Source organism: Pogona vitticeps, chromosome 2 (assembly GCF_051106095.1).
Source record: "Pogona vitticeps strain Pit_001003342236 chromosome 2, PviZW2.1, whole genome shotgun sequence".
NCBI lineage: Eukaryota > Metazoa > Chordata > Lepidosauria > Squamata > Agamidae > Pogona > Pogona vitticeps.
Genome location: NC_135784.1, coordinates 296,432,473 through 296,576,651, shown reverse-complemented (window position 1 = coordinate 296,576,651; position 144,179 = coordinate 296,432,473). Strand labels below are relative to the sequence as shown.

The 144,179-nt window shown below is 41.1% G+C and overlaps 2 protein-coding genes and 4 long non-coding RNA genes across 21 annotated transcripts in view; 3 read left to right on the top strand and 3 right to left on the bottom strand.

The window, feature by feature from the left end:
- The window catches only part of NEDD4L (NEDD4 like E3 ubiquitin protein ligase), a 322,144-nt gene extending 316,540 nt beyond the window's left edge, over positions 1-5,604 (top strand). For all 16 annotated transcript variants that reach the window (XM_078385189.1, XM_072992884.2, XM_072992886.2 and 13 more), the window contains 4 exons: positions 751-858; positions 1,993-2,089; positions 2,540-2,612; positions 5,132-5,604. In XM_078385189.1, coding sequence (XP_078241315.1) covers positions 751-858; positions 1,993-2,089; positions 2,540-2,612; positions 5,132-5,234 — 381 coding nt within the window. In that variant the 3' untranslated portion in view covers positions 5,235-5,604. The remainder of the gene's footprint in view (positions 1-750; positions 859-1,992; positions 2,090-2,539; positions 2,613-5,131) is intronic.
- On the bottom strand, positions 4,550-10,594 carry LOC140705004 (uncharacterized). The gene is made up of 3 exons (XR_013541579.1): positions 10,551-10,594; positions 5,152-8,256; positions 4,550-4,775 (listed from the first exon to the last, which is right to left on the bottom strand). It is a non-coding gene; the product is annotated as an uncharacterized LOC140705004 (long non-coding RNA).
- A 22,048-nt stretch (positions 10,595-32,642) lies between these two features.
- On the top strand, positions 32,643-70,636 carry LOC110085074 (uncharacterized). Its single transcript, XR_013541582.1, has 3 exons — positions 32,643-32,756; positions 39,617-39,725; positions 70,497-70,636. It is a non-coding gene; the product is annotated as an uncharacterized LOC110085074 (long non-coding RNA).
- On the bottom strand, positions 40,306-43,017 carry LOC140705002 (uncharacterized). Its single transcript, XR_013541580.1, has 2 exons — positions 42,906-43,017; positions 40,306-41,572 (listed from the first exon to the last, which is right to left on the bottom strand). It is a non-coding gene; the product is annotated as an uncharacterized LOC140705002 (long non-coding RNA).
- Positions 44,723-55,628, top strand: LOC144586654 (uncharacterized). The gene is made up of 2 exons (XR_013541585.1): positions 44,723-45,626; positions 53,345-55,628. It is a non-coding gene; the product is annotated as an uncharacterized LOC144586654 (long non-coding RNA).
- ALPK2 (alpha kinase 2) lies at positions 69,598-141,277 on the bottom strand. The gene is made up of 10 exons (XM_078385185.1): positions 130,487-141,277; positions 99,032-102,032; positions 98,436-98,583; positions 95,785-95,912; positions 95,655-95,690; positions 90,890-91,164; positions 90,693-90,781; positions 86,571-86,788; positions 84,561-84,609; positions 69,598-74,186 (listed from the first exon to the last, which is right to left on the bottom strand). The coding sequence occupies exons 1-10, from the start codon at positions 131,891-131,893 to the stop codon at positions 73,970-73,972; spliced, it is 5,568 nt and encodes a 1,855-aa protein (XP_078241311.1). The 5' UTR covers positions 131,894-141,277; the 3' UTR covers positions 69,598-73,969.
- Between the last annotated feature and the right edge of the window lie 2,902 nt (positions 141,278-144,179).

Here is a 144,179-nt window from a genome sequence, read left to right as displayed (position 1 = left end):
AAGTGGTATATGTATATAGTAAACAATGATAGTAAATAATGTATACTCGGTGTCCCTTGCCCTGAAAAGTTGATAGAAAGTGTGTCTGTGGTGTAGAGTGATACAGACTACAACATTAAGCACCATTTGTCATTATTATTTGTTACAATAAGATCCCACTTTTCTTCTCATGAGCAAAAAATGGCATATGCTGTTCTTCAGATCCCTTTTTCATCTGCTGAATAACCCTGTGAAGTAGTTCAGGTTAAGAGACTGTGAAATGGCCAACCAGAATTTGAACCCAGATCTCCCCACGTTCTAGCACAGTCCTCTAACCATTATACCACACTGGCTTTCTAGCAGGGAGAAAGTCTGTTGAATACAATGAGACTTAACTTTTGAGTTGCCGTGCATAGAAACTTGTTAGTGACATTTTGTATACCATTATTAATTGGTTCCTTCATGTCATCAAATTGGCTAAAGAAGTATATATGAAATCGTGGTTTTGATGTGTCACATTTTCTAGATCTAAAGCTGCTGTTGTAAGATATAGTGTTGTACGTTTGATGTTTTGCAATAGCCTAAGCAATACGTTATTAAGTTAATAAGCAGTCGTGAAAGAAATACTTCAGGTATATTTTTTTAATTGCCTTAATAAGATTCCTTAACATAACAAGCAGGGTTCTTGGGGTGCTGGAATTTATGAAAACACCACATAGTTGCCAGTACAACAGTTGGTTTTCATGCTTCAAAAATCTCATTCATTCACAGTTGCTAATGTGTGGTCTTGGTGATGTTGACGTCAATGACTGGAGACAGCATACGATCTACAAGAATGGGTATTGCCCAAACCATCCTGTCATTCAGTGGTTCTGGAAGGTAACATTTGTCATTCTTGATGATATAACCACTAGGCTTTTTCCCTCATAGGCTTCCTTCTGATTTTGTTCTCTAAAGCAAACACTAACCACTTAGACCACTTCAACAACTCCTGGATGTCTCAAATCATCCCCTCAGTTACAAGTGTGATGTTTCTATGCAAAATCCCAACATTTTTCACATACCGGTTGCACAAAAATGAAATATCTTCTCCTTATGTTTGGGGAAATGCAACAATTTAAAGGCTTGCTTTGGGTTGTTTGCACCTTTCTTATAGTCGGCAACTCCTGTTGCGCTTGCTTTGTGCCCAGGTTTTACTTTTCAAGGGGAAAACTAAAGACCTTGAAAGAAGGGGGGTCCATCTCTCACTCTCAAGAGGAGACCAAAAAAAAATGTAATTCCCCATTAAAGCATCCCGTTGGATCCAGTCAGACAAAACGTAGAAGGAATGTTGTGGACATTCCTCACATCCCTAGGGTAAATTCACAGAGGAATTCATTGAAATGGGAGTTTTCATTGCAATTTTATACACATGTCTGCTACATTAACAGGGTTGGACTGAGATACCCTTAGGGTCCTTGCAGTTCATTGTTGAAAATCAAGTTGCTTAGTGTCAGAAATCTTGTCACTTTCAATCCGTTCCTACCTACGTGCATGCTGGCTTGGTGAGTGTGCTTGACCCCCACTATCACCCCAAGAATTGTGCCTAGAAGCTCATTATCTGGAATGGACTGAAAGTTACAAATTTTTTAATACTAAGCAACAGGATTTCAGCTTACAATTCAGTGCAGTACCAGAGGCGATTATGCTTCTGCCTATCCTGTAACATAAATTAGACAAGGTCTGTTGCCATTATGTCCTGCTGATGGGCTTACTGAAGTCACTTGGTTAACAACTGGAAGAACCTAATATTAAACTAGATAGACCTTTGGGACTGAGTTGCAGGGCATTTCTAATCTGCTTACATGAGAAGATCTTTATGTAGGTTAAAAGGTCTTGCCTGTTTCTCAGATTGCAGTTTCAGTTGTAAAATCCTATTATACGATCAGGTGCTTTGCTTTGCCTGTGGGTGTGAGAGACATATCTATCTATCAAAGCATCTATGAGCTTCTGTAACCCTTTTTTTAAAAACAGGCTGTTCTATTGATGGATGCTGAGAAACGTATCCGACTACTGCAGTTTGTAACTGGGACATCACGAGTGCCTATGAATGGATTTGCTGAACTTTATGGTGAGTTTATCTTGACAGGTCATCTCACTGGGTCGTAATGTTTTTGATTCTTTTTGATCAGGTAATTTGCAGTGTGCATTCTTTTAAAAAAATGAAAAGGTGTATCTCCTTAATATACCCTCCTCCTATCTCATGGCGCTCAACAGCTTCCTCATGACAAAGACGATGCCATGGGAGCCTCTAGACCAGAAAACTCCCAGAAGCCTTCACTACTCACTGTGTTGGCCAAGATTTCTGGTAGTTGTAGTCCATACACATATAGAGACTCAAGATTGGGAACCACTTGCTTTAGACCTTCAGGAGGTGGGGCGGAAGAAAAGGAACTTTTTTTCTTTCCAAAAAATCACTGCAGATGTGTGATATAACTTACAGAATGAAACTTCAGTCATTGTTTATAAGGAGTATATTAAAAGGAGTTTTTCCATTCATGAGTTTTTATTGTTGATCCAGGTTCAAATGGTCCTCAGCTGTTTACAATAGAGCAATGGGGAAGCCCTGAAAAACTACCCAGAGCTCACACATGGTAAGTAACAGACACTAAATGTAATTTTATTTACACTAACTTTACAGTGGTGCCCCGCATAGCGAGGTTAATCCGTTCCGGATTAACCTTCGCTATGGGAAAACATCGTAAAACGGATCCAAAAAACCCATTGGAACTCATTAAACAAAGTTTAATGCGTTCCAAATGGGCCCAAAACTCACTGTTCTCCGATGTTTTCCCTTGTTCCGGCAGCCATCTTGGGTGTACCGGCGGCCATTTTGAGCGTCCCGGCGGCCATCTTGGGTGTACCGGCGCCCATTTTTTGTGTTCCGGCGGCCATTTTGGAACCTCTGAACAGCTGTTCCCCCATCGTAATGCGAGCATGCCCTTGCATTAGCGATGGGGAAATCCGCATCGCAATGCGGATTCATCGTTCAACGGTGCACTCGTTATACGAGGCACCACTGTACTTACTGTGATTAAATTGGACATTAACTCAATAAGAAGCTTCTTTCATCTGCTGCTGTTTTCTTTAAAGTTAACATATACAAGGCCAGTAGTAGACTTCTGACCAATTCCAGTCTTATTCTTCAGGGGTGCGGGGGCTTCTGATGAGCCCACAGCCTCTGAATTCGCCGACTTTGCCCACTCGGCTTTAGGCCCTGGGACATTCTGAAAGAGTTTAAAATATGAAGTTGTGTGGTGGCTTCGTGTGAGCAACAAACAATTCAATTTACGCAAAGCAGGGTACAACCAGTTGCCTTTACCCAGGTTCACATCCTCTGAAAGGGAACTTCTGAGCCTTAGGAGATCCTAGGATATAACACAGAGAGCTGTTGTTGAACATGTTGGTGAAAAATCTGTGCTCCGCTTCGAAGAGCCACAAATGTTTTCTGCAGGTGGAAGGGCCACCTTTGGAAACACTGCTATTGAGTGTTCAGAAGTCTACAGAAATAATCTGTCTGATCCTAACACCTTGCAAGCGAGGGAGAAGGCATTCAGTGTTGTGGCATGCTTTGCTCCTCTTCTTTTCCCTTCTTCAGTTCACAGTCCACCCCATGAGTTGAAGTACAGTCTGAATGGACATATTGAAACCTTAGGCATTTTTAATTTACATAGTTTCTTCAGCTTCTGGACTTGTGTGCTGCATACACAACATGCTTCACTTTGCAATACAAAAAAAGAAATGTGTTCCGTTCTTCCTGACAGCATCAGGATGTACCCAAGTCCAGTCCTTGATTTGCACCTGCATAAGGGAAGTTGCATAAGTTTTGGAAGCTAATTGCTGTATATTAATAAGATGCTGGTTTCATTCCTGGATCTGCTCTGAATCACACATCAGATGTATTTCTAGGAACCCATCAGGTACCTTATTAATGAGTGGCAATTTGCTTCCAAGACATAATGCAGCCTCCCTTATGCAGGCATAAATCAGCTGTAGGATTCTGGCTATTTAGTTATGGTGCATACCCCATAATAACTTCTAGCTATCGTTATATTCCTTTCGATTTACATTTTAATTACTTCTTTAAAAAATCTGTATAATGCAAGGCACTGGCCTCTCGCCATTTTTCTGCCCCACCTCATCACAGGCAGTGCCCACAACAGAGCACCAGAACAGTATGATATTCCTTCTCTACATCATCTTTGTAACTATAAAAATAATTATAAAGTACAGTTACCATGCAAAAGGAATTACAATATTTCTCATCAGGTTACATAAGTAATATAATTACTAGTAATTGGGTACAGGTATTAATTACAAACAGCAAGTTATTTGTAATTATGTATTCGCGAAGGCTTTCACGGCCGGGATCTAATGGTTGTTGTGGGTTTTTCGGGCTCTTTGGCCATGTTCTGAAGGTTGTTCTTCCCAATGTTTCGCCAGTTTCTGTGGCTGGCATCTTCAGAGGACAGCACTCTGTGCTCTGGTGTAGTTGGATTGGGAATGCAGTATTCATGGCTGTGAGATAGGCTTTTGTCTTTTTCTGTGGATGGGTAATTAGTGTGTCTTGTTGTGGGTGTATTGTTGTGCTAAGGAGAAGAGATTATCTGTCACTGTGGTTGATGGGTGTCATTAGCTGGTCTTTTGTGTGTAGTGATCCCCTGTCCTTGTGGCTGGGTAGAGTTCGTTGATTTTTTGCACGCTGTATTTTTGAGAGCTGGGAGCCAAGTTTTGTTGAGCTTTACCTTTGGCAGGAGCTGGGACAAAGAGGAAAGTGTGAAGTGTGAAAACCCACAACAACTATTTGTAATTAGTTACTCCCAAGTTCTCAGACTTTTCAAAGGTACCTTTAAAATGAGTGTGGGCAAAATTTGGCTCCCAGACATGGTTGGACCTCAGCACCTAAGGACCTCAGCATTACCCGCAATTGCCACAGTGAGGAACATGAGACGGTGCAGTCTAAGAGCATTGAGAGGACTAGGTGTTGTATTCCTCTTCTTCTGTGCTCCACAATGATAGATCCCAAGTGACTTTACAGTGCAAAGAATGTGAACAGATTTGCAATTAACCCTGTTCTGTGGTCATTTACCCATTCTCCCTCCTTCTGTTTCAGCTTTAATCGCCTTGACTTACCTCCATATGAATCTTTTGAAGAACTGCGAGAGAAGCTCCTTATGGCTGTTGAAAACGCTCAAGGGTTCGAAGGAGTGGATTAAGGAGGCCCCTGTTCCAGATCATCACTATTCTTATCAATACTCTGAAAACAAAGATTCTGTTCACGGAGCAAGTTCTGTGTGCACTTTTCAGTTTGCCTAATAGACATTTACAAGAGGCAGTGGCAGAATACGATTGCACATGTGGTTGGTTCATGGAGCAAACTCTTATACAGTGCAGATATCTAAATCCAGTGGCTGGAAGTAACTTTTTTCTCTCACCTGTGGATAGTATTTCTGAAATTTCCACGGCTAATTACCAACTGGTTGATGTGTACTCTTGACTACATTTCAGCAGGACTTAATTCTATTTATGTTGTGCCTCTGAAGGCAAAAGCCCTTAATAAATGTTTTACACACTTTCTAATGACAATGAATGGAACTAATCATTTTACAGGTATAGTATTACAGCTCAATGTTTACTTTTTAAAAATGATTCAGATATTTTCAAATTTTATTTCATTACAATTAAACATGAAAAAAATCATCTACTGGAAAAAATCAATTATTTCCTTTCCCTATTATTTTTGCCTTGATTTGATGCTGGTGGCATTCTATTATTAAAAGTCCCTGTTGTTTTTTTAATTGATTTCAGCCTTATGCTCTTGATTTTTTACAATCCTAGGAGCACCCTTTTGTAAGAAATTTTCTGCAGATTGGAAGTATTATCAGAAAATACCTAATGCCTTTTAATCATCTGTATTGAGCTTTCACGGACAACAAAGAAAAAAAACAATTAGTGATTTGGGATGTACAGTATTTTATACAAATCCACAGAGTATTTACAAAAGGATCATAATACAGCATGCCCGATTTCTCATTCAATAAAGAAATTGCCTCACTATTCCTTAATAATATTTATATATGTATTATAGCTCTCTTGGTGATGGGATTGGCATTATTGTCCTGGGGGGTGGAATGCTTAATCCTTTTGCTTACCTTTGTATTGTGACCATTCTACTAATTCTCTCCTTGCGACAGAGGTATTTTGAAGGACCCTTGACACTGCTCGGTTTGGCCGTTGTACAGACCAGATCCATTTTATCTCCTGTCTGTATTCATTTGCTAATCATATCTAAATGATTGGGACAACTCCCCTCCCCCCATTTTAACTGCACCGATTCTAGAAGCACTTTATGTACCACACGAAGCTTGTGCGCTTTAGAAAACATACAAACATGAACATTAATGTGGAGAGATGCCTTTCTTTTTACCCATGTCTTTTTGGTGCGATACCTGTCTGTTGTGAATTTGGCAGTGGCTGACAAAGTAAAGCAAGCATACCTAATTGAGTTGAACCTGCAACTTGTATTTTGTGGGTTTGGTGGGTTCCTTCCCCAGGCCAAGATTTATTGAATATATGCAGTTCTAGCCACATTTGTAACATATGACATGTTGCATGACCAGACAGTAACGCGCGACTTGTAACTGTTACGTAATAGATTAAAAAGGAAATTGCAGATGAGATCCAGGTGAATAGGAATTGTGGAGAACTGGTTTGGCAACTCTGAAAGCTGATTTAATTCAGTTGACCGTGACTTGGGCTGTTTAAGGTAAATTCAGCAAATGAGTCACGATCCAAGTAAGGCTGCCGTCTTAAACATGCCTGCTAGGGAATAAGATCTATTCAATATAGTGGGCTTACACTCTGCATAAACATAAACCTAAATACAGTGGTGCCTCGCTTAACGGGTGCCCCGTTTAACGACGAATCCGCATAGCGAAGAATTTTTTTGCAATTGTTTTGCGATCGCATTGCGATGTTTTTAGAACAGCTGATCGGCGGTTCCAAAATGGCTGCCGGGTTAAAAAATGGCCGCCCGCTGTGTTTTCGCGCCCATTCCTCGCTTACCAGGCAGCAAAAATGGTGGCCATATGGAGGATTTTCGCATAACGGTGAGTTTTTTGCCCATAGGAACACATTAATTGTGTTTTAATGCATTCCTATGGGCTTTTTTGTTTCGTATTGCGACGATTCCACATAGCAACTATTTTTCTGGAACAGATTGTCGCTATGCGGGGCACCACTGTATTTTCTCAGGCAAAGTTCACCCCAGTAATTTTCTGATGGGTAGACCTGTTGGTTTACTGGCTGTTGCAGCAAAACCCAATAAAATGTCTTGTGAAGCCTTAAAGACTAACAAGGTGCATATGAAGAAGGGGGCTACAAAAGCTTGTACCTTATAAAATTTGTCAGCCTTAAGGGGCTACAGGATTCTTTGTTATGTACATTTGATTTCTCATAAGTATTTTGTTTCATTTACAGCTCCCACTTTCCACGCTAAAAGCATGATAAACAAAATGTTTTTAGGGGCTTTATTTTTAAGTTTTATTGTTTTTGGTCTGTTCCTCTCATGGTTATGAAATGTAGGTACCATCACTATTAGGGACCAGGAAGTTTTAAATCTGAGCTCTTTTTCTTAATGATTCTACGCAACAAATTGATGAAAAGATAAATGAAATTATTTCTAACTCCATTTGAGGATTCAAACCTAATAAGGCCAAACTGGAAATAAAACCAAGAATCAGTAATTGGCACCACAATTACCATGTTACTGCTGATTAAAGACTTGCATTTACTGATACTTTGGGAGCAGGTTGTCAGTATAGAGGGAAGTCTCTCTGTTCTGTAGTGAGTGTTCATGGCAGATTACTCCTTGGGCAGTATCATTCCTCTGTCCTCCTTATAATTTAAATTGCTCTCATCTTGGATCCTATTTTATAGAGATTTGAGGACAGTGTGACCTTGAGCCATGAGTTCCAGTTTTGTCACCTTAATATTTTATCAGTTCAGAGTGCCTTCCTTCTGTGATTCCTCCCAGTCTCTGTATGAACCACGCATGTGGTAGAGATGCTGCTGGGACAGACAACAACAAACCTCTTAAGATAAAACAGATTGTGAGACTAAAAGATGGTGTCATGAAATCAAAGTAGCTGTAGCATATCTTCTTCTTCGTGGCCTCTGTGAATCACACCCTGGGTGATTCGCGCCTGCACGGAGCCTCATTGGAAGATTATAGAGCTTCTGCGGTAGGAATGAACACATTAGAATAGGCCCCTCCCCACACGGTAAAGTACCTTGGTGCCAAGCGTCCCCTTTCAGTTTCTTTCAACTGCCTCATTGAGAGCCTCATAATTTTGCTCACCTTTATTGAATCCCTGCCAGAGGATAAAAAGATACTAGCTCAAACCTTCCAACAAGAAGGTCTCTCCGTTGCTAAACAACAGATGCTTTCCACCCACCACACTGTAGACGCTACAGCCAAGTCCATGGCCACTTCAGTAGCCCTATGCCGTTTTTCCAAGCTCAGAACGGTCGGCTTAGCCAAAGATGCTCGGGCACGTATTGAAGACCTCCCCGTCGATGGAGCAGGTCTTTTTCATGCTGAAACTGACCATATACTGTACTAGAGAACATACAAAAGAAACGTTCAGCAGCCAGGCATTGGGGAGTTTACCCTTCCTACCAGCAATGTCTTCAGCAAAATCAATAGAAACACCCCAGAGGTTGTTGGTACCAGAGGTTCCAATGAGACCCTCCACGACAAAGCTCTTACAATCCATACTTCAAAAACCAAAGAGCCAAACCCCGGCAACAGCTTGCCACTAGGCGGAATGACCGGAAACCCAAACACCATGTTTGACGTTCCTCTGACCAAGATTGCCACCTACCCCACCAACCCTGCCCTCTGGAAACACCTGCATAGGGATCCACCACCACAGATTCCTGGGTACTCTCCATCATCAAAAACGGCTACCACATCCACTTCTTCAAACTTCTTCCGACAACACACGTCATTACTCCTCCGTCAGAACCCCTACAAGAAGAAATAATGAATTCACCTCTGAAAGATGCCGTACAACCCATCTATCAAAACAACACCGAGCTTTTCTCTTGCTATTTCACCATCCCCAAGAAAGACAGGGGTCTTTGCCCTATTCTAGATTTAAGATTATTAAACAACTACATCGTCACCACAAAATTCCTCATGGTTACTCTAGAATCGGTTCTTCCCTTACTTCGAAAAAATGACTGGCTCACCGTCATAGACCTAAGAGATGCTTACTTTCATATTGCAATACATCCCACACACAGAAAATTCCTTCATTTCTAACTTGGATCACAAGCATAAAAATTCAAAAGACTCCCATTCAGCCTTGCAACAGCTCTGCGAGTGTTCACCAAGCCGCCTACCTCAGACTTCTAAAACATTCTAATCTTTCCATATATCGATTACTTGCTCCTTGTAGCACACTCCTGTCACAAAGCTTGACAAGACACCCATTTCACCCTCACCCTTCGCGATCTTGGTCTAACTATCAACGAACAAAAATCAACATTAAAACCTACAAGGACTATACTGTACTACATTACATAAGCACACTCGTAGACTCCACATGAGCTTGTGCATTCCTCCCTGCAGAAAAGAGTGGTATAAATATACCAGATGGGCGGGATATAAATCAAATAAATAAATAAATAAATATAAATAGATAAAATCTCTTCACCTTACTTCGCGGCTTCACTCCACATGCCTTGATACCTGACTTAACGGTGCAACGAGTTCTAGGCACCATGGCCTCTATGACATCAGTTGTACAACATGTGCGTCTCAAAATGAGATCTCCCCAATCCTCGTTTCTGGACCTATTTGATCCACTATCAGATTCTCCCCACACTCTCCTAAGAGTCACTCCAGAATCAGCCTCTCAACTTCAATGGTTACATTCCCATATCAACCTTTCTATTGGGCGACTGTTCCAACAACCTCGCCCGCGAATACAAGTTATTACCGACGCCAGTCGCACTGGCTGGGGGGCTCATTGCAAATCCCTCACAGATCACACCAAATGGTCTCACAGAGAAAATTGCTTCACATGAATGTGTTGGAGTTACTAGCCATCATAAAGGCCTGCAAGGCTTTCAGAAACCTTTTTGTAGGAAAAATGGTACAGATCGCCACTGACAACACCACGGCAATGTACTGCATCCTAAAACAAGGTGTCACCCACTCCCCAGGTCTCCTCTACCTAGCGGTCGACCACTGGGAGTGGTGTCTGCAACATCACATCTGTCTCAGCCTTACATATCGCTGGTCAAGACAACGACCTAGCAGACTCACTCTGCCGTACAGATGCCCAAGCTCATGAGTGGGAACTAAATCAGTATTCCACCAACTATGCCGGAAATGGGGCACACCAACTTTTGATCTCTTTGCCTTCCGAGCGAATCAGAAATGTCAACTGTATTGCTCCCGAACAGGAATAGGAAAACATTCCCAGGGAGACACATTTGTTGGCCATTAGCCCAAGACCTACCTTTTTCCACCATTCCCTCTCCTCCACAAAGTTGTCATCCGTCTATAACAAGACAAAACCAATGCCATCATTATAACCCCTTGGTAGCCAAGACAGACTTGGTTCCCAGTTCTCTGCAGTCTCTCATCAGACATCCACCATCTCCCCTGCCTGCCACACCTTCTCACACAGAACAACTCCCAAGTCCTACACCTGGACTTACCTGTTCTGCACCTGGCAACGTGGAGGATTCTCCCTCGTTAAGGAATGTTCTTCATCATGCCAAAAAACCATCCTCAAGGAAAGCCTACCTGTACAAATGGAAGAAACTTCAATCCTTTACCAAATCTTCCTCATCATCCTCCATCAATCCATCACTTTCCACTGTTCTCCGCTTCCTCCTCCATCTCAAATCCAAGGGCCTCTCCATCTCATCCTTGAGAGTCTACCATTTGGAAACAATATCATACCAACCTCCTAATTCTCCAGCAGCAAACTTCTTCAAATATCCAACAATGAAACGTTTTCAGAAAGGTCTCTCTCATATCTTCCCCAATACCCAACCTCCCTCTCCACAATGGTCACTAACTCTTGCTTTGAAACAGCTTACCAAAGCTCCTTTTGAGCCATTAGCTACTTAAGACGCCTCACTTTTAAAACAGCCATCACCTCAGCTCGACAAGCTAGTGAATTGGCAGCTTTACGCTATGACTACCCTTATCTGCAATTTTTTCCTGATAAGGTGAAGTTATTCATGGACATTTCCTTCCTCCCCAAAATTGTCTCTCAATTTCATCTTTCCCAGCCAATTGTCCTTCCTTCATTTTTTCTGTCACCTTCTTCAAACCAAGAAAAAATACTCCATACATTGGATGTCAGAAGAGCTCTTGCTTTTTATCTCCAACATACCCAACCATAGACGGTCATCTCGTCTCTTCATAAGCCATCAGGTGGCTACAAAAGGCTGTCAGGTGACTTCGCAATTTATCTCCAGATGGGTCGCCTCTACCATCCATTTGGCTTATCAACTTGCTCGACAACCAGCCCCTAGAGTGGTTTGCCCTCACTCCATCAGGACAGTGGCAGCCTCTACAACCTTTCTCAGTTGGTGTACCTCTTCCAGACGTCTGTGCCTCTGCCACTTGGGGATAGCTGTCCACGTTTATCTGTCATTATAAACTCAACCTCTGGCAGAAGTCTGATGTGGCATTTGGACGTGCTGTTCTAGCCTCTACCTTGGCGTGACACCCTGCCTCCAGGTAAGACAGCTTATTAGTCACCCAGGGTGTGATTCACAGAGGCCACGAAGAAGAAGAACAGGTTAACCACCTGTAATTGTAGTTCTTCAAGTGGACCTCTGTAATTCACACATCCCGCCCAACCTCCCCTCTGACACACCATTGTTTGCTTACTATTAAGCGGCGGTTGACACAGCTGAAAGGGGACACTTGGCGCCAAGGTACTTATACGGGTGGGGAGGGGCATATTCTAATGTGTTCATTGCTACGGCAGAAGCTCTAGAATCTTCCGATGAGGCTCCGCGCAGGAGCAAATCACCCAGGGTGTGAATCACAGAGGTCCACTCGAAGAACTACAGTTATAGGTGGGTAAACTGTCGATTTCAAATCAGATGCTGTTTAATTTTTAAAATATCAATTTTGTGACCTAGGAAATGAAATCATAAATATGTGGCACAGTAATGGTAGGGATCAAGAGATAAGTTGATTTCATTCTAAAAAATAGAAACGTATCCACATTTGTGGTGAAATTGTCAAGTTGGTCAATTCATGCCTGCTCATGCCTCCCTCAAATATCAGCACGGCACCTTCATTAGTTTCTGAAGGCCATGTTTCTTTGGCTTGTAGTACCTCTGGAACTGCAAGCACCATCTTTAAGAAACATGAGATTACATTGAATGCATAATGAAAGAAGCCAAAGACCCCTTTCCCTACCATCATTGCTGTCTTCGCATAGAGAGCAATAGTCTGAAAAGGTGAGCCGTCACTAGACATAGAGGCCCTCAAGTCCCTATGGAATCCTGAAGAATCAGAGAAGTTGGGCATGTAGTTGACACTTCCTCTTCGGAGACAATGGGTGACAGAGCTATCCTGCTTCCCTTCTGCGTATGATCAAGTTAACTGTATTCTGAATATCTGATAGAGCTGTGGCTAATGTGGACTGAGACCCTTGCCACCCCTCGATACATTTGATGGCAAAAAGAATCGGGAAAGCAAGCCGGTGAAGTGCTAGCGGGGGAAAAAAACATAAGTCAACTTTTTAGAAATAAGGCTTTAAGCTATAAATGCATTTGTCTTCGGAATAAAGATAGGGAAGAGAGAGCCACACTGAAAGTAATTTTTCCCCTCTCTCCTGTTTTGTCCAACTGAGTTAACCCTATCCTGAGAAACAGAACAGTAATATGCCAGCTTGCAACTTTGCCTTAAAAATTTCCTGATAGTTTGGGTGTTTCATACGAAGCAGAACTGAGCAAATCACCAGTTCAGCTCTCAGAGAACATCCAAATAGGTTTCCAAATAGCTTCATGTGATGATGAACACGGCTGTGGTGGTTTTAATGTGAGGATGATGAATTGTTATAATGAACTAGCTTTTTTGCTGATCACCTGTGTCACAAAACGCAGTTTGAGAGGCGCCAGGTTGGGCCAAACAGCAAATTTCTGCAATCTTTTTTATAGTGTGATGTTTGGAGAACATACAAGCAGCAGGACCTCTATGTGCACAGTTGTAAAGACAGTGATGCTATTCTTATTGAGTAAGCAGAGAGTAGACTGGGATCTAGTGAGAGATCACTCCGTGATCCGCAATACATCTGTGAGTGTTTTTGATGACCTGTTGTCACTGCAGCAACAACAAAGGGGATCCTTTCCCCCTCTAAGTTCTGAAATGAAGGATGCTTGTGGGTGCGTGGAATGACAAATGGATGTTCATGTAAATGAAATGCAAGCTGGTACTGGAAGACTGAAGTACTCTGTGCTTTAACTTCACTCAGTGTACCAGGTGTATATATGGTGAATTTTGTTCATTTTGTCATTTGCTCACTTAACCGAATCAGAACAGCAATGGAGTTCTGCGTCTTGAACTCTTGTGCTGCAGTTCTCCATTTTTTAAGAAATGCATGGAAAAATATATGCGTTAGGAGAAATTGCTGTACAAAAATACAGATGTTAAGGACAGCAGCATTTCCAAATGGATATATTATGGGAAACTGCTTGCTTAACTGTCATGCATTGAACACAGAAATCTGTAAATTTGTAGAAATGCGTAACAAAAAAGTGTATTTTCATCCAATCTTTTTTTAAAAAAAAGTTTATCTGTGGATGTATAGATGGAAAGAAATGAAGGTGTGAGTAAATAAAACATTGAAAGTGGCATTAACTGCAATTGAAATTTATCCTAGGTTTTGCATCTCATTCCGTTTGAAGAACTTTTCATGTTTCAGTGAAAAACATGCCATTTTTTTACTTGCCCCAAAGCCTGGATTCTGTCTCCCCTTCTTCTAGATCGTAAGAGATAGAGATGCCTTCTCTGTCACCTTTCCTTTGCTCACCCTTTTGTGCCTTTCTTATTGTGCCTTTAGTAGTCTCTTGTCTTACAACAATTTCCATGATTTTTCATTTTTATTTTCATTTTCCATTATTTTGCTGTTTACCAATCTCATAGTAGGGCAAGAAAATTTAGATACCATTATTCTAAATTTTATTGTTATTCTAAAGTTCTGAAACATGGGCACATCTACATACAGAAAATAATGTAGCATTTGGAGGAGACTACAAAAATCATCCAAATGATTTGGAAAGGTTATCTTTAAGACTAAGCAAATGGGTTTATTGTGACTTTTTTTCCTAAGCCAGTCCAGAACATTTATTCTTCCACCTCTTTGTGTGTTGAATCAATGCCTCTTAAAGCCTAGAACTGACTAGTCACAAATAACTAGTTCTCATTATTTCCAATTTTGAAGTAAAGACAACTTAACCAATTATACTATGATCATAACTTAACAGGATAATTTCTCTCACTTTGTGATGTTAACTAGGTTTTTGATCACAGACAAGGATCACACTAAATGATGGCTTGTGGACTGTTGTAGGTGGCAAAGCAATGAGGGCTGGACAGGATGAGAGGGTATTTAGTACTATAAGCAACAAGCTTAGGGCATTCAGCTTAGGGCATTTCATTCAACAGTAAATATTTCAGTGACTTACCAAAACTGAAAAGTTATTTTTAAATTGGGTCTGGAGATGTAACTAAGTGCTATTTTGAGACTATAGGTGTAACTAAGTACTATTTGAAGTATCTCCCCAGGCTCTAGTGTTTCAGAGATTGGAGCTTCTAGGTTTTTTTGCATCCATGTCTGTGCTGGAAGGATAATCTCATATGGAACCTCGCTCAAAGGACTAGAATATATGGGGCACAGCTGGATCTAGTTTTGAAGGGGCCCTAGGCTAACCATTCTTTAGTGGCTTTCCTCTGTCATTAGAGCCTTCTGGGCTCACTGTGCAGCATAGGCTGCACTAAGAAAAACACTACAGCAGATGCAATGTGGGGAATGAAAAAACCTGATGCAATCTAGGTGCTTTGCCCCATAAAGCAGCAGGACAACCAATGGGTGCTGGTGGCCACCTAAAGATATGAATCGATCTTCCCTTCTCAGTTACTTCCCTTTCTGGCAGTTGTTTCCAATAGCATTTTTATTTTGTATATTAGAGCAAAACAATACATTCTAGAGAATGCATTATTACAAGAGGGAATTCCATAGATGCTGGAAATATCTAATCGCCTGGGCAAGAGCTTTTGACTTCTGTACTTTGCAAATTAAATTAGTTGTTTAGTGATTGGTCACCAGGAGGTAAGCACGGGCTTATTTCAGAAATATGACTGCCAGTCATAAATGTCTCTAGGATACCCCACAGTTCAGATTCTAATACAAGGCAACCAGTAATGTACTCTTTGGCCCCTAACTTCTTAGCTAAACTCTTTTAAGATGCTGCTGTGCAGATTTATCCTATGACACCAGCAGAGGGTGCTGCTGTGAAGGCTTACCCTACGACTCTTCTCCCCACAGCCCCTCACCTGTGCAGCAAACCAACTGAACTGACCTACACTTGGTTCTGTGTCTTTGACCGTTTGTCTTTGGGCAACTGCAGACCTTTCCATCTCCGATGTTGCCCTTGGTTTGGCATTCCACCTGCAGAGACAAGCCAGCATGCTGGAAATTAACCTGTGAAAGTACAGGCTATATGTCTTAATGGGTACACTTACACATAGAGTCCCTGAGAACATCTTCAGAGGGAACCTGGGAGGCTCTTCACCCTTAGATAAATATAGATGTAGGTTGCTATTGTCTTTGTCCTTGCAAAGAAGTGGCTCTCCATTTTTCCTTCCCAATGGGATTTTGCCAGAGATCAAGTAATACCTAGAACAGGATCCTTGGGCAACCTCCACTTGCAACCTGGAGCGAAGTTGGGCTGCAGCTCTTCCTGCACCCAGCCCGCTATTTACACCTCTATGCCTGCCCTCCCCTCCCTCCCCAGCTTTTTGCACATCCTAATGAAAACTTCCATAGAGCTTGAAAAGATGCATCCTTTTGTGCATTTACAGCTGAGATATATTGATTATCCATAAAGATAATGCCCGTATGTGAGCTCCAGGAGAGCTGAGTGAGTAGTACAATTTACATCTCCCTGCTACCATTTTTAATTTGCTTTAAGCAAAACAAAAGCAAGCTTAAGGCAGGACGTGATGTAACACATAACATTATTCAGATAGAATATATTTACTGGTCAGATATTTGCTGGTCAGAGGTTCTACACCTAAAAAACATTGCAGTAGAAAGATGTGCACAGTGAGAGGAAGGGGCAGGTTTGTTTTCCATGGCTCCAGACACTAGGACATGGAGCAGTGGTTTCAAACTACAGGAAAAGAGATTCCACCTGAATCTCAGGAAGAACTTCCTGACCGTCAGAGCTGGTCGGCAGTGGAAGAGGCTGCCTCGGAGTGTGGTGGAATCTCCTTCTTTAGAGGTTTTTAAGCAGAGGCTGGATGGCCATCTGTTAGGAATGCTTTGATGGAGTTCCTGCATGGCAGGGGGTTGGACTCGATGGCCCCCCCCCGTGGTCTCTTCCAACTCTGTGATTCTATGAACAAACGTGTTTGTGCTTAAAAAGGTGGATTCCAATCTTTTGTGTGTGTTGACTCTCTAAGACTAGAAAGTAACAAAAGAGACCTTTAGAATAAGGAGAATGTGGGTGCGGCTCCTCCAGTTATTGCAAGTTGTATCAAGAATACATCTACAGTGGTGCCTCGCATAGCGAGGTTAATCCATTCCGGATTAACCTTCGCTATAGCGAAACATCGCTGAACGGGACAGGGAAAGCCATTGGAACGCATTAAACATCGTTTAATGCGTTCCAAAAGGCTCCTTTACTCACCGTTCAGCGAAGTTTCCTATGGCCGGCAGCCATTTTTGCGCCCTTGGTAAGCGAGGGGAGGGCGCGAAAATGCTGCGCGAGGCCATTTTGGGGCTTCTGGCGGCCATTTTGTCTGCCGAACAGCTAATCGTCGGGGCTTCGTTTTGCGAAGATCGGTAAGCGAAACGCTTACCGATCTTCGCAAAGCGAGTTTCGCCCTATCTAAGCGTCGTTGAGCGATCGCATTAGCGATCCCAAAAAAGGGATCGCTATGCGATTTCGTCGTACGGTGCGCTCGTTAAGCGAGGCACCACTGTACTTTGGAGGGGGTGGGGTGGCTATGTGAGTCTGTCATAGAAAACCACAACAGAACATCTTATTTGGCATAAGCTTTCACTGACTGCAGCCCACTTTATCATTTGCCTGTGAAGTGATTTATAGTAGACAAAACCTTTGAGGACCCTAAACTTTTGGTTCTTCCCCTTCTGGAAATGCTCTTGTCCTTAAAATAATAGGAGTTCCTTTCTCCATTTCATCTGGAAACATTCCAAACCATCCTGTGCAGCATATGATACTAACAACAAACAAGAGATTGACAGAATTAAAGAGTTGAAGGGGCTCTTCCAAACCAGTGGGTCCCAACCTCGGGTAACCCAGGTGTTCTTGAACTAAAACTCCCAGAAGCCTTCACCGCTAGCTGTGCTAACGGGATTCTGGGAGTTGCAGTCCAAGAACAAGTGGATTACTTAAGGTTGGGGACCACTCTTCTGGACTACCTAGCCTCACTTTTGCAAATCAGGAATTCCAAATTTAGAGTTATCCGAAGGCCCAAACTGAAAAACAAAACAAAATTAAAAGCGGGCCACAGGGATGGAATTGGAAGTGGTGGAGGAAGGGGGAATACCGTACACGAAGGTGCCTTGACCACACTCCAGATCTGCCGCCAGCACCAGCTGGTCCAGATCCTGGCCCATGCCAGGTTTGGCAGTGGTGGTGGGGAGCAGCGATCCGGCGACTTATGGCTCGCATACCTGCAGAGAGGGCTCTGTGTGCCAGCTGTGGCACGCATGCCATAGGTTCATCTTCATTTTGCTAGAGACTCCAGGTTTTGACCTCCATTTAATAGCAGGATAGACAGGAGATGAAGTATATACATAGAAATATATAATGTTTGCATGTTCACTCAGACATGAGTCCTGTTGTATTCAGTAGCTTCAACTCTCAGGACTTCTTAAAAAATGGTTCCTTTCATTTCACGGAATTTAAAATATATTTCAACAATAACAATAAATAGACTTTAAAAAGAAATCCTGAGTTCAATATGAAGGCAACACTTGTAATCACTTTCAGCTTTAAAATGATTGCATTTTTAAGGCTACTTTATTAAAGGCTCCTCTTCTACATAACAGAGAATCATTTGGGAAAATATCATGCTTAGACTCAGAGGTTGGGTGATGCAATGTTCTGCTTTTCATTTACTGTTATGAGCTTCCTGCTAGACCAGGTTGAGCTCCAGAACGATGATTGTATATTTGAGGCCCTTCAATTACCTGAATGGGTTCTTAAAATATGAAGCTTTACTAGTATTCCATAAGTCAGCCTGTATGAAACTGTGCTTTCTGTCCCATAGGGAAATACATCTTGGCTCAGCACTTGATAATAACCAGGGTCCTTCGACAAAGGCCTCAACATTTCCAGGCAGATCGTGTGCATTTTTAAAATCAGAAATGTCTCCGTCATCCTCAATAAATAGGCATAAGTTCGCAGCCTTATCCCAACATGTCTTTTAGCATCTTTGTGCATCTCCAGGCAGCCAAGGAGACAGGTATCTCTTCTGTCTAAGCAACCGTGTTGAGAAGCACACAAAGCCTGTTGGCATCAGAACTGAAGGCTGCCGTTCATGCTCCTCAGTTGTGTATAGATTCTACTTAGGCAGATCGGATATTTAGTATGCATGGTTATGACATAGGTTAGTGACTTTAATCATGGATCTCAAATGAATACGATGCTGGAGTGTAGGCCTCTGAAATCCACCATCAAGTCAGGTGGGAGCATTGAGTCGTATCCTGACTGCAGCCCAAGGGTCTCCCATATTTCATCTCAGAGACTTAAGGACATTGGCCATATTACTGGCCTACTTGTTATCATCTACATCAGTGGTCCCCAACCTTGGGACTCCAGAGGTTCTTGGACTACAACTCTCAGAAGCCTTCACCATCACCTCTACTGGCCAGTATTTCTGGGAGTTGAAGTCCGAGAATCTCTGGAGGCCCAAGGTCGAGGACCACCGATCTACATCATGGAGCTTGAATATCCTCCCATAGATATTTGAACCAGAGAATATTTGAACTTCTCAAAAAGCTTAGTGCGAGCTCCCTTCTTAGACTCAATATTTTTCTGTTGGCTGTAGCTTCAGCTTGGGGGAAGCACAACTAGCAGAACCAGGTTGCGCCATGCATCGTCAGCTTCAATAAAGTTGTGTTGCATCTACTCGCAGAATCAATACATGACTTGGGAACAGGAGCTAACAGAGTGAACAACCAGTCCTAAGTATAAGAGTCCCAGGGAGGGAGCATTGCTGGGCTTCCATAGTAGGAAAGACCCTCAGGGATTCAACTTTTCCTGCAGACTTCTTCAGAACTTGGAAGGTGACCTTTTTAAAAGTAATCCACTCCCATTACTTGTTTGAAAGTAGTCCATTGATGTTACTGGAAAGTAATTGATCCTGTTCCTTATTGCACTGCTCATTGCTTTTTAGTTATCTTCTGTTACTTGGGTGGGAGAGCATAGGATTGGTGAGTAAATGCAATAAAACTTAGAAATTTCCTGTCCAAATGCCTCTAAAATGCCTTAAGCACCCTTTTCAAATGAATGTTTAAAGGACCAAGAAAACATTCCTCATTAGACCAGTAAACCAATGTTCCTCTTTGTGTTTCCTTTGCACTGTAACTTTGCTACATCCTTGTAAACAAACAAGTTACAGGTAACTACTTCACTCATGATCTCTTACTTCCAAGCACTTACTGGTTTTTTTCCTCATTCTGGGTTATGGGATTAAGCATGAAGGCACTCCAAACTTCATGAATCTCATGTTGTTCTAGAGAACCTCTAGTCTTTTTAGGTGGTGAGACAGTAAATGGTTCCTTCATCAAAACAGGAAAGAACCCGACAAACATAATCTAATGCAAAGTTCACATTCTTAAATTCCCATTTCAATTCAGTAAATCTTGAAAATGGTAGGTATGGTAAATTCATTAGTTCTAATCTGACCTGATTTTTAAAGAGCTCATTATTGGGGGGCGGGGGAGGGGTCAAAATAGGGTGTAGAAGAGACTAGCTAAGGTTGACCGTTTTAACGAGTAACATCTATACACTTCAAAGTCAGATTTTTAAAGATTCATACAGTAGCCATGCATCTCCGATGAAAGACATCTATCTTTTATTTTTTTTAACTAGTTATACTCTTGCTTTCAAAGTACTTTGAAAAGAAATGTGAGCAATATCTGTCTTCATTGAAGAGAGTGAATTTACCTAGTAGAGTACGGACTCTCAGAAGTATCCTGCAACCTTTCGGAAAATGGTGGCGATGTTGTGTGTTCTGAGTTTTGAAACAATCTGTCGTTGAATGAGGATGGCCTTCTGAATGATGAAAGATTCCATACATTCCAAATGAAATCTGCCATGTTTCATAGCTTGGGTGGGTTATGAAACTGCTTATGGAAGGGGATAGCATCTGAAATAATGCCCTGGCAACTATGGTTTTGTAAACCTAGTGCACAGAAAGCTACAGAGGAGCTACCCTGAGTTGCCTATAAGTACTGTTAGGTAAATAAGTAAAATATATATATATATGCTGGCCAAAATCCTCTTGCACTTAGCATAATGTAAAGTTATACTTTGGACAACTGCAGGGAGTTATGCCCAGGCAGTCTGCATTGTGTGCCTATTTCTGCACTTCAATGTGCAACTAGTTGCACAAGGCAGCTGCAGAAATGCTTGAGGATATTACTTCTGCCTTGACATGAATTTTGCTACTGCTCATGCAACTTCAGATTTTACAGGCAGAGCTACTCAACAGGATCTCAGCTGTTGAGTTATACCTTTGTTGGGCCACAAAAATATGGTGTCATACATACCACAGTTCTGCAGCTTGTGACTCGGGCAAAAGGTGCCCTCCCCCAACATCTAGGGAGTGAGGCACTCTTATCCAGTGCATGATCCATCCAAGTTCACTTGAAACTGATTCAAGATGACAATTTTCCCAGGAACTTTCTTTTTGTTATGGATGATACAGCTTCAGCATCTAACAAAGATGATTTTTCTCAGAGCGTTTTTGTTTTGTTTTATCACACACCCCCTCTACATTTTGCAATGCCCAGGCAGATGACAGGTCCTGAAAGTCTCAGAAGCTCATATTTTGGTGGTATTTTTGTGGTCCAATTCATGTATTACTCAATTCATATTTTATATTGAGGCTCATATTCAGCTGTGCCCATCTACTGGTGGAACAAAGTCCCCTCCCTTCTAATAAAACCTGTACTGCATTCGATAATCTAATTTCGGAGGGTTTGAGCAATGGAGGTTGGTAGGTTCAATGTACAGGGGAGGGGAATAGTCAATCCACTCCAAAACTTAATCCAAACTTTAAGGCAACTATCCAAGGTGCTGAACCACAGCGGCTCCAAGCAGGAGGGAAGCAAGAGCCTTTCATGTCAGTGAAAGTCTGCTCACATGATGGTGGATGTAGCCAGAACTTGGAAAATTAACCTTTCCTTTGGAACTTAAAAAGTCCAAAATCCTTCAGCCAGCTTGATTTTAGCTATGCTGTCTGGAGGATTCTGAGAGCTGTCACCCCCAAAAAGTGAATTTTCCATGTTCTGGCCATTAGAACCTCTATGTTCATTTTAGTAACTGTAATAGCTTTAGACGTATGGTTGTGTTTGATAGAAAGATAATCGTCTTTTTGATTCTTTTCAAAGAAGTCATCATCCTTTTCCATTTTATTTTCTCAAAAGACATGCAAGGAAATGTTGCCTTTCACTTTCCTAATGGCAAAAGATCTATGTGACAAAATGAAGTACTGTAATGAAGCAATGCAACTTGTTAAACCAGAATAAAACGTTATGGCAGTTGACATATCTTCTACTTGTGTGGTTTCTTTGAAAAATTGTCTTTGAACTTCTGTTTTAAACATATATTACTCATGCTGTTGGATGCAGCTGGCACAGAGGCTGGGAATAAAGGAGAGAAGCAAAGAAGGAAGGCAGACTAGGATTGCACCTTAAATGTACAGCAATCAGCCGATACAGTCCTGGCGCTGGAGCTGAAAGAACCCCAAACGTTATTTCCCAGAGGCTACCATGGCTTACGAAATAGGTTGCCCTATATTAAAATTCAGACGGATTTTGTGTGGATGTGACAGAAAATCTTGAAATATCTTTCTTTCTCTGAGATAAAAGAAACAACCACGTCCAGAGCAATTTGACTGGTAAGAAGAAGTGGCTTTAAAAGATTGTAATAGAAAACTCCTGTATTTTTTTTATGAGTAGAAAACCTACCTCAACCCTCACAATGCACGCTTTCATTTTTTTTTTAAAGTAAAGTAAAGGTGCAATCCTATAAATGTCTACTTTGAAGAAACGCCCACACCACTGAATTAAATTAAACCTATTACCAGACCACTGTGTCCCTCGTGAAGGGCAATTAATCCCTAGTGGCTCAGGTGTCTATGAATGCAAGCCTTGATTTCTCTCAGTTTGAGAGAGAGACATAGTTGTGTTCTTTCGTTTCCATTGGGGCTTAAGGCACTCAGTTTGCTGCCGACTTATTAGACATGCAGAAGCTTCCTGTATTCTGGCTTTGATGGGCAAAAGCCTGACCTCTGCTAAGATTTGCATGTGGTGTTATCATTCACAATAACTTATTTTGTGGATGAATGACATGATCAGAGGGACTGTTGACATCATCTTCAGGACTCAGCCAATCCCGGGGCTGCTGCTGCTGCTGCCTTGGGAGCCCAACCGAAATCACCTGGGTCTTTGTGACCTCACAGGACCCCACCTCTCTGCTGGCAGATAAAAGGGGCTTGCTGGGCAGGGCAGGAGACCAGAAGGGAGGCCAGTGGCTAGAGGGCAGTCCGGCAGAGACAGTGGCTGCAGGGGACCCAGCCCTTCTGCCCAAGGCAAGTTCTCTCCCAAAAGCAGCTGAACTTGCTAAGTGGGCTTGTGAGTTATCAGCTCAAGGCCAGCAGAGATGTGTGGCTTGAAGCTGGCTGATGTTGGCGATGGACCGGGAGGAAGCCGGTGGACGTTGGCAGACAGAAGCTGGTGGAATCTTCCTGCGGAAGCTGGCAGAGGCCGGCAGAAGTTGGCGGATGAAGCCAGGGGACGTTGGCCTCCTGAAACCAGCTGGCGGAACCTTGGTGGATATCAGTGGATGGAAGCCCTGGGGTGTGTGTGAATGGCTGGTGCAGTCAAGGTGTGTGTGTGTCGGGGGACGGCTGTTGCGTGTGTGAATGTGTGTGTGAATGGGCTGGCCGGCATTCCGTGGGGATGTTGCCAGGGCGTGAGTGTGACTCAAGCATTTGTGACCTGGCGGAGGCTGGCTTCAGAAGTGGAGTGGAAGAGACAAACGGGTGGATATTCCTGGTGGAAGCCAGTGGATGTTGGCAGGCCGAACTTTGGGATGAAGTTGCCAGAACATTGGCCGGTGGATACGCCTGGGTCGAAGCCGGTTGAGGGCAGTGGACAAGCTGGCCCCTTAGTTTTTTTTTCTCTCTCTCTCTCTTGCAGGGCCCGAAGCTTCCTCTTCCCCAGGGGGATGCGAGGGACCAGAAGGCAGGCGTCCTGCTGGAGCTGAACCAGGCCCTTGTCTCCCCTGAGGATACCCATTTAGCCTCTTTTCCAAAACCAATAAAAGAATTTTTCCGTAATGGTTTTGAAGTGTTGTCTTGTTTGTCAGATGCTGTCACGGGATTCTCTTCCCCGTCCCCTCATTATATCTGGGGCCCAATGCCTGGGGTGGGACTTTGTGAAGACATGGTGTGGGGCCTTGTGATGTCACAGGAATTGGGAACATAATATTTCTCCATGCATGTGTGAGGGACTGAGCTAGGCATTGTAGGTTCCCTGTCTGAGCTCCCAAGCAAGTATATTATGTGTCGTGTTGGACAAACACAGGAAACCAATGAGCCCTGGTGCCATTCTGACAGCGGAGTTGTGTACCCAAACACTATGACCACCCCGTAACAATAAACAAAACTCGCTCCTTCCCTTCCACCACCGCTCCTCACATTTGTTTGCCTGGCCTGGAGATTCAGGGGAGCCCTGCCATTTCCTGGCACAGCAGCTCATTCTCTGAGACCTGACAAGCCTCATCTTCATCATCAATACCATGAGCAGTCCATGGACAGCTGCTTGCAGAGTGCAAGTGGGGAGAAAATATATGCCACTTCAAAGAAGCTTCCAGTCCAACGTCTCATGCCAGTGCCACAACCGAGGAAATGGAGATGGGCAATGATTTGGAGATGAGCGTACATTAAAATTAATGTGGATCCATGCCATGGAGAGATGGCAAAAATACACGGGTACTGCAAAATCTGCTGCCTGAGGGCAGTGGCTGCCTCTGAGCGCCTAGAACAATCTATGGGTGGATGGAAAATGTGTCAGTGATGTGCACGACAAATGCTATTATGGGACAGCACAAAAACTCAGGGTCCCTTGCTCAATTCTCTTCTCTTTCTCTCTCTCCCCCTTACTTCCTATCTCTGTCACCTGTTTCTCCCTTGGCCTTATTTTTCTTGTCAAGTGTACTGCTCAAAAACCACAGTGGTCTGAATTAATCATGTACCAGAGGACTTTTGGATTACTCCAAGAGCTGCACATGGCCTCAGGGTGAGAGGCTTCCTAGCCCTGCTATATAGAACTAATGCTTTAAACTTGTGGTAACGTCTGACTTACAAACCTAACCAGCCAGCTGTAAACTCTGATGCAGATTTTTTTTTAAATTGTCCTCTTATCTTTGTCTCCACCTCCAGGAGCTTCACAAAGGCAATTTAATTGAGGGGTTGCAGTGTTTAATCAACTAATTGCAAGCACTTGATATAATTTCATTGTTTAACTGAAAAGTCTTAACAAAAGCAATCAAATAATATGATAAGAAAAGCCATTTCGAAGTGGCTTGCTTCATTCCGTAAGGATTTACGCTACTAATACAAAGGACTTAATTAAAATTATTCATACTTAATATTTGTAGAAGAACCTAAGATGCAGTTAACCCCTTTACAGCAATACAGGAAGTATCATTTTACTTTGGAAAACAAATACAGAAATAAAAAGGACAAATAGAACATATATCTAAATAGACACATATATATGAGGAAAGGCAGAAAAGAGTAATAGGGTTTTGGGAGGCAAAGATTAGTATAAAAACATATCAAAACTGTGGCAATAATAATTATGTGCCATCAAGCCAATTCTAACTCATGGTGATCTCTTTTTTCAGGGTTTCCCAGGTAGAGAAATGGTTTTCCCTTCCCTTCCCTTCTGGGAGCATCCCGGTGCTCTGCAGCTTACCCAAGGCCACACAGACTGGCTGTACTCGTAGGAGGCACCGTGGGAGATTGATTTCCTACCTCTGGCTTGGCAGCCAGATACCTAAACCCTTGGGAAATGGTCTTTTCGGACTCCTAATGCCCTCATCCACTATGGAAGTTCTAGCCTGAAAATTACAGGTACCAGTCTTTGCACACAAAACATATTGGTGTGAGGGAGGCCTTGATGGTTAACCCAGCCCCCCAACAGCCACTGTGCCAGTATGACTGCCAAATTAGTGTGCATGTTCACGATGTGTCAGAAGGGGCTACGTTTGTCATGGGCATTTTCTGTGTAGCATGACATGGCTTTGCCTTTTTCTGTTTTCTTTTAATTTCGTCAGACACAGCGTGGGGGTTCTGAGGAAGCTTTCACACCACACTGGCAGGGGAGATTATGCCTTCTCTCGTCAGTCATCCCCTCCCTCCCTGCCTGTCCACAGCTATGAGCGACAGAAAATAAGTTCCCCTGGGTGCCAAGTCATGGGGGCCGGGGGAGCTTTGTGCCTGGTGCACAGGCAGTTTGTATTCTTTTATACTGTAACAGTCTAAGGGAAAGGGAAAGGTTCCCCTTGACATTTAGTCCAGTTGTGTCCAACTCTAGGGGGTGGTGCTCATCTGGATTTCCAAGCCATAGAGCCAGCGTTTGTCCTAAGACAGTTTCCGTAGTCACGTGGCCAGCTTCATTACCTTCCCACCGTTACCTTCCCACTGAGGTGGTACCTATTTATCTACTCACATTTATATGCTTTTGAACTGGTAGGTTGGCAGGAGCTGGGACAAGCGATGGGAGCTCACTCCATTGCGTGGATTCGATCTTACGACAGCTGGTCTTCCGACCTTGCAGCACAAAAATTTAAATTTTTTTTTAAATTATAAACTGCTGTTCTTACCACGTTCTGAGGGCTTCCAGCTGTCCTTTAACCACACACTACCCCTCCACCTGGCACTTGTTTAGCTTCAGAAGGACTTATTTACAAATCAGTAGTGACTATTGCTTGTGTGGCCTTCCAAGATTGAGGGAGGGAGGAAATGGTCCTGGGCTCCTTTGGGTTAGGCAGTATAGGGGGCATGTTTTCTGACATATCCAATGGAGTACACTCAGGGGTCATGGAAGAACTGTGTAGGGGACAACCGCCAACCTCAGCATCTACTGCCTTTTTTATCAGAATTACCTCCGTCTATTAAACAACAGGGCCAGCCCTGAAATTGATCCTTACATGACATGCCTATGTCTTTAATTGTGCTATCCTGTTTTGTACATGTCATATCCATGCACCAAAATGTTCAGTGTGTCTTTTCATGTCACAGAGCAACAAAAAGCCCCCCTTAGCCAGTTCTTTCCTCCTCTTTTCCCCTCTATCATAAGTTAGATTAGATGGAGGACATGCCCTAGCAATGAAATCAGTTTTTAAACAAAAGAGCAGAACTTTGAACCTCAGGCTGAAGTTAAAGTGTAACACCAAAGGAAGCCCGATCAATAGCTGGTAAACATCAGTTGTGTAGGAGCCACCAATGTCCGATTTTGAGAAATGTCACTCCTTCTACCGGCACCCCATTGCCCTCTCAGCCTGCACACCACGACCACCAAGCAAAAACATGTCTTTGGACCTGTGCAATCCCTTTGAAAATTAAAAGGCACCATGAAAAGCCTATTATAGAGCATCAAACATGTTTCAAAAGAAATGCAAGCATGTAGAAGGTGCTAGAGATTCACTGGGTTGAATGAAGGACAGACGAGTTTTGCTTTCTCTCTTTTACTTGAGACAGCTCAAGGTCTTCTTATTCCACCTTATAAACAAAAGCTGGTACAGCTTTACCAGAACCAAAAATAAACCAACCAACCAACCAACCAACCAACCAACCAACCAACCAACCAACCAACCAACCAACGCACCCACCCAATCTCTCTGTGCCTGAAATAATGCAAACATCCGGGGGGGGGGGGAGGTCCATTGAGAATTGTTGATCTGACTGAAGTCTTTATCTGTGTATATTTAATATAGGGTTAGAATTCTGGAGGAGGGGCAAGTGTCCCCTCCCACAGACACCAATTCCAGCTTCCTGTGCAACTGTTATAAATGAGCAATCTGTGGTAAATTCAGCATAAGTGTTACATATGTGGGTCACTGCAATCAATGGGACTTAATAAAGCAAATATTTCACCATATTCAGTTTTCACTGTAGGGCACATTAGAAATTCAGCATGCAGTAATGCAGATCGGTAGGACCACCAAATCTCTAAAATGTTGAAAGGAAAAAACTGGGCTTTGAAACTTTCTTAATTAGAGTGATATGTTTTGCAATTGCTAAGGCATCAGCACCCCATTCCCAGTGGCCAATATTTGAGAGCAAAGAGTGAACCAGTGTGCTACGGGGGTGGGGGTGGGGGTGGGAAGGCTGGGTGTGGACTTTTCTGAGGTATTGTGCTGGTATTGAGAGGGCAACAAGAAGACTTAGGAGTCACAATGCTAGTGCTACACTTTTTGCTTTGTTCCAAAGGACACAGGGCACACAATGTCTGTGCACAACAACCCCTAAAAGTAGGGAACTGGAGAGGGGACACCCTTGGTTTGCAGGCCTTAGGCCTCTTGTATCATTTGGATCAAAGTCAATGTCAGGCTGAACCAGTGAGCAATGGCACCAGCTGCAAATGGGGGAGATAGGTGCCCAGCTTTTAAAACCACCTCCTGCACACACACACAAAAAAAATAAGGTTATCTCCACGGCTCCTGTTGCATGAGATTTGTGTCCCTCCTGGAGACTCAAAAAAGCATGGCAACTGCCTGACATTTAGTTGGTGCCCAGAGATTTGGGAACCTTAAATTTTGTATCCACGGTTTCTGTAAAACTTCCAAGACAGCTTTGCTGAAACAAACACTTGAGGGAGAGAAAGTGTGTGTGCTTGATAGCCCTCATTGCAGAGTGCACATGAGGGAATACTTTTATTGGAATCCTCACAGAAATGTGCCTTCAGATAGTGAGCTATCAAGTCTGGAACACTTTTTTCCGATCATATATTTAGTGATCTTTCTGAGAAACTACCTTGTGAAAGATTTAATTTTTTTTAAAAAAATGTCAAGTCTGCTTTTAGGAAAGTATGAGAACTACCCATTTTACTCATCTTTGAGTTGAGCGAATGGATAAGATTTTGCAACAGGAAAGATTTCAGGGCATATCAACACCAGAGAGACTTTGCAGGGCAGCCAAAGTGGAAGACTTTGCCCGCTATCTACTGAATGGCCAGCTATATTCTGGTTTCAAAGGATATTATATTTATCCTCATTTATCCTCATTTCTTGACTGCATGAAAGAATGGAAGACTGAGAACACACTGTGTTTTTTCATATGAGTTTCTAATCAGTTTGTGATGCGGTGAGTTGCCCCCTCTGCAGTTGAAGCAGTTAGTCTTAGGGGGGGAAAAAAAGAAAATAGAAAATGATCTGACTCAATGAACTGTGTGATACTTCCTATACCTTGTGGAGCTTTATTGGAGTCACAGAAATGTATTGTATTAAAATCAATCAATTAATTACTTAATTCATATCGGTTATATGGTACACATACACACACACAGAGAGAGAGAGATTACATTTAATTGTTAATATTCTACTAGTTTCATTTGTGTATTAAACAACAATGGCAAGTTTTACGTATTTACTGCAGTGTTTTTGTCAATAGCTGTTTATCGTATACAGTATGAAATGGTCTGATGTTACCTCTATAAAATAAAGTATGTAAGCTTATTAAATTAGATTTGACCAAACAGTGGGGGAAAAACTGCAAAGAAATTTCAGTAAAATATGTAGCACCCTACAGGAAGGTAGGTAGACAGGCAGGTAAGCAGTCTGTCTGTCTGTCTGTCTGCCTGTCTGTCTGTCTGCTTGCTTGCTTGCTTGGTTTGCATGCTGTAAGTGACTTTGATCATATCTATTATATATTAATAATGATGAAACTGAAAGTGTCTTCATGTTTGGCTTTAACTGCTTCCAACAGACAGTGTCAAAGACTCAACTAAGGGCTCTTCTGAACAGAGCATTGGGGCCATTCTCTTGCTTGGTTCTGAAAGAATGTGGAGTTTATAGGGTTTCAAGTCCAAACTATTGCTTACTTAACTAGAGGGGATGTAGCACAAATCTGCAAGCCAGTTAGCTTTCCTCGTCGATGGTGGCGGCGGTTTCCACCTGCCTGGATCACTGCCCTCCTTCCATCACTCCTGTGGCAATATACATATATGTGAGAATTGAAAGTTTCTGAATAGGGGGCTAAAGGCTTCAAAGTGGGAGGCTCTCACCACGGATATCCCCTGCAACCGGGAAGTGGCCTAGTGTTTAACTCAGACCCCAGAACAAAGTGATACAAAGAAGAAGGAAGGAAGGAAGGAAGGAAGGAAGGAAGGAAGGAAGGAAGGAAGGAAGGAAGGAAGGAAGGAAGGAAGGAAGGAAGGAAGGAAGGAAGAAAGAAAGAAAGAAAGAAAGAAAGAAAGAAAGAAAGAAAGAAAGAAAGAAAGAAAGAAAGAAAGAAAGAAAGAAAGAAAGAAAGAAAGAAAGAAAGAAAGAAAGAAAGAAACTGAGTGGTTTGGAGATGAATGATCCAGAAATCCCTTGTTTTGTTTTTAAATGAGATAACAGGGATATCATCTGGACATTGAGGGAATTATCATTACAATTAGTGCTCAATCAAACATTTTAAGGATACAAACACTTCATCTGGAACTAGCCACAAGCCAGCCAGCCTTTATTTTCCCCAGTGTTAACATCCATGAATTTGAGTGCAAAGCAGACCAATGAATTTTACATCTGAGCTATTTATCTTCATGCAGAAGCAACCAGAACAGTCTTATCTGCTCACACTGAGCCAGAACATGAGTGCACAGGTTCCCCGTAGGGAATTAACAGCAAGTACAGCTGGGAGAAATGAAAGGAAGCATCCCCATCTCCAGCAAACCAGCTCCTTGCAAGCAATTTGCCAACACAGGAGGCCAGAAAGTGGAAGCCAAGCTGTCACTGGGTTTGCAAAGTAACTGAGCAACGTTGACAGCAGTTATTTTCGTAGCTTGCTGTGGAGATTGATTCTGAATCCTCTTTATAGGATTTAAGAAGACTTTATGCATTGATCAGCTTCACAGAAAGCAAAGGCCCTTAACGAACTTCGTTCATAATTTTAGAAAGGCAGGCTGTGTCTGTCTGTCTGTGTCCGTGTATCTGTGTGCCTGTATAAAAACAGAGAGCTGAAGCAAATATGACAACTGGAAAATAGATGACCGAACTGCTTGCACACTTATTAGCTCCCCTCCCCCCCCCCAAACAGGTCTGCAGGCATTTGCACTGTTTCAGAAATCTGAAAGACCTGTTTGACTGACGAGTACAGAAGAAATGTTCTTGTAGAAACCACAGGAGGTGTAACCTCTCTATCATTCCATTTCTTAGAACCATTTTAAGCCCTCAAGGCAAGGGTGGGCAAAGGGTAGCCTTCCGCATTTTGCTGGACTGCATCTCCCAACTTTCCTCACAATTGCCGCGATGCTGGGACTTGTAATCTAACAACATAGTCTAACAACATCTGGAAGATCACACTGTACCTGTTCCTGCTGTAATGACACCATCTAGCTAGGGCTAATGGGCAGAAAAGTAGACTCCAGCACATGCATCTGTCACTGGATGAGGAGTCTCACAATTTTGAATAGTGCGAGCCAGAGGTCCTTATGCATTTTGTGCCCATCCCAAACTACTGACCACAAACCACTGTGCTCTGGTCAACCATAATGCCCACAATAATCCTTTAATGTCTGAGGAATAGAGGCCTCAAGGCAAGTCTTCTTCATGTACTGTTAGATTAGGCCGGCCCTATCATTAGGCAGTGTCTGAGTTCAGAAATTTACATTCCAAATGGTTTGTAAAAAGAAAGCCAGATTGTTGTTATCATTATTGTTGTTCTGGTCACTCAGTGATGTATTGTGTTGTGCATTTTGAGTCTGTTGCCTTGTTGTTACCAGAAGGCCAGGAAAAATTTGGGATTTCTCTGGTATTGCACCTTAGAAATATTTATAAAAATACGAAATAGAAAACAGAAGGATACTTGCCTTTTCACTTTGAATTCATAACAGAATGGCAAAACATCAAACATTTCTGTCAAAAGGCTCCTTAAAAATGTAAATGCCCTTAAAAAAACAAAGTGTTATTTGTTGCACTTTAGCAACGTGTTTATTCATTGCATCTACAAGTAACTATAACTACAAACTGTATTACTGGTTACTTGAATATACTGTAGTTTGTTACATGTGTTATAGCTAACTACTTCCAAGGTCTGGGCAAGGTGAAGTAGCCACAGCACAGATTAGTATGCCATGCAATCTACCCTCTACCCCCGTCTGGCCAAAATCAAACTAGCATGCAGCTCTGAAGTAAGATTGCACTGGCAGGCTGGCAGGCTTTCATACACAAATGAGAGAGAGAGAGAGAGAGAGAGAGAGAGGGAACTGGCCTTGCCCTTTGCCTCTAGCCGCCTAAAGTCCTGTGTCTGCATCCTTGACAGAGGGTGGACTTGATGATCGATAGGGTCCCTTCCAGCTCTGCCATTCGAAGATGATAATGATGACAACTAGAAGAGAACATAGAAGGGCTACATCCCTCAATATCTGACAGCTGTCTGTTGGGAAGCAAAATAATGATTTACATGCCTGGAGGGTGGATGACACCATGATCAAAATCCCTACAAGCTATATAATTTGAAACATTCCTCTCCTACCGCCCAACGTCCCCCTTGTATTAGTTATTGTCAGAATATTAGTTATTTGCAGTTATTACTGCAAATGTCTTTGGGAAAGCTTAGAGCCATTTAAAGGGGAATGGAAAAGCCTAAGGGATATATGGAATGTTACATAAATTAGTTTATCAGCCCTTGATAAATAAAAGCTTTTATATAAAACTGTTTGCTACAGACAGGCTCTATTTGCAGGTCAGGCCAGGACTAGCTTGTTTATTTTGTTGGTTTCCCGCCCCCACATTTTGAAACTTCAGTTTCCAGGAGTCCAGTCTTACCCACTTTTCTCTATGGCCTACTTACAGCCTGCTGAGACCTCATGCTTATGTAACAGCTTCAGGCTAGCCTCAGATATATAACCCATTGTGGAGGTAAGAGTCACAGAACATGAAGAACTATAACCAATTATAAGGAAGTGTCATCCCTCTGAGCCACTTGGATGCTTCTGGTAAGGAGATGAATCTGGGCTAAATCGTGTATCCAGCCAGCAGTCATTTGTGTATGTGTGTATCAATATTTGTTTGTGTTACAGTCCACCTGCATCACCTCAGTATCTGTTGCAATCATGTTGTTTAACCGCGCCGTCACGCAGGTCTGGAGTCTGATGACCGAATGGTCAAAACCTTTGGTCAATGCTTTATTTAGGAGCCCCAGTATTTGCTCCCTTTGCTATCAGTCTCTAGCAAATAAAACGGCTTTCTTCATCTCTTTCAACATAGGTCATCAGCAACGTTTCAGAAAAGTTGTGCAATGGATATGCTCCAGGAATGTAATAGGGAGAGGAAGGAACATTGAACCTTTTTTAAAAAAAAAACCTATCTTCTTCATGGAAAATTTCACTCAGGTTGTGTGGGGCCATCAGCAGATGGGAGGGATAGCAAGTGGCTTGTATGATGAAATAGTTGCCAATATCTGCAATCCTAACCATGGAGGTCAACCATTCTCTGAAGCCTGGTCTTGTGTCACCGTGCATCTAACGTGTGGCTAGAAGCTACATAAGACAAGGGCTTCTTCATAGTGGCATCTTATCAGATTCCGCTAACAAATTGTGGAATCTCTTTCCTAAAAAGATCTTCCTAGCTTCCTACATACTGTTTTTAGATAGCACTTTAAGACTTTGGCTGGCATCTTTGTTACTTTGTTATGCATGTTGAAGGCAAACAGCGTTAACATTCAGTTGCTTCTAACTGGCAATTATTAAGTCGCTGCTGGGATTTTCAGGGATTGGTTTGGTATGTGTAATCTTGCGAAGCCCAACAACAATTTGTTAATTGCCAGATAGTAGTGACAGAATGTTATGATATCTGCCTTCTGCATGTGTAAGAAGCAACAGGATTTCAGCCTTTGTTATAGAGGACGTTGGGATTATAATTGAAGAACTGTATTTGTATGCCCTGTTTATTCTGTTTTCTTATGGTGACATTGTGCTGTCATTGTTCATGTTTTTTTCTGTTTTACACTGATATTAACTTGATTTGTGGATCTTTAATACGTTGTACCATGAATTTCCAGATGGGTATCTCAGTTAGTCTATAGTTCATTCAACGTATAACAAGAGTCTTGTGGCACTTTATAGTCTAATAAGATTTATTTGGCTCAATAATTTGTGAACAATAGCCCACCTCTGTCTCTGAATATGTGAGCTACAGACCATGAATGCTCATACTAAATAAAGTGCATTAGTCCTCAATTTGTCACAAAACTCTCTGCTGTTTTTGCTGGAGAAAACAAACAAACAAACCAGAAAAGCCAATGCCTGTGTGTGTTAATTCCCACCAGTCAAAAAGCTTGCCCTTACGTTATCCCTGAAGAATTGAAACAAAATCTTAGGTATGAAATTTACTGCTGCTTTATATTGAAATTAAGACGACTTGGAAACTTTTCTGGTCACATCATTCTCACCCAGTCAACTCTCAGCTGGGCAAAGAAGTGGTGAACAGGAGACAAAGTCTATCTTTGCAAATAAAGCCACAAAGGCAACTATCTTGCATTTTTTAAAAATATATATTTTTGCTTTCCTTTGCTGGCTTGGGTTCCTTAATTGGGAGAAAGGTGACATACAAATGAAAATAGAAAGATAAATACTCCCCCCCATTGGCCTATGAGAAAAGGAAGCCTCCATCTCTACAGCCAGCTTTGAAGTCAAGATCTGTAACCTCTGTTAAACAAGTAAAATAAAATAACTTTTGTTTATTTATTATTTATTCATTTAAAATATTTTTAACCCCACCTTCTGCCAACTGGTCTTGCAGCAGAATAATGGAATGGTTTCTGTCCCTATGTTTCTGAGCTGAGGGTTGGAGGGGGAACCTGTTTCGCTATGAGCGTGTGTGTGTTTAGTCGTTTAGTCGTGTCCGACTCTTCGTGACCCCATGGACCAGAGCACGCCAGGCCCTCCTGTCTTCTACTGCCTCCCGGAGTTGTGTCAGGTTCATGTTGGTTGCTTCGCAGACACTGTCCAGCCATCTCATCCTCGGTCGTCCCCTTCTCCTCTTGCCATCACACCTTCCTAACATCAAGGTTTTTTCCAAGGACTCTTTTCTTCTCATGAGATGGCCAAAGTACTGGAGCCTCAGCTTCAGGATCTGTCCTTCCAGTGAGCACTCAGGGTTGATTTCCTTTAGAATTGATAGGTTTGTTCTCTTTGCAGTCCAGGGGATTCTCAAGAGCCTCCTCCAGCACCACAATTCAAAGGCATCAATTCTTCGGCGGTCTGCTTTCTTTATGGTCCAGCTCTCACTTCCATACATCACGACAGGAAAAACCATAGCTTTGACTATTCGGACTTTTGTTGGCAAGGTGATGTCTCTGCTTTTCAAGATGCTGTCAAGATTTGTCATCGCTTTCCTCCCAAGAAGAAGGCGTCTTTTAATTTCAGGGCTGCTGTCTCCATCTGCAGTGATCATGGAGCCCAGGAAGATAAAATTTGACACTGCCTCCATATCTTCCCCTTCTATTTCCCAGGAGGTGAGGGGACCAGTGGCCATGATCTTAGTTTTTTTGATGTTGAGTTTCAGACCATTTTTTGCACTCTCCTCTTTCACCCTCATTACGAGGTTATTTAATTCCTCCTCACTTTCTGCCATCAGAGTGGTATCATCTGCATATCGGAGGTTGTTGATATTTCTTCCGGCAATCTTAATTCCGGCTTGGGTTTCTTCCAGTCCAGCCTTCCGCATGATGTATTCTGCATATAAGTTAAATAAGCTGGGGGACAATATACAGCCTTGCCGTACTCCTTTCCCAATTTTGAACCACTCAGTTGTTCCATGACCAGTTCTAACTGTTGCTTCCTGTCCCACATATAGGTTTCTCAGGAGACAGATAAAGTGGTCAGGCACTGCAATTTCTTTAAGAACTTGCCATAGTTTCTTGTGGTCCACACAGTCAAAGGCTTTCGCATAGTCAATGAAGCAGAAGTAGATATTTTTCTGGAACTCTCTGGCTTTCTCCATAATCCAGCGCAAGTTAGCAATTTGGTCTCGAGTTCCTCTGCCTCTTCGGAATCCAGCTTGTACTTCTGGGAGTTCTCGGTCCACATACTGCTGAAGCCTACCTTGGAGGATTTTGAGCATAACCTTGCTAGCGTGCGAAATGAGTGCAATTGTACGGTAGTTGGAGCATTCTTTGGCACTGCCTTTCTTTGGGATTGGGATGTAGACTGATCTTTTCCAATCCTCTGGCCACTGTTGAGTTTTCCAAACTTGCTGGCATATTGAATGTAGCACCTTAACAGCATCATCTTTCAAGATTTTAAATAGTTCAACTGGAATGCCATCACCTCCACTGGCCTTGTTGTTAGCCAGGCTTTCTAAGGCCCACTTGACTTCGCTCTCCAGGATGTCTGGCTCAAGGTCAGCAACTACATTGTCTGGGTTGTCCGGGATATCCACATCTTTCTGATATAATTCCTCTGTGTATTCTTGCCACCTCTTCTTGACGTCTTCTGCTTCTGTTAGGTCCCTCCCATTTTTGTCTTTTATCATGTTCATCTTTGCGCAAAATGTTCCTCTAATATCTCCAATTTTCCTGAACAGCTCTCTGGTCTTTCCTTTTCTGTTATCTTCCTCTATTTCTTTGCATTGTTCATTTAAGAAGGCCCTCTTGTCTCTCCTTGCTATTCTTTGGAAGTCTGCATTCAAGTTTCTGTAACTTTCCCTATCTCCCTTGCATTTTGCTTCCCTTCTCCTCTCTGCTATTTCTAAGGCCTCGTTGGACAGCCACTTTGCTTTCTTGCATTTCCTTTTCTTTGGGATGGTTTTCGTTGCTGCCTCCTGGACAATGTTACGAGCCTCTATCCAAAGTTCTTCAGGCACTCTGTCCACCAAATCTAGTTCCTTAAATCTGTTCTTTACTTCCACTGTGTATTCATAAGGGATTTGGTTTAGATTATACCTGAGTGGCCCAGTGGTTTTTCCTACTCTCTTCAGTCTAAGCTTGAATTTTGCTATGAGAAGCTGATGATCAGAACCGCAGTCAGCTCCAGGTCTTGTTTTTGCTGACTGTATAGAGCTATGAGCGTGACCGGCCTAGAATTCAAGTGGGGTGGGCAGAACGGGGGATCGGATGATCTGTCCTTATGTCATTCCCCTGGAAGAAATTCCATGCACTTGCTTCCAGTGGTTTCCTTGGCACACATGGCAACCAGGCAAAAAGATGGCTGAAAAAGACCCAAAAATCCCCCCCCATACCCTCTGGATTAATTGCAATGGGTTGCATCAAGTGTATGCTGGACTGAATACGATGGGATGTACTTGCAAGGAATAAACACAGGAATGCATCGTTAATTTCCATGTTAAGACTGTTGCCCTTAATTCAAGCCCCAGCAGGTAGCATGTAGAGACCAGTCATTGTCTTTCTGTTACAGAATAAAAACAAATCCTCTAATGCAACTGAGGTTTCAAGTAAGCCTTCTTGTCAATTGGTTTCCAGCTGGATAATTAGCAAAGTTACATATGAAGCCTGAGAAAAGTTGTTCTGAATTCCCCCTCACACCATTTTTTTTCCTTAAAAGGAAAATGGGGTGGTGATGGTTAGATGGGAAACTAAATTACTCCTGCCAGTCTATCAGGTCTTTCTGATGAGAAATTATCTACATAATAATGAAAGCTTAACTGAGAAATGATGGATATTTCCATCAGGGAGAGAAAGAGAGAGAGAGAGAAGCATTGTTAAAGCAACACTCTTCCCTGACACTAAAGTGATCATTTTAGTGAGTCACCAGGGTGGCAGAAAAATCTTTGCAAGAGGCAGCATCCTCTGTCCAAGGCCTTTCATTAGTCACACGGCCTAGTTCCTATTGCTACACAGATTAAGCAGTTGAAAGGGCTGTTTGCTCACAAAGTGCCCAAGAGAGGAGATGCTGAAAAGAGGGGAAATGAACATCAGATTGTCCACATTGGAAGGAAAAAAAATGATGGTTATAGCTGAACACCAAAGACATGAGGTTACTATATACCACACTTTGTGTGGCACTGTTCCTGAAGACAGTCCAGGAATAGGGTGTAAAGTAAACCATTTATTTTTTTATTGGATTTCTATCCCGCCCATCTAGACCAAAGGTTTACATAAATAATTACAAATATCTTTGTTCTGGTTGATATATAAGCTGTCTTAACTTAATAAGACACCTCAACAAGGATTTTATTTTTTCGTTCGTTCGTTTAGTCGTTTAGTCATGTCCGACTCTTCGTGACCCCATGGACCAGAGCACACCAGGCCCTCCTGTCTTCCACTGCCTCCTGGAGTTGGGTTAAATTCATGTTGGTTGCTTCGGTGACACTGTCCAACCATCTCGTCCTCTGTCGTCCCCTTCTCCTCTTGCCTTCCCACTTTCCCAACATCACGGTCTTTTCCAGGGAGTCCTCTCTTCTCATGAGATGGCCAAAGTATTGGAGCCTCAGCTTCAGGATCTGTCCTTCCAGTGAGCACTCAGGGTTGATTTCCTTTAGAACTGATAGGTTTGTTCTATTTATTTTATTTATTTATTTATTTTATTTTTACCCCGCCCCTCTAGACCATGTTCTCCTTTTATTTTTTAAAAACTGCCAAATTCTTCACCTATAGCTCAGTGGCTTAGGTTTCTGGCTGTGGAGTCAGAGGCTGTGAGTTCAATTCCCCCACAGTGCCTCCTTGAGAGGGGCTGGACTTGATGATCCATCGGGCCCCTTCCGCCTCTGCAGTTCGAAGGTTATTATTATTATAAATGCTTGGGCTAAATAGAATAATAGAAACAATACTCACTCTAAGGAAGTTTAATCAAATATCAGCTCTGCTCCTGTCCAATGGGCTATTGTAGTTCTGAGTTACTATAAATGTTTTATTTTATTTTAAAATCATTCTACCTCTTTCATCCTAACAGGATCCCCCAAATTGGTTAGCAATCAAAAATATCTTAAAATGTCCAAAATGCTTTCACATAATTTAAGATGGAAACCACATAATCCATTACCACTGTGCTTTCTTTTGTCCTGAGATTTTTAGGAAACAAGAAGCAGAATCTAAAAAGAGGATTCATTTTCTCGTAACAAAAAAATGGGGGGCCTAAAGACATACTGAGGGTCACACAAAGACCCTATTGTATTCTAAAAAATATTGTCCACACCTCTTACTTGCAACACGTGTGTCTAAATACAAATTAAAGGAGCATCACATGCTTGAAAAGCCATTATTTCTTACAATTTAGACAGGGCGCCAATAATTTTGGCCAGTGCATTTTTAGGTTTCAGTGCGGGATTGTATCAGATTTGACTTTTCTTCTCTGTTTTTTTGTGTTGTTCCAACGCGAACCAAAGAAATGAACATGTGAGTACCAACACATTTGCAACTGCAACAATTTTCTGAGAGAAGGGTTGCATTTTCTGACAGAATTGCAAGGGTGCCAATATTTTTGGCCATGTCTGTATAAATACAATCATTAATTCTTCTAGGATCCGGAGTAGATTCGTTTGAAGTGCTGCTTGACACTTTAAAAATCAGCCCCCTCTCTTTCTTTCTCTGTTTACATGAACTTGTAGGAGATGGAGGGGGTGCTTACTCACATACAGGGTTTTTCTACAAAATGCTTGGTTGCTGCCCATGCTAACCCATCCTCAGTAAGGAAAGAGGACTCCAAACTATCATCTCCACTTCAAACCAGAACTTTCCCAAAGCACTTACTTAATGCTGCTGCTACCTCTCCTTGTAGAAGCTAAGCAGACAAAAAGATAGTTTTTTTCCCCCTCCACAAAGAACTCTCAAGAGAAAAGTAGGGTGATTTGCCTCCTTGCTATCATTAGGCAGACCAATGAAATATGTCTATGCTCACAGGCAAGGCTGCTGAGGATTTGAGAATGGACAGCTGTGGAACTCCCTTCCACAGGAGGATAGACTGGTCCTCACCGTTGACCTTCAGCCTGCAGTTTTGGCTATTGATCAGGTAATAGAAGAAGGTGCTTTTAACAGGAGTTTCTTTGCCGTCCTTCTTTAAAACTCTTATATGAAAATGTGTAGGTATCTTTTTTGTTGCTTAATGTTATTTTTACATTATTGTATGTTTAACGGCATTTAGAATATTCTAATTTATCTGCCATTCTGAAAACCACCTTGGGAGAAAGGCTTGATATGAGTGAAAAACCTACACAACACACACACACACACACACACACACACACACACACACCACACACCACACACACACACAAAAGGCTGGCAGTGGCATTTTTGTTATGTCCCTCTGTTGGAGGATACCACTATATGTTCAATATGTCTTGTCCTGCATCCCTTAAGCTTGCCAGCTCTCCTCACTCCTGTTGTCGATGCTGAAATAAGATGCAAGCACTGCCAGGGCAGTTGGTTTCGTTCAATGTCATCCAGGTGATAGCGAGTGGTGTCTTTTCTCTCTTCAGGCAGAAAAACGTGGCAGACCAGTGTGGCCTTTGTGGCAACCCAGTGAGGGTTGGTCAATTGTCCAGTTAGAAGTCAGCAGACCTTCTTTATTAGGAGGCTTTTAAACAGAGATGGGGGGGTCTGGATTGCTTTAGCTGTGGGATTTTCTGTGCTGGCATTGATAAGCCTTCCAATTCTAAAAATTCTGTGACTCTAATTCTATGAAATAGAAATGGGAGATTAAAGGTGGGCTGGGAAAAGCTACTGTTTTGTACTACCATATTTGCCCAGCCAGTATGGCTGCTGGAGTCAGGAAAAAAAAACAACTTTTCTATGCCTCTATAGAGGCAACCACCACAGAGAACAGAAGCCCTGGCTGTCGGCCAGTGGAAAAGTGACTTGCTGACAGATTGTTTCAAAACTATTCAGAATGACCTTCCAAAGAAATGGGTCATGGTAACACACACGGCTGTTGCAATTCTAAGTTTCTGGTCACTGGCTGTATGAGACCGAGCAAGTAACTTCAAAAAGAAGAAGAAAAAGTTCAGTTGCACAACAGACTTTTATGTGGCAACTATGTAGGCCAGTAACCAAATGCACAATGCCACATCACAGTAAAGGGATGAGAAATGATTAACAGAGGAAATGAGCAGGGGAGGGGGTAGTTCTGAACAAAAATCTCACCAGTAACAAAGAAACCCCCCCCCCCCAAAAAAAAACCTGGAATAACAGATGAATCAAATATCTCCTGGTTTAAATTTTGCCTCTAAAAGAAGCCATTCCAATATGGGAGAACAATATCAGCAAACACTCCCGTTGTTTCTATAAGATATTACTTTGGGTTGTTCATTAAAGACAACTGAGTATTTGGATCTTTGAGAATTCAGGTGCAACAATGACAGGATCTGGACCTTTTGGAATTATATCCAGATAGCTATCCTCTAGACTTGTCATTATTCTGAATTTTAAAGTTTATGTTAGCACCTCTTAAATGTTCCTAGGTCTATGTAAAAATCCTTATTTTAGGATAATCTACACTCTACAATATGTACCTTTAGATAAAACATGTCTAGAAATGCATATTATGTGACAAAATGGATGTAAAAGCACATATTTACACAAAATATCTTTGTGGTTTTTTTTAATAACCTTAATGCAGAAAGAGGATAGAATTACAAATTAACACATGTCATGCTGCAATGAACCAGAAATAGTCTGATCTGTACTCAGACTGATGAGTCTCAGCATCATGCTTTTCCTCCTGCTTCTCAGCTGTGTTTTTCTTCTCTCTTGGGCTCAGATCCTCACCTGATGGTGGAAGCCCCTGTGGTTTTTGTTTGTGCCTGATATCATCATGTCAGATGTAACAGTGTGTGGTTAGGGACAAATATCACATTGCTAAAAGGAGGGCAAGGGAGAAGAGGAGAAAGAATAGTCAAACGATGTGGCCATACTCAGTGGTTCACATGGTATTTAAAGGAGTCACAAACAGTTTACGGAGGATGGACGATCAATAACAGAGTTTAGGAAGGGTAGTTCTTGATCAGCTGCCAAAATCCCCCAGTTGGCATATATGCCCAGTAAGTGTCCATACTGGTTGCAGAGAAGAGGTATTAATTTTAAGAACTATCTATTCAACACTATGAGAAATTGACCAGGGCTGTTTGGGTTGAACTAATAAACTATCTTACAGTCTCTTCCGTGTTCTAATGCAGTATGTAGCTAGTTGGGTATTTGTAGCTGTGGGATCAGCTTTTGTCCTTTTCAGGAGATTGGCTGATTATGCTGATCATGGTGTTTTTTTGTTATGGGTCTATTGTCGTGATAAGGGGGGAAGAGGATCTGTCATAGTGGCAGATCATATCACCCCCTTATCTCCCCCATAGTAGTCCAATAGACCAATAACAAAAAACACCCTGATCACCATAATCACTCAATCTCCTGAAAAGGACAAAAAGCTGATTCCACAGATACAAATGCTCAACTATCCCACACACTACACCAGAACACAGACAGAGTTCTAACTCCTGTCCTCTGAAGATACCAGCCACAGAGATTGGTGAAATGTTAGGAAGAAAAACCTTTGGAACATGGCCTAACAGCCTGAAAAACCTACAACAGCCATTGGATCCCAGCTGTGAAAGCCTTCAAAAATACATTAAAAACCTGATTGGTTTGAAATGTGGTGCTGGAAGGCATCATTGAAGATACCCTAGACTGCCAGAAAGATGTACAAGTGGGTCCTGAATCAAATCAAGCCTGAAATATCTCTGGAGACAAAAAATGATGAAACAGAGTCTGTTCTACTCTGGACAGATCATGAGAAGACAGAATTATCAGAAAAAATATGACAGTCTTTAAGGAGCCATAAAGTTTTCATCTTTTTTTATTTTTATTTTGTTGCCACCCACTATAGTTCAGCAAGTGTTATTATTCATACCTATATCAGCAACCCTGTGCACACATTTTCGAGAGCAAATCCCAGTAAACTCAGTGGAATATTCTGTGTTGTCATGTTAACATGCCTGGGATGGGGTTGCACATCCCATTTTAACAAGGATATGGGATGGCGGGTCAAGCTACATTGTACAGGCAAGCTGTCGCTAGAGGTGAAATCAGGTTAGCATTCAGGACGCCGTCCCCAGATTGAGGGCTTGATCCTACTGACAACAAAATGGTTTCTCCTTAAAAAAAAAAGATTTAAATTTTAGTGTACAGACAAGGTACATACACATGCAGAGCACTGTGCCAGGGAAGTGGATTTTTCTGCTCCCTTGCCAGAGGTCTGTTTATTTTCAGGTGGATGTGCAGGAATTTCTAAAAATAAAATAAAAGCAACACGGCTGGTGCCCACCCATTTGCCCATCCAGTCACCCCTCACTTGTTTGCCATCCCCACACACCCTGGCTCACCCACCTGCCCCCCCAGCACCTGTCCAGGTGCCCTCCCACCCTCACCCCTTGCCCGTTTCCTTCTCATCCTCATCCTCCTTTTCCATTCTCCCCGCCTCCCCCTGCCCCCTCATCAGACAGTGGTGGCAGTAGCAATGGCAGCTGGGAATCCGAGGCGGAAGTGGCGGCAGCACGGTGAGGCACAAAAGTTATGGATTCAGGCTAAAACTCACATGATTTTAGTCCCAATTTTTTAAAAAATGGATCCCTCTCCCAGTTTGTTCCCCCTCAGTGATGAACAGACCTTGACGCAGTCCTGTGTGTCTAAGAAATCAGGCTCGCAACGGTAGAACATGTTAATGGCCTGGAGACCAATCACAAGACAAAGCAAACTAATTTGCAGTTTATGGGATGTAAGAAAAATTATCTGCTATGAAAAATCCCATATAGGTAGCACTTTAAGAGTTCTCTCTTCTACGTGTAGCGTATACTTGGGGCCTTAATCATCCTAACCCATTTACATGGATTTCATTGGAGCAGAAGGAAATGGACACATCAGATTACTAATGGAAACTTTCATCCAGAAGGATGTTCCATCTATACCTAGCAAAGGGTGCATCTCATGCATGTCAGCTTGGAATAGAGAATCTCTACAATTTTCAAGTTTTTTTTAAGGAAGTTGATTGCCTGGAACAGAACTCTGTGAAACACCTTCTTGCTGGTTGAATTCATACAAAATGCTGCAGCTGTTACAGCAGCTCCACTGGCTGAAAGTCCTTTTCCAAGCCCAATTCAAAGTACTGTACTGTACCTGCTGTCAATCTGTCCAGCCTCATATTGCTCAGGTCCAGGGTATCCAATGGACCATATCTGTAGTAATGTCTTTAGCTGATGTGATCTGTTCTCTGTTTTAGGATTCCCATTGTTTAATTTACTGCTATTTCTGTTTGATTTTATCTTTCGCTAACTGCCCAGAATAGTGCTTTGCACTGATGGAAAATAAAATAAAAATGTAAAAATCCTCATAAAATTCCACTCAGGTTTTAGGATCTTCTGTGGAGGCTTTCTTCTCAGTCCTATTACTTTTACAAGTACGTACTTTTTGAAGCGGACTCAAGAGAAGCCCTTCTCACTGTTTGTCCCCTAGATTACGGAAGGCCTTCCCTTGGAAGGCTAGGCTGTCCCCCCCTCCCCTTCCTGTCTTTTTGGCAACAAGAGAAAGCCTTTCTATCCAGAAAGGCTTTTAATGGCTAACACAATTATATGCCCTGCAGCATATGATGTCTTTTTTATGTTTTTAAATTTTTTTATCTCTCTGCTTTAATAGGCTTGTAATGGTTTGTGTGTTCTGTTTTAATTGTGTTTGTTTTAATGATGTGCGCGCTGCCTTGAATCCTTTCACTGAGAGAAAGGTGGCATAAACATGGAATCTATTAATCAATCAAATGCACCTCAGATATTATAGGCACAGACTGCCATCTCATCCAGTTTATTGAAGAACGAGGCTTTCGTCATTACTCTCGTGCCTTTGATGTTTGCGTATTTTTCCACCTCTTTATTCTGGTTTGGGAAATCTCCTTCTGCTAACTCCTTTATTCTCATGTCCTCGCCATTCTAACACTGACCCAAGTAAAGAAGGAAAATACTGTGCCTTTATTGCAAGAGTAGACACACTGCCATGCAGTCCTCTCCATCTGCTTTCGCAATGCCTGGCCCGCCCACAGACCCCCATTTCCTGTAAAACACATGCACATCCACACACATTTGGAAGGTTTCTCAGGAGCCTCACAACAACATCAATTCACCTTTTAAATGAGCCACTGCCCCTCTCCTGCCCTCAACATTTAGCACCCCAAAAATGCCCATTTATCAAAATAGGAACAGGATTTCTAGCCATTTTTGGATTTGGGTGGGTGGTGGATGGTCCATGAAGATCCTAGAGATTCCTAGGACAGACGATTAGCCCCTAGATCGAACAGGGTGGGCCACATGTACATTATTAATGGTGCGGGTTCCCCCCCCCTTCTGGCCTTACAAAAGCACCTTTAGAAGGCCTCGTACTAGCAATCAGAGAGAACGTATTCAGTCCTTCTTGCCATGACAGATTTGCTGCAGTAAGAAGGGTGGACTAAGAACGGAACGTTTCTGTTCGAAGTTGAGGAGGAAGAGGCTGACAAAAGCCACTATAAAATTCAGCGAACGAGGCAGACATGACATGGTACAGCTCTTCTCGGAAGCTACTGCATAGCTAGCTAGCAGCCACCTGTCTTGTAAAGGGACCAACAGCCATCCCCGCACGGATCAATATTTTAATGTGACTTATCAGGCTGGCTTGTTTACTTAAAAACTCCGGATCCCATAAAGGCCAAGAGGGAGTCAGTTTTGGAAACAGACGCTCTGAACACACACCCTAGCGTTGTAAATAGATAGGGCCTAAAACATAAAACTGAGCATTGTTAGAGACAGAATGAAGTGATCCGCTCTCAAGAGGAAAAGTTTAAGGCAACCAAAGAACAAATAAGAACAAAGGAAAAAAGAGGACCAATGAGCCGTATGCAATGGTAAGTGCTTCTAATGGATACGTTTCACGAAAGAGAAGGGATTCAAATTTACCAAGAGATAACGTATTGAAATATAAGTGTTCTTAATAACAATTCTAATCACATCCTAAAGTAATCTTTTAAAAGGTTCTCTGTAGGCCTTGTGTAAGGTAGGCTGATTTGAGGATAGTTCACGCCAGAAGTCTGCGTGCGTGAACACCCTAACATGAGATCCGTGAACTAAAATTTGTTAACTAAAAAAAAAATGTCAAGTTGCAATTGTCCAATTCCTAGAAAAAGAGGGCAGTGTGTTGTGTGAATTCACACCAGCTTTTTCCCAATTCTAGCTGGCTGGAAGCAACACTAAACATTTAATTTTTCAAAACAAAAAAGGAAACATGACTAATATTAACCCCATGGCTTTGGAAGGGAGGAAATGCATTGGTATTAAAAATAATTAGGATAATAAATAAGCATGATTAGATGTTTATTATTATTATTATCATAATTATTATCAAGAGGTGTATTAAAATTGTGTAAATGATACCAGCTTTTTAAGAAGTGTTTCCTCTGGGTGAAACACAGCTATACGGACATTTCTCTGGCTGATTTCAGTAATTACGTTCCTGTTGCGTCCATGCCATTATATCCACTAAAACCCCACTGGTGAGGAAGGCAGGAACATGGAGGAGGACGGTGGGGGCTGTTATGGCAGCTCTCATTGCTATGGGGGTAGCAGTAGTAATTTGCAATCTTGAATGTCTTTATGCTTCCATTAACCCCTTAGTCACCCCACCTAATAACTGTGCAGTTCTGAAAGAACGTTTTACCATAGGAACCAACTGCCTTTCATTGTTTTTTTCTCTCTCGCTGGCTTCTCTCAAGATAAAAATGCAAGGCTCCTGATAAAAATGCAAGGCGGTTGAGACCTCTTGCCTAAGATTCTTCTAAGCTGCTGATCTATTTCTCCCTGCTCTCTCCTTAGAGAACTGGCTGCAATTGTATAAACTGGTCTCAGTTGTATACCCCCAAGTTTTACCTCTTTAAAAAGGACAGTATATTTATTCTCTCATGTGTCTGCCATTTACTACTTCATTCTAATCTTGTTTGGAGAATGTATTTATCCATTCTACAAAGGTACACAGTTCACTATTACTTCAACTACAATTCAGTTTATTTATTTATTTAAAATATTTTTACTTTGCCTTTCTCCTTATGTGGATTCGTCACTATACGGGGCAAAAAAGCCCATAGGAACACATTAAAACACATTTAATGCGTTCCTGTGGGCAAAAAACTCACAAGTATGCAGAAATCCTCCATGCGGCCACCATTTTCACTGCCTGGTATGCGAGAAAAGGGCGCGAAAACACTGCAGACAGCCATTTTTTCCGACAGCCATTTTGGAACCGCCAATCAGCTATTTTTTAAAACATTGCAAAGTGATTTTTGCCACTAAAAAGATCGCAATGTGATGGCTTTTGCGATCACAAAAAACAAATTGCTATGCGGATTCTTCATTAAATGGGGCGCTCGTTAAGTAAAGCACCACTGTACTTGAACACCACAACGGGTGAATCCACCAGCTAAAATTTAGGCATATCTTTATCACCATTACATTGCAGGCAATATCTGCTGTTGGGTCATGTGTAATTTTTTTGCCCTAATATTTCCAGGGTAGGAGAGTTCAAATTCAGTTTTCAGTATAGATAACCATCAGACGTTTGGGGCCAGGAGACCAAATGTTTGTTCCTTAATCTTTAGCTTTTGGAAGTGGATTTTTACAGATAGAATAAGGAAAGCTGTGACGCTCCATCCCCAGTTTTTAACTAATGCCGGCACCACTTCTATTTGGACTTCTTATGCTGATCCCTTTCCATCATCCATGGCATGATGGACGCACACCATACGAGCACAGGAATGTAGGTTTTCTAGACCGCAATTCTCATAGTCCCCATGCTGCTTGGGGATTATGCGAGCTGTAGTCCAGAAAACTAGCTTTACTGCACTGTGGTCTAGATCCACACTCTATGTTTCATGTCCTGCACACTCATTGACAAGTGCCTTCATAAATGTATTTTCATTTGGCGCTCCATTTGAATGGCCTCTCCAAATGGCTTTGTCTTCAAAGCCAAATGAACAGTAAGATCCAGACGAAGCCGTATATCCTGGACACCTCTAAGGCAAAGTTTTCCTTGGCTTTCACCCGGCATGTACCGGCCATGCACTAGTAGGGATGCCAGAAGCCTCCTCAGCATCCACCTTTGGCAGGAGTCCATGGCTATCACAAGCTGAGCTACACCTTCTGTCATCTTACTTCAGTCTTTGTTTCTTCCTCTGGCCAACCAGATTTGTCTTCCTTTTCAGGGCCAAGTATCCCATGTGAAGAAACAAGGCTAGTTTTTATGCTCCTGACAAATGGTGTCTGTCTTTGTCTATTTATTACAGCTATTTCTCATTTTCACCATCTAAGTTCCAAAATATGGGCATTGTGAAGAGGGGGCACAGTTCATCTCACCTGCATGTTTGGATGTTAAAACTTCCCTTTATATAAGAAAAGGGTGTGTGTGTGTTTAGTCGTTTAGTCGTGTCCGACTCTTCGTGACCCCATGGACCAGAGCACGCCAGGCCCTCCTGTCTTCTACTGCCTCCCGGAGTTGTGTCAGGTTCATGTTGGTTGCTTCGCAGACACTGTCCAGCCATCTCATCCTCGGTCGTCCCCTTCTCCTCTTGCCATCACACTTTCCCAACATCAGGGTCTTTTCCAGGGAGTCTTTTCTTCTCATTAGATGGCCAAAGTACTGGAGCCTCAGCTTCAGGATCTGTCCTTCCAGTGAGCACTCAGGGTTGATTTCCTTTAGAACTGATAGGTTTGTTCTCCTTGCAGTCCAGGGGATTCTCAAGAGCCTCCTCCAGCACCACAATTCAAAGGCATCAATTCTTTGGCGGTCTGCTTTCTTTATGGTCCAGCTCTCGCTTCCATACATCGCGACAGGATGTCGTACATCACGCTTCCATACATCACGACAGCCTCAGAAACAAAAGGCTAAAAGAAAAGGGTAGATCTATGAATAAATCAATGTGGCTTGTTTAGTGCCCTATGTACTAATCTAGCCCAACCCTACCATTAGGTAGAGTGAGGAAGCCACCTTAGGCAGCAGCTTCTGTAGAGCAAGAGAGGTGGAAGAGCTGAGAAAAATTCAATTGCCAAATAAATATTAAAAATTACGTAAACATGATGCATAATAAATATCATGCAACAGAGCAGAATCACACAACAGAATTAAAAGCCATCATAGCTGCCTAGAGTGGTCCTCACCGACCAGATAGGCGGGGTATAAATCAAATAAATAAATAAATAAATAAATAAATAAATAAATAAATAAATAAATAAATAAATAAATAAATACATACATACATACATACATACATACATACATACATACATACATACATACATACATACATACATACATACATACATACATACATACCACAGAACAGAATTGAGAAAAAAGCACTGTGATGGAGGCATCCTTGTACATGGGGAAAAGGGAGTAAATTCTAATGTCTTGTGAAATGTTACTTGCTTGGATTTACAACTCCCAGAATCCTCAAAAATGGCAGGTCAGAGGATTCCGGGAGTTGTCGTTTAAAAAACAGTAACACTTCCAAGTTCCAGGACAATCACCAGGAGAAAGCATTCGACAGTTCTCATTTTTGGTAGCATTGAAGCTTTTATTTTCTGCAACCATTTCCAAGACAAGCAACATTCTACTGTATTCTCTTTGTTTCAGAGGCTTTAGACTGAAAGCTAGACAACCCCCACCGTTCCCTTCTCCTACTGCAATCCACATGCCAAACACAAGAGAATTGTACCTTTCCCTGTTCTGACAAGTTTCTCTATTTCAGTTCTCAAAGGTTGACAAAACATCTCTTTTTATAGCTTTTCTTCGTTAAAGAAGCAGGGGAGCGAGGAGCGAGCACTTAGTAAAATGGAATGCCACTTCTGAGAGAGAAAACTAATCATTTTGCAAATGGCCCACAACACACCATGCCATCTTAATCAGGATGTTATTGCTGTCTCTTTCAACAGAGCTTTTGCAATTAAAATGAAAAGTAAAGAAGATGGGGGTGGGTGGGAGAAATGTTCACATCTCCATCCTTTTGGATTCCTTTCCTTTATGTACATGTTTGCAAATCAAGAACCAAGACTATTTTTTTTTGTTTTTGTGATATCTACTCAACCCTCACCAGGCAGTCCGGACGAATTCTGCAGTACATCTGCAGATTCATGGATCAGACACATGAGTGCAATCAAAAAGCAATCAAAGTTCATGCTCTGTTATCCTCCACACAAAAGGCATGCGCACATGCCCAGAGCTAGATCTACTGAAAGGTGGCATAATGATAATGATAATTTAATGAACCACGCCACTTGGTAATAGACAAGTTCAAAAGTCAGACTGTAACTCCCAGAATCCCCAAAGCAATATGTTCTACATTTTTGTCGACAAACAACAGCAAAACAATTATAACCCATCACGAAAACAACATTCTACATACATTAGTTATACCAGTGTAACCCAAGGAGTTTGCCACATCAGTTAAGTGTCTTGGGTATGCTGTAAGAAACCAACAGTACTTGCCAATCCATTGTCACGGTCTTGTGCAGCTCTCGGGTAAAGCAATCCATGGCTAACTGTCCAGCTCTGCCATATTATGCTGAACAAAGGGAGGCTTTGATCTGTGCTGGCAGCTAGTAGTGGTTTTAATCAGCCAGTGATATTTTGCTCTGATTAACAAAGCCTAAGAGGCAAATGATGTATTATAGATAGTTCATCATTAAATGAGAGAATTCTTTAAATGTTCAAAACATCTGATTGCCGTAGCAGGAGTTTTTCAGGTGTCCTTCAGTTTGCAAACTATCTTGCTTTATTTCATAACAGATCATTGAGAGACAAGTACAGACTTTGTTTCCACGTACAATTGCTCAGTCACAAAGGTTTGCCCGAATCACAACTCTGGAACATGAATGGGTTTCAGCTTCTAACTACGGGTTAGTAGTTTTTCCCTTATTAGGTCCAGTGACAATCTGTGACCAGAACAGGCCTCAGACCCCCCCCCCACTGCCCCCTACCATCCCAGACCACAAGCTACCAACAGTAAGGTCACTGAAACCAGTGTTGGAAAGGCTAATACCATGCTTCCCTGAAAATAAGACAGGGTCTTATATTAATTTTTGCTCCAAAAATTAGGGCTTATTTTCAGGGGATGTTATATTTTTATTTATTTATTTATTTTATTTATATGCCGCCCACTCTACCCAGAGGTCTCTGGGCGGCTTACAATAATTAAAATTCAATACAATAAGATGATTAAAATACAATTATAATACAATTAAAATACAATTAAAATTGCCATCATCAGGACCCACAGTCCTTGTTCATATACAACAATCTACATTTATACAAATACAGTCATCTCATCTTCTAGTTGCTGCACAATGGTGGAAGGCGGGGTTTCACCTAAGTGGGGCTTATTTTGAGGGTAGGGCTTATGTTACGAACACCCTGAAAAATCATACTAGGGCTTATTTTCAGGTTAGGCCTTATTTTCGGAGAAACAGGGTAGGTTCCAACAACTGATTCATGAGCCTCCAATCAACCTCAAATCAGCTGATCTGTTTCCAGGTCCTACCTATATGGGACACTTTTTTTCTTTTAAGTCAATGGTTGGCAATCCATGTGAAATTCCCCATAAGCTGTTGTCTTTCCAGACCTTTTGCTCTATACAGCAGCTTACAGTATTTTGGGTACCAGGATTCTCAAGAAATTTTGGCTCAGAGTGCTCCCATGTGTCTCTGGATGAAAGTACTGTGCACATCAGGAGGCAGGGGACTTATGTAGGCTATATACAACTGTGAAATCAATTTTTCTGGACCTAATGCCCACTCCATTTTCACTCCAAGTATCAAACATGGTGCTCCCGAACATCTCTAGCAACAGCAATTCTCCTCTATAGCAAGACACGAAGAGGCCCTTTGGAACTGCTTGTTTCTCAAAACTGGTTGTGAATTTCTGGCTTTGATACAAACACACATCCAAAAAAAGTGGAAAAATGTGCATTTCTCTGAGAGTGTGCAGCTTACATCACATCCCAGGAAGGCAAAATTGACCCATGGATTTACCAGAGTTACTAACCTTGGTGCACCGAGAGAGGGAGGTTTGGACCCATCTGTTATATCTGCAGATAGATAGAAAGGCACATTTATTAAAGACAGGAGGCAGAGCTGAGCAAAGCCCCTAGGATTTTGCCATCTGGAATATGAACAATATGTATGGTAGAACTGGCAATACAGATATTGTTGAACTCTAGTTCCCATCATCCCCAGGCAACCTGACCAATAGCAGGGGTGGCTCATGGGAGTGATACTTCATCTGGAGCACTACAAGTTCCTTATACTTAAAGATATAGGATCTAAGTCAAGAAATGAACATGCAGGAAATGACTCTACAGGATTTTTTTCCTCCAGACCCCCACTTGTCTCTCTTCATTTTGTCTGCTTGGAATATTATCCATGTTTGATATTTGGCCTTGTAGCAATTGGGATGCACAGTTCAATGGTTTAAGTATCTTGCTGTGGAGCCACAGTTTGGGAGTTTAATTGGGAGAAAAGCCAGCCTGTGTGGCCTTGGGCAAGCTACGCTATCCCAGGGCCCCCCCCCCCAAGAAGAAGGGAAAGGTAAACCACGTCTAGCATTTTCTATCTGGAAAACTCTGAAAACAGGTTGCCATAAGTCAGAATTGACTTCATGGCACGCTATGATTATTATTAACAGTTGGGCAGACAAAAACACACGGTTGTTTTATTGCTTGATTATAAGTGTTCTTGCCGTAGGTAATAAGTAAGCTGTGAATATTCTGCTTCTTAATAACTAGAATCCTATTAATATTCATGTAAGGTTTGTGCAAAATACTGTTGCTGATTGCAGCTAATTGACCAAGTGCTAGGCCATGTCTTGGACGTGGGCCTCTTCACATGCCCAGTTGCACAACCGATATGTGCCCTGGCATCTCATCCATTAGCCTCAAATTACACAAATCTTATGTAAACACTGATAAGTTTCCTGCCAGTTTAATTTTTAAAAAACTTGGAGGAAAATGGAGCTGGCTGGACAGCACAGTGCATTGATCAGCATACCAAGGTCCCTTTCTAGAACATCTTGCATTTTGTTGCTGCAGTGAAAGCTCAGAAAAAGCAAGACGGACAGATTATTCCTAGCTATGTCTTATTTGTAGGCCAAAACTGAGGAGTCAACATCTGGTACTGAAGCAAGTACTGTACAGAATTCTATGGCACCTTAGCAAATTCTATTCAGCATTCCTTTCTGAGGACTGTAGATGTATCTGAAGAAGTGGGATGTGCTCCACCAACATTTACACCAAATAAAAGCTGCTCATCTTTAATTAAGGCGCCACAAAACTCTTTTGTCGAGACTGACACAGCTACCCTTCTGGGGCTGGTATTACTGATCTGCTAGCAGTATCTTTTGTCTGGTTGGGTAAACAACTGGTTTTCGTATTTACAACGAGAGTCTTTCTACCTAGCAGTATTCTCCCCAAGTTTTCTTCTGTCTTTCTACTTTCATATCCAATTTTTGATCCATTCTATATTTATTGCAGGTATCTGTGGTTGTAATTCTATACATCCATGTTTTTTCTTTCATCTCCCCAAGGCCTCACTCCTGCTGGAGCTGTGGAGTGTGACAATGGTGTTTGTATCCAGTCTGTCAAACGCCATTATCACACTAAATAGCTACTGTTAGAAAAGTCGTCAATTCGCAGAAAGAAAACAAAGAGAATTCTTTGAGTAACATCAGTTCCTTGCAAAGCAGAAAGAAGACAACAGTACCATGTCATGACAACTCTTTGCTTTGTGATGCCAAAATCTCCTGAAATAAAAAATATGCTCTGCTTTCCTGAAAGTACACATTGTAGTCCAACTTGTTCTGTGGAGAAGTACATGACTCATGTTTATATTCATGGACTGCTGTGATATTTTTGTGACCAAGTACAGCTGATTATGTACATTTGTTCCTACTTTATAACTAATGGTGTACAGAACTCTCTCCTCTTGTCCATTGCCATGCCCACTGACATTATATGTATTTATTCCATTTATTAATGACTGAATAGTTACAGCTGTTTCAGACCGAAACAGAAGCTCTGTTGTTGTATTGACTTTTGATGAATAAGCTTCAAAATGGAGAAATAATTCCATTTTTGGCTGTCAGCTGGGTACAGCTCTGCTGTGTATACTTTCGTCAGTTAGCCAAAAATGCTGAGTGAAATTACTACCAACTTGTCATGGTGGCTGGGCTCTGGCAGAAAAGCAACCAAGATCCATTTCTATAATTGCTGTATAAATATTCCATAGGTGTTTAGATGTTATTGAAATCGATGGAGAGAACACAAAAGGGGGTGCAAACACAGAGATATGTTCCAACTTTATGCAGCAGAGAAAGAGAGAGAGAGAGAGACAATCTAAGGTTATTTCTCCTTCTCTGCCAAGCATCCTATTACTTGAGACATGATGAAATTTTTAAAAAGTGTTAACACATCCTTCAGCAAGAACACCAGTTATGGAGAGGAAGGTCAATGAAAGATAAAGGAAGCTTTTGCTGGTAATTTAAAAATCCCTAAATCGGCTGACTGAGTCATCAGTAGCATCACCGCTGATATCAAATACAAATCACAAATTCAGGTATTGACCCTTTCCAGCTTATCCGGACTGTAACATATACATTAGGTCCCTTGATGTATGTCACTGCTTATTGACACGCAGGGATCTGCTGTCATGACAGTCCTCGGGGGTGGGTGGATAGAGATTTTAATATTTGGCTTCATTTCTTCTGAACTGTCGAAGCAAACACATTTCATCTTTTCATTTTGTCAAGCAAATGGTACATTTATGCATGTTCTTGTTGGCTTTTAAAGTTCTTGCTAGATCTCATATTTTATTTACTGTACCCTCTCCATCTTCCAAAGAACTTGGACCAATTTACAGATGGCTGTCAAGCAGGCAGTTTGAAATGCAGGCAAAGTTTAGTGCAATGCTGGGGAATGCTAGGCACTCCAGTTGTGCTGGGTGTCAGTTGTGCTGCTAGGAGCATGGGCCATGAGTAAGGGGCTGTGGGAATTATCATTGAAAACATCTGGAAAACCCTCTGGTTTAAAGATATAATTACAGCATTCAACTTCAGACCAAGAGGCAAAATCTCATATGTCCATCCACTCTCCCTGTGGCTGCCGAAGGCCTGAGGCTGACAAGATGCCTCCCTCAATCCACACACACACAGAAGACAACTTAGCTAGCAGCTGAACTTCATTTCAATACAGGCATATGGACGGTCTTCCAACAGAACAACTCTCTGCCTCCCAGTATTTGCCACCTATGGCATCCATTCTTTCTGGATAGGGTGTCCACGCTATCACTGTCATTCCTTCAAGAAGTTTCCAATGAAACCAAGATAAATCTAAGAAAGAGCCAACTTTTCACAAACTGACCTTTAGCTCTCTTTAAAAACTTTTGTTTGGAAATCCAAGAGAAACTGAAATTGACTAGAGAACTGGTCAGGGTGGACGGAGCATAAAAACACTACAGTAAAGACACTGAAGAGCAGTGACAGGGAATTAGAGGCATGGATCATTTGTGTGGAGCAATGTGTAGACCTAACAGACCTTGAATATTCCCCACAATGCCACAGGTTGGTACTTTTGTAATGCTGAAGCCTTCTGTGTCTAACATGCAATACTCTTTGCCAACATATGGGTGCAGGAGGTTTGAAAAATCTCTGAAACAGCACACCTAACCATTCTGATGTGTTGTCTTCTTTCACAGAGAAGCAGACATGGGGACCAAAAATCCACACACAAGGAAAACTGAGAATCCAATTTTTTCAAAAGCATGCCCCGTTCCTGAAACAAATAAAAATGTTGCATATATCCATTCATTTTAAAGGAACATATTGTTCAGTACAGTTGTCACATAGAGCTTAATTCATTTACCACGTGAGAACAGAGACAAAAAAATTGGAAAAAATTACTGCGTTGGACTACAACTCTTAAGACCCCACCCCGCATGTACCATGGCTGCCTCAGTATATGCAATACTATTTTGCAGCCCCAAATAGTAACTTTTCCAAGCTCCGCCTCACAGTATATTTGGGAAACTGGCAATAACATCAGTGTCCATCACTTCTCCTCTCCTCCTGTGCACAATTATGTGTTTCTCAAAGTGGAGTCACTCAAGTCCTTCCCATAAAAGGAGATTCACATTTCTAATACTTTTTCCCTCTGTAAGATAAAACGTGGTGGCGCTGCGGGCTAAACCGCAGAAGCCTGTGCTGCAGGGTCAGAAGACCAAGCAGTTGTAAGATCGAATCCACACGACGGAGTGAGCTCCCGTCGCTTGTCTCAGCTCCCGCCAACCTAGCGGTTCGAAAGCATCAAATGCAAGTAGATCTATAGGGACCACCTCGGTGGGAAGGTAACAGCATTCCGTGTCTAAGTCGCACTGGCCATGTGACCACGGAAGATTGTCTTCGGACAAAACGCTGGCTCTATGGCTTGGAAACGGGGATGAGCACCGCCCCCTAGAGTTGAACACGACTGGACAAAAATTGTCAAGGGGAACCTTTACCTTTACCTAAGATAAAACACTGCAGACCTGGTCTACAGTCCAGGATGAAAATTAGTATTGTCAAGCATACCACCTGTGCTCAGTTTGCCTTAGCTGGGAAACTCAGAACTCTATATATCCCACTCCCCACCCGCCCCAACTATTGGGAAATTTGTAAATATTGGGAATGAGAATTTCAGGGTCCATGATGCTGCACTGATCTGATAGGAAATAGCAAAGTTTATGGAAAATTTCTGTTGAGAGCCTATGTGGCGTGGTGGATAGAGTATTGGACTAGTGTCAGAAGACCTGCACTAAAATTCCAGCTCAGTCATTTAAAAAAATCACAGGGGAGGTGACAGTGGCAAGCCACTCCTGGAATATCTCCCATCAAAAACCATCTTTTGGTTGCTATAATTTGGAAGCAATTTGATGGCCCATTGCAACAATGTGGAGGTTTCTGTCTAAAATAAGAGATGCTGGTAAAACTCATTATCTAAGGCTGGGGTCCCCAACACCCGATCTGTGACCTGGTACAAGTCCGTGGCCTTGGCAGGACCAGGCCACAGAGACAGATCTCCCCCCACCGCATGCACGCTCCCCTTAACAGAGAAGAAAACCAATTTAGAACACTGATTTTAAGTCAAGAAGTGAACTTTCTCTTTCACCTACTTCCTAAACAAGCACGAATACTGATTGGTTGCTATGACAACCAGCAAATGACTATTTGCAATTAATTCAAGCCCTTATATGTAGCAAAAAGAAACAATTGCAAAGCTGCAGTCAAGCAGCCCCCAATCCTTTCACATTACAAAAACTGAACATTCATTCTATACGAAAAAGGATGGACCCACAGACCATTACATTTTAAAAGGAATTTGCTGAATTATTTGTCGTCAGTCTGTAATTAAGCTGCCGTTATCATTACGATGATCCCACAAATAACTCACGTCGTATAATATTCGCTTATGGTGTTTCCATTATCAAGGGCTGGAAAAACACAGGGAAATATTCTGTGGATCCCTCTAGCGGCTAATTCTGATATTTTATCTTGGAAATACAGTACAATATTTGTAACAGTACAGAACACAAAGCCAAGGAACGCTTCCCTTGCTACTTAAGACTGATAACAAACATGGCATAAAACCTTAAAAAAATTCGTTTCAAAATGCATCTAATGTCACCCATAAAAAGTAACTTCTAAAAGTAACTATCATTACACCTAAGCAATGTAGATGATACTCCTTATAACAAAAAACATTTTAACTGCAAATTATATTATTCATTACCCCCAAAATAATGGATTAGAGTTACCAGCATTAATTATAACTAGTCACTTCCAAGTTCTGAAGAGGTCCAATAATTTCATTTAGACTTCCAAGTAAGAATGTAAGGACTCCGCCAGTGGTTCATTCATATATGCAGTAAATCAGGTGGTAAGAGTCCAATGGAGACGAACAAACAAAGTTTAAGAAACATTGGCATATAGACTTGAACATGTTCATTTTAACTATCAGTTTAAATTAGGTTATACTTTCTATAAGTAAAATTTCAAAATAATTTTTAAAATCTGATTTAATCTTTGAAAAAAAATTAAATAATTAATGGTTTAATCTTCCTGTTCTTAGTCATATGTTCAGGGGTTCTCTTTTATTGCTTTTTGTATTTTGACTGTGAAGCATTGAAATGTTTTTATTCAGTGATTTGTGAATCGCGGTCTAACCATGTTAGCTTCTCCCTATATTTAGCACCGAATTGTTCAGAATCATCAGTCATTGATTGTCGTGTAATTGGTCTTACCGTTGTTGGCCGCCACCCCAGGGAATTTAGATGGCTGAGCAGGGATTTGAACCCACTTTCCCTGAATCTTTGGTCACTCTATCCACTACACCACACTGAGCACTTCAAGTAGACATGGTCTAGAGGGGCGGGGTAAAAATCAAATAAATAAATACATAAATAAAATAAATTCAAGCGCAATTCCTCTACCTAATTTTTGGTGTTTTATTTCAAAAGCACATTTTCAAAAAAGGGAGTAACATTAACACTGTGCCACTCCAACGACTTTTCAACGCTTGGAGAATATTGAAGTTGGTAGACATCTGTTCCTGAATGGGCGGGGTGGCCATATTCAAACTTTAATAACCCAGCTCCCATCCAGAACCACTTGCATTCTTATTGTTCAAAATTAACACAGTGGATTCTAAGATGCTATAAAATTCAAGTTAGAAGTGCTAATGCACCATATATGATTTTAAAGGGTTTGAATGGTTTTATGCTGCTTAAATTGCCTTATATATTTTAGATTGTTTAAATTTAAAAATACTTTTATGGGCAATGTCTTATTATGAGCAGATGGGTGATCATATAAGTGCTCCTCTGCTCCAGCGATCCCACCCTTCACTTTGTTTAACTTATTAGGCAAGCAGTCAGGTAATCGATCTCAGTATCAGTGCAAGACCAGGCATGCAGTGGGAAGCCTGCTGGAGCAAGAAAGATGCTCACACAATCAGCCTTCTGCAATTGTATAATGCAACAGGATACTGGCATACAGTGGTGCCTCGCACAGGGAGGTTAATCCGTTCCGGATTAACCTTCGCTATAGCGAAACATCACTAAACGGAATTTAAAAAGCCATAGAAACGCATTGAACTTCGTTCAATGTGTTCCTATGGCTTGAAAACTCACAGTTAAGCGAGGTTCTGCCATAGCGCCGCCATTTTCGCGCCCTCGGTAAGCGAGGGCAGGGCGCGAAAATGCGGCGCGGACCTTCCGGCGGCCATTTTGGAACCGCCGATCAGCTGTTCTCCCCCGCTTCGTTATGCGATATTCGCTAAGCGAATCGCTTAGCGAATATCGCAAAGCGAAAAATCGCCATAGGGGCCATCGCTGAGCGAATGCTCCAGCGATGGCCCAGAGCACCTCGTTAAGCGATTTCATCGCTCAGCGAGGCGCTCGTTAAGCGAGGCACCACTTGTATATGTTTTCAACGAGTTAATTTATTTTATATTGTTCTTTCTGTATCACACCCAGAGATTCTGTAATACAGGGCAAGACAGAAACATTGTAAACAAGCAAGCAAACAAACAGTGGTAATTTTGGAATAAAATCTCCCAGATACACTGTACTGATCCTGTGCACATTGATATGGATGGTTATGGATGCTGCTCAAGCAGCCGCAGCATGCCTTAGGGTGGCCCTACATGAACATGACAAGGAGGTGGATGCTTTTAGCAGTTTTCCAGTAGATTAAGGGGCAGTATATAATATGAATGAAAGTGTGGTGTGTAGTGGATAGAGTAAGGTTAGAACTTAGGAGGATCTGAATTCAAATTCCCACTGGGCGATGGAAATGCACCGAAGGGTGGCATCTCCTTGAACATCTCACAAACTTTAAAAAAATCCAAGCAAGGTTGCTGTAATATGGAAGTAATTTGGTAGTACATGGCAACTTTTTTAAAAAAGAAATATTTATTTCAAAGTAGCATCTTGGCTACAGTGGTGCCTCGCAAGACAATTTTAATTCGTTCTGTGAAAATTGTCATCTTGCGAAAAAAACACGTCTTGCAAAGTTCCCTATGGGAACCTCGCAAGACAAATGAAATGTAGGTGTCTTCCGAGGCATTGGTCTCGGGGGGGGGGGGGAGAGACCGTCTTGCGAAGCACAGCCATAGAAAAAACCGTCTTGTGAGGCACCATAGCGATCGCAAAAACTAATCATCTTGTGGATTAATCGCAGGGCAGTCATCTTGCGAGGCACCACTGTACTTTGCCTCCAGGAGGCAGTGGAAGACAGGAAGGCCTGGCATGCTCTGGTCCTTGGAGTCACGAAGAGTCGGGCACGACTTAACGACTAAACAACAACAAGCATCTTGGCAAACAGTCCCCTTTGTAAATGGGGCATTGTGCAGATTAACATCCGCCTCTCCTAGGTGTTTTTACATCTGTGTGCTTTAATCTAGCTCAAATTGTGTGCAGCCTGGAAAATCTAAATGAATTATCGGGGCCTTTTCATTTCACTGTTGACAAATCTTTGCAGCACCCACACAACAGTAAGGCTTGCTTAAATGTAAAAGTAGCAGGGGAGCTGCGGGGGACGGGGCTGGGAGGCTGACATTCCCTTTCAGAAAATCCCTCATTGGGCTTACTTCTGAAAAAAGCACTTGGATTTTTATCTTTACAAAGATCTGCCAGATCTGTTGCTGAGGTATCAGGAAAGGTTACTAATGCCATCGATACGTACACATCCTGAGGTGTCCATATAGAAGTCCAAAGTCCCAGAATATGTAAGGTGGCTTTATAGATGGTTACACAAAGCACTATAAACAAATGATTAAAACTGGGGTTCTTTTGAAGTTTCTTTCTTTGAAGGACCTTTATTGTACAGGATATTTCTCAGATAGTACCTGTTTCCTTCTGCATTTGGGTTGTCCAAGACGAAAATGATGGATAGGGTTTATTTTCTGTTCCTTATACTGTTTTCTTCAAAGGATAGGTGTTGTTGTTGTTGTTGTTTGTTTGTTGTTGTTGTTGTTATGGGCAGTCAAGTCACTCCTGACTTACGATGAGCAATCTCCAAAATGCCCTGTCCTCAACAGCCTTACCCATCTCTTGTAGACTCAACCCTGTGCGCTTCTTTAGGGAGTTAGTCTATGTTATATTTGGTCTTCTTCCTTTCCTGCTGCTTTCTACCTTTCTCAGCATCATTGTTTCATTCCAGAGAATCCTGGGAAAAGTACCATTGGTGTACAGTTAACAAAGGTTTCCTATGTACCCTACATGTCTTCACACTTTGTAAGGATTTTGTAAGGGATTGTTGTTCCCCATAATATATTTAACTAGCAAGACATTGACATAGTACATTGACAGACACAGTCAATGTACTATGTCAATGTCTTGCTAGTTAAATACATTTCTCTAACATATTAGAGAAATGTATTTAACTTTTGTTTTTATTCTTTTAAGAAGTTTCTAACAAACACAACTGCATCTCAGAAATTACAGTGAGGAGGAATCTCCTCAAATGGACATACTTTTTTTATTTTATTTTGCTAATTGACTCTCAAAAGGTTTATCAAGACAGAGCTGTGGGTTCTTAATAGCATAGCATCACCAGAGCCTTTACTCCACTGGGAATGAAAAACAACACCAGAAATGGAAAAGAAATAGAATGAGTATAGCATCCTAAACTGTGCCTTTTGTGCCTTCTCTTGGGAGCAGAGATTGCGGATGGAAGCAAAAATTAGATTTTTCCTGGATGTAATTGCATTTCCTAAGAGTGTGTAGTTCAGTGTTGGATTCTCCTTGGGCCTGCTGATTGACAGTCCAGTGAGCAAAGTGAACCACTGCTGTTAGAATGGCAAATGGTCCTCCATTCATTCTTGTCCCACCTTTTCCTCCACTTAGCTGGCATCTCCTTTATTCTTTTGCATTCCTGCCTTCTAATATTGCAGCTAGCTCTCTTGTAAATTCCTGGCTACTGTGATCCTAGGCACTCTGCCCTGACATGTCAGCGAAGTGGGCAGTATTTAAAACTGGTAAAGCAGGTGTTTCATCCAGGATGGAAAATGTCACTTGAAAGGTGAGCTATCAATGGATTGAACAAAATATAAATATGAAAAAGGGAGGAGGGAAGATCATGAGGTTCCCAGAGCTGACCAGCACACCAGCTGCAGCCAAACAAGGACATTTAGTGTCCAATAGGCAGTCACAACTAGAATAGTTATAAAAACAAATCTTTTTAGACCCTCGTATGGTGTCTAATCTGCCCTGCAGTATCATTTTCTGTCTTTGTTGGTTTTTCAAATTGTTTTCAACTTATTTACTGAATTTTAACTGATCTACAATGGGGTTCGTTACATGATTTTATGATTTTTAAGCTAAATTTGGTTTTATCCTTTTTTTATTCTTTTAAGAAGTTTCTAAGATGCCTTGAGTGCTACCTTTTAGTGCAAATGTATAAATATAATCATCATCATACTTACTTACGTACAGTATATCACAAGAGCGAGTACACCGCATCACATTTCATAAATATTTTAGTATATCTTTTCATGTGACAACACTGAAGAAATGACACTTGGCTACAATGTAAAGCAATGAGTATACAGCTTGTATAACAGTGTAAATGTGCTGTCCCCTCAAAATAACGCAACACACAGCCGTTAATGTCTAAACCGCCGGCAACAAAAGCAAGTACACCCCTAAGTGACAATGTCCAAATAGATCGGCAAGGTGAGGTGATGTCTCTGCTTTCTAAGATGCTGTCTAGGTCTGTCATCGCTTTCCTCCCAATAAGCTATATACTATATACTGTAAGGTAAAGGTAAAGGTTCCCCTTGACAATTTTTGTCCAGTCGTGTTCGACTCTAGGGGGCGGTGCTCATCCCCATTGCTAAGCCATAGAGCCAGCGTTTTGTCTGAAGACAATCTTCCGTGGTCACATGGCCAGTGCGACTTAGACACGGAACGCTGTTACCTTCCCACCGAGGTGGTCCCTATTGATCTACTTGCATTTGCATGCTTTCGAACTGCTAGGTTGGCTGGACCTGGGACAAGCGTCGGGCGCTCACTCCGTTGCGTGGATTTGATCTTAGGACTGCTTGGTCTTCTGACCCTGCAGCACAGGTTTCTGCGGTTTAGCCCGCAGTGCCACCACGTCCCACTATATACTGTACATGCCCCCAAAGCAAAGAAACTGATGGTAATCTGGGCACAAATAGTTGACGATGTGGCATTCCATTTAGTTCCCCTTCTAGAAAACATCTGGGTTTGTAGCAGGGTTCAGTCCTAATCTCTTGGAGGTCTTTTAATCAACTAGACAAACACACAAACCTGAAATCACACACACACACACACACACATATCAGCAGCACCAAATATGATCTCATGATGTGTAGTGACCCAATCTTTTGCCCTCTTTCCCCCAGCAATCTCAATCAAAATTGCTCTCACCTGGCCACTGAAAGATAACAGTTGTTATCTAGTTTTTTCCCCCCTGCTGCTTAACAGATAGATGTTAACGTGCCCTGAACAGAAAAATGGCTGGCTAGGTCTCCCCACAGCTTTACAGGCAGCGTCAAGTGTGGCTGAGGGCACACAGTTTCATCTGGAGCTTGGGGGAGAAATCCTTTTTTTGGGACTTCAACTCCCAGAATGCCCTACTGAGCATAACTAGTAGATTCTGGAAATTGTACTCCAAAATAGCTAACTGACTAAAAACACAAATCAGTGCACCTCTAATTAACACTAACGGTGTGTTAATCTGAAAACTGGTTTGTTAACATTCACAGTGTAAGTGAAAACTGTGAAATTATGATAGAATTGAAGAGTTTCAGGGGACTTAAAGCGCTGCTTGATTGAACCCCTAATGATACCAATGCAGGAAATCCACAGCTGAAGCATCTCTGAGATATTGTGTTCCACCCTCTGTTTAAGCACACCTCCCCTCTACTTTTTTGGAGGTAGTCTGTTCCGAATAACTCCTACTGGTAGGATGTTCCTCTTAATATTTAGCTAGAATTTTCTTTCTTGTAATTTGAATCCATTGAGTCCCATGGTCTAGTTGTCTTGGGTCCTTTTAAGAAGAAAGGCGGGGTAGTAATATTTTAAGCAAGCAAGCAAGCAAGCAAGCAAATAATAAAATAAAATATTTTTATAGCAGCAGAAAACAAGTTTGCAATATCTTCTCTGTGACAGCCCTCCAAGTGTTCTAAAAATGGCTATCATAGCTTTTCCAGGCAAAACACACTCTGTTTCTGCAATTATTCCTCATAAGACTTGGTTTCCAGATGTTTTACCACCTGGTTCACCTTCCTCTGGACACATTCAAGCTTGTTGATTAATTAGTTGCATAAATCACTAATAATGTATTGGCAATGTGTAACTTTCATGCGGTAAAAAAAAGTCATTTAAAAACTACTAAAAATGGCCCAAATAGACCATCCTTTTAAATTTTGGGTCATGCTTGAAAGAAAGAAATTCAAATAAAGCAAAGAGTTAATAGTTATTCAAATGGGCCACGTCATTATCATTGAATGATTCAAACAGTTACTTTTGGAATAATTGTAATTTTTAACAAATTAGGAGTAACAAATTATTTTTTAACAACTATTCTTAAGCTCTGTCTTAGAGACCAGACAAGATAAATTTCCAATTTGCGTTGGGCAAGAACGCTCTGCTCCCTTAAATGCCAAGATGGTCTGAATGGAGCGGGCAAACCCTTCCACCTGTTCTTATTATTATTCTGTCCAAATAATGGTTACTACCATGGCAACTGATTACAGCACTTGTTAATAATGACACTTGCCAAGATTCTGATTAATGAATCCAAGACGAGGCCTTGTTTCACAAATGATCTGTTTCCCACAGAGGCTTGGCTCCCTTCAATGTAAGACCAGCAAAGGCTCTAACTGGACTCCAGGGGCCTCAGGGAACCAACTGAAAGCTGTCCGTGGAAATGTGAATGCCTCATTTTACAAACAACTGTTGAGTGAATGTTGAGTGTACCTGGTAAGGTTGCTTCCTCAGTGCAGATGATTGGATTAACAGCCTTGGAGAAGCTTTTCATCTTGTGCATTACAAGCGCACATCAATCATTCATCAAGAAGTGTGGTACCTTACAATCCACTTATGGTTTTATGTCAAACAATATTCAGTTCAGCAGCATCATATGAATTAAAGAAAGGTTTGAACTGTTTGGGGGAATTTGGATTAGAAAGTTTGAGCAGAGCGAGTGGGGTGAGATCCCCTTGGCCCTCATATGAGTAAGAAGGCATTGAAAGGAACTTGCAGAAGAGAAGAAACTCTGGCCAACTGGGGGTGCCTTCATCTTGGTCCTTTCTTGCAGACCATGATTGACAGGTTCATGTTCTCTCTGGTTGAGATTTCTATCCTGAACCCCTCCAGGTCCTTGGGCCTGGCCCAAGGGTGGCTGTGTTCGCTCTCCCTGAGCTTAATCCCAGTCTGCAACAGGGTGTTTCTCTCTCCTTCCAGATCCTCACAGTTTTCTCTGAGGTGCTCTCTGGCACCGATAAAGCCACCAGACCTGCCCCTTGTTACGCTGGTGCCCCTTCTGGGTTGGGGTATGCTGATACTCCCACTGCTCCAGGTTCATCCGTGGGTACCAGTTACCAGGGAAGGTGGATGAATTCACAGCCCACTCCCCTTCGTGAAAGATACCTTCAGTTCAAACGGTGTTCCCCTTTACATGGAAGCTCAGTCTGTTTGGCCTCTCCTAGACCCTCCTCATCCTTCACACCATCCCCCTCTCCCCCATCTTCCCTTTTGAAGGCCTTTATTCCCCCCTCCCTTGGCTCCTCCTCATATAACACCCCCCACATGTTGACCATGTGCCCCCCCCATCCTCTTCATATAGCTTTCATGCATCGCAGGCAGCTCCTCTCTTGCAGGACCAGAAAGCTCAACACCTTTCAACCATTCGCTCAAGTGATTTTTGGGGGGAGGGAGAGGCATGGCCAGGCATGTTTCTTCTTTGCGTGGACATGCCACATGCCAAACCCAGAGCACAGGCATCAAGCGAGGAGGTGCGGGGAGGCACACTGGGAGGCCTAACCTGCACAGTCCTGCCACAATGGTCCTGGACTTGTTTTTAGGTGGGTAGCGTCAGTTCATGTTGGGAAGAAGCAATTCTTGCTGGACGGAGATCGTGATCAAGCTTTAGGGCCAGTTCTACCATTAAGCAGAGGGAGACAACAGTCTCAGGTAGTAGGACTGCTCTGCCCTGACAGCTTCCTAGCCATTCCCTTCCAGATGTGTGTGTTGTATCCTGTACTGTGAACTGCCTGCTGCATAAAGGCACAGTGAAAGATACCTTCAGTTCAAATGGCAATCCACCCTACAGCTGCATGTGGAACTGAGCGGATGAGGGCATCTGGTACTTTACTTCAGGCAGCAAAACAACTTGGGTCAGCACTGTCTCACTTCCCAATTGGTGTGCCATCTAAACCCTTGATGCTTGGGCAAAGTACAACTCCCTGATCAGTCTCCTATTACTTGCATAAATCAAATGGTATAAATCACTGCTACTGATTAAGAATTCAACTGTTATATTTCTTGTTGCACACTAGGTTATGCAACTGGCATGTGACAAGAAATTAACTTGCAGTAAAGCAACATAGCAATTTACACTGTTGACCGCCAGTAATGAGCACAGCTAATAGGATTCTGGTTCTCACCAGCAAAATAGTCAAGTCACCCAAATGATTTGGGTCCTTTTTAAGAAGAAAGGGACAGACAGACAGACAGACAGACAGACAGACAGACAGACAGACAGACAGACAGACAGACAGACAGACAGATAGATAGATAGATAGATAGATAGATAGATAGATAGATAGATAGATAGATAGATAGATAGATAGATAGATCACAAAAAGGAAGTGAACCCATGTGTCACTATTGTAATTTTTTTAGTTCTCTGATGCCTACAACTTTATCTGGCACCAACTATGATGTAATGGGTATGATGAGGACTCAGGGGGTCTCGGTTCAAATCCCTGCTCATTCTCTGCTCGCTCGTCTCCCACCAGGCCGCAAGGTGTTTTCTCTTTTTCAAGATTTCAAAGAGTTCTGTTGTAGTCATGTCCAGGATGATGGTTTCTACTCACCTGAGGATGATCAGGGGACTGGAAACCAAGCCCTATGAGGAAATGCTGAAAGAGGTGAAAATGTTTAGCCTTGAGAAAAGGGGACTGAGGGCAGAGAGCACTTTTCATATACTTGGAAGGCAGTTGTAGTGAGGAGAGGCAGGATCTGTTCTCACTCCTCCCAGATTGCAGGACACATGATAAAAGGCCAAAATTATAGGAAGCCGGATTTAGGCTGGATATAGAGAAAAACGAGTTGTATGACATTGGAACCAGTTACCTTGGTAGGCGGTGAGTGCATCCATGTTGGAGGCATTCAAGAGAAAATTGGTCAACCTTGTGTCAGATCTGCTTTGACGTGGATGACAGCATTGAGCAGGGGGTTGGACCCCATGGCCTTGTACGCTCCTTCCAACTCAGTCATTTTATATGCTTTGATTTTATGAATTCCACAGTCACATGTATCATAATTTGCAATGACAGGAAATACAGCAATATTAATGTTTTATTCTAGAGGTGTTAACACTGAATACGCTTATATTATTAATACTATATTGGGAAGCTTTGGGAATTTCAGCTCCTTAAGAACATAAGAATGTATAAGAAGAGCCCTGCTGGATCAGGCCAAAGGCCCATCTAGACCAGCTCCCTGTATCTCACAGTGGCCCCACCAGATGCCTCTGGCAGCACACAAGACAGCTAGATACCTATCTCTTGATACCGTCCCTTGCAGTTGGTATTTGGAGGTCCCTCCCTTTTAAGCCTGGAGATTATACATCCCCATCATGGCTTGTAACCTGTGATGGACTTTTCCTCCAGGATTATGTCTAATCCCCTTTTAAAGGCATCTAGGCCACATGCCATCACTACATCCTGTGGCAAGGAGTTGCACAGAGTAACAACATGCTGGGTCAAGAAATACTTTCTTTTGTCTCTTTTCACTCTCCCAACACTCAATTGGAATGGATGTCCCTTGGTTCTGGTATTGCGTGAGAGGGAAAATACCTTCCCTCTATCCACTTTATTCATCTTTTGCATAATTTTATAGTGCGTTCCCCTTCTTGTGTCAGCAGGTGTGTAAGTTCAGCTGGCTGTGACTTGATTTCAGCATTTTGGTAAGGAAGCAATTTGTGCGGGTATGCATAACACACTATGTATGTACAAATGTTGACACAGGGAGTGATTTTGGAACTAGAAAACACAGTTTCTGAATCAGAAAGCACGGTTGGAACCCCATATCTGTGGGGGAATTGGCTACAAGGCCCCCATGGATGCTGAAAACGGTGGATAATAGTGAACACTATAATAATAACTAGCATGGTAAAAGAGCAAAATCCAAGAATATGTATTTTCACCTATATCACCAGAACTGGCTAACCAAGGGAGCCAGAGACCATGCTATGTATTCTTCAACAAGAACTATACCTAGTATGGTCTCGGGCTCCCTGTAGTGGCCAGTTTGGGTAAATACATTGTGAAAATACCTATTTCTATTTCTATTTTTTCTTTTTTAAAATTCATTTTCTAAATTTCAGACTATGGATAAGTGAAACTGTGGATACTGATCCAGCGGATACAGGGGTCCTACTGTATGTCCAGCCTGAGAGAAACGGTTGTCTACCCAACTGCCTGCAGTACTTTTGCAGCAATGTGCTCAAGGCTGAAAGGGAGACAGAAAGGAAGCACTTTCTCTTTATAGACATTTTAATGGGAATCCTATTGGCACTTGCATAAGATACGAGTAACTTGCCATGGCTACCTGCAGCTGATTAATGAAGTGCTAGGGTACATCCTGGTTGCACAAATCAGTCACATGACCAGGCATGTGACCCAGACACTCCTTGGCCCCTTTCACTCAGCCAGGGCACGTTACTCAAACCTTATGCAAACACCAGTATGGAAGCATCTACGTACAATAGGTGCCAGGCGTCCATAACTAAAGGGCAGCTAAGGCTAAGGATGGCCCCAGCAATGGAGAATGTGACGAGAGCAATTTAGTCCAGAGGCTGGGAAAGTCTGGCATGCAGGAAGTTGCAGGTTCAGTCCCTGATGGCCACGCTTCAAAAGGTGATGGAAAAAGGAATTTACAGGAACAAATACCCCACTAAAAACGGTAAACAAAAGCAACACCAAAAACACGGTCAAAGCAATAAGGCCCAACAGTCCATTCAAGATCCCAAAACGCTACAAGTCCATAAGGGAAAGCTTGCCTGAAGAGGAACGTTTCGCCGGCTTGTGGAAAGACAGCAAAGATAGGGCAAATCTGCCTTCCAGTGGGAGGCAGTTCCAAAGGCAGGGAGAGTCTTTGAAACACAGCTGCCTCTTTGATATTGCTGGGATGGTGGTAAAATACTGGAATGTGTTCCAAATACTACTTTTTTCTTAACGGGCTCCTTATAATACTTTTTCATGGCAAGAAAAAATATTCAGAAGGAGGCAAAAACAAAAAAACAAAAAAACAGAAGGGCCAGAGGCTTCATTGTGTGTCTGTGCCTATCCTTATTAATTTATTACTTTCATCCTGCCGCAACCCCCCCAGCTCAGGGCTTAGGAAAGTTCCTTTTGCTGCAAATGCTGGAAGATAACTTTTTGGAGCCCCAGCCTAGAATCCTGTCAGAAGGCCAACATGGGGAGATTGAACAATCAGAGGGATTGGTGACAGGGGATGCATTTATAGGCCACTAATTTATTTTTTTAAAAAAAATCATGCAAAATGCAAGCTTTTGTGGGTGAATGACCTGATCAGAGGGACTGTTGACATCATCTTCAGGACTCAACCAATCCTGAGGGTGCTGCTGCTGTCGCCTTGGGACCCCAACCCCATTTTCCTGGGTCTTTGTGACCTCAGAGAGCCCCACCTCTCTGCTGGCAGATAAAAGAGGCTTGCTGGGCAGGGCAGGAGACCAGAAGGGAGGCCAGTGGCCAGAGGGCAGTCCGGCAGAGAGAGCGGCAGTGGCTGCAGGGGACTCAACCCTTCTGTCCAAGGCAAGTTCTCTCCCGAAAGCAGCTGAACTTCCTAAGTGGGCTTGCGAGTTAACAGCTCGAGGTGCATGGCTTGAAGCTGGTTGATGTCGGCGATGGATTGGGGGGAAGTCGGTGAATGTTGGCTGACAGAAGCTGGTGGAATCTCCCTGCGGAAGCTGGCTGAGGCCGCAAGGTGGAGGCCGGCAGAGGTTGGTGGATGAAGCCGGGGGACATTGGCCTCCTGAAACCAGCTGTTGGAAGCTTGGTGGATATCAGTGGATGGAAGCCCAGGCATGTGTGTGAATGGCTGGTGGAGTAAAGGTGTGTGTGTGTCGGGGGGGCAGCTGGTGTGCATGTCTGTGTATGTGAATGGGCTGGCTAGTGCTCCGTGGGAATGTTGCCGGGGCGTTTGTGTGACCCAAGCATTTGGGATCTGGTGGAGGCTGGCTTCAGAAGCGGAATGGAAGAGACGAACAGGTGGATATTCCTGGTGGAAGCCAGTGGATGTTGGCAAGCAGGAATTCGGGATGAAGTTGCCAGAACGTTGGTCGGTGGATACACCTGGATTGAAGCTGGTTGACGGCAGTGGATGAGCTGGCCCCTTAGTTGTTTTTTTTTTCTCTTGTTCTGTTGCAGGTCCCGAAGCTTCCTCTTCTTCAGGGGGATGCGAGAGACCAGAAGGCAGGCGTCCTGCTGGAGCTGAACCAGGCCCTTGTCTCCGCTGAGGATATTCGTTTAGCCTCTTTTCCAAAACCAATAAAAGATTTTTTCTGGAATGGTTTTGAAGTGTTGTCTTGTTTGTCAGGGGCTGTCACGGGATTCTCTTCCCCATCCCCTCATTATATCTGGGGCCCAATGCCTGGGGTGGGTCTGTGTGAAGACATGGTGTGGAGCCATATGATGTCCCAGGAACTGGGAAAATAATATTTCTCCATGCATGTGTGAGGGAATGAGCTAGGCATTGTGGGTTCCCTGTCTGAGCTCCCAAGCAAGTATATTATGGGTCGTGTAGGACAGACACAAGAAGCTAATGAGCCCTGGTGCCATTTGGAGAGGGATGCAGTTGGGCACCCAAACACTATGGCCACCCTGTAACAATAAACGAGACTCGCTCCTTCCCTTCCACCACTGCTCCTCCCATTTGTTTGCCTGGCCTGGAAATTCAGGGGAGCCCTGTCATTTCCTGGCACAGCATCTCATTCTCTGAGACCTGGCAAACCTCATCTTCACCATCAACACTCTATGGACACCTCCTTGCAGAGTACAAGTGGGGAGAAAATATGCCACTTCAAAGAAGCTTCCAGCCCAACTTCTCACGCCAGTGCCACAACCGAGGAAATGGAGATGGGCAATGATTTGGAGATGAGCGTACATTAAAATTTATGCAGATCCATGCCACGGATAGATGGGAAAAATACACGGGTACTGCAAAATCTGCTGCTTGAGGGCAGCGGCTGCCTCTGAGCGCCCCTAGACTGAAGATGCTGCATTAAGCAATTTTTGTTATCATGCCTTTATGTCAAGAAACTCAAGCTAGCATAATTCACCCCCCCCTCCCCCCTCCCAGTTTTATCTTGACAGCTACCCTCTGAAGCAGGTTCAACCGATATGATGTTGGCTTGTGGTGTTCTAGCTGCTTCACAGAGGAGTTGAAATTTGAACGCAGGTTTTCCAGAGTCCTAGTCCAGCCATTTGCTCTATAAATCAAAGTGGTTCTCAACAGAATGCATAATGAAGTCAGGTTCTTTTTTTTAAAAATTAAAATCTCAGGTAACCATGCTATTCCACAACAAAAATAAATCTGTAGCTCTGCAGCATTTTAACAAACATGGCAAAAAAGGTGAAACCTTTCTCCAGGCAAGGTGGAGCTTTGAGGGGTTCTTATAAAGCTTTAAACGCCTGAAAAACTGTTGCACCAGAGATGGCAGTCAGACAAAAGGAGGCAGTGTATGTGTGTGTGAACATGCCTTTCAGCTCTTTTAAAACTAATGTCATTCTGCAGTTTTATTTGACACAAATTCAATAATATGACATACACAACACTTTGAAGAGTTTACAGTTTCCTTTTAACAGACTCCAGTGGTTGAAGAGGCAGCAATTATTATAAATATGAAAAATATTGAAAATGCTGATGTGATTATCATTATGGGGTAGGAAATGGTACATTCATTCTAGGACACCATCAGCTAAATTACCAACCTGTTCACACTAAATCCTGTTTCAATAAGAATTTAATTAAAGGAAAATGTATGGAGTGTGAGTATAATAGGACCTTTTTTACTAGGCAAATGATTAAGAAAGAAAGCCTATGAGGAGAGAGATAATGGCACAGAGGTACATGTCAGCAGGCTGTCTCATCTCTCATCTGGGGCTGCTAAATTCCATGCTTCCAGTTCCCCTGTTGACTGATGTGGGTGTGTGTGGACTATGTTAATATATGATTGCGTAGATGATTTTTTTTTTTAAAGGAAAAGAAGAAAGCCTAGGGAAAAAAAGACTAACCCCCAGTGGAGGAAAAGAACTGCTGGGAAATGAGGGATATAAAAGGAAATTTGGTGGAGTTAGATGGAAATCAAAGTGTGCAGCAGAAAAATGTGGGTGAGTCAAACTGGACGGGTAAAGACCTGAGGATGATCTTCAACTGAAAGGAAGAAGGGGGAGACCTGGAGGGATGCCAGATAGGATCCTGAGGAAGAATCTTATCTCCTTGAAGTAGACCCCTAAGGAAATCAAACCCTTGGGAAACTGGGAATATGTATTTAAAGAAAACCCATAAACTAAGGCATTAATACAATTACGAGAGGAAGCAGAAAGATATCATAACTCAGATCCCCCTTGAAAAGCCTCTTATTCAAGTAAAAGGGCGAGAAATTAGGGGTTACTAGAGAAAAGGAGTTTAAAGTAGTTGCCCTAGCAGTTAAGGAAACTGATTTTGGACAGTTGGATGAAATGGTTTCACCTGTTACAATAAATCATCTTGATTTGAGATTTCCAGCGTCCTCTTCTATGGAGCAGGGGAAGCTCACAAAACCATTGTTCTAATTCATCGGTACTGACGTAAAAACAGTCAGGAAATGACTGAGATGTAGGATACATAGCTAGAGTAACTACAAAAACAATTCTTACACGTGAAAATGTTTCAAAGAAAATGGTGCCAGACCATTAACAACCACATATACCTGCACAGCACGAACACCTTATTTACAGCCTATCCAGAAAAAGCAGTCCTCAGCCCTTCCTCCAAGGCCTAGGTAAGGAGGGTCATCTTAGGAGGGTCCAGGAGTCGCTCCTACCACATTTCCCATCCCCTGGATTCCTATGGACAACTGTTTTTCTGAAACTCAAAGCAGCCAGCCTGTTACTTCTGATTTTGAATTAAGGATATTGGGAGGCGAAGAAAGGTGGGGGCTCTCTAAATACAGCCCACAGGTCACCTGATCAATAACACTGTTGTTGTGGTGGTGGTGTTTTATTTAATACTATATTGTATATTTGACATAGCCATCAGTATTGACTACTAGGGCAAAGAAAGTTTAAAATGAAATTAAGGTCCACAGGTCAATTCCTTGTCTACGCATGGCATCTGCCATCTTTTGTGCTAATGTGAGAAATAACATTCGGAAAGGTCTACAAAGAGCAGCTGGCATCTTTTAACTAAAGATTCAGGTGAAGCGGATTTGCCCATACTCTTGCTGTACTACAGTGTGAGACATACCTATACACTTCATATGGGTTAAAACATCCTACATATAGTCATGTACAAACATAGCAGCTGAATGACATGGAAGAAATCTAGTAAACACAATTTCTCCAACAAGACCTCCCAATCGAAGACTGTGCAAACCCTCCCCTTACAAAACCCAAGTCTATTCGTACAATACACACTGGTATTGGGGCGCTGCAGATCTTTTAAAAACTGGAAGGGCTTTCTGTCTGTCTCAGGCTATCCCACTCCCCCATTGTCTTTGTGCAGCTCTTTGCACGGCGGTTGAATGCTCAGATAGAGCACTATTGCTGGAGCCCTGAGTTCTACAAAAAGTTAGAGCATACATTTCAAGAGAGGTCCTATTTGCAAGTATGTTTATTTCTTTTGGAAGGAAGCAGAATCGCTATGTTTTCTTGGCAGTCGGAGCGCTGGCCACAGTTTTCTTGACAGTACTTGAGCTCGGCAATGCCTTGATTCTGGGGGCTGCTGGTTTCCTCTGTTTTTGATTACTGCTTTGAAGGGGTTTCAGTCCCAGCATCTCACAGTATTTGTTGCATTGATGGAGAGCCATGAATTGATCGATAAAAGAGATGGAGCAATTACCCTTGAAACCTTTGTACCTGTAGAAGAAGAAGAAAAAAAGCATTATTATAAATGCACTACATTTTATTTCATTTTTGCAACAGCCATCATCCAGCCCTGATGTAAGTAGCAGAAAAGTTTTGTCCCTCTGCTCTTGCAAAGTAACTTTTGATTTCACACCAAAATACTGTAATTGGTTTCCACAGTGAAAGTGACGAGGTCAGTTTCTGTAAAACAAAGTGGTGTGTAAAAACAGACATTACAAAAGACTCCACCCCTCCCCTTTCTAGCTGAAATGTAATGTTCCAAACCACAGAGAGCACTTCTGTTTTTCCCCATAGAATACACCTCTATAGTTAATAGGGATGTCATAAAAAGCTGGTTACAAAATGAGGAACTACTTGATAACATTTTGCTTTCATCCGATTTGAAAGCTGGCAAAGATTATAGACATCACTATTTTTTTAACAAAGCCTAGTCCTTTGGTTCAGTCTTTATAAAAGTACTGTACATTGTTGGTCAATTGATCATGGTAAACAGATAAAACTGTGGTTATGATAAATTGATATATTCACAATGAGATTGAAACATAACTTTCTGTTTAAATTAATGGGACACTGTGTAATCCTATAGGTGTCTATTTGGATCAAAACATATGTAGGGGAATGTATATTTCCTGCTCTTAAAATGTTTTCCCTCCAGCAATGTTAATCTTAAAATGCCCCCCCTCTATTGTTAGATATGTCTTTGCCAACAGACCTGAAAAGAAAGCTGATATTTCTATTCAATTGAATAAATATACTTTCTGCTTTTAAAGCAGTTTGCAATCAGTTGTCTTTTGCAACATGAGAGAGTACTGTTTCTGGATACAAAATCAGTGCCTTGTCTAGCAAGGCCCTTTGTCATAAGTCCTACAGAGTACAATAAGTATAGGATTGTAGCCTAAATGGATAGGTAGATCGTATCCTTGGGGGTTGATTTTGCTGGAAAAAAGCATGCATGCAAGCAAGCAAGCAAACAGACGTTTTCAGGAATCAGAATATAACAGCATCAAGAATTTTTCCTGTAGTTTATAGAATTATATACAGCAATCTGTTTTTCATGAAAAGCAGAGCACATTTGTCAATTATACCTATCAACATTCATCCTTCATGTTACAATAAACAATACATTCATAAACATTTTTACAACAGCTCAAATGCTCCAGGGTTTGGGAAAAGGAAGCACACTAGGGATGACATAGATGATATTTTCCCAGTTAAAAATATGCTGAAAATCTATAGAATTAGGGATTCACACACATTTCACAGGCCAACCCAGGAATGCACATTTCTTTGAGAAGTATAGTGTAATTAAATCACTCTATTACTCTTTAAATGTCAACAATTACATTGCCACTAGACAAGGGGTATTTGTATAAAAATACCCCCGCACATGTGATGTTAATGAGGGTCCAGCCCCATGGGGCCAGATGGTCCACTCACCGATCCGCTGTGGACAGCATGATTCTCTCAATGGCTCCATAGCACACGATCTGCTCACCACTCCTGGCAGGAGCTTCCCTGCAAGGTCAAAGAGTGGCAAGCAGATCACGCTCTGCAAAGCCATTGGTAGAATCGTGCCATCCAAGTCTGCAGCAGGGTGGTGAGTAGATCATCCAGCCTCATGGGGCTGGACCCTCGTTAACGCCACCTGTGCAGGGAAATTCGTATACAAATACCCCCATCTCTAATTGCCACCCTAGCTATCACTCCCTTTCCTTGTCCTCCTCCCATTTAATAAAAATACTCTGCAACCTTTTTTTTTGCAAGACAAGTTTTATTTTCTTGTGATTGAGATGCCTCTTTGTTTGAACTGTTTATGCTGCTACATGCAGTTCTCCCACAATCCACTGAGAGGGTGTTTAAATGGGGAATTGTCCAGGGTTGAGGATGAATTTTTGATATTTTGTACTGGCTGAAATTGTTGTTCATTTGGTACTTATCCCAACTGTAAGTGCCTAGATAGCAGAGGGTCAAATTAGGCACATATCTCACTGTAGTACATATGTCACGCCCTCATCTGCCATTACCCCTGCCTTTTGACTCCACTCCCCCTGCCTTTCTGTTCAGTTTATGAAGCAACAAAGCGCTGAATGGACAAGACAGGGCCACATCTGAATATCTCCCGCATCACTTCCCTGATCTAGCACTAATCATTTTTTTAAAGCAACCCTAAACTACCTTTTTAAAAGAGGAGTTGATCTTTGGGGCATGATCCTAAACAAAGTAATGACACCTTGCTCCACTGAAGGCATCAACCTCAATGTAATCAGGACACACCCTGCCACTGCCTCAAAGGACTGACATGGCCAACCACAGAAACTAGAAAGCCAGACAAAACAGTGTGAGCAGGAATGATACTCCCCCCCCCAAAAAAACCCAATAAAAAGCTGTGCCGGCCAAATAGAGTATACAGAATATTATGTACAAGAGAAGGTCAGGTTCTACTCATGATGCAGTTTACATCATGTAGTTGACAGGAAAAAACACATCAAAATTAACACTAAGAACACCAGCACAAATAGTAGGACAAAAGTCCATCCAGTTGTGTCCTGACATCACATCTGATGGTAGATATACATGTGCCCACATTCACCCACCTACCCACTGCAGTCCCAGTAAGAATAATCAGACACTTTGGGATTTAAAAGATAGTGTGATAAAGCTGTTTAACTATCAATTTCTTCCTCTCTCCTTGAGCCAAAAGGGGACAAAGTGGAAAGTCAGCAATAATAAATCCACAGCATTAATCCCCCATGATGAAGCACTACTGGGAAGCATCCATATTTCAGGCAGTGATGGAACATGTAGTTCTATCTGGAATGGAAAATGTCTCTTTGACTGATCACATCAATTCTAATGTTTTTCAAACACACATTTCGTATAATATATGTTATAAGCTCTCTTGCTTTCTTCCGCTCTCATCCTGTTCATTCAAAGGGAGAATACACACTTTGCCACTGCTGTTAACTCCAAAATGAGGCCATTTGCTGAAGTCCCCAATCAGACAGCATGATTTTCTACTGCACAGGCAGATAATGACACCTTGCTCATAAGTGTACAAGTGACTGTAGTCCTCATATTGGTACCCTTTGCTTCTATTTCTCACAGAGGAAACCCTATTCAATTTATTGTGCTTTCTCTTTTCGCCTAATTTGGTTTAGCATTTGGCAAAACATTCTAATGGCTGTAGTTTACCTCTTTGTTTAGGCCTTGCAATGTGGGCTTGATTAAAAATTTCACCAACCAAGGCTCGTTTCCTGACTTTTAGTACTCACTTTGTCCTGAAAGCTGAACACAGCTTTTAAAATTGCTTTTTAAAAGGGTAAAGGGTGCCCTCTGCTGAATGGAAGTATATCTCAGTCATTTGTGTTTTTATGTCTTGAGGAAAAATGAAAGTTATGTTTATCCCATACTAGTTCTACAGCTTAAAAAAAGGAGACTGCAATAGAAATTAATATGCCCCATACATTCCAGAAAGCTTTAGCAGTCCCAGGAACAACTGAGAAAGACAGCCATACATAACAGGATGAACAGCAATCCTCTACTGGGGGAGAGGCATCACTGGTGTGTCAGCAGAAGATCTGCCAGATCCAATAAGGTGCTAGACCTATTCAAAAATAGCATTGAAATGGGGAGATTTTCCAGGACTCTCATCCTGTTTCAGGAGCAGCCTCCAAGTTCCAGGGCTTTGAACCTGAAATTACGGGGAATGAATTGCTTCCAACATAGAAGCCCTGAATTTGGGGCTTAATTTTAATGGCTTTATGTCACTTAAACATGCTCAGATGCACCCTTGATTTGTTTTTGTTTTGGGTTGTTGTTGCTTTTCACGTGGTGTGTGTGTGTGTGTGTGTGTTTGTGTGTGTGTTTGTGCGCACGCACGCACGCACGCACGCACGCACGCACGCACGCACGCACACGCACACGCACACACACACTTTATTGCCTTTTAATCTGTAGAGTTGTTCCTGGCACTGAAATTAACATACTGGCCTTTAAATTAACCAAAGAATCTCTACACAATCTCTCTTTCTCTCCTCCCCTGTCCTCTCTCTTTCACACAAACCATTTAGCAGTTGTTGCTGAATGATCTAGTCTTAGCAAACAGATATGTTCAGCATATTTCCTTGCAATCCATCGTGCTATAAGGCAGCAGGAGGTTTCCAATGGATTTTTGTGGATTTCCCCACTTATCTTCATACTGTATCTTAACGCTTTGAATGGATTGCATGTTTTTGTGAGCTGCTTTCAAAGGTGGTTGACCGAAAAGCAGATTGTATGTACAGGAAATAAACAAAGTAAGCTGAAATCCTGTTGCTTAACCTGTGCTTGTAGGAAGGTAATGATGTTACTAGCAAGGAACAATTTATGTAAATTAACCTTAGAACTGCAGTGCTGGAAGGGTCCCTATGGATCATCAAGTCCAGCCCCCGTCAAGGAGACCCAGTGGGGAATCGAACTCCCAACTTCTGGCTTTGCAGCCAGATACCTAAGTCACTGAGCTACCCAGCAGTTAAAAAGTTCCTATTTTTGCTCACTGCTTCTCCGAGCAGCTTTCATGGCTTAGAAGCAGTGGGACAAAAGGAGGAAGTCTTTGATTACCAAAAATCTTCCTCTGCCAGTAGCATTATTCAGTGGCAGTAATTTTTCTAATTCTTTTCTGAGCCATTAAGTATAAGAACTGTACAAAGCAGAATTAAACCACTGAGAAAGAAAGGAGCTTGGGAAGATTTCCCTCAGGCCCTGTCAGGTCTCGTCTATAGTCCCAGATAGGGAGCTAGGCCTCCCAGCATTTATCTATTCTTTATATGTAGTGGATGATGATCTTAGTAGGCCCAAGGACCAGTTTTGAGATTCACCAGCAGCCTGAAGGTCACAATCTCTAATTTGCAAACTTAATTAAAAATCAATAAAGTGTTATATACCACCATGAGTGCTGCAACAGGTTACGGCAATGTGTTAAGCAAAAAAATGTTTTCCAGGGTTTTGTGGGTTTTTTTGAAAATAATTGAGTTTTGAAACTGAAAAATCCTTTTCATGCCCTCTGGCGGCCAAAATTAGTAGGGGAAGGGCCTCCAGGAAGGCTAGGAGCCCCTCAGAATATGGCAATATTGCCCCAGTGCGACCTAAAGGGCACAAGATGACTTTCTGAGCAAATCTTGCTTTTAACGTTAAGAGCAGGGGGTGCTGCAGGGTTTCACAAATAGCCCCCAAAGTGCATGTGGTGCATGGGCTGTATCTTGCATACTCTATTATACCAGCTCCTTCAATAATTGTCCATGCAACACCAGAGAATCCCAGGAAAAGAAAATTGACCTACTTGCTGAAATGACCCAAGCCAGATTAGGGTGAGGGAAAGAGAGGAAGACAAGCTACCCCAATGCTATTTTGGAATAACATTCCTGTGAGCAAGCATCATTTCTTGCTTGGTCCAAATCTTTTCAAATACCCATAAAATGGTAAAAAAAATAAAAATAAAAGCTCAACATTGCTCATATACAGAAGTCAAGCAGCTTCAGATTTGATCAGAAAAGTCAGTTCAAAGTTATAAAAGCTGTTGAGATAAAGAACCGCTTGAGCTGAAAACTGATTTACTTCAGCAGTACCTACAGGATCAAGTTAACTTTTATAAACAAATCTGGGATTCTATGGCTTGCAATTTACGGTGTTTGTGGATCAGAGTTGTTTTTCTTTCCTTGTTGGTTTAGCACCAGAGTGACCTTCATGCTATCAGGCAGCAGAAAAGCAGAGTCTGTGATTTTAAATATACCTGCTTTATTTTTTTATAGTACTATTCTGCAGAAACAAAATATTATTATGGGAATATTATGCAAAATATTAATCAGTTCAATCCTCTAGAACACACACTGTATGTTCATTAAAAGCATGTAACATAAAGGAGGGAAAAAAATAAATGGCCATGAATTATTCATATTCCTTTGCCTTAGTGGCTTTTATAAAGTCCCTGAATAATGACTTACAGGAAGAAAATGAAGAATCTTTTCTCTCTTCTCAAATCTACTAGAGGCAGATATTAGCATTAACTAAATCATAAGCATCGTGTTTCCGTATTGAGCGGGACTATGGGGAAGTGTAAGGGCTACACTGAATACATAAAAATCTGTTATAAAGAATGAGCAGTGGGATACTGAATGGTTTAAGATGAATTTTAATGTTTTAAAACTGTACGCTGGTTTGACTGTTCTGGACACTGTAAAGCAGTGTGTGCTGCTTATATACTGCCCCATAGCACTAAGAGCACTCTCTGGGTGATTTAATTATGCAGGTTACACATTGTTTCCCCCCCACCAAGAGCTGGGTACTCAATTTATCAACCTTGGAAGGGTAGAAGGCAGATCCAACTTCGAGCCAGCTACCTGAGTTCTGCGGGATCAAACTCAGGTTGTGAGCAGTTTTGGCTGCAGTACTGCAGTTTAACCAGTACACCATGAGGCTCCTGTGGTCCAAAACATGGACTTCTTTTATCCTTGAATATACTTGTCTAGGTTTGTTTATTCATTTGCTAATAACCTTTCCTGGTAAGGTAAGGGTACATAGGGCCTGATAACTAAAACCCGGCTCTCAACTATCAAAATTTTTATTTATTTATTTATTTATTTATTTATTTATTTATTTATTTATTTATTTATTTATTTATTTATTTATTTATTTATTTATTTATTTATTTATTTATTTATTTATTTATTTATTTATTTATTTATTTATATGCCGCCCACTCTACCCAAAGGTCTATGTCATCTAGGACAGTGGTTCTTAACCTTGGGTTATTCATGTGTTTTTGGACTGCAACTCCCAGAAGCCTTCACCACCAGCTGTGCTGGCTGGGATTTCTGGGAGTTGCAGTTCAAAAACACCTGAGTAACCCAAGGTTAAGAACCACTGAATTCTAGGAGTTCAAGAGAGTAGAAAGGCTGTAGAGAAAGTGTCAGGAGAGGAGATGTTTTACATCTTTGTTCGTATCAGAAACACCACTGTACAATGAATAAATATCACATAATTTTCATTCAGGAAAGGAGACCAGCAAGAACATTTGGAGCAGCTAAGAAGTCTTCCATAGTAGGAATCTATGTCAATGTGATGTATTTTACTGCTATGCAGGAGGAGATGGCTGTATGCTGCTTGCTCAGAACAAAAGCCTCCCCGCCCACACTTCACCAGGGGAAGTAGCAAAAGGTTAGACTGTACTGAATGGATGACATCCTTTGAAGCCTGTTTTAAGCATTTGGGGAATGGTGCTGCCCAGTGGTACAGAAGGTCCCTGGTTCAAATTTCACTGTCCCACCAAATGGGATTTTAGCTTTGCAAGCCTGGGAAGGGATCTCTGCCTAAGATTCTCAACTACTAGACTAGGTAGAGTAGAGTAGAGAATATTGGTCTCAGTCTTATACTGAGTCTGACTCCATATAAGAGCCTCATGGCGCAGTGGTTAAAACGCTGTACTGCAGCTAAAACTGTGCTCATGACCTGGGGTTCAAATCCCAGGTAGCCGGCTCAAGGTTGACTCATCCTTCCATCCTTCCGAGGTCGGTAAAATGAGTACCCAGCTTGCTGGAGGAGGCAAAGTGTAGCCTGTATAATTTAAAAAAATTGTAAACCACCCGGAGAGTGCTTGTAGCACTACGGGGCAGTATATAAGTCAAATAAATAAATAAATAAATAAATAAATAAATAAATAAATAAATAAATAAATAAATAAATAAATAAATAAATATAAGATAGCTTTGTTTGTTTGGTTTGGTGCCAACATTCTGGAGGTTCCAAATAGGGACGACTTAAATCAGTCTATATCTGGTCCATGCGAGTTTTGCAAACATTCAATCATAACTCCACCCTGTCTATCGTGACAACTCTCCATGCTCTCTAGGCCCACATCTCCAGAATCCTTCTGACTCATCCTTGTGGCTTACTGTACTTCTACATTAGAACCCTCACCAATGCAGCAATAAAAGAAATAATCTGTCCTGCTGAAAATCATCTGGTTGCACACTTTTTTTTTTGTCTTTCCAGATGGGTTCCCAAAGGGGTATAATTCTGGTTCCTATGACTTCACCCTGTCTTATTTTCCTACCATTTCACCATACGAAGTGGTAGCTTAAGTTGGTTTCCTTCCCATACTGACAGTAGCTCCCACCTTGTCATGCTGTGGGAAGAGACCATGCCATTAGTCTATTGCTAGCATTTTTGAGAGGCAATAAAGGAAACAGCAAGAATATGCCATCCTTTCTGGGACCTTCATGTTACCTAACAGTTAAAAAATGGTTCAGTTTCTGACAAAGCCTATTGTACTTGTTCATCTAACTATGCTTTCACTTGCAAATTGACACCAGGATTCTCATCAGTGTGCATAATAGATACTCTGGGCAATCTGAATTTACCATAAAGAGAGCCATTCTGAATTGTCTCCATCCTGTTAATTTCCTTTATTTCTTTCCCGATACATTTTTTTATTTGCCCTCCTCTCTCCTGTTTGTAGGAAATAAAATATTCACGGCTTCTGATCCTATACTGGACTTTTTTTTTAAGCCTTCCTCTTTATTTTCTGGCATAAAATAATTTTTGTTTTTTGTTCACTTTTTTTCTCTTTACAGCTTGTAGGAGAGTTGCTGAAGCTAAACAGTCTCTCTAAAATCTACAGAAGACATTATAAACTTTGAAGAAATCTTTTATCAATGCATAAAAGCAAACTCAAAATCAAGGGAAGGAGCAAATGATTTCTCCTACGAAACTTAAGCCCTAATTTCTTTTCATAGACTAATTGGAAGGGGCCCTCATCATAATACAGGGTTAAATACATACATCTGCAAAATAAATAAATAAACAAAATTTTATATATTGTACATTTTGAACCTTACTTTCCTTTTCATGCTAAGCTCTTCCTGGAGAATTTCTTCCTTGTCCCTATGCTATCTTAAAAAAAAAGAACATGGCCAATAATTAAGGGAGCTATATTAATTAAGCCACTTCATAGGCAATGCTGTTCTCCCTTTTTGAGATTTCTGTAAATTCACCAAGAGATTAATTAAACATTGCTAGGAAATAACAAGTCCACAAGATATTCATATTCCCCTTTTGTGCTTGGATCCCATGCCCATTCCATTTTGAGAGGTAACCCTGGTACAACATTGGATCTACACTGATATTAACTGTAGCAAGAATTGGCTTTGCATTTGTTATTGTTGTTGTTGTTGTTGTTGTTTAGTCATGTCTGACTCTTCATGACCCCATGGACCAGAGCACGCCCGGCCCTTCTGTCTTAAAGCATTCATTAACATCAATTAAAGGCAGCTTCAGTTTGGAGTGAGCACCCGTTGCTTGTCCCAGCTCCCGCCAACCTAGCGGTTCGAAAACATGCAAATGCAAGTAGATAAATAGGGACCACCTTGGTGGGAAGGTAACAGCATTCCGTGTCTAAGTCGCACTGGCCATGTGACCATGGAAGATTGTCTTTAGACAAAACGCTGGCTCTATGGCTTGGAAACGGGGATAAGCACCACCCCCTAGAGTCGAACACGACTGAACAAAAATTGTCAAGGGGAACCTTTACCTTTACCTTACCTCAGTTTGAGGACTTCAAGCATAACCGGTTACATTCAATTGTTAGTGCAGTTGGGTTGTGTGTTATGTAAAGTCAACTTGGTTTTACCTGTGCTACATCTACATGCAGTTTATTTCCATGCCCATGTAGGGATCTTAGCCCAGGTCTCCTGAATTTTAGAACATCACTCTGTTCACTACACCATGATGCAGATACAGTTAGAACAAACCACTGAACCAATATCATTTACATAAGTATTCACCTGACAATTCCCGTTCTTTCAAGCAGGAGTTCTCTCATTGGGACTAATAGATGGCTTTAACTCAATGTTTGTCTTGAGCACCATACTAGCTACAGAGTACTTGCATGTTAGCAGATTTTTAGAGTTGTGTGAATCAGGGAAAGACTTGAGCAATAATATATATTAAAGCCATTAAGGGTTGGTTTCATCTTTCTTTCTTTCTTTCTTTCTTTCTTTCTTTCTTTCGGAAGTAAACCAATTTGCTCTCAGAAACATTGCCTAGATATTTGGAACTAGCGTCGGTATTGCAAATAAATAAATAAAATGCAGTGTTTGCAAAGTACTTCTCATTTCCCTTTCAAAAATAAGTGAACAAACTAGCTTTCTGTTTTCATCAACATTTTATCAACCAGGAGAATGTAACAGGAATATTCCACTGAGATTTGTTTTGCTTTTAAAAGCTGTTTTTCGAAAATTGATTTCATGCACTGCAATCTTCCTAATTAAATATGCATCATCATAAGATTGAAAAAGGTGGGCATTGCAATATATATATATATATTTCACTCACCCTTTGGCTGGTGTTGCTATGCCAACGTCAGTTAGTTTCATTCCTACACCTACAAAACGAAATAGTGAAGTGCTATTAAATGAGAATATTTCGGTTACAGTATAGAAAAGCTCTTCCATCCTTTCATCAACAGATTTGATATATAGTTTTAATTAGCACAACTACTGATTGTAAATGTTAACCATCATATATTCAGAATGCTAGACCAGTTATTTCTTCTGCACTGAGCATCGCTTGGCCTTTGTATGGTGCTTTAATTTAAATAAAAAAGCAATCTGGAAGTCCAAAAAAAACCCTTTCTCCACCTCTAGTTAGCGGAATATAATCTCCAGTGCGCCTAAATGAGGATTGCCTTATCATGAAACAGTGCAATCTTCTGATTGCTAATGCATTGGCAATACCTATTTTTGATGAAATGTGATCTACAGTCTCCTTACATAGTGAAAAAGGGCAAGCTCTCCCTCTCACACAGATGTACATGGAGAGTGCATGTGCAAAGTGTGCACACATGCACAAACAGTTTGTGAGGAGCTAATACTGGAGAAACAGAGAAGCCAAAATAAATGCATACATTAATAGAGGCAATAAGTATTGTCTGATTTTTGAACTGGTTCATAGAAGGGGCATATTGTCAGCATTTATTGCTATGTTTGTTACATCAGCGATATGTAAGACTATTATGGGATTCAAATATTTTCCACAGTAAGCAGGTACCTTCCCCCCCACTCTTCTGATAATAGGTAAAATATTTTGAATGAATATCCCCCTAGCCTTGAGTGAGTTAAAGAAAAGGAAATTTCAGAAACCTAGCTACAGGATCCGGCCATGGGTGCTGTGTTCTTGCAGGAGGCAAGCCCCTCCAAGCAGTGGTGAGGGGGCATGGGACCGCATGGGAAAACTTTTGAGAAAATACAACCTACAAACAAATGTTACAGTCAGCAAAGGACAAAAGGGACTCCCTCACCACTGCAGGAGTATACCGGATACCTTGCAGTTGTGGACCACAGAGACTGGCGAAACGTCAGGAAGAACAACCTTCAGAACATGGCCAAAGAGCCTGAAAAACCCACAACAACCATGAGAATACAAGGTTATTCTTGTTGCTGTTGGAACCACAAACACAGCATTCACACCAGAATCAAAGAACATGAGAGACACTGCAGACTAAAACAACCGGAAAAATAAGCAGTAGCCGAACATGTCCTAAAACAAGCTGGACATGAAATTCTGTTTCAAAATACTGAAGTACTGGACGACACCAGCAATCTGTATGTTAGACTGCACAGGGAAGCCATTGAAATCCATAAACATAAACAAAACTTCAACAAAAAGGAAGAAGGCCTAAAACTAAACACGGCCTGGCTCCCAAATCTGAAAAATACAGCCTGCAAAAGGTCAACAAACTCTACCAAGCCACAAGGGCCAGGGATCATTGCACAGAAAAGACCAGCTAATGACACCCATCAATCGCAGTGACAGATAATCTCTTCCCCCCTTATCACAACAAAAACATGCTGATCACCCTATCTCCTGAAAAAAAAAGACAAAAGCTGTTCCCACAACTATAAATACTCAACTATCCAACAAATAGCAACAGAGCATGGAGAGAGTTCCTACTCCTGTTCCTCTGAAGAGGCGGGCCACAGAGACTGGGGAAACGTCAGGAAGAACAACCTTCAGAACATGGCCAAAGAGCCTGAAAAACCCACAACAACCATGAGAATACAAGGTTATTCTTGTTGCTGTTGGTGTCAACATTTCAAAAGTGCAGAAGCAGTTGTAAAATAAGGAATGCAATTATAAAATATGGAATGGCTATGACAGTGTCAGGGGAAGAAGAGCAAAGTCTGGAAAGAAGATTGCCTAACCAGGTTTTAGAGTGAGCTGAAGCTCACAGCAGATGCTTCACAGTTCAATTTCCAGGCCAAAGAAGGCTTATTGCCTACTGCAAGAGCTACTTTCTGGACAAGATTTACAAAATGCACTGCAGTGTGCCAACCAGATACTGACCTTGCATATCTGTTACAAGCAAGCTGCCGTTGGTTCTTTCGTATATCCAATGCTGAAATGTACAACACTTCTGGCCAGCTTCTGAGTCTTTTCTCATGAAGTTTATTTCTTTCCCGTCCTTGACAGAATATTTCACAAATTCTCCAATTAACTCTTCCTCCACTGTTGCATAAGGGATATTATTCTTGGGTCGATGTACAAGAAAAATAGGAATGATTCTGAAATCAAAACCAAGAAAAGAAAACTGGAACTTCACAATGCCACAAAATATTTAAGAAAAGTGTAGAATGTTGACTCTTTATATTAAAGCTTAAAGTGTACTCTGTTACAGAATGAAGGTGTAGGGAATCTGTGACTCTCTGGATTTTATTGCATGCTAATTCCCACGAGTCCAAGACAGGATGGCTAATGGAATTATGGGAGTTGTAGTAGTCCACCATCTTGTGCATAAAGGGATACTCTGAGATGATCTCAAACTAAGAACTATTCTATATAAGCTGTTTTTGCTCCTCAAGTGGAAGCAAAGCATTATCCATTTAGCATTGTTCTTTCATTTTAATTAGCAAATACATTGTGTATGTACAGTATGCTTCAGCTTTCAGTTACTCCACCTTATTTGTGCAATTCATCTCATCTGAATCACAAAATCCACAAGTTTGCATTGATTTCTAAAATGTGGGGAAATCTTGTGTATAACTTCAGCAGCTTCATAGTCTTTAGTATGGATTGAATAGTGGGGAGGTGGGGATAAAACTCAACACTGGACTGACAACACTGTGTTCTTTACAATATTCAGTTTTATCCCAGAAATGTAGTCCATAAATGAATTAAATTAAACACATGCCAGGGAAAGAGTTGTGGCATTTTGCACATGCATGCATATCCTTAGAAATCACACGGACAGAATTTTTAAAACAAATTTCCACCACACAGCATGCTGTGTGTTCATTTGGAAAATAGGTCATAAATAACAGATGTGGCTGCAGTTAATAAGAGCCCTAAGACTATTTCCTTATCACCTTCGGACCTCAGACTCAGTGCCTCATGCTTGGACATCCTGCTGCTTACATCTTGCTTTTACATTTTCCACAGGCAAACTCTGTTCTTAGTTCTATTCTTAGCTCTGCATTTTCACCTTGCTGAGACCAATCTTTTTTACCTCAGGACTGCAAAGGAAGTGGTAGACATGCTGAGGGTAGAGAGTCAATAAACAGAGGTAAAATGTAGCTTTTTTGTCGATATATTTTAAGATGTTATTATGCTACTTGAATATACAGGTCATGTGTACACATTTTCATCCTAACTAGCCAAGAAAACCTTTTGATATAAGGATAGGAATGGCAGGAGGCAGCATCTACCACGGTGAGTTATTTGTACAAAGTAGGACTCAGCCTCAACCGATATAGTCATAGATGATTCATAATAATACATCGCAAGCAATTATCTGATGTTAGATTTGAGAGAAGGCTACTTAAGCTTCTTGGGGATATTTAAGACTCATCCCTAAGGAAAGCAAGAGCGATTTCAACACCCATTTGCCCATTTGAGAAGCTAGCTACATATGATTCTTATGCGATGGAACAGCAAATCCTTTGAAAAAGATCTGAGGTAACAGCTGGTGCAGCCATTCATTACAACCTTCGCAGAATATTTCCTACCATCACTAGAGAAGTGCATTAAAAAGCTGCATGCCAACAACTACAACAACATCTTGGCTGTGAATGAAACAGATTTCAGTGGCTCCCATAGTAATTAGGGCACTGGGAACAATGCCATAGAATTTTATAAAATATTATAATGAGCTGCAGATCTCTGAAATATCACCATTAGAACAGGAAAAGAAACTGGCAACATTAGGAACATATTACACTGATATTTAACAAACACTTAGGTTTTTGATTAAAACTTGTATCTGTTATATGACATCAATCGATCAAATCAATCAATCATCATCATCATCATCATCATCATCATCATCATCATCATCATCATCATCATCATCATCAGACACCTTGAACACAACACTCCAGAAATAATAGAGTAATTATTTCTAGTAATAGAATGAAGAAATGTCTTGATCGTTGACATTGTAATTCCAGGAGATGCCAGAATTGACTGAAAGAACTAAAAAAATACAGAGACCTGGCAATGGAAACATCTCCCTTGTGGATGAAAGACACTTCAGTGGTCCCCATCATCATTGGGGCTTTGGGAACAATATCAAGAAAGTTCACACAGTATCATAAGCAGTTGCAGATCTCAGAAATAACACTATCAGATCAACAAAAATGGCAAAAATTGGGAGAAACATACTGCACCAATATTTAACAGGTACTGTACTTAGGTTTTTGATGAAAACTTGTATCTGTTCTACAGTACCAGTCAGTGTTTCTATAAGATTGCAATGGTGAAAAATTACTAAAAATCAAAACCAGAATTGACCAAACATCCAGTTCTGCTTTTGGACTGAGGGCTTTCTGGTTTGTCTTGTTTTTGTTTGGTGTGTGTGTGTGTGTGTGCGTGCGTGCGTGTGTGCGTGCGCGCGCGCACGCGCGTGTGCACAGCCCCTCACAAAGAGGGAAATGGCACAGTCCGGGACCAGAACATTTTATAGGGGGCATGATCTGCAGCCAGGGGGAGAATAAAAGTGTGCTTTATTCAGTCCTGGAGTGATGTACGTTTCCCATCTCTGAAATAAAGAATAGGTAACTAGGAAAATGGGACGTGGTGGCACTCTGGCTAAACCGCAGAAGCCTGTGCTGCAGGGTCAGACAACCTGCAGTCATAAGATCGAATCCACGCAACGGAGTGAGCTCCCGTCGCTTTGTCCTCGCCAACCTAGCAGTTCGAAAGCATGTAAATGCGAGCAGATAAACAGGTGCCACCTCAGTGGGAAGGTAAAACAACATTCCCTGGTCACGCTGGCCACATGACAACGGAAACTGTCTTCGGACAGGCGCTGGCTCTATGGCTTGAAAAGCGGGATGAGCGCCACCCCCTAGAGTCGGACACGACTGAACTAAAAATGTCAAGGGTAACCTTTACCTTTTTAACTAGGAAAATAAAAATAGCGTGCAGTTGTTTCAGAGTCAATACGACTTGCAAATGCCAGCTTGCAAATGCTGGGCTTTGCTCCCCAATTCTCTTCTTCCCATCCTGGGAAATGGAGCTGCAAGCCAGAAAGAGAAACCCTGCTAATTTTGATGGTCCACATAGAAATCTCCATTATCTATTATGAGGGAGCAGTTGGTGAAACTGGCTTTTCATGGGCAAGAAGGAAGGTCTACTAAACTTTAAAGCAAGAATGGGCAGCTTCCACAAGATGGGGTCATTTTTGTTCTTCCTCAGACCTTAGAGGGCCACACATCTTTTGTTCCCAAAATGCAGCAAATTCTCGATATCAGGAAGGGAAAACAGTATTTCGTTGATTATTGCATTTCTTTACTTCAGAGGAGAAGAAAGATGCTTGTGGGAATTCCCAAGGTTGCAGAAATAAACTGGTCCTAAAATGACTTGGTTAATTTGGGGATACGAGCCACATTACAGTGGTGCCTCGCTAGACCGTTAGCCCACATGACAGTTTTTTCGCTAGACATTGACTTTTTGTGATCCGCAAAACAGTGATTCCTATGGGGGAATTTCGCTGCACAACGTTTGGTCCCTGCTTTGCAAACCAATTTTTGCTAGACGTCGATTTTGACAGCTCCCTCCGTGCTTGCAAAACGGGTGTTTTCGGGACCTAAGCTTCGCAAGACAGCTATTTAAACAGCTGATCGGCGGTTCGCAAAGCGGCTTTCCTATGGCCGATCTTCACTAGACAATGACAATTCTTCCCCATTGGAATGCATTAAACAGGGAAATGCTTTTCGCTAGACGATGATTTCGCTAAACAGCGATTTCAGTGGAACGGATTATCATCGACTAGCGAGGCACCACTGTAATTTGGTAGAGGATCATTTACTGCTCCATCTCAGATAGCAAAATAAAAGGGCATCTAGTGAAACTCACATAGGATTAGGCTGGTTGACACACAAGAATCTTTGTGTATGCAAAGGACAAATTATAGATTTTTTTTTTACAACACAAGCTTTACATTCCAAATCTTTAAAAATATGTACTCACTCAGGTACCTCTCCAAAGCCTTCTAGGGGTTTTGTTTCAGCTGCATATATCTTGGCATACTCTCTTGCTGTGTTTTGAACATAACATTCCTATATAAAGAGAACCCAGTGGCATAGTGAAAAATGAAATAATTAACACAGTCAGCTGTATGCATATTTGAAACCAGCTGCACTGAGATAACAGCAGGAATAATTTACCTGCAATGCTAATTTGTAATTCTTTTTCACGAGTTCATCTTTGTTCTTGGTCCCATAGACAATGGCATTGTGCACTTTAAGAACACAGGGGTGGCCAGGGCTGAACACAGGCACTAAGCCTTGCATGACCTTGCTTCGGAAAGCTTTTCGGTGCACCCCCTCCCCAAAATGTAACTCTTCTGTTGTAATTCGCCCATGGAGGCTCTTACTCAAGTAACTGTCACAGATGAAATCGTCTCTGAACATAAGTTGTAGGAATTCAATCTCTTCCAAGCCTGTAAAATAAAAAGAGATTGGATAGAAGAAACTTCAGTTGATATGCTAAAGTTTGTTCCTATCTTGCTTTGCAAGAAAAAAGCCTGGAGAAATAGTTTAAAAGCAATCAGCACAGAAAAATAGAAAGGGACAAGAAGTAGGCTCAGAGGTAATATAATGGATTCTGTATGTGCGGTAAGATTCTTTTATTATTGCAGCCTCCTGTATTTTTTCATAAGCCATCTCTGAAGTTCAAGGACACTCTGGAGTAGTTTCCGATGAACCTCAAGCAGTGCAAAAAGGGGCAATCAGCAGAACAATCAGGACTGATGGTACCAAAGCATTTCATAGAAGGATATAAATTTGTCATCTATTTAATTTTTTGAAACCTTTTAAACATTATGAAGCACAAGTTCATTTTGCCCTGTTTAAACAGGAGTCTGTAATTTCTAATTTTTTTTTAAAAAACTGCCTTTTTTGCATTTTTACACAGTATCTGAGTGGAGCATCAGAAAATTCAGACAATTGTGGACATTGAGAGGTAAGTGTTTTCCTGTTTGTGTATTGGTTTTGACAGTGCAAGTCAACTCAATGTGCCTGAAAATGGAACTAAATGATTGTCTTATCATCCATTGATGTGATTTCCTTATGCCAAGCAATTTTAATAGAACAAGCATTTTTGGTGTGATTTGCTCTTAATAGGTGATTACGACCTATCAACTGATCCACATGGATATGAAACTGGTACAACTACGTAGTCTATTGACTTTGAGACAAAGTTGACCAACACAGTTGTCTACATTTTTGGATTCTCTTTTGCAGAGTGGTTATGGGGATTATCACAAAGAGCAGTCTACAATTCACAGTCTTCCATTATACATCTCTTGCCACTGTCTGAGAACCAGTGAAGGACCAAACCTGTTTAACTTTCAGACTGGACCCAGATGATGGTCACTTTAGCACTATTGTCTGATATCATTCTACAAAGACAGATGGTTACAAAAAAAAACTCATAGCATATAGTAGAGCAATTTTGGGGGCAGAGGAGGAAAAATTACTAATAAAAATGATTATTTAAAAATGCAATAATAGCTACTTTTGATCAAACATAAGCAAAAGGGGAATAATAGAACTCTGATGTTCAGAGTTCTTTTCAAGAAAGTATGTGTAACATTAGCAATCTTTGTATAAATGAGGCTGAACACATTGAATTTGCATCACAAAACTTATCTCTGGGGTGAACAAGATTGCATAGCAACTAGAAGGGGGAACTGGGCATAGAAGCTGCATAGAAACATTTTGTGGGTAAAAAAACTTGTAGTAGATTTAAGGACAGCTGAGACATAAACAAGTTGGAATCTCCGTTTTCATTGTTAAAACAGCTATTGACAAAGTACATTCACTATAAAAGAAAATAGTATACATATATGATTCAGAGTGTATTATTGTCTGAAATGCTGATTTAGGTCTTTGAAGGACTTAGTAGATTGAGCTCTATCTAATATGAATACTTTCTTTAAGCATTTCTTCTTTTTCTCTACATTTATTTTAACTTGCAATGATATAAATAATAATTATGGTAAATGCCGTCAAGTTGCTTCTGACATAAGGCAACCTTAATAGAGTTTTTTTTAGCATAAAGTACTAGTAAAGCAGTAAAGTTGAACACTCACGTATCAAATTGCATTCAGCAATCCTAGACTTCCACTAACGTAAAGAGACAAAGTGGCTAACAGCTTATGATCTTGCTTCTTAAGTCACAACTTGCAGAGTTAGTTAGTTAGCTTTCACTGCTTTTCTAAACCACCCAATAGACAAAAATCTTTGAGAAATTTACACACCAAAAATTAATAAATAAATACAACAAAAGATTCATTGAGCAGCCACATACCCATCGTGACTTTTACAACAGTAACTGTTCCATCTTCAAAATCTAAGAATTTGCCATAGCCTCTACAATACATGAACACCATCTTCCCTTAGAGAATTTATGTGACAAATTCATGTTCTTTACTTTTACCTGAGTCCCACACATGTTATGGGTTGCCTAGTTGGAACTGACTTATAGCAACACTCACTGGGCTTCCAAATGAGCAAGGCATTTAAGGAATGGGTTTACCGATTCCAGCCCTGCTCCCTCCAGTGAATTTTCACAGCCACGTAGGGACCAAACCAAGGTCTCTGAGTCCTAGGCCGTCACTTTATCCACCATGCCATACTGAGTACGTAATGCACATACTTTTCTTAAGACTTACTGAAGGTCCCTTTTAACTGCAGCCATACAGGAACAAAATACAAACCCCTAAGAAGGCATCTGTGGTTAGTAAACGAAAGATGATCCACTTGTTTCAAACTGAATGGAATGGTTAATCCTGCTTCTTAATGAATCAGGCCAAGTGACCACCCAGATAAGTGAATGAGCTAAGCTTGTATTAGTCACCATGCTAATATGACTTGTCTGGTGATGATAAAACCTGTTGGCAAAAGTGTTGTCTATGTTTAGCAAGGGCCTTGTAATTCACATGCTATTGCTATAATTAAGACAACAGGAACCTATGGAAAAAGTATTCTATCTCAGAATTTATTGCTATTCTACTTGGATACTGTTTCATAGCTCAAGACCTAGAAATAACCACATGTTTCAGTATAGGGAATAATCATATAAAAGTGGTTCATTGTCATGGCTCCTTCTTTTCAGCTGAGCCCCTATGTGAAGCCACTTTACCTGCTTCAGTGTAAATCACGCTTTCTGACTCTTTGGGTTAAAGCAGAAATTTAATGTCAAAAATGTACGGCAGAGGAAGGCTGAGTTAAATTGCTAAAGAAGTTTACAAAAATGTACAGTGGTGCCTCGCAAGACAAATTTAATTCATTCTGTGGTTAATGTTGTCTTGCGAAAAATTCATCTTGCGAAACCCCTTTTTCCCATAGGAATGTATTGAAATGTAATGAATGCATTCCTATGGGCAAAAAAAGTCAGAACAAAGTCAAATTTGATTTACAAAGGGTTTATTAAGTGCTCTTTAAAGCCATACATATTGTGCAGATGATTTCAAAAATTTTCCCACAGGAATACATTGAAACACGATTAATCCATTCCGGATGTTTTTTGGGTTGTATCTCAAGGTGCTGATTGTATCTCAAAGCATTAGTTCCCATAGAATCTAATGCAAAAGCATTACCTACCCGGCAGTTAAGATCTAGCCAGGGGGCCCTTTTGAAAGAGCCATCCCTTAAGGAGGTAAGAGGGAGAGCTTGTAGACAAAGGGCCTTTTCGGCAGCTGCCCCCAGACTATGGAATGCCCTTCCGACTGAGATTTGTCTGGCGCCGACGCTGATGACATTTTGGCGCCAGGTCAAAACCTTCCTGTTCCAGAAGGCTTTTAATTGAAATAATATTAGCTGTGGTTCCGATGGCAATTTTTATATATATTTTAATTGTATTTTAATTGTTCTAAATTGTATTGTATTTTAATTGTTGTAAGCCGCCCAGAGACCTTTGGGTAGTGTGGGCGGCATATTAAATAAATAAATAAATAAATAAATAAATAAATAAATAAATAAATAAATAAATAAATAAATAAATAAATAAAGTGGTTAATCTGTCCACTAGGGGGAGACTTTTTTAAATCTAAGGTGACATCTAAGGTTAAAAAAAAAGGACAGGGAGGGAGGGAGCCTTTTTCTGGTTGTATCTCAAAGCGCCAGTTGCAAGTCAAAGCAAAATTTTGGGACTGGAGCTATTCGTAACTTGAATTGGTCACAAGTCAAGACATTCATAAGTCGAGGCACCACTGTACATAACTCTCTTCCTCCCCACTTCACTCTTGAAGGAACTTTGTAGGGAAGGGAGGTTGAAAGACATTGATTATCCCAAGGTCAGCCAGTCAATTTCATGGCCCTGTGGGGATGTGAACCTGGATCTCTGAGGTTCCTGTCCAGCAACCTAACCACTAGACCCTGGCTATGTTCCAGCAGTGACTATCACCAGTGCCAGTAGGAATAGAAGTGGCACTGTTATGGGCTGCTACCCCTGCAAGACTCACAGAGGGAGAGGGAGGAGGCTGGTGGTGGCATTTGCAAGCCAGCTGCTTCTTGGACAGTTGTGTGAGTAATGCCTTGCCCCCAAGGATGATGTGTAGAAAAAAGCCAGAGTAGGTGGCTCACTTAGGCAGAGGAGAGTGGGTGCCAGCAGCTGTGCCACTATTGTTGCCCCAGTACTCTACTGCCTCTGGCCATGATCTGAATCTAGCTAATGGCCAGCTTGGTCTGGCAGCAGCAATTGTTGCATATCAGAGTCTTCCTGATTCTCAGAATAAGATCATACGGTGGCAAAAGAAATACACTCTGCACATACAGAGATATACTCTTTCTTATTCATTACTATTTCACTAATTCCTCCAGAATGGGCAGAAATAACATGTTCTGGAGCCCAAATTACTAGCAATCGGACAAATTTCAAATATAGGTTCTACAAAGTATATGTAGGAAGAATACTCCTTGACCTTACCTTCAACATCATGAAAACTGGAAAGATGCTCTAACACTGCAGAAAAACGAAAAACAACGCAATGAGCTTTTAGACCAAAAATTGCACTCTCTGCTGTGCTTTGTGTTAAACAGAACAAATTAGCTTTTACCTTCAGCAGTCAGGTTAAAGTCTGCAGTTGCTTTTCCATACATATTCTTCAGACAGCACTGATACATTCCTTGGTCTTTTTCCCCAGCTTGAACTATTGCCAATGATACTGGAAAGTCATCTCCTGCACTAGAAAAGATGTTAACATTTGGAGATTTATATGTTCAACTGGTTTCAGTTTAGTGTTTCAGAGTCTGGTGTCCTTCGGCTCCAAGTGTAGAGTGAAATGTCTCTTTGCTAACCTCTCCCTCCCTCTCTTTGTTCCTCTCTTGATCCTGCTTTCCACCTAATGGGTGGAATGCCACTGCTGTTGTTGTCCTTACTGCTGGAGCAGCTGCAAGATAAATGGGTCACTGGTTCAGATTATAATCCAGGTTGGGGAAGAAGACAGGTCTTGATTTCAAGGCAAACATTATCAGTTGCTGCTTGTACTCAAGAGTCAAGGAATTGAAAAAAAAATCTACTGAAAACGATAGATTTGCTCATGCTTGACACTCAGGTGGCTATAGGTACCAGCCCACTTGAATGTTGAAATTCCAGGGACATATTTGAAAAACAGCAACAACAATGAATGGTTGCAAACCTAGAGTTTAATCTGCAAAATGCATTATGCATTCTTCAGACAGCTATAATCCACAGACTTTGATTTTGGAAGAGTTTATAAAATGGACTACTCCAGACTATTGTTGAGTTTGATAGCTCTGTGCTCATTGTTTCCAGGTATTTTAGGAATACTGCTGATAAGAAACACTGTGTTTTAAGTATGCTTTATTCCTCTCAATTGCAGGATCTGAATGTTAGCACCTGTGGATCTTTATGTACATTGAAAAGTAGGAGGAACTCTCACTAGATTTACAGAGTAGCCTAAAACACCCACAATATCAAAATATCTTCCTCTCTGCCTAGCTTCTAAGATAATGAAGCCATCCAAGGTACATCCTTGGAGTTTAGAGCCCTTGTGAAGTTAATTAAAATCTGCTGAGCCTCCAGAAAACACATTAGTGACCATCAAGTTTAGAGACCCACATTTATGTTGAGAACGCAAAGGCCTCTTTATGCACGCCACACAAGGCTGAGGGATGAAAGCATTGAAATGGATCTTTCAGAAATATTTCTCCCTTGGCTAAGCAAACCTATAAGAGATATCCATTTCTACAACTCAGTATTCAATCCTGTTCAAATATGATCAGTTCCACATCATAGCTTGGAAAAAATCCTTTTCTTTGAATTGTACTTCCCAGAATCTCTCGTTCAGCATGACCAGTGAAGGAGTCAGTCAAAGTCAGGGATGTAGTAATATTTTACTACATCCCTGACTTTGACTAACTCCTTCACTGGTCAATACACACACACACACACACACACACACACACACATGCATACATGCATATATATATATATATATATATATATATATATATATATATATATATATATATATATATATATATATATATATATATATATATATATATATATATATATATATATATATATATATATATATATATATATATATATATATATATATATATATATATATATATATATATATATATATATATATATATATATATATATATATATATATATACACACACACACACACACACACACATACATATACATATACATATATACATATATATGTCTACTGTTTTCCTTCCATTCCTATTTTTATACATCAGGGAGATGTAACAAGGTGACCTCTTTCAGTTGTCCATCACCTGCTGTTGTCTGCAGTATTCTTTGAGTAGCAGCATGCTTACTTGATACAGAACCAATCCTACAATTTTTATTATGATTCCAGCCTACAAGGTGATGTTCCAAATCACAGAAAATCTCAGATAACATTTCTGCCAACTAAACACATTACTTGCTCTCTAATTAATCTTGCTCCCTCCTTCCCTTCCCTTGAGTTGATTTGTTTCGTGGCTACATTTATACTGCCTCTCCTACCACCACTTCCAAGCAGTGTAGATTGTTCTCCTAGGTACCGCTTTATCATCACAGCTCTCCCTTGAGGGTCGATCACAGAGGAGAGTGATTAGCTCAAGGCCAGCCACTGAAATGGCACAGAGGGGAGTGAGAGCCTCATCTCCCAACTCCTGGTCTAGCTCTTTGCTCATGCTATGTTGCAACAAGAGGTATTTGCATTCTACTTTCCTTCTCCAGCCCATTTTGCCATCATGCATGTCTGCCTGGCAGCTACTGTCCTGTTCTCTCCATATCTGACATGGGAGCTTCCTCTCTATCCTCTTTACCTGTGCATTAATCAAAAAACTGCTGGCCCAGTCTGAAGACGACCTGTATAATCATTATTATTTTATTTTGCAACCAACAAATCAATACAGTGTCAATTGATTTTTCTATTTTATAATAAATATGTGAACTGAGGAGCCAACAGTTGGCAACTTTAAGGCCGCTGATGCTTTCCCTTCTTTGGCGTTTACATGGAACTTGGGCTATCTCTATGACACGTGGGCACCTACTTTACCACCCTTTGCCACCCTTTATTACATGAATTCTATGTTTCTATTAATTTTATCATCTTTCTCCCTCTCAAGATAATTCCATCAAAACTCTGGCTATCAGAATATGTACATTTCCCCTTTCCACAATATCAATGGTTTGTCTGTTTGATCTCCTTACCTTCTGTGCACTCGGGCAAGTAGCTTCGAGTCCTTAGTCCATGTAATGACAGATTCTTCACAGATTTCACCAAACTGGCAGCACAATTTGATATTTCCAGAAGAATCAAGGAATGGTTCTGCTTGGATTTTCTTCAGCAATAGGGGGGCTTCAAATAAAATACAATTTTGTAAGGAAGGGCTGAGCTCAGAGTAGAACAGCAGGATCCATTTAGACATTATATGATTATGGGCACTTGAGTTACTGCCTCCTCTCTTAAAGCAGGCATGTGCAACTTTGGTAGGGTTGGGGGGTGTCAAATTTTGCATCCTGCTCGGTTTGCACAAGGCCCAGAAATGAACAAAAATTGGGGGTGGCAGTCAAAAATAGAAGTGATGGGCATCCACTTCTGGTTTTAATTTGTTTGAGCAGGGGAGTTACTTGTCTTGTTGCGCATGTCAATGGTATGGCTTATCCGTTTCATTCATTCCAGGTTCAATCCCTGACATCTCCATCTAGATTCTCAGGAAGCAGGACAAAGAAAGATTTTTGCCTGGATCTTGGGAAACTGCTGTTAGAAAACTATGTCTAACTGGGGGAAAAAAATCTATGCATACCTTTGCTGTCTTTCTTGCAAGTCAGTTTCCGTGGTTCTTTTTTATCTTCCTTCTGACTTAAATCAGCCTCCGCCTTTGAATTCTTTTTAACACAGCTGGTATTGTTGAAAACATTTTCCTTTGTTTCTATGCGCTGTCTCTTAATTTGACCCTTGGGCATGACCTTCTTCTTGACCATTTCCTGCTTGCGCTTCACATCTTCAGCACTACTATGAGGGGAGGGTGCCTTGTGGAGTTTGGAAGCACCCTGTGGCTTTGTCTTCTCTGCTTTTAATATGCATAGATCTTCTGCTGCTGCTCCTACAGTGCCTTGCTGAATTTTGACCTGTGCCAACTGTTCCTCAGAGTGACGTCTGTTCTCAGAAACAGAAGACGAGGTGCTGCTTGATGTTCCCATTGCACACTCTGGTGAGTTTAGGATTTGCCTCTCATCGTCCTTGAATGCTGCAGCTCGATTGTGGTTTCTAGATGTAATTGTACACTCTCCCACTAATCCTCTTGCAGCCACACCCAATTCCTCATCAGCGAAGTCCATCAATGAATGTACAAAGTGTGGACTATCGTGCCAAGAATGCATCTGATTTGAGTTAATCAGTGCCCTCATGTATGGCTCTATTTCAGCCTCCTCTAGGTGACACTCAATGGATTTTTCAGTTTCTCTGGCATCCCTTTCACACAGGATTTCTTTTTCTTGTTCCACCTTTTCGTACTCATCCTGTTGAAGTTTAATGCCATCGTGCCAAGAAGGGGCTTGTTCTATATCAATCAGAGCCCTCATATAGGGTTCTACTTCAGCTTCCTCAATATCACGTACGACTGACATTTGTCTTTCTCCCTCATACCGGACTACCTGAGTTCTGCTTCCTTCTTTGACACGCTGGTGCTGGCCCTGCCACAGTTCAGAGATCTCTGTGCCCCTGTCTTTTTTAATTTTATTTTCCAGGGGCTCAGTTTGCAGCAGACTTCCAACTATCCCAAGCACATTTGCATTACCACTTTTGTACATTTGTTTTTCATTGTCTACAGTGTTCTTACCACCCTGACTGTCCTGGTCTGTTCTACACTCATTTTTAAGAATACTTGAAGGCTGTACCACATTTAAAGCAGCTAATTCATAAGGCTGAGATGGAAAGCTCGTAAAATCCAATCCTTTATCACTGCTGCAAAAATGACCAGCAGTGCTAGAATTATTTTCTGATGCTCTTGATTGAGAACATGATGGCATCTTTAAGACATGTTTGGACTCTAGTGCAGTTGGTCCTGAACTTTCTCCAGACTCCCTATGTTCTTCTTTCATACTGTTTTTATCATTCTTTATCTGTAACAGAACTTCAGTGAAGAATCTAACCTTGTATGATGCCGTGAATACTGGTTCCTCTTTCCTCGCTTTGTTATTTGGGCCACTAACTTCTGGCTCATCCCGGTAAACTTTAGAATCAGTGGCTATACGTGAATTAGGTTCTTGCATGTGGTAACTGTAATTCTGTGCATCATCTACAATCTGAACATTTTTACTATCATTATTTTTTAAAGCATGGTAAATGCTACTATTGCTGTTGCTCGGTTCATTCCATTCTGATTCAGTTCCTTTCTCCTGAAATTTTTCTTCAGTGCTTTTACTCACGGCTGCAACTGAAGAGTGTTTTTCACGTGTAAATTGATCTGTATTTTTGCCAGAGAAATTACTGAACAAATCCTCTTTCAGTGAAAGCTCAGCAAGCTTAGTACCCTCATTTATTCTTGACTGATGAAGTGCGGCTTGAGACTTTCTCATAGGCATCTCATCAGATTGCTTTACTATGGGGCTATTTTTGCGACGAATGTGCTGCTTAACAGAAGGCAACTGGCCAAGATAATAAACAGGTAGGTCTGATGAAATCTCTTGGTTTTGTTTTAAAGGACTGCCTGAGCCTTCCACAAATCTGTAGGAAGATTCTGCTTGACAAGACTGGAAAGCATTATCAGATATAATCATTCCTTCGCGATACCTTAATGGCTGAACAGACCCTCTGTGATCAAGCTGCATTCCATTATACTTATTCTCTGGATCTTTTTCCTTTTGCAGATTACTCTGTAGAAGATGATCAGATGACTTTTCTGTTTCACATCTCAAGGCAGAGCACAGACGCCCAGCATCTGTTTCTACAGAAAGTGCAAAAGAACACTGCCCCGTGGATGTACCGTTACACGCTTCGTCTGTTTTTAGCAGGCTGTTCGAATCACTGTGGACTTCCATTGCTGATGCCAATTCTGTGACAAGCTGATTATCTTCTGCTGAATTTCCTGGCACATGCTGCCCGGCCCTTCCATCACTAGTTATGTTCCATCCCCTGACCTCCTTGGCAGTATCAGTCACAGCTGCTGGATCCTCACCCTCAGAGATTGTGCAAGGCAAGTCACAGGCCCAGTCTTCTTCCACATAAAGAAGTTTCTGTAACTGTTCGTGCATTGATGATAAATCATCCTCTGTAACTTTAGGTTCTGGAGATGCCAAGGCCCTCTGGAAATCTCCTTTGGATAGATATTTAGCACACAGAGTGCCTTGATCTGTTTTTACCTTGTTGGCCTCATAGGACTTTTCTCTACATGCCTTTCTTCTTTCCTTCTGCATATCATGCACAGCTATAGGAGCTAGAATGCCCTGCTGTTTGGAAGTTATGACAGGATGACTTAGGTCATCAGGTACCGTGTCGCAGCTCGCTATAGTGTCCATGGTCGCAATATACTGTGCTTGATTCCAAGATGGTTCTTGCTTATTACTGTTCTGGGCTCCATTGGAGACACAAAGGCCTGTATTGTTTTCCAACCTGGATCGGTCCATTTCAAAGCCATTTTTGCTGGTGGTCTTTACCAAAGCTGAGCTTTCACTATCCACAGGAACACTTTTCTCAGGAGAAGATTCAAAAACAATTCTCTCATCTGGTGCAGGCTCTGATATGAATAGTTTAATGTCACTGCTGATGACTGATGTGTTTTCCCTGATCGTTTCTTGTTGGTCTCCCTAGAAAAAAAGGGGTTGAGGAAAGAGAGAAAGAATTTAGATAACTTAAAAGGAATGACCACAAGACTACGAAATGCCATATGGTAACAGCAGACAAGGGAGATGGGCTATTCCCCATTATTCTAAACCAGTTGTTCTCAACTGGTGGCATATACAGCACCGGTAGGCAGTGTTTCCTTCATACGGTGCTGGATCAAGGCTTTGCAGCCGAGCCAGAGTTGCTACTCATTTGCTTCCAGTTGCAGCCAGAACACCACACACATGAAGTCAAGCCCTGCCCCATGTTAGCAGAAAATTAGAGGGAACGTTGCCAGTAGTAAGCTCAATAATCTCTCTCCTCATTCTTCCGGCAAGTGTGACATGCAATTTCTAATCAATACTATATGGGACAATTTATCCACAAATTAACTGTCTGCCATTCTAGTAGCAATTTTTGACAGTACAGGTTTTTCTTCGCCTCCTGTTTCTTCTGCCCGTCCGTAAGTGTCGCTCGTGTGCAGCTTCCAGTGAGTGTAATTTTCTATTTAGTCTTTTTGAGTTTTACCATTACTATACTAGTAAAATGTATCCTTAATAGATGAATAACCCCCACACAGATGGACATAACGCGTCCACTCACCCTTCCGCTGCTGCTGTGGGCTCCGCGCTCCCTACCTATCGCTCTAAAGCTCACAGTTGGCGAGCCACTCCTGGCAGGAGGTGGGACAATGAGCCTCGCTGCCAGGTTGATGAGTGGCTCGCAGACCGGTCACTCTGGAGCAATAGGAAGGGAGCCCGGAGCCCGCAGCAGCAGTGGAAGGTTGAGTGGACGGTCTAGCCCCAGGGGTCTGGACTCTCGTTATGTTCACTTGTGTGGACATAATCCTTAATAGTATTATTGCAGTTTTCAACTAGTAATATAATTATTCCATTCCATTTGTTGATATTTATTGCCAACAATACTACTGTACTTTTAATGTCCTTACAATGGAGTATAAACACTCAATATAATAAAAGAATGCCTATTGACTTATAAATGCCCTAGGTTAGCTGTTTCTATCATGTTTAAAATATTTTTAGTCCACCTTTCTCCTTTAAAAGGACCCAAGGTGGCATACATCATTAAAAGACAATATTAAAGGTAAAAATTAGTAAGTATACAAATACTAAAAGGGTCAAATATCAGACTTAAAAAACAGGAAACGAAAGCAACCAAAAAATACACTCAGAGCAGTAAGGCACAACAATTCATTTAAAAACTCCACTCAGATAGCCAGTCACTAAAGAGAAAACTTGGCTGAAGAGAAAGGTCTTGGTCTGCTTGTGGAAGGACAGCAGAAAGCTGGTGCCAGTCTGGCCTGCAGTGGGAAGGAGTTCCAAAGTCTGGGAACAGTGACAAAGGAAGCCGTCTTCCGTGTCCCCACCAAATGCACTTGTGAAGGTGGTAGGATTGAGAGAAGGGCCTCTCTTGATGATCTTAACACCCAAGCAGACTGGTAAAGGAAGAGTTAGCCAAGACGTTTAGGGCTTTATAGGTTAGATGACTACAGCTATTGGCGGGATGTAAAATGCTAAAAGGACAGAAGAACTATTCCAAATTCCTTTTGGTTCTTGTCCTGGAAAGTTCTGCAGTCATATTACATATACCTTACATCCCTATACACTGATGTGAATTAAAGAATGAAGGTCTATTGTGTAACCATTTAATTTAAATGAGAAGTGCATTACTGTAGTACAGTAGCCAGAGCTGAAACTCTGGGCATGACTGAGCAAAGTTAAACACTTTTAAATCCCACTGATTTCAGTGGAAGAAAATGTAAGCCTGTACTTAACCTTTTAAATGAAATCAATGGAACATAAAAATGCTTACATTTGTCCAGATCATGCCCATAATCTGTTATTATTCTAGCTCAAATTGTGCTAGAATAATTTGAGCTATCTTAAAAAGACAGAAGTCGATTTTGCTACTTACCAAACATGAATTAACCTGTAACTATTTTTTAAATTGATAGCTGTACCTATTAAACAGTTTCTAAGCCGATTCAATAAATTAGCACAGATCTACTGATTTCTGCTGCATAGATGGGTCTCCAGTACAGTTACATCGAAGAACTGGGAAATCTGCATATTTACCAAGGAGTAGCTTAAAGACAACTGTTGTTGTTTTTCTTGGAGCGACTAGGAAAGTCTCCTTATGTGGAAGCTGTTTCTCCAAGCCAAAACTTGCAGAAACAGACGGCTTGAGTCCTTTCAAGGAGAAAGACAGGGTAAAATATTTTAAATAAATTAATGTAAATAAATAAAACCCTGAAGCATTTGGATGAGAAATTTTATGTACTTGTGTGTCCTTAAGTAAAACCGAAGCAAGTCACATTTAACCTTTCTATTCCTCTCCAGTGTTATGGAAGGAAAATAGCTGTGGGTAATGTCAGAGGCAGGAAAAGTTACTTGCACAAATCAAAGCTAGCTCTATAAAATTCTGTATGCCTTAACTAGAAAACAAATAATGAATGAATGAAATGCCCATTAAACATAAAATATTAAATGATCAACACTTCCATGTATGTTGTGGGTTTTTCGGGCTCTTTGGCTGTGTTCTGAAGGTTATTCTTCCTGACATTTAGCCAGTCTCTGTGGCCGGCATCTTCAGAGGACAGGAGTAGGTACCCTGTCCATGCTCTGTTGCAGTTTGTTGGTGTCATGGTATAGATTATTAAGGTTAAAATGTGAACTAAGGATGGGATATGTAGTTGTGGAAAGTTATAGAAAGAATCCATGTTGGTTCTGTGTTAGCATGATTTTGTGCCATGAGAATGTTTCCTCCACAAGGTGAATGGAAAGTTCCATGTAAACAGCCTTGTCATGAGATGATAAGGAGTCAAGACACAAAACCCTTGTTTGGATCTAGACCCGAGACAAGGAGATGGGAAAACAACACCTGTACTTCTCCTTGGAAAAGGAGGCATGATGAGAAGAGACTGTCCTTTGTGCCTATTGGTTAACATCTCGAAGCAACAAAGGGGGGCGGTGCCAATAAGGAAGAAAATGGAGGATGTGGACAGAATGGAAAAAATGAGGAATTAGAATTAGGATGGAGGATTGAGATTTGGAAAGTTTAGGGAGTTTCCAGTTTCAGATGCCAGTTTCTAGTACTTTATGCTAGGATGTAGTATAGTGAGAGAGTTAGAGGAGGGGGGCCTAACCCTTGCCTACCTTCCAAAAAGCTTTTTTAGAATTTTATTTGATTTTGCTAAATGAATTTTGTTAAGATTCTAACTGCAGTATCTTGTGGAAATGTAACTTATGCTTTGCTTATGCAACAAACTGAATATCTCAAAATACTTTATTTTTCTAATAAAAATTAGTCTTAAAATCCTAAGTTTGGTCTCTTGAACAGCAAATCTGCTGAGCCTGCTTCCAGAATAATACTTAGGCCAGAGAATGCTACAGAGTCCTTTTTGCTTGAGCTTTGTTCAACCTGGCAGACTCCAAAGCTCATGATTTTATCTTTTATTTTTCTTTCTTACTTACTTACAAGAACAGACTTGTGGAAAGGGGTTTGTGTACATCCTGGCTGGGTCACCTGGACTCTGCTCAGCTAATTAGGAGTATACATACACCTGAACTCTCTCTGTTCGGGTAGCAAGTGATCCTTTAGGGGACCTTGTTGCTGACAGTTGGATAGTTGAACTGCAACAGAGCATGGACAGAGTTCCTACTCCTGTCCTCTGAAGATGCTGGCCACAGAGACTGGTGAAACGTTAGGAAGAACAACCTTCAGAACACGGCCAAGGAGCCCGAAAAACCCACAGCAACCATGAGATCCTGGCCATGAAAGCCTTCGAGAACACTTCCATGTATCTTTAACAGCTAAATAAAATCCTTACATGTAGCAATCATATACCTCTTGGTCCCAGATACAAAAATATGTGGCCATCACTTTCACACCCTCCATGAGTCTATTTCAAATTCTTATGAGTATTCATGGGATGTATGGTTGGCTATTGTCACGAATAGGATGCTGGGTTAGTTGTAGCTTGGGTCAGTTCAGCAACAAACTCCTCATTTCATATCACCATTTATTTTGTACATTATTTGCTTAATCCTTCCTCAGCTCCAGGCCAAAGAAGATCTTACATTTTACTGAGTTTCCAAAATAAGAACTCCATGAGTTTTGCTTCATTTGTATGTTGCTGTCCCCCCCCCCTTAGAATAAAATTTAAAGATATGCATCCATTTCTTTTCTGTATCTATGAAAATGACTATAATAATGTTCAAACCAAAGCTTTTGTAAATTAGATTTCAGACAGAAATCTGACTGTGGAAGCACATCCCCAAACATCCTTGCTCCAGGTTATACTTTCAGACGTACAGTATTTCTGAAATCCAGTCCGCAAATATATTTCAAATTCTTTTAACTCTCATGCACTAGTTTGGGACCAGCATCATGTCTTGCTGCAGAAACTCCACAGGTGTACATCTTCAGGGTAAGTACTCTGTGGCATCTACATCTGAACAGTTGTACACAATGACACTTGCGATGTACAGGTGTAATTTTATAAATAAAAGAGTAGAGACAAAACTTTTCATAATATATCCATTGAATTTTGCTATTGAGGGTATATTTTTATCCCAGTCAATGTAATCTACTGTGTTGAGATAACAAAATGTCATGCCATTTTGCAGCAAATGATGATGTATAGTGACATAGTGCAGTTGTCAGTAGTTTGGCCCTATGAGGTATGTGTGTTTATGTATATGAGTGTACACACTGGACTCTTTTCCCTAGGATGCTGGGCTGAGGGCGAAGGCCAGGTCTGTTTGCATGGATGCCATGCTGAGTTTTTTTTTCCTGGGCTTTCCTTTTGTCTCCTGACCACATGGCCTGGGGGTGGGGCCTAGGGGTGGGACTTCCTGCTGTAAAAGAGCATGTCCCAGGACCGCGCGCCTAACGATGCGCGTAATTCTCAAATTTTGTATCTGGCCTTAATATGGTAAATAGAAAAGCCAATTAGATTTGCATAAGCCGGGGAGTTAGGAAAGTTTTAAGGATCAGATCATACTTTTGCAGTATTAAAGAGCAGGCCGGGTAGGTGGGGCTCGTCAGCCATGGAAGGCAGCCCATCTAGGAGAAGGAAAACTCCGATTTCAAACCTCCACTGCCTTGTGTCTATATCCACCAATGGAAAAGGCTTCAGGAGTTAACCTCGAGGCAAAATCCGGAGCTGGAGTCCCGAAGGCAGCTCGTGTCGTTCTGCCAACTCCTGCGACGTTGCTGGAACCAGTCGTATTGGCTCTTGCCTTTCCATTGGACCATTTCAGCAATGTGGAGAGGGGGGATCTGCTGCTTGGGTAACAGCCTATCCTCCATATTACCTTACCCGGGCTTCATGCTCTGGAGAGGACACTCCTCGATTCAGAGCATGTTACCATAGTCTCTCGAGACGGAAGGATGCCTATGATGATGTACACACTGGAATTCTCATTAGAGTCAGGAAATACAAGAAATATACATGAAACCTTAGCCCTAACTACTAGTCTTGGCTTAAGTCACACTAATCTTACTGCTAACACTCAATTCACTGCACTGGGGTCAGAAAATCCTCCCACAACTCATGAAATGCAAGATTTTCATGCTGATGCCTAAGGGTTAATTCAGTGCAGTTTAGTGAAGTGCACACACAACACTTTCTGCATGTATAATTACCACTTCAGTATTTTCGGTCAGCCTTCTGCAAAAGGTCAGATTCATGTCTTCTTGCTTGCTCTAACTTCTGCCTAAGCTATGTCTAACCTTTTGCTAAATACGTGCTGGGATTTTGCAAGCATCATATGAACAATTTCTCTGCACCACATGATGTGATAGTGTGAAAAATGAAAACAGACAGCTGTCTCCAAATTAGCAGAACTATTAAATCAAACAACAGACTCCCAGAATGCTTTAATATATTCTAGGTTATATGTTATCAAGTAATATTTATCTTACTAGATTTATAGCTCAGCCAGCAAAACTGTGAAAATGCAGAGGAAATACCTTCAGAAGGCTGAGGTGCTATGATGTAGTAACATTTCAGATGAAGCAAGAGGAGCTATTTCTAAGGAAGCCGAAAGGATGTGGTCAGCAGAAACCACAACTACTGCTCCTCCTCTTGTCTGTTTCCTGCAATGCCAAGAGCCCTCTTTCTGACCTCAATGCTTATAGAAACTATGTGGGTGTACAATCACTGTAACAGGAACAATCAGAAGTGAAGCATACTAGAAATAAAAGGATTGAAAACTATTGGGACTAGAACTGGAAAAGCCAGCTGTGTATATGGACCTTGCAACATACATGGAGCTCCATCATGATTCTGGGTAGGAGGATTGTACCCTTAACGACAAATGTTATTGCAAATATCAACTGGCTATTAGAGATCAGCAAAGAATTTCAGAAAAAAAATCAGTCTTTGCTTTCAAAACTATAGCAAAGCCTTTGACGTGTGGATCATGGGAAATGTGAAACAGGTGTGCCTCAGCAATTGATTGTCTTGATGTATAACTTGTAAGACGCTACTCTTAAGACAGAATATAGAGAGCCAAAATGGTTTCCTATAGGCAAAGGTGTCAAACAAGGGTGCATGTTATCCCCTTATCTGTTCACTATGTATGCAAAACATATGCAGAAAGCCAGATTTGATTCAGAGAAGGAGTGAAAATTGGTGGGGGAAACATCAAGATTTTAAGGATGCAAATAACACCATCTTACTGGCAGAAAGCAGCAAGAACTTGAAACAACTGTTAGGGGAAGTGGGAGACAAAAGTGCCAAAGCAAGACTACAGATGAATGTTACAGAAGACAAAAATCATGACTACAGAAGAACTACACAGCTTTAACACTGACAACGAAGGAACTGAAATAGAGATTTTATATACTTTGGTTCAATCATCAATCCAAATTAAGGGCAGTAATGAAGGATTAGAAAAGATAACCAAATATAAGGATGTATCACTGGAAACCAAGACCAACATAATCCATACTCTTATCTTTCTGATCACCATGTATGGCTGTGGAAGCTAGACAGTAAAGAAAGCTAACCGGGGGGAAAATGATTAGTTTGAAAGGTGGTGCTGAAGGAGAGCTTTGTGGATACACTGGACTGCCAGAAAGACAAATAAGTGGGCCATAGACTCAATCAAGCCTGAATTATTTCTGGAGACAAAAATGTTGGAAGTAAGGCTGTCCTACCTTGGGCACATCATGAGAAGGCAGAGTTCTCTGGAAAAGACAATAATGCTGGCAAAGTTGGAAGGCAGCAGGAAAAGAGGAAGACTAAATACAAGAGTATTGGTTCTATCTTCCTCTAGCCTCCATCTTAATGCCATCTCAAAATTTCACTACTCATCTGGCAATCAATTTGTGCCTGCAGCGTTGCTTATTTTTCGGACTAAATTGCTTTCCCACTTACTATATGGAGCTCCTATTTGGATTGAGGCCATAGATCACGATGTTGACACTTTGGCAGCCGCCTTCTTCAGGAAAATCTTAGGACTCCCCAACATGATTCGTCTTTCAACTTTAGTTTTGGAATTGGGTACCCATCTCCCTTCTACCCTTGCTTGGTCCACCACATTTAAATATTGGCTTCGTTTACATTTAAACTCTAAGCCCAATTCCTTACTATACGATCTACTCAGAGACAATTTCCTTTCCAAGTGGCTGAAGTTGATTGAGATTAAACTTCAATCCCTTGATTTGAATCTAGAATCCCTAAATGATTTAGGAATTCAACAGGCCCATGCTCTTATTAAATCTAAACTCTGGCAGCATGAGTTTGAGGTTCTTGCAGCCAAACTGAATCCTACCTGTTCCCCGCTTTCTTTTGGTCTTTTCCCTTCACTTGGTTATCATCCAAATTATTTTTCCTCACTTATCAACCCCAGGTTAAGAAGAGCATTTATGTTAGCCCGACTTAACATTTTTCCCTCAGCGAACCATACCGGTCGATTTGCAAATATTCCTAAAGAGGATCGATTATGCCTGTTCTGCCATTTGGTTCCGGATACACTTGACCATATATTGTTTTTCTGCTCAGTTCATTTTTCCATTCGTAAGGCACTACTAGAACCCTGGTTATCTTCCCTGCCGAACACCCCTGAGATTTTTCTGAATGATTCTTCCTCCCGTATCACTGAAGCTGTCGCTATTTTTCTGCTTGAGATTCTTAAATTAACTTCCAAATTATAACCCGTTGTGTTTATTGTTAGTAATCCCAGCTGTATTTATGCCAATAAAGGTTTGGAGAAAGAAAGAAAGGACTAAATACAAGATGGTCAGACTCACTAAAGGCGGTTTGAGTTTGCAGGGCTGTTAAGGACAGGGCATTTAGGAGATCACTAATTTATAGGGTTGCCATAAGTCGAGAGTGACTTAATGGTACATAACAACAGGAGCCAAAAAGCATGAAAGATATAACCCTGCTTGTTAGAACTGATGAGATTGGATCGATTGAAGAAAACCGGACATAAACTGACACTCTTTTAAGTTCTATTGATTTACAAGATTTACTGTAACAGTTGGGTTTATGCAACAGGAGAGAGTAACGATGTAATGAATCCTTATAAATAGGGGAAGGATTTATATGACATGTCATTTTTTTCTGTAACCTATGTCTGAGCTTATGTGTGGGTTTAAATCTTAAAGCTTATGTGTGGGTTTTAAAATCTAGTGAGAAAGGCCAGATTACTCACAAACATATGGTTCAAATGTAAGTTGCAGGAAAAAATGTGAAATGTCATAGAAATCCTCCCACCTACTAATAAGTGTTCTTCTCCTTAATTTAAAAGGGTATTTCAACATTATCAAGATAACCGGTAGAAAAAATGGGTTCTTGTAAGATTTTCTACTCCTACAGGAGAGTGAATATATTAGCACTTTAGTTTGTCAGCAACAGAAATTACAAAAATACAGTGGCTGAAATCCTGTTGCACAGCTCCATACACACAATGTTAATAATACAATCTTCAGCAAATCACCATTACTTTGACAATTTGGGGGCACATAGAACTTTGTTGCATTTTGAACAAGCCACACATCCCAAAATCTCCTTCAATCAGCATTTATTTGGCTTTAAACAGCAGCAATTTGCCATTATTGATGACATCATCACCATTCAGGCGGAGCTGCATAATAGGATTCCAGCCTGTGTTTCTTTTATGAAGTCATATTTGGGTCAGAGCACAAAGTTTTTCATGAAAAATGCAGTGTTTTTGCACAAAAAAAATATAGACACTTTCATTAGTTTTTCATCAAAAAATTGCTTAAAAAATTAAAACATTTAAAAACATTTTTTAAATGTTAAAATGCTTCTTTAAAAACCCTCTTATAAATCTGCCAGTGGAGAGAAAACTAGTGAAACTTCTCATTGTCACCCAGAATAATAAAATAACCCAAGATTTACATCCTTAAGCAAGAGTGAAGACTTGATTCTGTGCCCTAACCAGGATCATGAGCTCTTCTACTCCAGTCCAGAAGTACCATAGACTCTTGCTTTCTGTGCATCATGTGGCACCGTAGCCAGCACTGACTACCCAATAAGGAACACTGTGAGAGTGCATTAAACTGAGAATTGAAATCTGGGTTTGTTTTTTAAACAGTAAGGGTTACAAAGAAATCAAAGGTGAGTCCAGACCTAAAATCTATCCTCCCCTCCACATTTAATAATATAAGACCTATGATGTTTCTTTTCCTAAGCGATTAAAGCTTCACTCTTACTAAGAGAAAGCCACAGACAGACAGACAGACAGACAGACAGACAGACAGACAGACAGACAGACAGACAGACAGACAGATAGACAGATAGACGGATGGATGGATGGATGGATGGATGGATGGATGGATGGATGGATGGATGGATGGATGGATGGATGGATGGATGGATGGATGGATGGATGGATGGGCGGGCGGGCGGGCGGGCGGGCAGACAGGCAGGCAGATGCAACATACACCATCTCTAGGCCTCAATGAGCACAGTGTCCACTCATGACCTAGTGGCACAGATCCCCTTGGATTTACCGATTTTAAGCACCAATTTGTGTCCCTTCCCTAATAAGCCTTAGTTGAGGAGTCTACTAGATCCCCCCCTTCTTTCTCTATCTTTCTAATCAGCGTCATATCAACTGATCTCGGAGGAGGGTACAGTCAATAAAATAGTCTAAATTGATTACTTAAAAAAGGTTTAGCAGCTATTTTAATAGTTCAAACAAAGCAGCTGAAGCAGTAAACTGAAAGAGTGGAAGCCAGTTCTAACATGGGGAATCATCAAAAACGACTGAGCACCTAGTGTGGCAGTATGCTCAAGACGTTCCGCATCAATGGATCCTTCACTTATCTCTCCTTTGGACACAGAGGTAGCAGCATGTGCTTCAGAATGAAGCTGGTGATTGGTCAGAATCAGCTCTACTGTTTTAGACAAGGACAGTTCCAAACTTATCACCAAACCCTGGATTCAAAATGGAAGCATGTTGGCAGCTAGAATGTGCTCTTTAAAACGGGTGTCAGGTGGCTTCTCCGTGGTTTCTCTCTTTTGAAAAAGTTGTTCGACTTCTTTCTCACTGAGCAAATGGCTGGCAGGAAAAACAGGGAAGTCCTTTGAATATGAGATGTACTCTGGCTGACAGATTTATATTAGTCACTAGATCACGACAGCATCAGATGATGACTTTCATATAGGAATGGGCTGTTACAAATATAGTTTTGCACTATCTTAGTGCAATATTCTTCCATGGAATCATTTCACATATTAGGCTACCAAAAGAAATCGAGCAGTCTGCTGGCACATATGAACCGGGTATTAATGAATAACTGGTACCACTGTGCTCTAAAAATAATCTATTTTATTATTCTAATTTATTTTACATGTCTATTCTAATGATTTCTCCACTCCTTAATTCTCACTGTGGCCATCAGTGATAATTCCAATGTAGGGCAGAACTATCACAAGCAACATTTATAACAGAAAAAATTGAGGATGACCCATATAATTAGGATTTATGGAAAGGGAGGAAACTCATGTGAGTCAGTTACTGTCCAAACACTCATCTATACAGTAGTCATATAGATTATACCAAATATATTGTAAACATAATGTATCATAATAAGCAGCAAAATTCTAATTTCTCTAAAAACAAGCTCTGGTAAGTGAACGCTCTAATAATGAGTTCAGGTAGCAGAATAATAGCTAAACAATTTCTACTCAAAATGAAGAGGAAGGTATAAGTCTGCTTATTAGAATTCTAAAGTTTGCAGAACTACGAAATAATTGTTTTTTTAAAAAATAACAAAGTGTCAGCCATGCTCTGATCCTAGCAAAAAAACAACAACTCTGATTTATTGAGGACTAAGCACATTGGATGACAACTTACACAATTTCACTTACAAATGCATAACTCACCAATAAGACTCCATCCAACGCACCCTTAAGGCCAAGTATTACATCTTTAGTTCTGATGTATCTGATAATGGGGCATTCCAGCAAGTAATGGGGAGGATGATCCACCAGTTTGCCACTACAAATACAATCCCTTGATTCAGAAGGCATTTTTTCTAGAGTGGCCACTTAAAACCACAGATGCCACCAGGTGAAACGGAAGGCCATTTTGGTGGGATATATGAACAATTCAGCCAGTTAATTTCTTAAATCCTTTTACTACTTTCACCTAAACCTGAGATATAAAAAGGCAAAATCAGGATTTTGCTACCCTTGATCATTCCACCTAGGCAAAATGTTTCCCACTAAGAAAAGGAAAACTAGCACATTTGCTAGATTTGTAAAGATGATACAATACCATATTGCCACATTTCTTAACACAGATACTGATCTGTTTGGCTACAGTATTTGTTAATGTTGCATTTACTCTTCCATATCTATGGACAAGGACCAAGCATAAGTGTGGAACTTTTCCACATCTAGATTGCAGCATTTAGATTTTGTACATGAGTAAATGAAGTTGAGGGACCTGGTGGTGCTGTGGGTTAAACCGCAGAAGCCTCTGTGCTGCAAGGTCAGAAGACCTGCAGTCATAAGATCGAATCCACATGACGGAGTGAGCCCCCATCACTTGTCCCAGCTCCTGCCAACCTAGTGGTTCGAAAGCATGCAAAATGTAAAATGCGAGTAGATAAATAAATAGGTACCACCACGGTGGAAAGGTAACGGCATTCCGTGTCTAGTCGCACTGGCCATGTGACCACAGAAGATTGTCTTCAGACAATCGCTAGCTCTATGGGTTGGAAACGGAAATGAGCACCGCCCCCTAGACTCAGACATAGCTGGACAAACTGTCAAGAGGAACCTTTACCTTAAATGAAGTTGAGTAGAAAACCAAATACAGCATGTTTCAAATTGCTCCCTTTTTTCCAAGTTAGCCATCAAAATATCCATACTGCTGCATGTTTAAGTAAAGTATCTTAATATAAGCTATCAATGTAACCTACAACCAAACCTGCTTCCCAGCAGCTAGCACTATAGAACTTCCTCTGCCAAGAAGAAATCAAAGATAGAGGCCGGAAGAAGAGAGCCTGTCCTCTGATACCTTAATCACACTTGAAATGTGCACTCTGGATTGAACAAGTTTGTGGCAGGACTTTTTCCTTCATCGTAGACAATTTGTTGAAAATACTCAGCAGCCTGGGAACCTGATCTACTGGGAAATTAAATTATTCAATCTAAGAACATCTTCATCTTGCTGGAATACTGTAAGGAAATGGCCATAAGAAGAAATGCATTGATAGGGCTTGTTGGAAAAAATATGACACAGCCATTTTGGAATGTGACCCTCCCAGGCAATTAAAATGGAAGGAAAAACCCATTTCCTTGCCTTTTAGCTACAATGGTGCATGAATCGCCCCAAGCAATGGCTACCCAACCAGTGAGTAGTTATAGATTAATCCTTCCAATGTCCAGGGATGGACGTGTAGGGCCCGCTGACTTCTGGAGATGGCCCATACCTTCTTTAAAGGATCTTCACATGGAAAACTATCGGGCAGAATGTGAGATTCTGGAGCAAAATATCTTTTGGTGGTGTCAGAAAATGTGCAGCCTTACAACTTCCAGAAGGGGAGAAAATGGTCCTCTTATTCTGCAGAGGTTGCTCATCCTGGCTCTCAAAAGAATAGCATAAAAGCTATTTTTATTTATTTTATTTATTTATTTGATTTTTACCCCGCCCCTCTAGACCATGTCTACTCGGGGCGGCTTACAAAATAAAACAAAACAGTATAAAAATATATAAAATCATAAAAAAAAAGCTATCTATTGTGTTCCATCTTGTATAAAAAGTTTCTGAGCTATGCCTTCTATTTTTATCTTTACTAGTACAACTCATATTGAATCAGATGTTTCACTTGCCTGCTTCCTTCAGATTTATTAGGTGAGGATAAAAAATCCCCTTCTGTACTTAGGGAATTGCTCCTCTCACCCACTTGCTTCTATTTGAATTGTCATTGCGTGCCCACCACCTTATTTTGCTACAGCGGATGAAACATCAGATGTAATATCTAAATATAAAGAGTGCACTGCATGGTGGCTGATTTTCAGGAGTGACGTGAATAGCGGTATGTTAAGCATGCTGATATATCAGTGTAAGTTGGTGTAACTTACATTATCAAGGGTGTGGAAGGACAGCAGGTTGCAGAAGGTACACCAAGCATGAGGGTAGAAAGTAAACAGAATTAACATCTTATGACATAGCTGTATGGAAATCCCTCTTTCCATAACTGGATTGACAGAACAACTGGTTTCCCAGCTGCTTTATAGACAGGGCCTGCAGAGGAATGTGGGAAAACAGGAGGCCATAGCATGATGGCAGAGTACCTACTTGACATAATAAAGACATGGTTTGCATATTAAAAGGGATAGTAGGTAGCAAAATCTGTGCTTAAAACCTTTGGAGCACTTTCAAGAATTGATATAGAATTCCTGTGTTGGGAGTGTTATGTAATAGCCATAATCCTGTTGCGTAATTTATGCTGATGTAGGGGAAACAATGTAATCAGCAGCAGGAGACTCCTGCTAATTAAAGAGTCCCTGCTTTGATTGCTCATTGTTTCCACTTCATCTCATTGTAAGTCATTTGGGAACCAGAATCAAAGTAGCACTCTAATTGTCAGCAATATCCTGCTGCTGGTGATGTCATTTCCCCTATGCCAGCTATGGAAGAGGATTGGGGGCATTTCTCTCCCACTCAGATACAAGTGAAACATGACATGTGCTACCATGTGGAATTTGAAAGGTAAAAGAAGACAAAGATAGTGCTACTAACTGGCAGAGTTCTGTTCAAAGATTTGAATGAAATATCATGTCCAAGGTTCTTACATAAGATGAAGCAGCATGACATCCAACAGTATCTCAACAAGAAAAAGATAATGTACAGGGAACATAGTAACAGTTTAAATATTTCTGAACAGTGCAGAAATTACAAGATTTTCCCTCTCCCCCCCCATGCAGAAACTTGTAACTCAATAAAATAAGCAGCTAGTAGGCTCAAGGTAGAAAAAAACACAAAAGTACTGTTGTTAACCCCTTCATGGATTGCTGCCTTGTCGTGGCGAAGGGGCTTGAGTAATTCAGAGAAGCTATGGGCTATGCCGTGCAGGGACACCCAAGACAGACAGGTCATAGTGGAGAGTTCTGACTAAACGTGATCCACCTGGAGCAGGAACTGGCAAGCCACTCCAGTATCTTTGCCAAGAAAACTCCATGGACAGAAACAGAAGGCTAAAAGATATGATCCTGGAAGATGAGCCACCTCAGGTTGGAAGGCGTCCAACATGTTACTGAGGAAGAGCGGAGGACAAGTACAAGTAGCTCCAAAGCTAATGGAGTGGTTGGACCAAAGCCGAAAGGACACTCAGCTGTGGACACGCCTGGGAGTGAAAGGAAAGTCCGATGCTGCAAAGAAAAATACTGCATAGAAACCTGGAATGTAAGATCTATGAACCTTGGTAAGTTGGATGTGGTCAGACAGGAGATGGCAAGAATAAACATTGACATCCTGAGTGTCAGTGAACTAAAATGGACAGGAATGGGCGGATTCAATTCAGATGATTATCATATCTACTATTGTGGGCAAGAATCCCGTAGAAGGAATGGAGTAGCCCTCATAGTCAACAAAAGAGTGAGAAAAGCTGTAATGGGATATAATCTAAAAAATGATAGAACAATTTCAATATGAACCCATGACTTTGGCCATGTCATGAGAAGAGAAGATTCCCTGGAAAAGACCCTTATGTTGGGAAAGTGTGACGGCAAGAAGAGAAGGGAACGACAGAGGACGAGATGGTTGGACAGTGTCACTGAAGCTACCAACATGAATTTGACACAACTACGGGAGGTAGTGGAAGACAGGAGGGCCTGGCATGCTCTGGTCCATGGGGTCACGAAGAGCCAGACACGATTTAATGACTAAACAACAACACTGTTGTTAAATTCAGAGTTTAAATAATATTCACTATCACAAGTGATCATAGCTTGGAAAAGTAATTTTTCAGACTAGAACTATATCCAAAAGTAAGATGTAGCCCCTAAAACGAATGTTTTTAACAATATCAAGTGGTGACAATTACTAACCCAGATGGCTCTTTATAAAAAATATTAGTCAGCCTGACATCAATTGTGGGGAAAATTCTGAAGCAGATTATAAAGTAGTCACTCTGCAAGGATCTTAAAAAAAATGCAGTGATAACCAGAAGTCAACAGGGATTTGTCAAGAACAAATCCTGCTAGACTAACTTTATCTCGTGTTTCAAATTGGTAACTTCCCTGGTAGACAGTGGCAGAGTTGTTGATGTAATATATCTTGACTTCAGTAAAACTTTTGACAAAGTGTCCCATGATATACTGAGTAGCAAATTAACTAGGGGTGGGCTGGACAGAATAACTATTAGGGGGATACACAGTTGCAGAATTGTATTCAGGGGGCTTATCTGTGAGTCCTTCTCAAACTGGAAGGTGGAAATAAGCAGGGTAACCTATGGCTCAGTCCTGGGCCTAGTGCTCTTCAATATTTTTATTAATGACATGTATGAGAAGTTGCAGGGGGTGCTTGTCAATTTTGCAGATGACACAAAATTGGTTGGACTAGCTAATACACTGGAAGACAGAAGAAAAATTCAAAAAGATCATGATGGGTTCAAGCACTGGGCTGAAAAGAACAGAATGAAACTTAATGAGATGTGTGTAAAGTTCACCATCTACAAAAAAAGCCCAAAACACAAATGCACATTTACAAGATGGAGGATGTGAGAATCATTGTGATCAAGCTAAATATGAACCAACAGTGTACAGTGGATCCTTGACTTACAGACGGCTTGACTTACAGACTTTTTGAGTTACAGACTTCTCTGGCCGCAAAATTTAGATTTGACCTGCAGACTGAGATTTGACTTACAGACCAGAAAAAAACCAAAACGGAACAAAAACGGCCTGTTACGGGATTAATCGGTTTTCAATGCACTGTAGCTCAATGGAGACTTGACCTACAGACTTTTTGACCTGCAGCCACCGTTCCAATATGGATTAATTCTGTAAGTCAAGGGTCCACTGTACTGCCTGGACTGTATTTTCCCTGCCTTCCCTGAACCTTTCTTGACCTAAGAAAAAAAAGAAACAAAATATCCCCCTCTAGTGGTTGAAGGAGGAATAGCAGCTTCCCATTAGTTTCTATGGACGGAAAAGAGCAGATACGGATCAAATGGTTTTCAATGCATTCCTACGGGAAATGCAGATTTGACCTGAGAACTTTTTGACTTGAGAACCGCCTTCCAATATGGATTAAGTTCTCAAGTCAAGACCCCACTGTAATGTGGTTGCAAAAAAAGGTGAATGCTATTGTAGGCAGCATTAACAGAAGTATATACGTAGTCTCCAAAATCCTGTGAAGTACTAGTTCCCCCCTGTTCAGCATTGGTTAGTACTGTGTTCATTTCTGGACACTGCACTTTAAGAACAATGCAGAGAAACTGGAACAAGTTCAGAGGAGGGCAGCAAAGATAATCAGAGGACTGGAAACCAGGACGTATGAGGAAAGACTGAAAGAACTGGGCCTGTTTAGCCTGGGGTGGGGAGACTGAGGGGAGGTATGATAGTACTTTTCGAAAAGTTAAAAGGTGGTCATACTGGGGAGGGGCAATATCTGTTCTCAGTCATTCCAGGGTGCAGGACCTGAATAACTGGCTCAAGTTAGAGGGTGAATATCTGGGAAAAAAAAACTTGCTACTGGTTAGAGCAGTACAGCAATGGAACCAATTACCTCAGGAGATTGGTGAGTGCTTCGGTGATGGAGGCATTCAAGAAAACGTTGGAGGCATTCAAGAGCCATCTCTCAGATATATTTTGACTTGGATTCCAGCACTGAGCAGAAGGTTGGGTTCAATGACTTTATATACTCATTCCAACTCCATTATTCTATGATTTCATGATTCTATGAAAAATGATTAGGTAAAGTATTGGAAGATATGTCTGTAAGAGGTGGTTGGCTGAAGTAAATCAATTGAACCCCAATGTTCAGAAGCAGTATTTATATCTGAACACAAGTTGCTGGAGACAAACAACCAAGAAGGGTTATTGTGTTCCTATCCTGATTGGGTCAGGTGGGCAGTCTAAGACGTCTGGGGGAACAAAATTCTTAGGGGAGGGCTCAATGAGACAATCTGGTATCACCTCTCTATTCCTTTATACTTTCTCAGACTGTTGGTCCTTCACCATCAGAAAAGAGAAGAGAGCTTTTAAATAGAAACATTTGATAACTTATCACCCTAATGTTTTCAGGAACTGACTACAAAGCCCTTGATCTCTGCTAACAACAGCAGCAGCAACCGCCTTTCCTTTTAAAATAGGAACTGCAGGGGAGATGAAATCAAAGACAGCACAGGAGCCCTTGGGAAAAGTACAGGTTATATCCTCATGCTTGATGTCATCATGCCCCACTTCCTTCTTTTGGAAAGCATCACTGCTTAAGGAGGATGAAAAAATATGGAGCAGTGGAGAAAGGTGGGGCTGTTTGACACTTTCCTGAATCTTGTTTCTCCTTTTCAAATGACATCATCGCTGGTCACTTTTCTCTGCCTCGACTCCCATAGGAAAGGTGCAACAACATACCACAAACAATCTGCATGGATCCACTGAGAATTTGCATCCAGGAAATCGAGCGTTCCTGAGTGAATTTGCTTTAGCTGATCATACAGGAGTCAGCAGAGATAGAGGGAGAGAGAGGAGGAAATTGGCATTCAGTCCTTGCATGCAGCTTGTTATGGCAGCTTATGCTGCAGCTGCTCAAATGTGTAAGAGGTAGAGCTACCTTAACAAGATGCAAAAAAAGTGCTGATTAGTAATTTTCTCCTCTCTCCCCACTCCCTAGGTGCCCTAGCACAACAATGATAGCCCCGAGTCTTTAAAAAAAGGAACAAGTATTCAAAGTTTCCTTGATGGTCGCTTAATACATTTGGGGAAAACTCACTTGAGAGTGGTTGTGATTTAACACTTAACAACACAGCCAGCCAGAGAACAGGGCTTCGGGATTTGACATGCTCCTTCCTGGTGTCAGTGAAACTGTTCTCTGACATATGACCAGAGGCCAGTGTGTCTAAGAATGCAATCTGAAGAAATGTCACACCCTGCCTTCCTTGGGAAACACACAGTCCAACTTTCCTGCACACAACCAGTATTAGAAGTCTAATCGGCAATTTATTCCTTTATTGCACATACTCTTCAACATTGTCTCAAGCTTGCCCGAACTGATGCAAAGCATTTGCTTGCAAAAAAAGTAGACACCCCAATGGCAGAAGAATAAGAAGAATAAGGCACAGATAGGGAACAGGGACTCTGGGCCAATTCATACTGACCTGTATGTTGTGTAGTCAAGAGAAAATAATATGAATCTGACCATCCCAATCTCAGACAATTTTGTGCATTATTTGCCAATGTTTTGTTGTTTAGTCATTTGTCATTTATCAATGTAGTCACCCTCTAATATGCACATAATTTTGAAAGTCTGTATTGTTTCCATTGTTTAAAACAGCCCCCAAATGAGATGATGATGATGAGACAGATATTTGGCAATATAATGGTGTGAACTTGGCTTTCTTTGGTCCAAATTTAATCATTCCTGGTGCTCCTGGAATGAAAATGGCTCATGCAAAGCACAAATTAATATATTGCGAATATTCTCTGTTGAGATCAATGACATTAGAAATTTGGGGGTGTTCCTGTGAGGGAGGAGAGTGAAATGTTTGCTCCAGCTCTACGAATCTTGTAGACAGCAAGAACCTATTGCTACACCCACCTTTGGCCTCCACCCTTATTCACTGTCAGCCAAGTTGCTATAGCTTAAATACTCCTTAAAATAAAACCCTGCTTCTAATGGAACACCTGTCCTGGATTAGCTACAGTAAATCAGCATCTGTATTTATTTCAGCTCCCACAGAGAGATGAAGGAGAAACATTTTCTAAATAGTTGAAGAGCTTGCTTGAGTGGTCATGAGTGTGAAGAGGACTTGAAGGGAGAGGACAGAGCAAAAAATGAGTTTAGACTTTTCCCAGATACTTGAGAGAGTGACATTTAGTGTGGCTTGGATCAAGTAGTCTAGACACTGGAAGTGGAAAATGTGCAAGTGTGGAAAATTTAGAAGTGGCATGAGAACACACACACACACACACACACACACACACACACACACACACACACACACACACACACACACTAGTGATTCTCAACCCATAGAGAGTGTCACAGAGGCAGCTTATAAGAATTTCAAGGGAAATACGTGAAGTCTGAAAAAACATGTTTTATCTATTTTTTCATTTTGTAAATGGAGAAAACTAATCACACGTATCATTTTCTTACTGTCCAGCTTACTTCATCCTATTGTATACACCTATCGGGATGTGGTGGTGCTGTGGGTTAAACCGCTGAAGCCTCTGTGCTGCAAGGTCAGAAGACCTGCAGTCGTAAGATCGAATCCACGCAACAGAGTGAGTCCCCGTCGCTTGTCCCAGCTCCTGCCAACCTAGTGGTTCAAAAGCATGCAAAATGCAAAATGCGAGTAGATAAATAGGTACCATCACGGTGGGAAGGTAACAGCGTTTTGTGTCTAGTTGCGCTGGCCACGTGACCATGGAAGATTGTCTTCGGACAAAAGCTGGCTCTATGGGTTGGAAATGGAGATGAGCACTGCCCCCTAGTTGGACACGATCGGACAAATTGTCAAGGGGAACCTTTACCTATACACCTATTGTTTTTTCCTTTCTCTTTGGTTATATCTCAGCTGCACTATAATTAATGCAAAAAATATTTAAGGACATTTCCCTCTAAATTTCCAAATGCAATATTTCACATTTAAAATAAAATTACAGAGGAAAGAAAGCTGAAGAAGACATAAGAGTTTTATATTTATCAAACAAGGCCAGGGATTTAAAATATTAAGGTTTGTGTAAATTGCCACAGCTGATTGCAGTTAACTCATGAAGTGATGGACACATTTTGGTTACATATCTGATTGCACAAAATTTATACAAACATCAATAGAATTCTGCCCATCATTTCCCAGTAGGATTCTAGCCTCTAACTGAGACATATATGTCTTTCTCTGTGGATACTTGTGTATGTGCGGAAAGGTGGGGTAGAAGAAGATGAATAGGTGTGTTGTGCTATGTTTCAAGAGGAAAATAACAGTAGATCTATATTAATCCATACTAATAATCTGAAATTTAAGACAAGTTTATCTGAAGAAAGCCTCACTGATTTTGATGTCATCAACTTTCTTGCACAGTGATATTTGTTTTAATATTGTAAGCCACCTTGGATCTTTTTGAGGAGAAATGCAGAGTATAAATATTTTAAATAAATAATAAAATGGAATTACTGCCTTATTCTTATTTACATTTTATGAACCAATTAAAGGGTCACCCCAGTAATGGGATGGTAGAAATGGAGTATGATCTTATTTCCCCTAACATGAGTACCTGGAGAAACATGACCATGAAGATTTCATGGCCGGCAGGTTAAAATAGGAAGAGATGGATGCAAGTCCAAAACACAATGGCTGAAATCCTGTTGCACAGCTCCATGTGTGTAACAGGGATGACAACAACAGGAGTAGCAATTTCCCTCCGATTAAAAGCTATCTTTGGAGATTTTGGAGTGCATGCAGCGTTGTCCAATTGTATATGATCTTTGGGCATCTTGAAATCACCTTTAATTGGCAACTATTTGCATTGAATCAACAGTGATGATGTCATCTTCATTGCACACATGGAGTTGAGCAACAGGATTTCAGCCTCTGTTTCAGGAGTACAGATCTAGGTTTGGACCTGATATCTGCAGTAATCCCATATCAGTAAGTGTCTGTTCACACATAGTCAGTGATGGCTAGAACATTGTGATTGATGGGGCAGAAGGTCCATCACACAATCATTGGCAAAGCCTGGGCTGATAGGCAGTGCCAGGAACACATACACACATATATAAGCCAGGCAAGAAAACATTCATTTTGATAGTCTGGATACTTCCTATTGCTGCTGCCTTGTGCTTCTCCTTCTCCTTCTTCTTTTCTCTTCTCTTCTTTCTTTTACACACACAGAGGAGGAAAGACTGGCTTTTTATCAGGAGAGGAGCACAGAAGGGACACAGCCTCCTGCCTCCAGTAAAGCAAAACTAAAGTACCAGTGGTGCCTCGCTAGGCGATGATAATCCATTCCATTGAAATCGCTGTTTAGCAAAATCATCATCTAGCGAAAAGCATTTCCCCATTGGAATGCATTGAAACCTGCTTAATGCGTTCCAATGGGGAAGAATCGTTGTTGTCTAGCAAAGATTGGCCATAGGAAAGCCACTTTGCGAACCGTGGATCAACTGTTTAAATCGCTGTCTTGCAAAGCTTAGGTCACGAAAACACCTGTTTGTGAGAGCGGAGGGAGCTGTCAAAATCATCATCTAGCAAAAATTGGTTTGCGAAGCAGGGACCAAACATTGTCCAGCGAAATTCCCCCATAGGAATCACTGTTTTGCGAATCGCTATAGCAATCGCAAAAAGCCAATATCTAACGAAAAAACTGTCATGCGAGGCACCACTGTACTGCTTATATACAGTACAGTATATACAGGTTACATATTTTTACCCCCACTGACAAAAGCGAGTTGGGTACTCAGTTTACCAGCATCAAAAGGAAGGAAGCTTGAGTCAACCTCAAGCCGGCTAACTGAGCCCAGAATCAAACTCAGGTTATGAGCAGAGTCTTCACTGCATGAAACTCAGTGGCAGGCACGAGCAGGGTGGCTAGTGTAGGTGGGGACTGAATGGGGCAGCATGATGCTTGCCCTAATGGACCAGCCTCTGTTGCACTACAACATATGCCCTCAAAATAAGTCCTCCCTCTTTGTTTTTATATCAAACAATTTACTATAGAGACATTTTTACAAATTGCACTAATAAAATAAACATAATGGGAAAGCACATCTCTATCCGAAGCATGTACTGTACCCCAACGCAAAAGTCTGTAGTGAAGGAAGTCTCTTCTATTAAATAATGTTTGCATTTTTCTTTCTAGGAATCTTGCATCTATTGAAGACAATAAATAAAAATTGAGAAGAGGAATAATGCACGTTGCTCCTCTGTTATATGTATGGATCATCCATATCTTGCAATTAAATAAATGCAGTTGAACAGCGTAAAGAGCATGCCACTTTTTTTAACATAAAATGATATTCCCAGCTGGAGGAGTGTGTAAAATAACCTTGCTTTGCTTATAATTTTATTTCTTCTTAGACATCATTCTTAATTTCTCATGCTTAATAAAATATTGGACACCTGCCCACCAATGAATCACTTGAGCCAGTGACATCTGAACCATGTTAAAGTGAAGCAGAGTAGAAGAGTGGCACACATCCCTTTCAGGGAAAAGTGGAAAAGATGTGTGCCTGTATGTGTATTCATGTTTCTTAAGAGCTTTCTTACTCTGTGGCCAGCTGTGGCCAGCTGGATCTGAATCACTGTAGTAGTTGAAAGGATGTCAGAAAGCACTCTAAAAGGAGCTTACAAGAAGATTCAAGAATGCAGCTCCAATAGCTTCACATGAACAAATGAAAACCTGAGTGAAAATACATGTCCTTATAGCAAATGCCTTACATCATAATATCAAAGATTTTGGGAGTCCTACCACAGTAAACAGATGTTTTATGAATTTTGCATCCGGCAACTGTTTGTTCATTTCAACTGTTCGATGACACCTATCAGTCACAGTGACAGATCATCTCCCCCCTTATCACAAAAATACACCCATAACAAAAACATGCGGATCACCATAATCACCCAATCTCCTGAAAAGCACAAAAGCTGATCCCACAGCTATAAATACTCAACTACCCCACACACTACAACAGAACACAGACAGAGTTCTGACTCCTGTCCTCTGAAGATGCCAGCCACAGAGACTGGCGAAACATTGGGAAGAAAAACCTTAAGAACACGGCCAAGGAGCCCCAAAAACCCACAACAAGCGTTGTTTGTTCATTTGGTTGAAATGATTAATTAGTCCTATTTCATTCCTTGGAGACAGGTGCTCTGCTTCCATCCTGAACAGCTATCCCACTCAGGATACTCTTCATTCAAATATCTTCCTACTCCATTCTTCATAGGGTACCATCAAGAGGATAATCTACTTTAAATGCTGGTGGCTGCTTTTTTGTTTTGTTTTGTTTTTGAGGAGTGGTGGAGAGCCTCCTTAACAAAAGTGGTAGCTTTGGTTCAACTTCCATTCCCCTCACTTTCAGCCAGGAGTTTAATCCACTGAAGAAGCAAGATTAAAATTGGGGGGAGAGAGCCCTGCACAATTAGCAACATAGATTTCCCTTTTGTTTCACACAGAAATAAATGGCTAGGTCAAGCAATATATAAATTTACCTCAGCTAAATACAGGTGGAAAGAAGGGTTAAACTTGCCTTAACCCTAATACACCAGGAAGATTGGATATTTTAACCCATTACACCCCCCCACTGCCCGAATCCATACAGCTGCTATAATGCATAATCCACACAGGGCCTGTCTAGACAGACATATAGATTAAAATATGGATAACTGTTGGTATGGTTTGATTCAAACCAAATGATGGCATCCACATGGGTTTCTACTTAGTTCAATCCATCCTGCCCCTTAAGAGCTGTTACATACCCTTATGGCACAGCGCTAGGGCATGTATTCTTTTTGGTATGATTCAGTGCAATCCTAATTAGTTTGTTTTCTAATCTGTGAGGATGGTTATCTTACACCCAAATGGAGCTGTAAGTGGTGCTATCTAAGGTGACATCCCTCTGGTGCAATAAGTGGGTTGTGGTATTAAAAGGAAGGATGGAGAAATCCCTTCCTCTGTTTTCTTCTTCTTCTTTTTAATATTTCCCTAACTGATGTAGCACAATTACAAGCCTAATACCATGTTAGATTGATGTATTGTTCTTTCAATATGCCACTTCCTTTAACTAACAAAAGAAAGAAAGAAAGAAAGAAAGAAAGAAAGAAAGAAAGAAAGAAAGAAAGAAAGAAAGAAAGAAAGAAAGAAAGAAAGAAAGAAAGAAAGAAAGAAAGAAAGAAAGAAAGAAAGAAAAGGAAAGACTTCAGCTAGCTGAACAATGGCTGTGAGAAAAGGTAGAGAAGAGAATTAGTTGGGGTATTCGTATATGAATATCCCCTCACAGGTGGTGTTAATGGGGGTCCAGCCCCACTGATGGTCCACTCACTGATCTGACGTGGATGGCACGATTCGACCAATGGCTCCGCAGTACGAGATCCGCTCGCCACTTCTGGCAGGAAGTGGGAGGACAAGCCTCGCTGCAAGATCAAAGAGTGGTAAGCGGATCGCGCACTGCAGAGTCACTGGTAGAATTGCACCATCTGTGTCCACAGTGGATCAGTGAGTGGAACGTCTGGCCCCATGGGGCTGGACCCTCGTTAACGCCACCTGTGCAGGGATATTCGTATACGAATAAGAGTGTAACCCTGTACCTTCTACAGGGAGGTTTAGTTTTCCTTAAACAAAAACTCATCTTCATTTGTTATCATGTTCGCACCAATCCTATTTGTGGTACTGATGGACTAGCCATTGTGATGATTGCAAACATCCCTCTCCATACCCGAGTAGTTTTTTAAATGGCACACGTGGATTTCTTTTTTATGAAAGGACTATACAATCTACCTGTATGTGAGAGAGGGATAGGAACAGGAAGTCAGTGTCAGGGCTTGGCTAGATGGCAAAATTGGACAGGGCTGAATTGGACTAAATAGGATTGCCATTTGGTGTGATCCTTGCATCCACATGTCATACATGCCTCAAACATCCCTATTTGGCCACCTCTATTTAAAGGGAAAAGAAAAAAGAAAGACAAAACCACCCTCCTTGATCCCTCCTGTCTCCTCCTCCTTCTGAGAGAAGCCTTCAGTTTATTTTATCTTTTGGTAAAAGATGCCCCACTAGGTGCTAAAAGAAAAAAAAACATTTGATTCCTTCCTCTGTCCATCCACAGGGGAGCAGAGGAAGTTATTAATTTTCCAAAATTGTTAACTGGCTAAGCTGTTTGTTTAAGCCACTTAATGATACTGGGAAACTGGAAGCAGATGGGAAATTGAAAGCAGCAAGCCATCCACTTTGGTTTGATCCCAGTGATTGCATGTGTTGGAACTGAACCAAAATGGAGCCATCCTACCCACACCTAAAAAAGAATAGCCCTGACAGAGAGCCAGAAAGATGCAGGTAGAAACACCCTAGGGACAAGCTGCTCTGCACTGGCACATATATCATGTGATTGCAGGGAAAGGGAACAAACCAGTCCGCGCCCAGAGCAGACCAAACAGCAGGACAAATCCCTGTGTAACTGCACCTTCAGATTTAGAGCATGTATGTATGTAATTTGAAGAGCAAAGCTGAGCTTACTTCAGAACAAGGAAAAAAAACACATCCCTACTTCTGAAGAATGCTTGTGCATACGGCTTTTGTGCTGCCTCCTCTAGCCTTGTCCTTCCATCTGTGTTAGACTACAATACCTATCATCTCCAACTAAATTGATCAAGGTTGCTGTGGTGCAACCTCAATGAGCCAACAAGGATTTATTATGAAAACAGAAAAGTACACAAATAACTCAGCTTCTTGAGCTGGTGCCCTGGAAACCCTGTCCATCAGCCAAATGAATCTGCACTTCACTGACACCGCTGACCTTTTGGCAAGCTTGAGAAATGGCACTTCATCATGTTAGGCCTGTCACCAACATGACTATGAAGTGGGGACACTGTGTGGGAGTATGCACACACTCTCCCTGAGGTGCAGGTATGTTATGATTCCTAAGTATGCTGGTTTCAAAAGTGCTATCTGATGACTTGCTTATAGCAAGGATCTGGATTGGCTGGGGGACCAGTACCATTCCCTCATTTTGACATATGATCAGAGAAGGTAAAACAATCTAAAATACATTCGTTGTTATTGTTGAGATACCTACGTATACCTTGTTTCTGTGCAGTAAAGACCTGCAGCGATAAAGCAGATTGTACTGTAAAACTTGCACAATTGCTCTGTATCATCAGCAGACCTGGGCTTTATTTATTTAATTCTTCATTTCGCCCCCCCCCCCTCTGAAGTGGTGTCCTCTAAAAGCTCCCATCACCATCCTAGTCTTGCAAACTATCCTTTTCAGAATTTATTAGAATTCATTTTCATATATAGGTCTTGTAAACATAAGAGCCATTGCTTACCTTATTGAACCAATTAATCTCATGTTCCACTAATCTGTTCCTCTTTTCTGCTGCCTTCAGCATCTCACAGTGCTACTGTTTCATCCAGTAAAAAAAAAATTAACGATACTATGGTCATTAATATAATGATATTTCAAACAATGGGGAAGGGAATGGAAAGGCCTCAGCTATCATTTGTTACAAACACACGCTGCCTCGGAAATGAGCTACATCAGATTGTGTGTCAACCTACACCAAATGAAAAGGTCCATTTTCCTCTGAGAAGGTCAATTCTTAGGGCCAGTCTTTTCTAATCAACAGAGAACTCCTGTGACTCCCACAGCATGAAAAGGAGCTTCTATAGTTGGAAAACTATTATAAGAAAAATACCCAGAGAACTATAGTGCTACCCTATTTGATGCTAAATATTACACAGGATTTTAAAGAAGAAAAGTAAACATCTATTCGAATCCAAGGATATTAGAATGCCCTACCAAACACACACAGCAGAATTAACTGCTTAAACATTTTTATCCTTGTGATTTTACTATCATTGTTTATGGAACAGCTTCTTAATCCAATGAATGATATAAAATATGATATAAAATGATATAAAATTTCATGTTATTTAATTCTAGATGCCAAGGCAGTTATTATGGGTGCCAACGTAGAAAAAGCTAGTTACAATAGGTTGTAAACATACCTCAACTGTAGACTCCATTTAGATATTTTTTAAAAACTGTACTGATTGATTAAGATTTCCTCTTAGTGACTCCTTTCTCTAAGGCGCCATATGTATTCATAGAAATCATTCCCTATCTTAGCCTATTACTTCAAAAAATTATTTTAGAACTGGATTTCTGAATGCTGATTCAGACTGTAGGTCATATCTGTGGGTAAGTAGTTCTAGTTATGTTATTCACACAGGAGAGAAATGAGTCATTCAAAGGTCCATTACATACTGTACCTGAAAAGGGAAGCAAAATCTTTCCCGAAGTTGTTAGGCTACTCAGAACCCACATATTTTAATGCAGGAAAAGAGACGGTGACCATTCCAAGAAGGGGTGTGATTAACATGTGCCCCAGATGCTGTTGAACTATGGCTTCCATCATCACTAACCATCAGCTATGATGGTTAAGGCTAAGCTAAGATAGCACAGACCAGACAGACATCCCGAGAACCCATAATGTAAGACATTATGGAGCTGGGTATATGTAAATAACTAATAAGGCAGTTTTGAGAAGGTAAGAAGAGATCAATGCAACATTGAGAGGAAAGAGCAGAATTTATAATCGTTATGCTTTCAGAATTGAAGCAACTTTCATTTATAAATTATTCCCAACACCTAAGGCTCTGTTAATCTCCACCTGTCCATTTATTCCACACAGGATTGAGAAACGTTGGCCTGTCGCAAAGAGAAAAAGACTGTTGGAATACAACACATGGCATTGATTCCGTGTCAGGTTTCTCTTTCCAGCTGTCTACATGTCCCATTAGTGCTACTTACTACTATCAGGTCCTCCCCCCACCTGCCCTCTCTCTATAATTAGGATAGCTTATGGTTATCTGGGCCTTTTTTAAAAACCAGATTTCGTTAACAGCAGTAGCTGTCAATCACACAGGCTTCAATGATGAAGTCCTTCAGGATCCACATTCTTTCAAGACAAGTAGGAAAAAAGCACATTAAAGTAACTGATATGCAATATGATTTTTTTTAAAAAAAATTCTTACCATAAGTGCTGCATTTTCATTTGGCATTCGGGTTCCCTCTGATAGGCCTGGGATCCATTTGCCTTCATGTGGGCTACTTTTATCTTTTCCTTCACCATGATATAAACCAATTTGGTTCAGTGTGTTTGAAGCATTTGCTACCTCCTGCTCTCCTTTGTGTGAAATACTTGCTCCCAGTCCATGAAGCTGTGCAGCTGTATCTGAATAGTTCTTTTCCTTCTGAACTGTATAAATTTCAGAGGTGTGAAGCTCTTTGGGATGTAGAAGGTTCAGACCATCTTTTGATGTCCTTGTCGGGCTCACTACGCCAAGACTGGTTTTCCCTTCGGTCGGTTTCTTTCGGACTTTCGTTAACCGTTGCAAGTTTTTCCGGGAGGCTTGTTTGCTGGCTGTCCTGGAAGAGCCAGCAAAGTCGCAAGGGAAGCATTTCATCTCTGAAATCCCATTTTCTGTTCCATGTGAATGAACAGCGTCCACAGCTGAAGGATTATGGCCACTGTTTTCTTCTTCAGCTCTGGGGTAATCGTTTTCAATTGCCGTGGAAGCCACAGGCAGTTTGTACTTCTCTTTGTCCTTCATAGTGGAAGTTTTACTTTGCTGGTGTCCAACCATGAGAGTCATTTCTGTTTGCAAGGTTGATGGATTGTATGCAGCGAGGTCACTCCTGACAGCTACTTCTTTGGATTTTGACTGATGATCACAGAAGCCAATGGTGGCATCCATAGGCACAGTGTTATCCGACACTTGACGCAGGCGAGGCATGTCACCAAGAAAGTAAGCACAGCCGTCACACTCACTACCCAATATGAACTCACCTTCCTCATCCTCACTTTCCAACAGAAATCTCAGCTTCTCTTCCCAGTTTTGATATGCTTCCTCTGTCATCAAGTCAGAACATTCCAAGTATTCAAGGTTATCATCGTCATCATCAGACTCCTCAAATGTAATAAAGCTTTTGCCTAGATAAATCTCAACATTATTGTCAACATTTGCAGAGGCAGCCTCTGAAAAGTCGGTCTGATTTTCTAGAAGAGCCCCCGCATGATTCCCAGACAGTGTGTCTTTTTCCAGAAGTTTACTGAAGCAAACCTTTTCATGTGTCTTGGCATATTCCGTCGTCTGACAAGCAGCTAAGACTTCAGCATTAAAGGAACAGCTGTCTGTATGATCAGTTATTTGATTTGATAGCTTGGAATCCACTTGTGAATTGCTGGATTCATCTACTGTGCATTCAGTGTCCCTCGTCCACACTTCATCATAAATTAAGAGATCAGATGTATTTTGTGACACACTCAAAATGCTGCCATTGTTTGTCTTCACACCGGGTGTGCTTTTAGTTTGGATTTTATCTCCCAAGCAATGGGTATGACTGTGCTGGTATTCATATTCTGTTGAATGGGAAAACATTTGCTCTGAATCTGCAGATAAACCACTGTGTTCTAGCTGTGGAAGTGCTAGTGAACCTGAAGAGAGGAAACACTCATGGACTAAATATTTTCCCCCCGCTAATGGTTCTTTATTTTCTGTGCTTGCATTGGAATTTCCCTGTTGACACGCAGTTCCTTCACCTGCCTTGCAAGTTTCTATATTATCCTCAGAACTATGGATTAATGTTTGACATACTTCTGATTTGCCACCCGACGTCACTTTAAGAAAAGCTGAAGACTGAATAGTCCCAAAACAGTTTTTAGCCACAATCTGATACACTCCAGAATGTTGCTCTCTGCACCTGTGAATATAAATTATAGAGCTTAAATATTAAACATCTATAATATTGAAATTAAATGCAGTCATATGAATATACTTATAATATATATATTTCCAACCAACAGTTCAAATGATCAAAAAGAAGAGGTATTCTTGACTGAAAAACAATAAAACTTTGGCTGCCTAACACGATATAACAGTATGATACTCACATATCACGGATCAAATGAAAGAGCTGTAGTGCCTCATATTTACACATTTTTAATATATTGAACATTCTGCTTTTCAGTTCCCAAATACCCTATAGGCAGCCTTAAAAAAAAGAATTGAAAACAATATAAAGCAATTTTAAAAACAGTACATATTCACAAACCAAAAATATAGCTATTATTGAAAGTGAACGTTGTAGCTTTAGTAGCATATTAATAAAAGTCGCTTCTGACTTGTAGCCTGAATTAACTATCTCCAAAAAGTTCTGCCACGAACAGCCCTGCTCAGATCTTGCAAGCTAAATGTTGTGGCTTCCTTTATTGAGCTAATGCATCTCATGTTCAGTCTTCCTCTTTTGCCTTCCGCTTTTCCTATCATAATTGTCTTTCACAGTGAGTCCTGTTGTCTCATGACGGCCTTAATTTAGACATTTAAGCTTCTAGTAAGAGTTCAGGCTTAATTTGTACTAGTACTCACTTAACTGTCTTTCTAGCACCCATGGCATCTGTAAAAACTTTCCTCCAAGTCAATTTCACCCTCTGTTTTTTTTCATTGTTCAGCTTTCACAAATCTATATGATAACTGAGAACACCACTGTATGGGTGATCTTGGCTTTAGTCTCCATGACACAGCTGTACGCTTACACTGTAGGAGTTCTTCAAATTCTTGAACTGATGTCCTTCCAAGTCAGTCATCTTCTGATTTCTTGGCTGCACTCTCCATCTGGACTGATAATTGAACATCCTTAATGATTTCTCAATTGTCAATATTAAATTTATAAAGCAAGCCAAAGCAAGGTCATCTATATGACAGTGTTTCTGATGATTATATACAAATGTGAAAGCAAGACAGTGAATACAAGCTGACAGGGAAAAATAGCTCATTTGAAATGTGGATGAGAGCTTTATGGATACTGCAACTGACATCACTAAACTCAGGCTATTATACTTTGGGCATACCATGAAAAGACATGTCTCACTGGAAAATCCAATCATGTAGGAAGAGTTGAAGGCAGCAGGAAAAGCGGAATGCCAAATATGACACGGATTGACTCAAAACAGGGATCACCACCTTATGTTTGCAAGACCTGAACAAGACTATTAATCACAGGATGGGGTATTTTGGTAGTCATTAATTCATAGAATTTCTCTAAATTGGAAGTGACTTGACAACACATAACAACAACGTGTTGTAATCTGCAGGTATTAATTATTCCTCTTTCCTGCATCAGCATTCACTCCTTCATCTGAATTTGAATCTTGGATGCACCCTTTAGTGTGTTAAGGGGTTTAAATGTGTCAGGGAAACAGACAGCAATACCATAAGGATGCTAAGGTCTTCCAAGAGTCTGGATTTAGGTGGAATGATCAAAGTGGAGATGCAAAACTAAGGTGCATTCAAAGTCTTCAGGAATTAATGTTCGCATCAGCAGGAGAAAACTGACAATTACAGTGGTGATGCAGGCTGAGAAATTCTTGAAGGGCAGAATGGAAGATGGATTGCTCATGGACAACAGCAGTGGTACTCAAACAAATTCCTGCTAGCACTGTGCAGAAAAAGGCAGTGATAAATTACTTTAAAGTATTTTATACTTCAAAGATCCAGTGATGAGACATTTGCTAATATTCACCAAACCTTTTATTCTTAATGGCTGGGAATTTCATGACAGATAACTTGACCAAGCAACATTTATTGTGTGTGCTTATGAGTGGTTTCTTTGAACCAATTTCTTCAGTTTCTTGCAAATGTTTCTTCTGGTTACACTTCACACCTAGATCAAATACTTCTTTTGTGTCCATCCCCAGGAATTCTTATTTTGGAAAGAGAAGAGCACTGACTATAGAAACAACTCTGTACTACGATTGCTTCTGGGTAGTACTTTTCCGTCTGATCCCATACTATTATCCCAAGCAGCAAACAACAAAATTGTATGCATCCTGAAAAGAAAACATGTGCACACCAGTAGCTATGTACATATGTACATCACGCTAAGTCATGAATGAGCAGGACTGAGCTATATACCCCTCCTGCTTCCTTCTCTCACATAAGATGAGTTTGTAGGTGTTTACATCCATTTTCCCCCATTATTTTGCTGCCTGGATCAAGAAACTGTACTTAATCTTATCTGTAGTCGATCTGCAAGCGAGATCTGAAGGCCTTAGGAATAGACCTCAACAGATGGGAAACCCTGACATTTGAGCGTTCAGTTCAGCTGCAGTTAATCACAAATGTAAGCTAGAGCTTTCAAATTTCTTCTTCCGTGCAGATAGAAGGAAAGGATATGTGGAGAGTGATCACTTTGGTCTGTCTCTGTTTGTTTGTATTGTGTTAAATATCGTTTATCAGCTTAACATAGAAATCTTTCTTTCTTAAGCCCTGTGAATCTCTTTTCAAAAATTCTCTAATAGCACCTGCAACTGGCAGTGTGATTTCAAATTAAGTTAAGGGATGTTTGCCCGGTATTATGTGTGATGTGTGTTGTTGTTGTTTAGTCGTTAACTCGTGTCTGACTCTTCATGACCCCATGGACCAGAGCACACCAGGCCCTCCTGTCTTCCACTGCGTCCCGGAGTTGGGTCAAATTCATGTTGGTAGCTTCGATGAACTCTCCACTATGGCTTGTCCATCTTGGGTGTCCCTGCACAACATAGCCCATAGCTTCTCTGAATTACTCAAGCCCCTTCACCACGACAAGGCAGCAATCCATGAAGGAGTGTGAGATTTGTACAGCTGCAGAAATATCTTCTTTGGAAGTAAGTGGAATAGGAATCTCTTTTGATAATATTAATTCAGCATTTGTACAGTACTTTACAGTTTGTAGCTAGCTGGCTGGTATCTGGCTGTGGAGCCAGAGGTTGGGAGTTCAATTCCCCACCGTGCATCCTAGAAGAGCCAGCCTGTGTGGCCTTGGGCAAGCTGCAGAGTTCCAGGGTGTACCCAGAAGAAAGGAATGGAAAACCACCTCTAAATATTCTCTACCTGAAAAATTCTGGAAAGGGTCAACAGAAGTCAAAATTGACTTGAAAGAGTCTTGAATGGGCAACCATTGTGTTATTTCATAAATGTCACTGAGGAGATGAATAGTTTGCAGCTACTTACCAAGTTACTTACCAAGTACCAATAAACCCTCCTTACAGCTGAAATCATATTAGCATACAAGAGACACAACTGAGATAAAAAAATTGTTAGAGAAAGCAGACTTGCAAACATAGAACATGTTTACATCATAAAGACAAACTGCAAAACAAAGCAAGCTCATCTGTAAATTCTGGGACATAAGAAACACTCTTGCTGTGGCAATAGCACATAAACAGCACCTAAAGAATTCTCTCTTGTAATGACAAGTGACCTGAAACATTTAGTCTGTTACTGAAGAGACACAAGACTGGAACCAATAACTTCCTGGTTTGCTCTCTCAGTGGATGTGACTACTTTGCAATTTACCCTGCAGTTTGTGCAGGAGGCTGACACAATCAAATATGATGTATTTTTTTGTCAACTATATGATGCAAAGTTTACTGCAAGTATTTCCAGGTGTTTAAAATGATCACCCATCACCTTTTATTTATTCAGCAGGGGCTACAACTTTTTTTGGAACAATTCCACTTATATCATTTTTTTCAAGTTTCTGGCATGTGTGGTCACCTATCTTGATTTCTTAGGGTGTGGCGGGCATATCCTAGCATGACCTTAATAGAGAGAATAGTAGGATATTGATATTGTGAGACTGTCGTGCTTATCTGGCATAGCGCTATGTCAGATTAGAACTTTTCCCCCCTGCTGATGTTCCTGCTGTACTGGCATAGTGCACTCCACTGAAGGATATGCAGGATATGCAGGAACATTCCCTCTAGTTAGTGTATTATTTCTCTCCTCTTGACAACATTAAAACTCAGACTACCTAGTGGGCTATCTCTATACCTTACAGACATGACTTAAGCGTGCAATTATTGCAATCTCTTTCTCTTTCTCTCTCTGGCACATACAGAAGACAGGAAGGAGAGAGGGCAATATTGAGCCATTTGTCCTCCTTTTTAATATCAATTCAGCACTGTTTCACTATTAAACTGGTGGTAGTGGGGAGAGAAAGGATGAATGAAGTGAAATAATAAAATTAATGGGTGGGGAATAGGGTGGTGTTGATAGGATCAGATGGATCTGTGTGAAAATTTTAGAAAGTGGAATGTTCTGTGTTGATTTTTGAACAGAGATAGATAATTTCTCTGTGAATGACTGCAGTGATTTTAGGAGCAGAAACAGGTATTTTAAAATGTCGGATCAACCCAAACACATGCAGGATAACTTGCCTATGCAGTTACACCCTCAGTCTTCAGCAGTCCAATTCTCTTCTTATTTCTTAAAAATCCCATTGCATTTCCCTGCTTCCAAAGGAAGTAGAGGATTGCAGTGAGACTGAAATGTATGCACACTTATTTAGTTAGAAGTTGATCCCATTGAACTCTGCAGGGATTACTCCACCATAAACAAAATGTACATAGTTCCATTTTGCTGATAATCCTCACTTTACCATGGTGAGAACAGGACTGAAGCTTTAGATTCATTTCTGGGAGTGCTCAAGAAGCCAAGTAAAGAATGAGAAAATGAGTAGCACATTACCCAAAGAGATGCAAGATGCAGTACAAATCATCCTCTATTGTTTTGCAGCCAGAAATATCCTCTTTATTGATATCTTGTCCATTCTTGTACCAATTTATCTTAGGTTTGGGGTTGCCTGTAAACAAGAGAGTGAGAAACATCATAGAACAATATCCTACAATCAACTAAATTCTGACTTATGGCAATTCCTTCTGTGTCTTCTAGACCCTTTGTATACAGAAAGTAGTCAGAAGTGGTTTGCCGTTCTGTTCTTCTAGAGGTGTTCTTGGATTCTGCACTTTGCGTAAGGTTACACAGGGTAGCTCTTCTCCTGGGAGGGAGGCACAGTGGGGAATTGACTCTACTGCCAGGTACCTAGCCATTTATGTGGGGCTACTATATTTTAAAAAAGCAGATTCCGTATTTGTTATAGGTAGGGAACTAATGTGTGTGTGGGAACTCCTCTTAAAATTGTACTACCAATGAACATCTACAGTGTGACCACACCTGGAATATCATCTACAGTTGTGGTCACCGTATCTGAAAAAGGATGTTGTAAAGCTAGGAGAAGTGTGGAAAATACAAGTTACAACATTTAGAGCCATTTAGCTTAGGGAAAAATATGACTAAGGGAAGATATTATACAAGTGTATAAATTAAGGTCTGTACATTCTAACATAGTAATATAGAGAAAATGGTAGAAAGAAAGTGCTTAGGGAGATGTTTTAACATCATAATAAAATGATCATTCAATATACCTAAATGCAGAACGGGAATCATGGTAAATTAAATGTACTTCTTCAAACATCACATAATTAAACTGAGGAATTGACAGCCAAAATATATAGTGATGCTTACATATAACTCAGGAGGACTGTAAAGCAGGTGTGATAAATGTATGGAGTTTAGGGCCATCAATGGTTAGTAGAAGGAGCTTCATAGTGTAGTGCTTAAACTTCAGTACTGCAGCCAAAACTCCACTCATTCCCTGGGTTCAATCCCAGTTAGTCAGCTCAAGGTTCACTCCGCCTTCCATCCTTCTGAAGTTGGTAAATTGAGTACCCAGCTCTCTCTCTCTCTCTCTCTCTCTCTCTGTGTGTGTGTGTGTGTGTGTGTGAGTGAGTGAATGTGTAGCCTGCATAATTAAATTGTTAACCTCCCAGAGAGTGCAAATGCTAGGAGGTGGTATGTAAGTGGCACACTTTGCTTTTGTTTTTTGTCAGGTTGCTAATATTTAACCTTCAGTATCAGGCATAGTACGTCATGTTCTCATCCTCTCTACACTCTCAGCATGAGGTGTGATAACCCTGGTTTCAGATCCTTGTTGAAAACTAACCCTACCAGTTGGGGTGACCACTTAGGAACTGCTGAGAAAGAGGATGTACAACACCAAAATAGAGAACAAGGATTTCCATGAAATGTGCATATAGTAATTATACATACAGAAAGAGTTTGTTGCTATAATTTAAATAAAAATGATATCCTTCTATCATACGGGAGAAGACTGTAAAGATATAACCTATGTGTCTGCTCAGCCTGTTGTCCAGCTGCTAATTGCTGATCGTCAAGTTAATGACCTCTTCTTTCCTTTCTTACAGTTATTTTGGTTGTATTTTTAGTTTTCATTCTTTTCAGTGTCTGGCATATTTGGTGATCCGGAGGAACCTCTTCCAATGTGTGCCTTCTGGACATGTTTGACTATGGTTCCCCTGTGTCCGTGGGAAATGTAGTTCAGCACATATCGGAGGCACCAAGTTAAAGAAAGCTGTTCTAGAAGATGGGTTGGCAGTGAATAATTAACCCATTATGCCTGGATACGTTTCAGCCATAACCTTCTATATAAAGGTCTCCAGTTTGTTTCAACTTCTTGTGTGTTCTGTGTTGTCAAGTCAGAACTGACTTACAGCAACCCTGACAGGGCTTTCATTAAACAAGATATTTAAGGAGTGATTTTTACCAGTTTTACTACCTCAATCATTTTCCATGGCCAAGCGGGGATTTGAACCTTGTTCTTCAGAGCACTTGTCCATCATATCCATACTATACCATACTACAGTATACTATACTGGGAATCTTCAGAATGGAACTTCTCCTTAGTGAGCCATTTTCCCAGTCATTTAGAGACACCAGTTTGAAATATCTCTTAAAAGTGATCATCACTGAATTCATTTCAATTAATAAATAAAGTAAAACATTTATCTAAGAATTACCCCATGGTGCTTACCAGATATTTTGCAGCAGAACTTTACATCTCCATTTGCCGGCACAGACACTGATGACAATGTAGATAAAAAACGAGGTGCACTCTTAGTGGCAGCTAAATCCAAGCCTGACATCACACTGACCTGGAAGTAAAATAAAAGTTTAAGAAGCTGAATGAATGCCTTTTAAGGGCCAGCTAACACAATGAAGCTTTTTTGTTTCCTGAGCATCCCATGACATAAAATGACAGCGCCAGAGTCATTTCATGTCTATGCATTTTTCAGTTGTGGCCAACACAGGAATTAAAATTAAATGTTTTGTTGCACAGGGAAACCCCTATTTTAGCATCTACTAGATATGATCTAAATGCATTTACCCAACAATCTTTGTGTAGTTCAAGGGTAAACAATAATAGTATCCAACATGTCACATCCCTGTACACACTTGTTATCACACAAAGGATCATAGTTCAAGGCTCCTATTTATCTACCAGAAGTTCCAAATATCTGTGGACTATTGCACTGCACCAAAGAATTTCAGATAAAGATCAGGCTATGCTTTACAGATGACAGCAAAGTCTTTGTGTGTGGATCATGAGAAGCTATGGATTGAAAGAAATGGCTGGGTCTCAACACTTGATTGTCCTTGTATTGTGTACACGAAACTACCATGAGGATGGAATATGGAGAGACAGAATGGTTTCCTATAGTCAAAGGTGTCAGACAAGGGTGTGTTTTATTTCCCTTTCTGTCAAATCTATGCACAGAACATATACGGAAAGCTGTACTAGATTCAGATAACTGAGGAATGAAAATTGGTGGAAGAAACATCAGTCATTTAAGATATGCAGATGACACCATCTTACCAGCAGAGAGCAACAACAATTGGAAACAATGTATAATGAAAGTGAAAGAAAACACTGCCAAAGCAAGTCTGCAGTTGAACTTTAAGCAGACAAAAATCATGGCTACAGAAGAATAATTTTAATGTTGATAGTGAAGAAATTTAAATTGTTAAAGATTTTGTATACCGTAGTTATTTCCCCCCTTTTTTGTCTTTGTTATATTATTGTTTATTATTAAAATAAAATAAACAAAAATAACAACAGACCTTGTTTCCTTTTTTGCCTGCAACAAATAAAAAACAATCAAAACAGCTATATGCATTCAAATTGTTCCTGTTATTTTCTTCTTAAGAATTATTTCAGTTGTTATCTAATATTTTGAAATAGAAGCACTGCCTCTCCAAACAAGAACCAGGTTAATGTTATGTCAATGCATAATGTGATTCTGTGTCATCAACTCAGTTCCTACATATGGCAATCTTTTCAAAGTTTTCTAGGTAGAGATTAGTCAGAAGTGGTTTGCCATTCCCTCCTTCGGGGGCTATTTTGGGATTGTGCAACTTGCCCAAGGCCTCACAAGTTGGCTTTTCTGGGATACACAGTGGTGAACTGAACTCTGACACTGAGCTAGCTAGCCAACTACCAGGTTATGCTGAAGGGACATTTACCTATAATGCTCCCTAATCTAAGCTGTATTCATTTGCAAAAGCATTTGCTGAAACCGATTTTGTGTGAGCTGGAAAATGACAAAACATTGAAAAGTTTTTTTTTAATTTGCCAAAGAAACTGGCATAGTAATTAAAGGTCCTAGAGGTATATTTCTTTAGAATCCCCATGGTCTCCAGACCAAATATGAGTTTGGGGGGAGTGATTTCATCGGGATCATTGTATGCAAGGAAAGGATTAAACCCAGCTCCATATACACTATGTCCACTATGACTACTAATTTTAACGTGGGAGAAGCAAGGATGTGTTTAATCAAACTACTCCTTTAATGTATAGACATGGATATGTGCATATTTTAGAACTGAGGCCCTGTAACTGAAGGCTCAATCATATTTAACAAAAGAACACTTGTTAAATTGATTCGTATTACATTTAGGTCAGATGGAAGAAAGTACTTCTTCATACAGTACATAATGAAATTTAATGACAGAAAATTCAAGGACATAAGAATTTTTAAAATAATTGGACATATCACTGGAGGAGAGATTTATCAGTGACTATTAGCAGTTCAAGTGGACGTGGTGGCGCTGTGGGCTAAACCGCAGAAGCCTGTGCTACAGGGTCAGAAGATCCGGCAGTCGTAAGATCAAATCCACGCAACGGAATGAGCACCCGTCGCTTGTCCCAGCTCCCGCCAACCTAGCAGTTCGAAAGCATGCAAATGCAAGTAGATAAATAGGGACCACCTCGGTGGGAAGGTAAACAGCGTTCCGTGTCTAAATCACACTGGCCATGTGACCACGGAAAGATTGTCTTCGGACAAAACGCTGGCTCTATGGCTTGAAGAGCGGGATGAGCGCCGCCCCCTAGAGTCGGACACGACTGGACAAAAATTGTCAAGGGGAACCTTTACCTTTACCTATTAGCAGTTCAAAAGCATGTAAGTGGATCTAGATGGTTTTGTATATTGCTTTTGTTTTTGTTTTAACTATATTGGTTTTTAGTGTGTTTGTTTTAATTGAATTGTTTTAATTGATGTTGGAAGTGGCCTGGAGACTCTTGCAGAGGGCGGGGGGCATAAAAGTTGAATGAATGAATGAATGAATGAATGAATGAATGAATGAATGAATGAATGAATGAATGAATGCGAGTAGATAAATAGGTACCACCTCGCTGGGAAGGTAACAGCATTCCGCGTCTAGTCGTTCTGGCCACGTGACCGCGGAAACTGTCTACAGTCAAACGTTGGCTCTATGGCTTGGAGACGGAGATGAGCCCTAGAGTTGGACATGACTGGACTAAATGTCAAGGGGAACCTTTACCTATTAGAACAGCATCGTTAAATAGGACCCCGTACTCTACTCCAAGACAGTGTATGTGTGAATATGAGAGGCTGGATACGGTCAGTAAACTGAAAGCAGAGTGGATAAAAATACATGATTTTTTTAAAAAAAAATCACATTGATTTAAATCATGATTTTTAAAAATCAATTTTCAGATTTAAATAACAAAAAAATCAGTTTTTAAACATTTAAATCATGATTCAAATTGCAGTTTAAATCAATTTGACTTAAATCACATCCAGCCAGACAGGAAGGCATTTACTGACTGGTCCCTTTTTTTGGAAATAGGAACCTGTATTACATTTGGTTCCAGTCTGATCCAGGGAGCAGTTCAATGCAGACCTTAGAAAAGTTCCCTTTTCTGCACTACAATCCACCTACAGTATTTCCATAGCCAGTGTGGTTACAGTGTGGCAGGCAACATGGGGGGAAGGGCTGCAAAAGAAAAGAGGTATTTATTAAAATCGCTTCTTCTATTCAGAGAGAATGTGCCTATTTTAATTTCATTGTGAGCTACCTTGAGTTCCAGCTGCACAAGAAAGGGAGGATAGAAATCAAATAAATGTGTCAAGGCTTTTCTCTTGATGGAAGGGAGCAGCTGCATGCAGTTCTCTAATCCACTGAAAGATCTGCATCTATGCAACAGGTCTAGATTGATATTATCAACACAGTAGAGACAGTTATTATGACAACATGGAGTACAATACTTGGCAGTGAGTAGCAGCACACAAAACACTGAATGACAAAAGAAGTGAATGAAAAGCACTTCATGCCAGGGATGATCTGATGGCAAGAACTCCAACACTGTCCCAACAACACAGAGCAAATAAACAACAACTCTGTAACAGAATTAGTTGATCATTGAACAAAAGATAAGATGTGAAAGGATGTGAGATTTGTCTAATATCTCGTTATCATAGAAAAGGTGCTTGACTTAACTATGTAGGCTCAAAAAGGATGTGGCGTTTCTTGCAAAGAAAGTAATTTCCGGAAGATAAGGAAAGGCAAGTATGGGATGCAAATGGTCAATGACTGGGCTGAATAGCATTTTGCAGATTAAAATTAAACAGCAGGAGTGATGGGAGAGAGTGGGTTTAATAAAGCAAAGCAAAAAGTATGCTGGTTGTTGTGGGTTTTTCGGGCTCTTTGGCTGTGTTCTGAAGGTTGTTCTTCCTGACGTTTCGCCAGTCTCTGTGGGCAGCATCTTCAGAGGACAGGAGTAGGAACTCTGTCCATGCTTACTCCAATTCCTATTCCAGTACTCTGAAGATGCTGGCCACAAAGACTGGTGAAACGTCAGGAAGAACAACCTTCAGAACACAGCCAAAGAGCCTGAAAAACCCACAACAACCATCAGATCCTGGCCATGAGAGCCTTCGAGAATAATCAAAAAGTATGCTGCTTATATACAGCCCCATAATGCTTAAATCACTCTCTGAGAGGTTTAGAATTTAACTATGTGAGCAGAGTCTTCACTGCAGTATTGGAGCTTAACCGTTGTGCCATGAGGATCCTAAAGGAGAAAACTAAACACACACATGTGTGTAATGCAGGCTCTCCCAATCTGATGCTTTCTGAGATATGTTAACTTTCACAATCCTTGGGAGAAGGGAGCAAAAATTTTTCAGCCCAAAAGATAGCCCATTAACGACACATTCCCGTGCAGTCTTTAAAATGACAACTGCTGCCATGGGTTTGTGTTATGGCTTTGTGTAAACCATCTTGTAGTCTTCCTCTATGAGAACTCACTAATGGGTGATACTAAAGAAGCTATAAAAAACGAAACCATATCGTTTGTGCCAAGGTGCTGAAATTGGAATAACCAATTGGCATCTGAAAAACAGACAAATTTTGTTGGGCATACCATAAGCTTCCACAAACTGTAACCGAACTCACCATCTGGTGAAGGTGCCGTAAGCCTCGTTGTCATTTTTGCTATAACAGAGTTTCAACTATTCCCCTGGAAATTTCAGCAGGATGAATGGCTGCATCTGGGCTGCAGTCATTTTAAAACTGGAGAATTTTTCTTACTGAAAACACAAGAGGAACTATGGCAGGCAGTAACAGATAGGGTAACTATCTTTTGATTCTAGTTCTTTCAACAGGAGAATGACTGACTTTATTT

Bases quoted from the DNA above. Each gene is read 5' to 3' on its own strand.
- ALPK2 (XM_078385185.1), bottom strand. From the start codon at position 131,893: ATGTTTTCCCATTCAACAGAATATGAATACCAGCACAGTCATACCCAT. The intron at 102,033-130,486 runs GTAAGAATTTTT...CTTTTTTTCTAG, and splicing joins ATGAAAATGCAGCACTTATG to GGAGACCAACAAGAAACGAT. The intron at 74,187-84,560 runs GTGAGTGAAATA...CTTCTTCTACAG, and splicing joins ATAGCAACACCAGCCAAAGG to GTACAAAGGTTTCAAGGGTA.